This window comes from Rhododendron vialii, chromosome 11a, assembly GCF_030253575.1.
Source record: "Rhododendron vialii isolate Sample 1 chromosome 11a, ASM3025357v1".
Classification (NCBI taxonomy): domain Eukaryota; kingdom Viridiplantae; phylum Streptophyta; class Magnoliopsida; order Ericales; family Ericaceae; genus Rhododendron; species Rhododendron vialii.
In genome coordinates, this window is record NC_080567.1 from 23,833,225 (window position 1) to 23,967,726 (window position 134,502).

Sequence of the window (134,502 nt, forward strand, 5' to 3'; positions counted from 1 at the left end):
TATCGTTATATCCTCAACAGGTATAAAAGCTCCTAACACTTGAATAAAATTTTATAGTAATATTTGCCCAAAGATTTATAATTAACAGTTTCTTAAAAAAATCGTATCATTAGGAAACAGACACAAAAGCTACAAATATCTGAATTCAATGTTTGATGTTATGACTTTGTATACAAAAATGAAACCAATTAAGAATAACATGATGAATTTTTACACCAAAGTATCATAAATTCAGGGTTATTTAAACGAGAGTATATTGTACACACTCAAATAAACATGTTTATTGTTTCTGGAAAAAATTACACTCATGGTCCCTGTTGTTTTACCCACATACTATATAATTTTTTGAAGAGAACATACTATATAATTTATGCATGCATGCAGATGGCAAGTCAAATACAAACGCTGAAAGATTTTGTGCAATGTAATATTAAAATTGATTTCTTAACTGACTGATATTTGATAACCCACGAAATCAAACACCTAGCTAGCTAGTCTTTTCTTTTTTATATAACTCAGGTATCCAGTCTAGTTTACGTGCACCTAAATTAGTCCTGTGAGCCGAATTCCACCGCCTACTTGCTGGGAGCCCAATTAAATTCGGAGCCGAATCTCATCCGAATGGAATGAACCCAAAGGAGTTGATAACACCTCGGAAGTTTCGAACCTGCCAATTCAAAATTTTGTACTGTATATGTTTACGGTTTTGGAAATTGGAATATTTTTGTATGTAGCTTATCCATTAACATCAAACATTAATGAAGCAAACAAGACATCACCAACGGTGGGTGTGATTTCGGTATCTGGTCTTAAATTTTAACCCCGCGGGTATTGCCTGTCTATCAGCAAAACCAGCCATCCAATCAATATGGGAATTATGTCCTTACACTTAACCGAAATTGGATGTACTTCTTGTTAAATGGTTAACCAATAACCACCAACTTGTTCAAACTCTCAAGATATAGTGTGTGTGTGTGGAGAGAGAGAGAGAGAGAGAGAGAGAGAGAGAGTACTTTTTGGAAGTTTATGAATTTTGGAAAATCTTGCAATGGAATTATGATGTCTGGCATTAAGGATATATTGTTGGTTAATGTTGTTTTTGGACTTGAATTGTTTCTCTAGTGGCTGTGGCCAATTGGACAGCGCATGTTGTTGGAATTCGATAGGGCAGCCGCGAGGCCTAGCTAGCTACTCCGATGGCCCGTAAAACATACTTTCCCATTTGAGTGTGTGTGGTATGATCAATTATGAACGAAAATTCATAAGACTAATCTTCAAGGCATGACTTTTTGTAAAAATTCATTATATTTGTATTTTTTTTATCAGCAACAAAAATTTAGTACAAGTTTTTGTATCGATGTTTGAACTTTCAATCAAACGTTTTCGATAATTTAGGTGTTCGAACCAACTTATACACATGTCGATTAATATATCTTGCAAGACTAAGCTTCAATTAAAGTAAAGAAAAAAAAAAAAAAAAAAGCTATGTATGCACTAGCACCAAACAAGTTTGGTTTAATTGTTTTATAAAATGTTAGACTGCTATAAATGGCACCAAATGAGTTTGGCTCTACCTTTTTTTACTTTTTCATGTCCCAAATTATTTATCCATTTTAGCAAATCAAAGCAAAAATTATATGAGTTTCCTCTGCTACCCTTATTTCAAGAGTTGAAATGAAAAGTCTAATTTCGGGTCAAAATAAAAAATGACCAATCTAATGAAGGGAATAGCATTTTTTAGAAAGTTTAAAATTTTAAAATGTAAATTGTGTTCCCTTATTTTATTTTATTTTATTTTTTGATCAGCAAAAATTTATTAAAACTTGACAAATAGTACAATATTAACCATCAAATCAAAGATTGGACGGAAACATCTCACAGGCAAAAGCCCGAACAACATCTTAGGTCATGATGCTCAAACATTTAAAGGCCTCAAACGCCAAGATAAAATAGTACTGCACAAACAAACATAGGCCTAAAAACCAAATCCGAAGCATCTCAAGCATAGCCACCACCAAGCATCTCAATCAACCCCACTACCACCACAACTGGTACCTGCCACCACCCGAGCCCCCACCACCACCACGCAGCACAAGTCACCATGCCACAAAACACTTGGATTCTCCAAAATGGAAAACAAATTGGGACAAAGAAAGTAAGATTTTAACTTGAAGAGAATCGTGGTTCAAAACCTTGATCGAATTGTAGTTCAATAGTATAGAATGGTTCAATTCTAGGAGTTTCATGGCCATCAAATTGGTTTTCGAAATCTTCAATCTGCACAAATTCATTTGGTTTTTCGTTTTGCATAAGACCAAATTAATCCAGTCTATGCTCACCCCAATCAAAATATACCAGCGTCCTTGTTGAAAATAATTGTAACATAATCATGTCATCATGGGTAACCATTTCGAACGATTGCTCAGGTGTACAGACACACCAACCATGTTCGTCCAGCCATAGACTAGGCGATTTCGCCCAGTGTTGGGACACTTTAGACATAGTAATCCTGACCTACTTATTAACTCAATTACATATATTAAACATTTAAATGACTAAAGCAACTCTGTATGTTAAACGACCATACCATATTACACATGTACATTAAAATGACCAAATTACTGCTGTACAGCACATGCAAGCTTAAGAAGCTATCTCCAATGTATAGTGTATCCTTTTGACTCATTCGTAAAGGGATGGTTCAAATTTAGACTGCTAAAACAGTTAATTTAGAAACTTCTAAATTGAGTCTGTTATTCACATTTCGAGAATTAACTTTATCCTTCGTACCAATACTTTTTTTTTTTGCTGAGATTTGATCCATTCTCATATCTTATTCAATTATGCCCAAAATAACAAAAACTTGTGAGGAGCAACTTCATAAAAATATCTCTGAAGGACCAAGTAGTTAGGTCAGGTTCTATATACCTTGAAAATGAATGAAATTGACTCAATTTTATAATGCTGACGGTTAAGGAGTAGCAAAACAAGATTTAAAATTTAATTAATAAAGATCATACATACTCATGTATCTCTCTCTCTCTTTGTTTGAGTCGAAGGCCTATGAAATATTACAAGTGCTCCAGGGACATGGTCACGTGGCACTCAAGCCTCTTAAACCACCACAAAAGGTTGTGGGTCACAAGACTAAATATATGAACCATGCGTACAACAGTGGTGTGATAATTAAGGGTCGTCGTCACGCGTCATATGACCATGCCACAGGATTACTGAAGGAAAGATAGATTGTGCGTGAATAGGAATGAAGGTTCAAAATACCTTTCAAACACAGTAATTGAAAAACCAATTTAGTTAGCTTGAACAACCAAAGCATCCCTTACTCAATGTATTTGTATATACGAAAACAATTGTAATCAGCTTTCATCTCACTTTCCCAAGAAACCCAATTAAGCTACACAAACAGTCACCAACCAACCCTGGAAAACCTCAACAAACCAACTTTGACTACTCCCATCCAACCCTCTGGCTTCTCCAATATTATTCACAACCCCATTATACAAGACATTTGCTAAGAGAGTGCTAACTAAAATGCTCCAAAAACTATATAGTACTAAAACAATTTTTGTACCAAATGTACACGTGCCCTAACTACCTCAACCAAATGAGGAATATACATGGTCAGGAATTAGCTATAGGATCGTTTATTGAGGTGATGATAGATATACAAGAGTGTTATACAGAAAAATATACACCCATTATTTAGGTATATACGGTATATATATATAGATCACTCTTGTAAAAGGCTTTAGCTAAAAAATCTATTCGGTGTTCGGGGATGGTGGAGGAGGGGCCTGAGTCACTATGTGCCCCGGGACAATGAATGATTGATCTCTTTTCAGAAAAGCACGTATTAATGGAGCAAAGGGGATGAGAAGATTGGAGAGGAAAATTAAAAAGAAAAAGCATCTCGCAAAGATTGAGGCTAAATTCGATAAATTAAAGTGAATCATAGAAATAAGAAAGGCTCTTATTCCTCAATGTTCTTTAAGGAAACTCGCAAGATGTTAGACATTGGTAAAACTTTGGGTATTGAAAAGGAGGGAGGAATTATAATCTTATGAGATTTGTTGAAATGCAAGAGGAAGAACTAAAAGAAATGATACATGTTTTAGATGATTTTGAGGAAGAGGATATTTCGGAGGACGATGTTAATTTCGTAAAGGATGCATCCCTCTCTATAGCTTTTTGATCTCGAGTTTGAGTGGGTTTGAGGTGTCTTGCTTCTTTTTGTGATTTTGCTTGGCGGCTATTTGGTTTTGGTTTTGGCTTTTTCTCTGTGTTTTTATTGTTGTTGGTGGGGATTTAGGTTTTGGGTGTGAGACTCATTGGGTTCTTTGGTTGCTTTTTGTTTGAGTTTCGATGGTTTTTTTTGGGTTTCAGTTGGCGCATTGCCTTCTTTTAGGCCCCGTTTGATAAACGGATTGGAGGTTGGGATTGGATTGGTAAGGTGATGGTATTAGTAATACTTTGTTTGGTTTTCAAAATTGGACCGGATTGGTAGTCCCATGGGATGAACAATCCAGCCCATAGGGGGTATTTGCAATACTCCTTAGGATTTGGTATTCATAGTCCATTCTCATTACTAATCCCTTCTCATTCTCAATTTCTTCTATCAATCCAATCCTAGCTATCATTTAATCATATCTCAAACAAACATGATATTAATAATCACATCATTTAATCTCATCCTAAACAAACATACTCATTATCAATCTCTTCGCATTAACAATCCATTCTCATTATCAATCTCAATCCTAATCTCATCTCCTTACAAATCTTATTCATCTATCATTATTATCAAACGGGACCTTAGGTCTCAGGTGGCTTTTGCCGGTATGCCCTTGATCCTTTTAATCTTTGTAATCCTTTATAAAAATTAATAAATTCTTTTGCTTAGCAAAAAAAATCTACGTAGAAAGTAGTGAATGAAATGAACATATATCTCCAAAAGCTTTATATCGAACCCAAACTTAATATAATAGGTGGAGAAATCTCAGTATTACAATATCAAGTGATTACCATTTCGTACCTTATCATACGATATACATCAGTAGAGTTAGTAGTTAGTTGTTAGTAATTGCCACAAAGGGTGAGTCGAACCCACAACTTCTCACTCCCAAAGGGGAGCTACGTACCGCTTGAGTTAGGCCCAAGAGTCACCATTCCATACCTTATCAATGTGAAACTATGCTATATTTTTTTGAACAACAAAAAAATTTATTAATCTTTGAAGGAACATACAAAGATTAAAAGAATCGAAGGCACTATGACATCACGACAAGGAGAATAGATCTGAACAAAATTGACACATATACACCCCCAACAATCATATGCCACGCAGACCAAGATAAATGATGGTAAGAGGCCAACCCCAAAAAAAAGACAAGAGAAAGCCGACAGCATAACCCTCAAACGTACCCTGAAACTATGCTATATCTAACATCCCCCAAGTGTTACCTTTGACACCTACCCATTTGCATAAAAATGTCAAAAAAAGTCAACCAATGAATAATAAAATTGACTTTTTCACTGTTCATCAATTTTATTTTGTCACGTTTCGGAGAATTAGAGTCATCGGGTTCCTATTTGATCGACACCAACTCTTCTAGCCATTTCACTCAACATCTTGCTCAAAAACATCAAGAGAAGGACAAGTCTCACATGCTTGTCAGCACTTCTAGATCGTAGTTATATTCAGTCAGCAAAGCATTCATAATGCAGTACCACAATGGTAACTATTCATTTCAGTGATTTCACTATGATTCTCCTACCGATTGACAATAGATAAGATCGATACACAAAAGGAAAAAGATTAAAAAAACATGTCATTAATTAATTTCAAGCAGCCTCAGTTAGCAATTACTCAGGTCTTTAGGCAACCAAAAAAAAATATTTTGTTTGGCTTTTGGAACGAGGTGACGTGTTATCCAACACAATGTACGTACGCGAAGTGAAGTATCCCTCAAGAATGTATGCGTTTTGTGCTTTCGATTTCTTGTTCAGTTCATTCTTAACCCCAAAACTAATCCCATTAAATCCCCATTAGATTATCATAATGCGTTGATGGTCAAGTACAAGTTAGTTGCCTTTCTCTGGATTAATTAATCGAGCTTTCGTTTTCGGCAAACGAGATCGAGTGAAGAAATCCATTGAGCCATCAGTCCGAAAAAACTAAGTGGCACAAGAAAATGACAGTTTAGCTAACCCCTCTCTGCCTGTGTCATGAGTTTTCTCCAGAAAAAGGGGTTATCATCATCGGGTGACTATCTCCTAATAAGCACGATGACAAAAATGTCTAGATATTATTGAGTGATACATAAATTTTTCGCCAGCATTGTATACATCATAAGGGGTCCGAGTTACAAATTTTTGCAACTTTTTAGCCGTTACGCAGCGTTATCGGACAACTTCAATTTGGTTGCCGTTAGTCAGTAACTTTTTAGCCGTTACCCAGGGTTACCATGCAACTTGGTTGCCGCCACCCAGAAACTTGGTTTCCCTTACCCAAGAACTTTTTAGCCGTTACCCAACTTCATTCCCTATATTGTCCTTCCGTATTTCTCTAATTAAACCACCATTTGTGGGCTCTATCACGAGCTCATAATGGTAGCTAGTCATTTATCTCACAGCTCATGCCGAATGTTGTCTTTGTATAAAATCAACCAGATCAAATATCGACGGGTGTAATAGCAAATTGCATAATATTGTTTTGTATGCATTTTTAGTTCGGATCATTGTCGTGAGCCTAAGGCGGGACCTAAAAATTGTGTTTTCTCTCTCTCTTGCAATCAACAAATTAGGATCGACAACATTTACGTTTAAAATTGAGGTAGGCATTAGTTGTACTGTACAACTATTGATTACGGCCGCCTTTCGGTTAAGCAACTTATAAATTAGAGGCTCTCACATCCTAATCATCGATGATGGCTAGGCTTTGGTTGCTTGCTAAATATAGCTTTGTGACATTCACGTGTTACTGTTAAAATCTCTCAACATTATACTCCGTTGCCAAGTTGGAACGGTGGTTGGATAATTCTATTAACAAACACTTCACCTGGACATGAATCCAATCGGCCATAGATCTGTTCCTTTTTGTTTTTTATAACTCGGGTCCCCGGGCCAGGTTACACGCACATTGACTAATTTGGAAATCGAACAAATCCCAACCCCACTTGCAGGAGTCCCAACTAAAGTCAAAGTAAAGCTTTGTATGAAGTGGCCTCAAGGGATTTGATAGCACCTACGAGATTTCGAGCTTGCATGAGATCTTAAGAGGTAGTTAAGTCTTAGGCTCAGTGGCGGAGGGACATAGAGACAAAGGTGGGTAGCCAATCTCACTGGCTGCCAATTTTTTACAGGAATAGGTATAATTTTTACCTCATTTTTACTAATTTGACCCCATTTTAAAATTTATTTTTGTGCCGGCCCATATAAGGGTTTTGTACTTAGAGAAAAAAGGAGTCAAAATAGAATCTCCATCCACAAAATTTCCTAACGTAGCGCTAGTTTGATCGTTCCTCAAAACAAATCAAAGTTTTGTTCGTGAATTACACATAGTTTAAATATTCGACCCCACTTATCGAAAATTCTGGCTCCATCACGGCTCACTCATTATTCTAAAAAGGAAAATTCTAAAAAACCTCCCCCAAAACTCAAACCGAACAGGACTTTAGGCTCTAGACCACTAGACAAACTCCTGGGTTGCCACATATATGCGTTTTTTTTGTATATGGCGGCTTTCAAAAATACGCACGTGTGGTGACGAATTTAGAAATTTCAAGTGTAAGAATATTTTCCCTGTGTGATCAGGTACAAGGTTGTTTTCGGTATACGTGTCAGAGGTTTTGGAGATGGATTTGATTTGCCAAATATTAGCATTCAATCAACAACGTAATTGATGGATTTAAATTAAGCACTCAAAAGCTTAATCATACATAAACCAAATTAAAGCGTAATTTTTTGAGAGACGAAATGATAATTATAAAGGACGATTAAGAGACTGTTATCGTTACTTTCGAGGCTTATAAGAGGAGTGCAATTTTATGCACCTGCCCGAAAATAGTGGGTGAACAGTAAGCACTAAGTACGGAACCCACACAGAGCTGCACTTTTAGGATCGAAATCATTCAGTTCATACGACTTAGTTTTTAACCAAGTTTGTTAAATATAACTCAGTTTTCACATCTGAAAGGATTTGATCGCAGCAAAACACGTGTGGTGTACCAAAACCTAGTCCAGAATTTTAGACATTAATATGCAACCAAATAAGATTAAATTTGTACATATGAAATTGGAGACAAGTCAAAGCCACATAATCGCACTATGTATCAACAAACTAATTAATAAGCAATATATTCATCCATAAAAAATAAAAAGAAAGACCAAATTAATAAGCACGTTGCTAAGCACCACAAGAGTTAGACAAAATATATAAGTAATTAAAGAACAAATCAAAAAAGAAGCTTTTTCCATTAAGAAGGTGAAAGTGATACAATTACAAGAACAAACCCACAAAACTCTTCAATGTATTTAAGAGGCTAAGAGCAACTCGACCATACACTTCAAATTTGGAGGTAGCTAGGTACCCAAAAAGTACTCCGGAAATAGATATTAAAGGTCTAGATTCACTCAAAATATGATCTGGCCGGACCCTTGATTTTCTTTTTCAGGGTACTTTTAGGTAAATTTTTTTGCTACCTAACATTAATGAGGTATTTTTAATTTGGTTTTGGAGACTCTTCAAACACCAATCCATCCTCCGAATTTTGTTTCTATTTTTCAAATTTGACATATTGGTTACGTAGCACTCTTCAAGTACCAAATCATACTATATAACGCATTTCGGTATTCAAAGAATCTGTTTGTGCACATAATTGATAGCACAACACTTTAAAAATAGTAAAAGTAAAATAACAAGGAATTTTGAATAAATCGTACCTTCCGAATAACAAAGTAGATCTTTTGTCGCTACGTACGGAGTCACCTCATATATGCAGTTTAATTATTAGCTTCAGGTTGCATGCAAATAAATTTTCATTAGAACTAAGGCAATGGTGATTATATCGTTTGCTAGTAGTGCATCTATCAATTTTTCATCGCTACGAATTCGATGTAGGGCTAACTGGTCGTGTGCTTAGTCCGCCATTTTTGTTTGCAATATTATAGATTTGTGTTCATGTTATTAGAATAGCTGCATTTGGATGTGGTGGCTTTTTAGTTTATATTCATGTAAAGTGTACACATATTTACGTGCATAAATATATATTTAGTATACATGTTGCCAAGCCTTGTTTATTTCCATTACTCAACATAGCTTCCGCGGATCAAAAAAAAAAACATAGCTTCCAATTTTTCTGCCCGATGTGGGTATTTTTTTACTGTACGTACTTGATGAGAGCCGATCCAATTCACATGGATATATTACCCGAAAGTTGAGGTCATCTTAATTACCCAACGGAGGACTCCGGAATTTAGGCGTTTGTAGCCTTCGGGTAGTTTCCTGCTCTATATGAGCATGCAATTGTCTGATTTCAAAAAAAAAAAAAAGACATAGCTTCCAAATTCCAATTATGTGCATTTTTAATTGTTAGAACTGGCCAAGCCCAAACTCGTGTCAATGGGCTTGGACAGCAAAGCCTTGTGAAATTTCCAAGTGGGCTTATGCGACAAAGAAATCTGGCTATGGGCCATATCTGTGAGACTATTAATTATCTACAACTCTTTTGAAAAATTATATGAAGTGATCAAAAGAAAAATTACAGGAAGATTTTATTTTGGAAACTTATTTCCTGACAAAGGCAAATTAGATTATACCTTTCAAGTATCAAACAAAAATGTTTTTCACTGCACCTAACAAATATTATGAAAAATAAATAAAAATAAAAATAATATGACATATATCACTCTAGCTCTCACTTGAATAACGAACTCCATCGCACATCATTTTCCTTCATGGGAAGTAAGTCTGAAATTAAGGGAGCGTTGGGTCTTTTTATCCATTAGATTGCCGTTGACTGAATAGAATGTTCGACCTAACGCGGTGGTAAATTCGCTTTGTTGTGGCCTGAAGATCGTGAGTTTAATTCTAAAACATAACATCTTTACTTGTAGGAGTAAGACGATGTAGATCAACCTTTCCCTAGTCTTCACATATGCGGGAGCTTCGTACACTGGGTAGTACTCCAACACATTTTACAGTCGTTTATTAACCAAAGCTCAAAAATATTTCTTTTGAAGTTTATCAATTTTCTGAATTGCTCCATCTTGAAGCTTAATATAAGATGGTGATCATGAACACAAAAACATATATATTATTATCAAACATAACATCTCTGCTTTCAAGAAATCATAATCCTTTTCCAAATTTGAATTTGTTCATTTGCAAGTTGTGCAACCAACTAGGAGGGGAGATTGATCATTCCCAGCTTTCTCATCAAAGAAGGGCCCCTCTTGTGACCAAAATGAAAAGATTCAATGCGAGAGGAAAGCGCTGACGGTTTGCTCGCAAGAGGTGAACAGCTACCAATATTTTTCCTCTTGCAGATTCGGATAAAAAGGGGGGCGGGTGGGGGGGGCCGGGGGGGATTTCCATAAATAAATATCCGAATCGCCCATGAATCTCAATCACCAAGAATCGGCAATTGACGTAGGAAGGAAGAAGAGAGAAAGTTGGGCAATTGACGCGGAGTGCACTACAGGACTGTATGGTTTAATCTCAACCGTCGAACAGTATTTTCAATGGACCGAATAAAAGAATAACTCTTTCAGGGAAGAAAATACTCTTCTTCCATGGAAGAGTTTTATTTAAATCTGAAACGTTGATCGATGAGATGAACGGCACAGGCATAGCTCTGTAGTGCACCTACACTAGAGGACCCCGGATAGGAGGAGAATATGATTGCATTCAACTAGTGGCTAACGCTTTTACCGCACTTATTTTCTGCATTCCCATTCTTGGGAACAAAAAAGCACACACCACATATAAAAGAAGGGTTGAATATTTGAGTTACATAGTGGTGTTGATGTGGACTTCCTGATAGGAATGGGAAATATATATATATACACACAAATATATATATGTGTGTGTGTGTGAATAAATTAATTACTTCCTTCTAGAAAATTTTACTTCTGAAAAATAGCAGCTAGCCCCAATACCTTCAAAAGTTGATAAACTCAAAAGACGTTATGCCATACGTAGAACCATGCTCCTTAATAGAAGCCGAACGGCATACCCGTTTAATTTTTGTGCTCATTGTGTACCTTGCTTCTGTAATTCAAAATCCAAAGTATCAGTAACGCACATGTACCTTCGATAAACCATACAATGAGAAATGTTGAATTGTCTCTTTTCTCCTTCTTTGTTTTAGTAAATTAAAATCAGAGTCGTGAAAATATTACAGTAACACTAATCAACACCAAGTTTTCACCCTCAGCCTCCTTCAAGGATCCCAGCAGCAGTATCCAGTCTTCTTCAGCAGCTAATTAGGAGATGCCTTTGGCTTTGTCTGGCGTGGAAAAAGGAAACAGAGCTCAATTCCATGCCGTTATATTGGGGCCTTCTTGCAAGGGCGGTTTTACAAGTGTTTGAGAGGGTTCAAGCAAACTCTCTGGATTTAAAAATGCACTAAAATTTTGTAAATTTCAATAAAATTTGAGTTTTCTTTGTTATTGCATGTGTGCACTAGTTCATTCGTGAAAAGCCAATGTAAGTGAATATCTATTTAATTTGTGATTAAGCAGATAATATATGACAACAAAACAAGATAAATTAGGCTCAGCTATTATTAATCAAATAAGAAACTTTATTCAAGATGGAGTTTTGCATCACACACAAATTTTGTACGATTTTGTCACCACTAAATTGAACCTCCCATGCCCTCTTGCTTTGTATTTCTGTTTCAGACAATAAAGTACGTGACCAAAGGCATTGACGACTCTAGGAACCATTAACACTAGGGTCATTCATTTGTTCAAATTCTGATTATTCCACATAGAAATTACTTCATGGTTCATAACAAATTTATTTATCCCCAACGGAAAATAAAGTTTCAAATAGGTCCATTTAGATATATTTGTACATTAAAAATTTATATCAATTTCCAAAATTCATAACTTTACACCCAAGCTTTTAATGAAAAAGAATCCTAAATATGTTTGAAGAGAGAGCGGGGGGACACCAAACTAACCAAAGTGCGCAGAAGTTGCAGTGTTGGACATGGTGTCATACAGACTACTAATAGACAGAACTTATATACATCAGCTGTAGCTATATTTTTTTGTCCCATGGTGTTGGGCAACCTCACGGCTAATAGGCTGGCTGGCGTCGCCTGTGATCAAAAGTGTGAGAGTGAGGCTAAGTGTTGAGTGATGTAATTCTCCAAAATCATCTACTACTGTTCCCGTGGATGTACCCGTTCTTTTCTTCTTCTTTTTGGGAAAACCACGTAAATCTGTGTGGTGTAATTATGTGTATGTGTAGTTTGGTTTCAAATCCTTTGGGCATAAAAGTAACAAAGTGGAATTTTGTGATCACTTGTGATCATCTCTGTGGTCGCCCCTGTTTTGTGAGGAAAAAGGTTGCGAAAGCTTGCATCGAAGCTTCGACTGGCCTCAAATTCAATCATGTCCGTACAAGGAAAAAAATTAGACCAAGATTCTGACTAGACATAGATTTTATTCAGTTGATGATCTACATAACCCATCAATTAAATTTTGGTTAACCAAATTAGTATTGGCAAAATTCATTGCATTCGGCATGTATCATTATTATGCTCTTCTTATGACACGAACAATTGGTGCCACACGAGATCTCGACAAACAACTTAAAGTACGTAAAGTGACATGAAAAATTAGCGCCACACGAGATCTCGACAAAGAAGTTTCGTAAAGAGGCGGACAGATAGGAATACGGTTTGATCCATCAAGACCAGAAGTTACAGTAATTTATAGCAATTGTGAGCAAAAAAGCCTATATGTTAAATGAAAGTCTACATTTCTTCGTTACTAAAAAAAAAAAAAGTCTACATTTCTGGTCGTTTAACAATTTCTCAAAAAGTCTACGGTTTGCTTGGATTCTCCTTGCGTTTTCTTATCCTCTTCTCAGCCCAGGAGTAGGAGAGGGAAGAAATTCATAGCGAATTCGGATGTGCACAACATCATCCATTTGTTAGGGCTTGAACAAATTAGTCAGAATTGGGAGATGGTGTTGTGCAGTGGTGTGTGCAACACCGTGTTGTGCACTTTCGAGTCGTTGGATTGTGCATCCGACAGCTCGGATCTCATCTCGGTAATAATCGGCTCTTAATTGTTGGTTGCCGAGATGAGATCCGAGCAGTCGGATGCACAATCCGACGGTTGTTGCTGTGCACCTTACTGCACAGCACCAACCCAAAATCCTGAACGAATTAGTCAATTCCTTGAATAATTACTTGGCTTAATTATTCAATATGGGGATAACTGGATAAGGTGAACTATGGATATATATGAGTATGGATGACTAGGCAGAATAATTACAAAACCTTCTTAGGTATATATATAATTATATATCGGAGCGGTTCCAGTGACATCTAAAAAAACACCCTAAATCTCAATCTCATAGTTCCCGATCAAATTTTTATGATCTAAACCGTTTAATGTGTGCAAAATGTGATCTGAAAGGTGCCCGGAAGAAATTAGCAAAACATATGACCAGAAAGTGTTTATTTTGTGTAGTTTTTAATTGAACCGTTTATTAAATCTAAGCTAAAAATTGCTCAGATCAAGCCTTTTCCGGTCTTTTTTTTTCTAATTTCTTTTTGAGGTACCCTTAAAATCACGTTTTGATCACATTAAGCGGCTCGGATCATCAAAATTTGATAGTCAAACTATGAGATATTTTTTTTAAGTGTTTAATTAATTGTCCTTGGAACCGCTCCGATTATATATTGTAGTTATTATTGGGCGCATATGATTCTTTCCTGGAAAACCCCCAAATTCTACTCGTCCTTATTACGTGGTTTGATACCATAAAAGATTCATTTCACATTTGACGTTTAACATTTAACAAGGGCAGAATTGCCATTCTCCCTTTAGTGTGAAAGGAACTTTCGTCAGAGTGCATAATGGTTAATTCTTTTTAGTTAAAATCAAACATCCATAGTTGTTCTTAACCATCAAGTCAACTAAACTTTGTCAAATGACTTCATTGGCCCTTTGTTTATTTTAGTTTGTTTTTATTTATTTTTTTGGCAATGGGCTGTTCTTTATTATTCTCTGTTAAGTGCCTCAGACACATGAATAGAATATTCAAATAAAAGTGCTTTGATCTCTCAATCCTCAGGGAGAGAGACAGCTTTAAAAACGACAAAATAAAGTACGTAACAGGTGTATAAAAAGAAATTGATTCGTCAACTACGTATACCTTAATTTCAAATTTTCAATCAATAGATCCATTGAACTCTTTCGTAAACTAGAAAATTAATAACATAATTAAGTGTCATGTAACCTCATTTAGATTATCAATCATTGAAAATCACTATGAAAAATTGCAAATTATCAATTTTGTTGAACCGTAAATTATCTTCTTCTTCTTTTTTTGTTGATTTCTCGCAGGTATTCTTAAAATCACATTCTGAACACATTGAACGTCTTAGATCATTAATATTTAATCGGGAAAGAGGAGGTCCACATTTTGGTAAGTTAAGATGGTTCTTGTAAGAAATATTGTATTGAATCCAAATCTTCTTTGGTTTTGTCCCAAAAGTCTCGGGGCATTTCTGTCTTCCAATAATACCGAACGGCTGAACGTTCCTTTGACGTATTCTTCTAATGACTTACAGAAAGTCTACACACACATATAATCTGTGCACAGATTGTGCACAGATTTCATTGTGAAGTCCACCATGGATTCCACACAAATCATCCGAGCCGTTCATTAAATGTAAAATATTTTTTCAAGGGTCTCCATGAAAAATAATCTCAATCCGATACCTATAGGTGCTCGATCCAATCATATTACTTTTCATTATCCGAAAATCTGAATGAAAAGTTAGATGGTTGGATGAAGCACCTATATGTATTAGATTGAGCTTATTTTTTACGGGGACCCTTGAAAAAATGTTTTACATTTAATGAACAGCTTGGATGATTTGTGTGGGACCCGTGGTGAGCCCCACAACAAAATCTGTGCACAATCTGTGCACAGTTTGCTGTGTATGTAGCAGGACTGAATAACTTAAGTGGAAGACATGCTAACATTTGACTTTCTGACAAAAGGTGCTAGGATTTGATGCGGCAAAGATAACAGCGATATTTACTACTACTGTACTATCACAGTGTGTCATGATTTAATCCAACGTCACCAACCATGTCGGCAATACGAACCCATGGATCCTGTAGTTCAGGATCAGTGCGGCATCTGAGCCGTCCTTTAACGAGCTTATGGCTCGGATGCCACACTATAGGACCACTGTTTCCCAGCAATACAGACCACACTCATCTACCACTGTACATGGTTTCCTCCTGTACAACCGATGATGGGATCTTTCATATGAAGTGGCATACAAGGACAGAACCAGGATTTTGCCTTAACAATGGCGAAATGATTCCAGTCTGCACCTCCCTTTTTCTGATCGAATTTCAATGATTTGAGCCGCTCAATGTGATCAGAACGTGATTTTAGAGGTATCCGCGAGAAATCAGAAAAAAAATGATCGGTAAGAGATGTGGACTTGACCGGGACTGTATATATATATACACACACACATAATAAGGGAGGAGGATTTTTGAATCTTATCTCTCTATAAATCCTAACCATTGATTTGCTTCATAAATTTTACGGCTCTCCCCCTCTCTCTCAAACAATAATAATTGCACAATTGTCATTAATTAGATCTCACATTCAAAATTCATATCTCACTCTCTCCTTTCTCTCTCTCTCTCTCACATTCAAAATTCATATCTCTCTCTCTCTCTCTCTCTCTCTCTCTCTCTCTCTCTCTCTCTCTCTCTCTCTCTCTCTCTCTCTCTCCCCATTTTTTTTCTCCATTTAAATGGCTATTTTGATTGCAAAACTCTCACCATTGTCCAATCTGTAACAGAATTGTCTACCTTTGGGTCGAGGTTTGATTTTGCAATGATTCCCTCCCCCCAAAAAACCAGAATAAATAAATAAATAATAACCAAACGTTCCATATTCTCTCTCGGTGTGTGTGCTATTTTAAAATTTTGAACGACCCATCGGTGTTACATGAACAGGTTTGATACTTTGTTCACAGTTACAGTGTTGATTTGTTCGATCCGCGTCTTCGGGCACGAGTATGCATTAACAGAACTCTGTTTGAACCTAATTTAAAAAAAATATTCCCATATAAATTAGTTTTGTTGGCGGAGATGGTCAATATATAATTTCGTAATTTATTTTAATTGTGTTCAAAATGCGTTGCGCCGTGCCTTTAGACACAGACAAACGCTAGTATGTCTACAAAATGCTTCTCTTGAGTTACTACCAACCAATTATGTTTCCAAGAAGGTTTTATGTTTCGAAGAAGGAAAGTAATTAAAGGTGCAAATTAGTTCAAACAACTTTTGTGGTTAGATATCACCAGTATGTATCGATTATATTCCTACTCTTTAATTACTCTCTCTAGACTCTAGTCTTTGTATTTGTTAGAATCTCTTTATTTTAGTCTTAAGTTGTAAAAGAAAAATATACACTGTTAATGTGTTCTTTAATATTGAAGTGTGGTGAATAAAAATGAAGCTCCTTTGATTTTTGGGAATGGGTTGGAGGTGGTCCGGTGGAGAAACCCGACCCCTGTTACGACCGGGTTTGAGTGTCCAAAAAAAATTATCGGTGGGCCGGATGGGCTCGCTTTCAATGTGATTCAAACTATTCCTTTTGCACGCGGCTCGTTGAATAATTATTTAGACTGACGGAACATTAGTGCTTACATGATTGGACCATCGTCGTTTTATCTAACAAAGTACTTGTCATGAATTTTTGCAAAATAAAAATAATTTGGTCATTTGGCTTTTAATATTGGACTAATCTTGTTTTCATTGAAATAATCTATCTGAATGGTCTTACCCAAAAAGAGCCCACAAAGGTTGCACAATACCCATTGTGTGCTTAAAAAAAGAAAACATATTCTGGCTCCGAATCAAAAATAAGTATCTTGTCCGTAAAATGAGAACTGTGCAACCCACATAGCAATCTGTGCACAGATTGTGCATAGATTTTATTGTGGGGCCCACCACGGGTTCCACACAAATCATCCGAGCCGTTCATTAAATGTAAAACATTTTTTTAAGGGTTCCTGTAAAAAATAAGCTCAATTCAATACCTATAGGTGCTTTATCCAACCATCTAACTTTTCATTCAGATTTCCGGATAATAAAAAGTTATATGGTTGGATTGAGCACCTATAGGTATCAGATAGAGATTATTTTTTTACGGGAACCCTTGAAAAAATGTTTTACATTTAATGAACCGCTCGGATGATTTGTGTGGGACACGTGGTGAATTCCACAACGAAATTTGTGCACAATCTGTATGTGTGTGTAGACTTTCTGATAAAATGATGTCTTCGAAAAGTTGCGGTTTTATTACTGGATATCAATGGGTTCTTTTGTTCTGCGTAGATAAAAGTTTGAGAAAGGAGAATACTCAATTTAAATTTCTCATTTACTTATCTAATTTCGTTATCACTTGGTATTATAGTATTCAAGTTCATTCCATCCGGCATTTTTCCTTACTGGATCTTATCCTCTCCAAAAAGTCAAAGACTGCCGCTCAACAAATTACTATTTTTTTTTCTCAAAAAGATTCGTATATTGGGTTATATATATGCGAAAAAATTATTTGGATGAAGCCCTATCTGGTTTTTTTTTTTCTCATTTCTCGTGAATACCTTTAAAATCACGTTCTGAACACATTGAGCGACTCGGATCATCAAAATTCGATCGAGACACTATTTAACGGAGCCTTTAACGAAATTCGTTAGTCATTCAGACGGAAGGGGCGTTTTGATTAACAGAAGATAACGTTGAGAGTAAAATTGATTTTTTTTAAAAAGATGGGAGTCCAATTGAAATTTAGAGTAAAGGTTGGGGGTATTTTGAAAATTTTCCGTTATACTACTACTCTCCTGAATTTATTCTACGCTACATTTATCAACACCGACCCAAATCAGAGTCCATATGTAATCCACAGATTTGAACGGTCAGGATTGTTTTTGGTGAAGGTGGGGGACCCCCCTACCCAATATACCAACTATATGTCCTTTTGACACAACGGTGAACTTGTCAAACAACCCAGTCAGTCAGAGGGGTTGGTGTGGACAAGGAGGAAAAGTAAGACAATGAATGAAAAATGAGGCTCTCTCTGAAGTTTCTATGCAAATTAAATTTTACCCCATTTTCCCTATATTCCAGAAACCTAGATAGGATTTCATTTTTTTTGGTCTTCCTTTTGCAACTGGGTCTTGGAATTTTGATCTGTTCATATTCTTGGTTGGGTAGCAGTCATATACTAGTATATTTGTAAAGTTTGGTCTTCTGTGGACTTCTTTTTAGCTTCTTGTTTTATGTGCTTTGTTGCTTTTGAACCAACAACCTAACCTCATAAATCTGCAATTCCTTTGAAGAACAGATAGCACAAAGAGGTGATTTGAGTCAACACATATTAGGGTTTACCCCCTCCCTTCAAGATCAGAGCCGATTGTGAGGTTCATCTCAATCTGGGTATCAGCTGAATTGCTGGTTTTTATCTGATATCTTGCTCTTGGCTGAGGTATGGACATGTTTACTTTTGTTTGTCTCTTGTATTTTTAGTTTTCAGTTCTCTCTCTTATGTGTTAGCCAATCTTTACCTGAATTTGTTAAGGACTTTAGCCATGGTCAAATGTTTTAGATTCCTCTTAGTTGATGCTTCATGCTTGTAGGTAGTCAAACCTAAATATGTACTCTAAGTTCCCAATTTGCTATATTGTCATTCTCAATTTGCTCATGTAGTTCTTGGAGTGTTCTAGCGAAATTGGTTGTCGTCTTGTTGATATCAGGGCATGGTTGCTAAATATCTCTTGCTCAGATGACATATTGTGCTTGTGTCCTAATTTGATTGATCGTGCTTTGTAAAACATCATTTTTTGTTGGTTTGTTTCTACGATCAAGTTTTTGTTGGTCGATTTTCTTGTTGATCAGTGTTTGCAAGATTCTTGTTCTATAATCTCACTTCTAGTTCACCCCCTTTCTCCATGTTAAATCTTTTCATTGCTATTGAACCATTGATACATGATTATATGGAAATAAAAGCCATGGAATTTTTGTTCAATGAGTCATTTAATCCATCCCCAGTTCTTGGAATCACATAAACAGCACGCGGACATATAAGCTGACAATATCTGCAAATAGTTTCTCTCCTCCCGTATGGTATGTAAAATTCAATTTTCCATGATTAGCTAATTGAAGATAGTCATTATACATGACTTGTATGTAAGTATCAGAGAAAGGTGCCAATGGTTTTTTGGTGAAGAGCACAAAAATCACCTACCAAAGCAACGTGTTAACAGATTTCCAAAACGCTAATGGAAGATACAGTTTTCCATGATTGTCTAATTGAAGATCCACAACATACATGAAGCACTTATTCAGTACAAGAGAAAGGTGGTGGTGCTTTCTTGTTGAAGAGCTCAAAAATCGCAAATCAAAGTACAATGTTGATTGATCTCCAAAACACTAGAACTTCTGACATTTAGGATCCAGCTGATGGCTATATGTCAATTTCCTTACTGATCAACAGACGAGGATGAGCAACAATATATAATCTTCGAAATGAATTTTTGACGTAGACTGTGTTGGAAGAATGCTTATTCCTATATCAATCTTTTGGGAATCTGTAAATTGTAACATAATTCTCCTTTTTAGGTCAATCTACATTTTCTTTAAGGAAATTCCCATCATTCAAAATAGCCTTAGATGTACACGGCATGTTGCAACAAGAGTTGCGTCAAAAGAATTGAGGGAGCTTAAAATTTAATTCATTTCCGTCTCCAAGATAACATGCTTGGTTAAGCAGGGTTTCAATATACCATTCAAGCTAACACAGTGGCAAAAATGCTGCAGCTGTAGGAAAGTAGAGGCCTCATGTGAAAGGATGTACGCCGTAGTAGTTTCACTGAATGAAAACTGCTGAATAAAAACTTTATTTCTTTAATGTAAACGGATACGTTGAAATGGCCTTGGAAAATGAAGTTGGTGAAGTGGTGTAGTTTTACAAGTGCATAAGGGATGTGTTGACGGTAATTCGCTAGCCCATGATTCATTCTCAAACTTTAGCTGTTCTCTGTGTCTGGGTCGATCTTTCCCTCTGTGGTATCATGCAATTTTTGTAAGTTGTAAAATGTATGAATTTCTACTGTTTTTCTTTGTGTTCATAAGGAATGCATCAAGTTAGACTGTTGCGGACTTCTTAGTTGCTAGTATTTTGGCTTCATGTTTTCTATTCTGCAGGCATCATCCAAGTATTCCAGCTGCGAGTTGCTTAATCAAATACTTGGCTACTGTTTCTGCAACGTAAATCCAAAGGACGTTTAGTTTCCACAGTTGCCATTTTCTGTCACTGCCCTCGGATTGTTTGATACTTTCATCCTTCCTTGAACATTGATTGAATTAGAAGGAAAAATGGCTTTAATTAGACCCCAAGATAGATATCCCAGATCATATGGAAATCCCAAACTCTACGCACTAAATGGAAGCAATGAAAGCTCCGGCATTTCCACTCCAATATTCAACTCTGAATCGTGTAGCAGTGAGAGTTCTGATCCGAAGTACTTCCTTGACTCTCCCACCGAAGAATTTATACATTCTGCACTCTCTAGTGAGTCAGTAAACCGTTTGCACCCTGGAATCCGAAGTACTTCCAAGATTGAACAAAGCACATTCCCATTTAATCGTTTTGAGTCAGAATACTTGGAAAGTCAAAGTCCAGATGCGATAGACTACGATGAGGATAAGATGAGATTAAAGCTTCGAGAACTGGAGAGAGCACTTCTCGATGATAACGATGATGATGATGAAGATGACGATCAAAGCATGGAGATCGACCGTGAATGGCCCCGCCAACATTTCTGTGGTCCATTGCTTCACGACTCACCAAAGGAGTCTACGTCCTCGGATTCTATTCTCAGCACCATCAGCAGCACGAAAGAGGTATCACCAAGAAACTTTCCCGGGAGCCACAAGCAGCTGCTGTTCGATTGCGCAGTGATGATATCGGAGGGAAACATTGCAGAAGCATCTAGGGTGATAAATGATCTCCGACAGAGGGTCTCGATCCAAGGGGACCCTACTGATAGAATTGCTGCTTACATGGTGGAAGCCCTAACGGCTCGTTTGGCTGCCTCGGGAAAAGGCATTTACAAGGTTTTAAAATGCAAAGAACCCCCGTCCAACGACCGTTTATCAGCAATGCAAGTCCTTTTTGAGGTGTGCCCTTGTTTTCGGTTCGGATTTATGGCGGCAAACGGTGCAATTATTGAGGCATCTAAAGACGAAAAACGGATTCATATAATCGATTTTGATGTAAACCAAGGGAGTCAATACCTAACACTAATACAATCTCTCGCAAAACAACTACCGAAAAATCGGCGGCCATACTTGATGATTACCGGGATTGATGACCCGGAATCAGTCCAACGATCCATCGGGGGTTTAAACCTCATTTTCCAAAGGCTTGAGAAACTGGCTGAAGATCTTGATGTGCCATTTGAGTTCCAAGTTGTGGCTACAAAAGCTGCTGTTGTCGCTCCAGAAGTACTTAACTGCCACTCTGGGGAAGCACTTATTGTTAACTTTGCTTTTCAGCTTCATCACATGCCCGATGAGAGTGTTTCCACTGTAAACGAACGGGACCAGCTTCTTCGTATGGTCAAGAGCTTAAACCCAAAGCTCGTTACAGTTGTTGAACAAGATATGAACACAAACACCTCCCCCTTTTTGCCTAGGTTTGTCGAAGCTTATAATTACTACGCGGCTGTTTTTGATACTCTTGATGCGACTCTTCCAAGGGATAGTCAGGAGAGGTTGAATGTGGAGAAGGGGTGTTTGGCGCGTGATCTTGTGAATATCGTTGCATGTGAGGGAGTGGAAAGGATAGAGAGGTATGAAGTTCATGGGAAATGGAGAGCGCGGATGATGATGGCTGGTTTTACCTCGTGTCCGATTAGTTTGAATGTGAACGAATCGATTCGGATGCTTATAAAGCAGTATTCTGACCGGTTCAAGGTGAAAGATGAAATGGGAGCGCTTCATCTTGGATGGGAAGATAAAGTCTTGATTGTTGCTTCGGCTTGGCGGTAGTTAATGGCATTGTTGAAACCTGAAACTATTTAGTAACTTTTCTATCTTTGAACCAGTGTTATCTGTTTGTAGCTATACTAGAACTTGTTAATGTGACTTTATTTGAATTTGTAGACTATGTAAGTTGTTTGAGTAGAATTTAGGGATGTAAATGCCTAATAGCCGTTCTCCTTTTTTGTCTATTTATTGTACTTCTCTTTTCTTTTTAACTCTTGTTACGTCCTGTTATGTTGATGTGGAATAGAAGCTGATGTTGGCTCTCTAATTATCTTGGAAAAGCCCAGAAGTAAGGGGTTTGTACTTATTGACTTACAACTACTTTTATCATGGTCCATGGAATCAAAGTTCCTCTCCGGTCTCCATTGATCGAAATCTCTTGAAGACAGACAGAAACCTCTTGACAGAATAACTTGCAACCAGGCAACTGTATGAGGTTCAATGCAAGTCTACAGGCTACAAACAGGAAAGACTATACAATGCTCCTCGTGGCGCCACATGGTCCTTTATAGTTTTCTCCCATTACACATTGGTGTAAGATTCACGCACTGTGGCTAAGCTCATACAAATGCGTGGTGGGGAAGAACCCTAGAGCACCACCACGTGACGGTGCTGCTTCAGGAGCACTTAAAATAATTTTTCCTATGGTGGAAATCGAAAAACAGCAGCAGCTAATGAAGCAACATTACATTAGCATGTTGTGTACAATGGCATGAACACTGTTGTCGATCAATGCATCTGGAATGCAGTTCAAAAAAAAGATTAATGCATCTGGAATAGGATTCACATTTCCATCAAGGTTCACTAAACCGTCATCCGTATTATCATTTCTTTCTGGAAATTTTGTTTGGTGGGCTAACCATCATTGTTTTCTGGAAATTTGGTTTGGTGGATCCAATTACGCTCCTGCAATACGGAACGAGGTAACCAGCCAAATTGTCCCTAATCAGATGACCAAATGCCAGTACATTTTATCCATTATCAACCACTCCAACAAGAGTTATCAAAATAATCTACCAAAAAAGGAATAAAAAAAAACCGAAGCCTTGCGTCTGATGCCTCAATATACACCTCCTGAAGTCAGATATCCTGACTTCAATCCTTTCCTTCTCTTTTCCCCTCATATAAGGTAGAAATAGATATACCGGTCGACATATTTTTACATGTCTAAAACTAAATTCCATTTTTCTGGAAGGCAACAAACATAAGCAAAGAAAGGAGGCTGAGGGCGCAAAACTCAAACCCGAATCTAACTCAGTAAGTGACAACTTCCTTTGGTAAGAAAGAAAGCAGAAGTCCATTTAACTCTATTACAAGAAAAACAAAGTCCAAGGAAATAGCCTCGCAATCTCCTACTCAAAGCCTTGGAATGGAAAAACTCCTTTGGCCATCATTTCCCAAGAGCTAAACTTTGGGAAAATTGATAACTTCACACAAGTATCATCCATTTATTTATCCAATCCGTAGTCAAATTTTTTGGAGACATCAAAGGAACATATCCTTATCTATCTGTGAATAGAAAAGAAATCGGAAGAAGACGATGAAGGGCACAGAGACTAGTATACAAACACAAGCCAGAACTTCAAATGCAAAATTTGTGCATAGCAGCTTTGCGACTAATACATTGTTGTTAGGATTACATATGCAATAAATAGAAGTGCCGATCCCTTGTGCACTCACCAGGAGATGGGCAGAAAAAGAACAAGAGATACTCAATGCTTTACACCCACAAAACACAAACCTACTTCAGCTTGGGCTTGCAGATCTTCCAAGACCTTGACAAGTTTCTCGCGGCACAAAGTGGTATCCGTCTGCTCCGTAAGCATGTTCCTCAGTCTTCATCCATGCACAACAAAAAGAGAACCACAATAAAAACTTTACAACCAATTGAATATTCAAAACTCAAAAGACATGGAAGAAGAAGTAAGAGACTGCTCATAATAGAGACTTAGAGAGTAACAATAGAAGCCAAGTAGGCCAGAGGTGACTTGCTGTCACCCCATTCCATGTGTTTTTCCAGTAAAGAAAGAACAATGCACAATGGATAAAGAAACCTTAACAACCCAACATACGATTAGAGAAGAAATCTTTTTTGTTTGCTGTACAAACTTAAATGTTAGCACATTGGATGTCTGTAATCAGTTGTGAAGTTTGTTATAAGTTGTGCCGACAATCTAAGTTTGCAAAGAAACCAATTCCTAACCACCCAAGTGGCTCACTAAACTAAATGCAAAGATAAATATTATCAAGAGGCTTGTTAAGGCTTAAGCAGGGGACTCGACAACTACATACAGAAACCAAACACAATAGTATGGAGACCCTTATAAGTGGAAAATCAACTAAACAATCATCGACTCTCGAAGAGAAGCAATGAACTTTTTTTCATTGTACCAGTCCAGTGTGGTCTGCACCCCTTACTCTTCTTTAGACTGATATGGTCTTATTAATAAAGCTATATTTATCTTTTGTCAAAAATGAAAAACAGTTATTGTATGAAAGTGCAGTCAATCTTGAACAAATTAGAAACAAAAATCAATATACAGGTTTACATGGATAGGTGCGGTACTGTATGTAATCCTTGAGTGTTTTCGTGTTAGCATGTGTTTGTGTCTGCTCGAACTTCATAACCATTGTTAATTTGTTGCAGAAATGTTAAGGCAAGCTGGTATTCATTAGCACATAACAAGGAAGAAGTAAAACGGCAAGACGATATAAAGATTACACATGAAATTATGGCGTACTAAAAATAAACTTTAGATTTCTTCGAGCAAAACGACATAATAGGTGCATCATTAGTAGTTGGAGAAAGGAAATCAAAAGACAACCACCATATTAGTTGATAAAAATTAACATGTATTCGAATCATGGGAGCTAGCAATTGCAGTTATGCTCATATTGGTTACATTTAACTGTTCTGCAGCAGTACCAAATATGCTTCTATGTAATGGCATTACTGTAACGGAAAAGAAAGATGAGGGCGTATGGGGAAGAATGCATGATTGCTTCTCCTAAGTGAAATGCAACAAAATAACAAAAATATGGGACAAGAGACTGTACTCATCAATACTTGTACGTGACAAATATAAGGCGGCATCAACAGGTCATATTCCTCATAAAAATAAATTTTATAAACATTAGCAGTTGCTCGACCTGTTTCCATCTACACTTTCTTTTCCAATCAAACAGCTGAGTTGACAGTAAAATGACAACACAGTATGTCCGATTAATAAACACTTTGGAAAGAATGAGAACATACCTGTGAACAATTGCAGTGTTCCCATGTCCAGTGCAGATAACAAGCAAAGCATTCATTGGTAAGCTGGAGTGCAAGCGTCTGATTCTTGCATCTAAGCGAGTTAAAATGTCCTTTAGTTCAGAGGTTACACTGTATTTGATGCCTTTTTTTTTGGTAGAGCTCTTGTCGCACGTAAGCAACGATATCATCTCCGCAAGCTTTCCATTTAAACTTTCGACATCTTCCGCTTGTTTCTTGAAGTAGGAATTTAATTCTGAGAAGTGTGCCCAGACAAAGTGTACCTTGTCATTTGCAACCTACTTTACAGCAAGAAAGGAGAGAAAGTATAAGCACGTAGCCTGTCCATAACCACCCCCAACGCACCACCGCCACCACTCCCACTCAATTTATGTTATCTTTTGAGCCTATCCTTACGAATTTAATAAGAAAAACATAACTAGCAAAACTTTTACCTCTTTTCTGGCCTTCAGAAGAGCCTCCTCATCCGAACATACTGGAATGGCATGGGATGACTCAGAAGCATATCGCTTCACAATGGAGATATTATCAATCAAAGTTGAGGCTTTACCGCACTCACTTAAACATGAAAGAAGCTTCTTCCGCACAAATGATGGAGGTGAACCAAAATCAGGTCCTAATTCCAAATATTAGAACCAAAGACACCTCTTGAGAAATTTATTCTAGGAAACAGAAGTTAAAAGCACATGAAACAAAGGAGATTAGTTTCATAATAGAGACTAGGCTCCATTTCCTGGTTTTCACTGGGGGAGGGGGAAATTATATACCTATCGAGAAGGAAAAGAATTTGTTTAATATCTGGTATGTGTAAACAAGAAACTAATACCAAGTAAAACTCGTCTGTTTTAGCTGGAAGCAATAAAACAGATGCAAAGCATTCTATCAGTCTCATTACTGAGCAGCAATTTATTCCTTGCACATAAAACATTGGTACAACTTCTTTATATTGTATATAGCCCTAAAGATGGATGCCTAGCCCAAAGGATTACTGCCGCTCGAACGCAAGCAATACGACTTCTATAACAGATAAGAATGCCTTCAAAGGTACTGATTACATAAAACAGTAAGCCAAGGTGACGGCTTAAACAGCAACTCATTCATTATGACTCTAAATTCTACAAATACCAGAAAGAATATAGAACTTGCGGACTGTTTTTTTTTTTGTTCAGCATAGAACTTATAGACAGTTTTGGTGACTCACAGATATACAGAGATGAACTCATCATGAGACTAGGGAGTTGCTAAATAGTTCAAAGGACAAAAAAAGTGGCTGCACCATCAAATACAAAAGACTGCATCACAGAAGGTCGAAGACAAGAAACCTCAATGGTCATGAAATAAAAGAAAAAATGGAAAATCCCATCAATTTGAGAGCATCCTGCATACTTCCAATCCTCTGAAAGAAAATTTCACTTCAAGTAAAAGATAGGCCAATTCATGCTACGAAAAGGTATATTTATACAAGCAAGGTTATCAAAATGGGATACATGTTGTGTATTGATTTTTCTATCATATCAGGACAGGAATCTTGTACTATAAGATATGATAACAAGAGTGAATCTTGGCAGAAAAAAATGTTACAGCAAATAAAAAATCTATTCCATGTAATAAAAAAACTTTGATATCACAAATGTTGACATTTTCGGCTATCATAAATCGTGATAACATCATGGATCAAGCGGATGTCGCAAGAATACTCAGGTGATACGTATCGTTCGACCTCTAAATGTATGGAATCGTAAGATACGTACCATATCATATGCTAATCATAAGGTTTTTAAAAAAGTAAGACCTGTTTAGAGATATGTACTGAAATTGCCTGTAAACATATAAAATCATACGATACACATCATGAATCGAAGGATTTTGAAGCCACCATGGGAATACACATGCGTGAGGAGATCCATCCTCAATTTTGAGATTATTTCCCTTCAACTTCTTATTTTACTCTAATTTGTCTTTGTTACCATGTGTTACCATGTACAGTTCAACTACCACATACAGAAGTTACAGGTGTGCCTACAAGGGCAAGAAGGAGTAGCTGAAGGCATGATGCATAGTCAAAAGTTCACGAAATGAGGTAGCAGGAAACATTTATGCTGCTGATGCTCGAACTAAAGGTTCAAGAAAAGCGAGGTCCAAAGTATCAAATGGAGGAACCATTGTTAATCAGAATGTCTCGGACAATTTTAACAGTGGCATAAATGGGGAACAATTTATTTGTCAATGATCTCAAAAAGTCAGACAGTAACTAAGTGATGACTTATCAATGCTAAACACCATAATTTGGATGCATACACATGTGTTCCCTTAGAAAATATATATAGTAAAAACATCAACTCCCTAGTCATCCCCATTAGTGCTGCATCGATTGATGCCTCCAATATCTAAGTACAATCCAAAGACAAGTAATGAACCGATCTTGTGCATTGTTTTAAGCACTGACTAAATTCTTCATAAAGGTCACCAATTGCCTACTCAAAGTATAAGGTGACCATGAGACCCAATACTAAGCAAAGTTTAATGGTGTGAATAAACAAAAAAGGCAGATCACTTGCCATGCCTAATCTTTAGCAGTGCTAGTTCCAGAGCAGCCCTTGCATCTTCAACGCTATCATGTCCGCTTTCTGACTCCTGTATCTCCCTGGAAAGGAATCTTCTGGTTAGTACACGAAGTGCAGTTTTGTAGGATCCACCACGGGGGTGCTTGTACAACACTGCTGTATCAATCACCAAATTGTGAGAGATCTTGAGTGCCAACAGATCATTCTCCAGCGAATGCCCAACTAGAATAGTCTCTTTGTTGACCAACTTTAGAAAATCTTCCTGAAAATAAGATGCAACAGTGCATGAATTATGAAACAACATTCAACATAGTGAATTGATCACTAGAACACCAGTAGACAAAAAATATCAAATTCTACAAACCACCCAAAGGGCGTCTGTCAAGGCGGGTCCAATAAACAACAATAGCACAGCTTTCTCATGCATGTCAGTGCAATGTGAACTTTTCGAACCCAAATGACAAAATGAACACACACACCCCTCCCCCCCCCCCCCCCCCCCCCGCTCTCTCTCTCTCTCATGACCCATTCCTTTCCCTTTCTAGCTCTTCTTTTTTGGAACAAGATCGGAACCACCACATCATCCTCTCACTGCCCAGTCTTGGAACAGCTGCCACGCCTGATTCGACTCACCATTATTAGGCCTTCTTTGTCTTAGCATTACCGTAGTTCCTTAATCCTTATAGCCGTAGGAGAAGCTGAGCTAGCTAACCCAAGTCTGTAGCTAAAGTTCTCAAACAAGAGTTCCATTCCAATTACTGGTATTGCAGGCTAAACAAAATGCAGAGTATCGACTGTCGTGTGAGTCTTAACCAATGTGTAGCTGCCTTAAAAGGCTATAAGTAACAGCATTTTCAACAATTGCATTGCCGTCATTCTCCAATTTTTGTCACCACTAAACTCTTCTACCTTGAGCCCATTACCACCATTTTTATCGTCACCCTTCCACATCACCATCACCATCACCATCACTACTATCATTCTTTGAACTGGTTCTGTTTATCAATATGAACATGCCAAAAAAATTAATTTGATTAGGTTTATTATTTGGGGGTTTTGCTCTCGTGATTTGCATGATTTTTGGTCCCCATCGTTGTTGAACTTGTTGCACCAATTACTTCAAATCCACCTTTCTTGTGCTAACCACAAAGGAGAAGTTATTCAAGTTTTAATACCTCTTCATCATGAATGGCAGTTTTATTGTGTTGAGGTAGATGGGTTCTCTCTATTTCGCTTTTTTTTCGGGATTTCCCAATCTATGTACATCTGTGCCGTTTAGACAAATAAATCCGAACCAAAAATCTTTTACACCATAAATTGGAAGAATAAATCAGACCAACCATCAACAACGTGGATATATGGCTTGACACATTGTAGAGAATATTGAGAAAGAAGTAAAGGGGGGCTTCAGAAATGACTTCATCTTAGAGGTGTTAATGCATGGTGAATGGTGAGAGGGAGGAAACCAAAATGCTTTAGTTTAGTGTGCAGAATAAATGAAGGTTAAAGTTGTCATTTTACAGAAATAAGGGACGCTTAAAAGGTTTTGTGTAGAAGCAGGTTGGAAGAGAACAGAAGGCGGGCACGTGGCTGTCTTGGTAGGAGAAACTATTATTTAATTCCTTATCGGATGCCCGGTAAGGCTGCTAGTAGAAGAGCCCGACATCAAAAAAAGAACAGACACTGGAAAAAAGGAGTACCATCAGTATTTTCAGTCTGTTTGTAGTTGGATACTTCTGGATTCCTAGATGCATGTCTAAGACTTCCTAAAAGCTTCAGAAACTATAAATGATCTCCAACTTCTAAAATTTCATCAAAATTTCTTTCATATTCTTGGGGACATATCCAATATGCCACAGACATTGATATAATATAACCCCATTCTAGTGAAACATTCAAGTACAATATAGACTAAAAAGAATAAGGCATCTCTATACCAAAAATTTTCATTTCAAGTGGAATTTAAAATGGGAGTACCAGGTGTACAATAGAAATGGTATGTACACAGGGCCACAGGCAACAGAATGCTATTTTTCTTACGTGGAATGGGAAGTTACAATATACATGGAAAACTCTTTTATCCATGTTACTATTTTTGTTTGGAAAATTTTCATTTCAAGTGGAATTTAAAATTGGAGTACCATGTGTACAATAGAAATGGTATGTACACAGGGCCACAGGCAACAGAATGCTATTTTTCTTACGTGGAATGGGAAGTTACAATATACATGGAAAACTCTTTCATCCATGACAACATTATCATATCAAACAAAAATAGTAACATGGATAAAAGTACAAAAAAACCGAGGATTGAGGATTATATGCATATAGCACACGAACACATGTTTCTGCACCTTATTAGTGTCTATTTCTTCTAGTACTTGCTATGCAGGGAGACAAAACATGGTACCTAATGTAGCTTAAAAACAAGGAGAAAGGACCCGATAGCAAACCTGAATATCTTTAAGAGTCGTGGTCACCCCACTCAACATTTCACACGTAATTCCACTATATCTGCATAATACAACAATGTGCTAAATTGTAAAAAAAATACACCCCTTTGAGAGAGAGACAAATAGAGACAAAAAAGAAACACAACGCTAAAAAACCGACCAAAGTTTGATTCTATGGTTAAAATGTAACAATAGAAGGTTAAAGCCTGTCAATAAGGCTATGATCAATAAGCTGACATCAGAATGCTACAGCCTTCAACCACGAGAGACTACATGAATTAGTACATGATGTAATCAATACCTATTACCTAAGATAACATTATATCTGTGAACTTTTGGGGAAAAAGGAGAGCCACCAAAATTAGGTTTCTCTCTCTCACACTTTGTATATATATATGGACAAGGATACAAGTACAAGGATACCCCTATGTAAAGGATACATAACAAAAAAAACCCTAACAATTTAACACTCCCCCTCAAGTTGGTGCAAAGATATCTATCAAGCCCAACTTGAACACAATGGGATGAAAAATCTTACTACTAAGCCCTTTCGTAAATATATCAGCTAACTGGTCCTCAGACCTTACAAACGGCATACATATCAAACCATTGCTCAACTTTTCCTTGATGAAATGTCTATCAATCTCAATATGCTTTGTTCTATCATGCTGCACAGGATTATGAGCAATATTTATAGCCGATTTGTTGTCACAATAAAGTTTCATAGGACCACCGTCAAAGAGTCCCAAATCCTTCAACAGGGTTTGGAGCCACAAAAGTTCACACACGCCGTGAGCCATAGCCCTATATTCAGCTTTTGCACTAGATCTAGCTACCACTAGCTGCTTCTTACTGCGCCAAGTAACCAAATTCCCACCAAAAAAGGTGCAGTAGCAAGAAGTGGAGCGCCTATCATCCACTGAGCCAGCCCAATCTACATCAGTAAATGCTTCCAACCTCAAGTGACCATGATTGGCAAAACAAAATTCCTTTACCTGGAGCTGATTTGAGATATCTCAAAATACGATAGACTGCATCCAGATGAACTGTATGTGGCTCATGCATAACTTGGCTGACAACTCCAACAGCATATGTAATATCTGGTCTAATGTGAGATAAGTATATCAGGCAGCCCACAAGCCTCTGATATCTTTCCTTATCTGTATGCTCCCCAATAGCTCCACTGAGATGATGATTAGCCTCAATAGGTGAGTCTGCAGGCTTGCACCCTAACATCCCCGTTTCATCCAAGAGATCAAGGATATACTTCCTTTGAGAGACAAAAATACCTTTATCAGATCTTGCCACCTCCATCCCAAGAAAGTATCTCAATGACCACAAATCCTTAATTTCAAACTCTTGAGCAAGATGAGCCTTAAGATGAAGTATTTCTTCTGCATCACTGCTAGTCATAATTATGTCATCAACATAGACAATGAGGCAGTGTTTTAAATAGCGAAAGGCGCATCGAGGCGCAACAGTCCCCTGGGGCTTTAGCGCAAGGCGCAAGGTGCGGCGCGCGCTTTATTGAGGCGAAGCGCAAAAAAAAAAATTCCCTTCGCAACGAGACAAATTTTATTAGAACAAGTTTTCAAGACAGACAAACACTTGTCACTCATCCTCTACCCTGTAGTCTAATGTCACTCATTAGTCATTTTAAAAAAAAAAAAACTCAATGGTGCCGCATCAAAGAGAGAAAAAAATCCCACGTATCTTTTCTTAAGCTAATGAAAAGGCAGAGGAAAAATAAAAAAAGGAAAGAAAATGAACAAAATAGGAGAAGATGATTCATATCAGCATGAAAGTGAGAAATGGTTGGGTGCTCGAGAACAAAATCATAGAGGTCTACACGCCGGCACAGCCGGCACTCGGCAGCCCACTGCCCAGGAGTTCAAAGAAAAGAAAGAAGAGGAAAAAAAAGAGAGAGAGAGAAAAAAAAAATTGGCCAGAGTCTCGGTCCTCTCGGAGAAGAAAGAAGAAAGAAGAAAGAAGAAGAAGAAAGAAGGAGGAGGAGGAGGAGGTTACCGTTGCTGTTGTCGACTGAAGCTGCTGCTCGGGATCGACCGAAGCTGCTCTGGATCGACTGACTCTTGATCGACTGAAGCTGCAGGTGCTATCTCGATCGCCCGAAGCTGCTCTGCTGCTGGGTTAGGCTGGGAATGAATCGTATGGTTGATTTAGGGCTAAATCAGACTTAAAAGAAAAATTATTCAGTGCATCGCTGCCATCGGATGTGTATTATGCACCGTCGGATCAATTTTTGGATCAAAGACTAAAAGCGTGCGCCTCTGCGCCTCTGTGCCTTGCGCCTTGCGCCATATCGTGCGCCTTGATGCTTTGCGCTATAGTGCTATTCTTCGAAGCGCAACACCTGCGCTTCGCGCGCTTTTGAAATCACTGCAATGAGGATAGCAATCTTGCCATTTCCTCCCTTGATGAACATAGAATGATCTGCCTGACTCCGGCGGTAACCAAATCTCAACATTGCTTTAAGAAATCTGTCAAACCAAGCTCTCGGTGACTGCTTCAATCCATAGAGGGCCTTTTTCAATCTACACACCTTCCCTTCGGTTGCAAAGGAAGAGAAACCTAGTGGTATATCCATGTACACTTCTTCTAAATCACCATGAAGAAATGCATTTTTAACATCGAATTGTTGAAGAGGCCAATTCAAAATAGCAGCACAAGAGAGTAAGGTTCGAATAGAGTTCATCTTGGCTACCGGAGCAAAGTTTTCTTCATAGTCAATTCCGTATGTCTGAGTGTAGCCTTTGGCAACAAGTCTCGCCTTGTACCTCTCAACTGTCCCATCTGCCTCATGTTTCACTGTGAACACACATTTACAACCCACTGATTTCTTTACCTCCGGAGGAGACACTAGTTCCCAGGTGCCATTCTTTTTCAAAGCCGCCATCTCCTCTACCATAGCTTCTTTCCACTTAGGTATTATGAATGCTTCGTTCCAACTCTGTGGGATAGCTATGGAAGAGAAAGAGGAAACAAATGCACGATACGGAAGTGATAAACAATCATATGAAACAAACTATGAGATGGGATGTTGAGTACACTGTCTAACTCCTTTTCTATGAGCAATAGGAGCATCAAGATTATTAGAAACCAGAAGAGATGGTTCATTACCAGATGAGTCAGCCGAAGAGTCAGAAACTGGACTTGAAACCGGAGTAGGTGATAGTGATTGGCAAGGTGATATCGCACAGGCCGGTTGTCCCTTTTTCCGTCGAGAAAACTTTTGCAAATTAGGCAACCTATGCGGGTAAAGTCTACCATCGTCAACATCTTGGCCACTCATGTCATGTTCTGCTCTTGCTTCAGATATGGGTTCTTCCCTAGAGTTTTCCTTCTCCCCCTCACCATAACAAGGTATTGGGAAGTAAGACCATGACTCCTGAGTATGGGATGTCATCATCTCTTCCTCCATATGATTCTCCCCCTGAAGAGATGTAGTGGAGAGGGGGTAAAAAGAAGTTGTTTCCCAAAAAGTGACATCCATAGAAACAAAATGTTTACGGGAGTGAGGATCATAGCATTTATATCCCTTCTGGGTAGGGGAATAGCCAAGGAAAACGCATTTACGAGCCTTAGGATCTAACTTGCCACTAGGATGTTTAGGAGCATGGACAAAACACACACAACCAAAAACTCTAGGTGGAAGGGAAAAAATCGAAGAACTACGAGGAAGAAACTCGAGGAATTTTAAATTGAAGAACACTGGATGGCATGCGATTGATAAGATAAGCTACAATAAGAACAGCTTCGCCCTAATAAAATTTTGGGACATTCATGGTGAACAAGAGAGAACGGACTACCTTAGCAAGATGACGATTTTTACGTTCAGCAACCCCATTCTGCTGTGGAATGCTAACACAAGTTGTTTGAAAAAGAATGTCATACTCACTAAGATATGTCCGAAATTGCCCATCAAGATACTCAGTCCCATTATCACTACGAAGGATTTTAATGTTGGTGTCAAATTGAGTACGAACCATCTGATGAAAAGATTTAAAGCATGAAAACACTACATTTTTGGACCGAAGTAAATACACCCAAGTGACACGAGAATAATAGTCAATAAAAGTGACAAACCATCGATAACCAGAAATAGAAGTAACCGGGGAAGGACCCCAAACATCAGAATGAATAACTGTAAAAGAAGAATCACTTCTTTGATTAACAGGAGCATAAAAAGAGCGTTTGTGTTTAGCCAGCTCACACGTTTCACAAAAAAACTGACTCCTGCTACATTGCTTAGTTAAAGTAGGAAAAAAAAAATTCTAAAATCCCAAAAGATGGGTGACCTAATCTACGATGTCACTGATGCAATAAAGAAAGAGTTAAACTCGTATCTCTTGCAAGAGCTTGACCCAACGATAAGGGTGTAAAAGATGGACGAGATGCAGACTCCAAAAAAGCTTTACCACTGCCAATCATTCTCCCCGTATCCAGCTCCTGAAAGACACAATGTGTAGGAAAAAAAAGTCACGGAGCAATTCAGTGAATGGGTAAGACTACTAACAGAAAGGTTAGTCAAAAAATTTGAAACATGGAGAACTGAAGAAAGAGAAATGGTTGGAGAATAGCGGATGGAACCTTTCCCTGAAATAGCAGATAGGGAACCATCAACGACTCTGACTTTATCCTTACTAGAACATGTAGAGTAGGAGTCAAAAAAGGATGAACAACCTGTCATATATGATCGGTGGCACCTGAATCTATTATCCAAGGAAGAGAGTAAGAAGCAGTAGATGCACTAGCGGGGATACCTGTGTGAGCAAAGTAAGAGAATGTAGTGGAAGCAGAAGCCGTGGCAGATGGAGAATCAAGCTTAGTCATTAGGCGCCTGAGAGTCTGTAACTTCCCCTGAGAAAGAACACCACCACTTTGGGAAGGACCGGGCATTGGAGCTTGCAAATGAGTGCCAATAGGGTCAGGTAACATGTCACCAGTAGACTCCAAAACATGGGCATGAGAACGCACAGGACCACCACCTTTCCCACTACCTTTCCCATTGCCTTTCCCGCTAGAGGGACAGTCATGTAACTTCCGACAAAATTCTCTCGTATGCCTGGTTTTATTGCAATAGTCACAACGGAGCAATTCTCTATCAACAAAACCACTTTTATCACCAAACTGACCCTGGGAAGACTTACCATCCCGTGGAGGAGGAATAGCAATCAAGGCAGAGCGATCCGGAATAGAAGGACGGACCATCGCACTCCTTCTACTCTCCTCCTGTTGAACACATGCATAGGCCTCCCCCAAAGTAGGAAAAGGAACCCGGCCTAGCACCTGCACTCGAATGGGATCATATTCTATGTCAAGGCCAGCAAGAAAATCATAGATGCGCTCCTTCTCCACCATCTGGTGGAATGTAGTGGCATCAGCAGCGCAAACAGCTTGAAAGGCCCGATAGTAATCAAGCTCTTGCCACACTCCACGCAACTCAGCATAATACTCAACAAGGGACCGATTGTATTGATCCAATCCCCTAAGTTTCGTCCTCAACTCAAAGGCTTGAGCATCATTACCCTTTTGGGAATAGGTTTGTGCTACAGTAGTCCAAACCGTATATGGAGTGTCCAGGAGCAAGAAGATATGACGAATAGTAGGTAACATAGAGTTGAATAACCATGTCATAGCCAAAGCATTCTGTGACTTCCAAATCTCAAGCTCTGGTCCAGCATCTGTTGGTTGTGTAACAAGGCCTGCAATGAATTTCGACATGCCACGAGCCGTAACAGCCAAGGTAAAAGAGCGAGACCAAAGCAAATAGTTGGTACCATCCAACTTAATTTGACAAATATCAAGAAGAGAGTTATCCAGAGTCCCAACACGACACAAGTCATCATTTACACTAGCGGAAGCAGGTTTGGGATCCCCCGACATATCAACAGAAACAATGAAAGGCTACAACACCCACAAGTTGGTGATCAAAACGCAGCTACCAGATCAAATGCTGAATAGGAGATAAGGTAACTCTAACACCAATAGCTTCAAATAGTTCAAGGTACACTGACCCAGGGCCCAAACAGAGCCCAAATAGTTCAAAACCTCAAGTCAAGAGCCGAAATACCTGAAAGAAAGGCTGACCCAGTCCAAAACTTCTGCAAACAGAGTTGCCGGAGGTCTGGCAAAGTTGCCGGAGGTTGGGTCAACCTCATCAGAGGTCGGAAAGTGCTAGCGAGAGTAGGCGAGTGCTGGGTCAACCTCGTCGATGATGGACGAGGCTTGGACTGAACTGGGTTGACCTTGAATGGGCTGTCGGAGGTCCGACGAGGCTCTGATGAGACCAGACGACGTCGGAAAAGGCCGGCGAGGCTCCGGCGAGTATGGGTAACGTCGGAAGTGGGTCAGAACGCCAGATCTGAGGTCGGAGGAGGAGCTTCGAGCAGTACGGAGCTATTTGGGGCCAGAGAAGGTCGCCGGAGGTCAGTTGCCGTCCGGCAACAGTCCTGAGATTGATCAGCAATGAGAAAAAGGGCAGGAGTTCCCAGGTATATGCTTTGATACCATGTGAACTTTTGGGGAAAAAGGAGAGCCACCAAAATTAGGTTTCTCTCTCTCACACTTTGTATATATATATGGACAAAGGTACAAGTACAAGTATACCCCTATGTAAAGGATACATAACAAAAAAAAACCCTAACAATTTAACAATATCTATTTTCTTTGAGTTTGGATTACATACTTTCCCGACTTGTCGAATACCAACCATACTCCGGCTATATCGGGATTTGGGGTGGTTTTCTGCCTACTTTCCCCCAAAGGGTAACTGATAATAGTAAGGTAAAGAATCACCAAATGGTTTCGTTTGGGGATAATAATTGGTTCCCCACCCTGCCCTGCATTTATAAGAGATTAAATGAAAAGGGAATACCCAAGTGTACAGATAGACAATCAACATGTTTATGAACATGTGCCAACATCCTCACAGACTTCAGGAAGAATGTTTATGAAAGGGTAGTACCCACGGGAATAACTTGTCCCAATATCCTCGCAGACTAAAGCTTCCACAAAAATCCGTGCTCGTTGCTATGGAGCCTTTGAACTTGGCTGGTATCTTAATGGATGTGGATCAATGGTCAATGTTATTGTACATTACTCCCTCTGTCCCGATTTGTTTGTCCCTTTTCACTATTTGGGACCTCCTACAAAATTGTCTATATGTTTCGGTATATAATGTTTTGTATATACAATATGGATCTTGTTTGATAGATCTCGATTAGGTCTATAATACGATGTTTTCGAAATTATATAAAGCATTATAGATTGTGAGATATAGACAATTTTTTGAAGGGCAAGTATTTCGAAATTGGACAAATAAATTGGGACGAAGGGAGTACTATACAGAACGACAAACTCCAAGAAGACTTATCAATGGGATTACAAGGGAGCGGGAGCTTGGATTGAGTTCTTCGAGTGATGCCGATAGACTTTCATGTTTCTACTTTACTCCTTCGGACACCAGAGACTTAACCTTTCAAAGGCCTAGATTACAGATGCAAAATTTATAGGTTAAAATGCAAATCCATCTACATCAACAGGTATTGGAAAAGATTAATCATGAATACAAGTCAGATGCAGAAATTATCTCAAGCAATGAAAATTCGAAGAGAAGGGCTTTTTTCAAGATGATGAATGATGTAGCCAATGCTTAAGAATATTAGAACTTTCATTTTAAAGATGACAGAAATTTCCATGTTACCCAAATTTAACTGGCAGTATGAAATTGTAACAAGATGTTCAAATATCAAATTTATATAGCCCACGCAACAATTAAAGAACCTAACTAAACTATGTAAATTCTTGGAAAAGAAACTCCCGATGAATTATGGAGCACCAAAGTGCCTCGACCACTGACATTGGGTATGGGATGTGTACTTCAGTGCAACCATATTTCAATGTACAGTGTGGGCAGCAGCGCCCGCAAATTTTAGTAGTCAAAATAAACAGATATCCCAGGAAATGAAGGGGAACAAATCAACAGACAACCACTGTGCATCTAATGAAAAGTAAACTAAACATTTACCTGGTGTTGTAATCAACAATACTGTTTGCTGGTTTAACCAGTTCATCCAACAGTACCTGCATGAAATAACAAATTTGGGATTAGCCAAAAGGCCCAAAACACTAATTATGCAAAATACTAATTATGCAGCAATTAAAACCCTCATTAAAGATTCACTCCAACAATTGTAGTGCTGAGAATAACAACGCTGGTGTGGTGGGGGTGGTGGTAAGGATTTGGCGGAGTTTCAACAATAAGATATGACAAACAACTTTAAAAAGCTTACAAAACCTCTGTACAAGAAGGCATGAGTCAATGATATTAAAGCCACACATTAGATGAAAAGAAAATTTGTTGGACTGAAATGAACTTATATTTGCTAATTTAGCATACATATACACCATCTTCCACAGCACAGGTAACATCTAGTGTTATGAGATGAAACTGAAAACAACATGGAGGAAAGAATCTCACTCTCATTCCCCTCCACCAAATGCAAGAAAAAGAAATAGTGCAATGGAAAAAGATTAAGGTACAAAGGAAAATTAGTTTGGCATACCTGCCCTTTAATATCGATCAGTGTTACTTTTGTGAGCTCGAACCCCTCATTTGTCACGCACTAAAAGAACAGGAAATAGTGAGGAAATTAACAATAACAAAACCAACAACCATAACAAAAGAGAAAGTACAAAATATGATGATTAACTCAATCAAAACATGTGAGCTAGGTAAATCATTCTCTCAAGTACAATGATGGAAAATGTTCGTTAGCGAAGAAAATTTACTCTTTGCCCCATTGGTATCTTTTTTAACTTCTAACAAAGAGGAGTGAATTCAATGAGCAGCAGTTATTCTACATGAGGAAAATGACAAACATGGTTCAACTTCTGATTACTTCATTTTTTCTTAACTTAGTTGACGACAAAGGAATAAAAACAATTAAGAAAGCTGCATTTGATGAACAAACACATGATTTCACAACCTAACTTTTGAAATTGGTGAAGACCTCGATATGCTAGTCCACCCCACAATCACGTTTCCTTGTCAGTTAGTTATTACTTGATATACTAAACGCAACGCGAAAGAGGATATCACCATACAAAGTAGCTACATAACATAATCAAACCTAGTTACGTTATAAATTTAAAACATTCATGCATATGCAACACATGGGAGAAATCAAACGGAAATGAAGATGGGAAAACAAAGTAGAGGAAAAATTATTAGGAAGAGAAAAGTCCAAGGGACATCAACAACTATTTGAATTTTAAGTAACATTTGTATGATAAAAAAAGTATAACATTTCTATGATAAAAAATGGAACGACTTCTTGACATGAAACTTCTGTGCCTTGAAATTTATTCTTCTAGAAAAGTTGATTGTATCTGTTGGCTTACCATTTCACAGTCAAGTGCCAACAATTCATGAGGAGATTTTTCTGAAGGAGATGGAAGCGTTGAAAGAAAATCTGCAATTAGTAGATATCAACTAAAGGGTCAATCTCCTAACTACTCAAAAGTATATACAAACAAAAGATGCATCAAATTTACGAACGTAAAAAGACATCATGAAAGATTCCTGTCACCTGGTTGATCATGAATGTATCCATTATCTTCTAGTTGCTTTGTTGTAAGTGTATAGTATGTAATAGGGAATGGAATATCTTTCACAAGATCGGCAAATGATAGATTCTCTGGACTAGAACCAAAAGCTCCTGCATAATGTCAAGAGTAAGAAATTATTGATCACAAGGAACATAAAATTGAAACGTCTTGGAATGGCAAGCCACATGTCAAAATATAATTGATTCATACAACTTTGCGATCCCTTTTTGGCTTTTCCAATAATTTGCAATAGCAATCTGTTGCATGAAAACAGGCACTGGATGCAGCTTCGATTCCAGTCAAACCCCATCAGATTGCACTTCCTTTTTTAAAAAGGATACGAAAAGGATGGCTAATGTTATTTTCCCTCCCTCCCTCTATCCATCTATGCCCCCTTCTCTAGAATTTCTGGTTCGCTTTGTACCAATACCTTTTATTTCTTGATAAAATGACAGTTTAGAAATACATAATCTAGATTTGGGCCATAACAAGCTATCGTTCTAAATGCTAGCCACAATGCCACATACAACATTTTCACATGCAATAGGTCTGGCAAACCTACCAAATTAAAAACTAGAAAATACTCTCCAGATTTCCAAATTCAATAACACCACGGAAGTTACATTACACCTAATTGCTAGTAATACCTTGTGATGGTGATGAGGTGATCAAACACTTCACAATAAAATATTGGAAACAAAGAGAAGAAAGAAAGCTCACATGGAAACACAATGACCGAATGGGTCCCACCATTAGTGTGGCCTCACCCAAGACTTCTTTTGGATGGGTTTGGCAAACCCATGTGATTTTAACTCCCGTTGTGCTGGATATCATATAAGTAATACCAGTGGTAACTTTGTGACTGCAAATTAAGTGTATTTCTGTAATTTTGTATCCATTCCATGCATGGGTTCCTACGTTGTGTTCTTTCAGGAGTTTTTTGATGTCCTCCACTTGTTTGGAAGTAGCTAGATAGCCTAGATTGTAGTTTTAGGGTACCTTTGTTTAATAGGATTCAGGCATGGAATCGACTTAGATAAGTAGACTAGCTATTTTTAGCTGCAGATTTTTCTTTTTACCATTGATTGGTTCTACACAAGACTCCAAAAGACCTTTAAAAGATTTCAAGCATCGTTTTAAATTCTAGTAAATTTCAAGACTTCTCTACACTAAAAACCCTCTAAAAACCTTGGAAGCACTAGGGTTATTGCAGAGATAGATCCGAGAGGAACTGACGATCTTATTTGATCAAATACTTGGCTACGAACTCTTATGTTCCTTTCTTACATTATTTCTGACGAAGATCCTGGATAACAAGGCTAAAGGTTTTCTGATTGATGATATCGACATTGATGAGAGTGACAATAGCAATGATAATGATGCTTATGCGGCTGTGCCAATACTAATTCCCAAACCCTTGTCTTTTCTTCTAGAACACCGAAGTCTAATTTCCCTACCATTGTAGTTCTGAAAACCAAGAATATCTGCTGTTCAGAAGTTCCTGCAAGCGTTAACATCCAATTTCATAGAAGAATCCAGCCTATCTATTGATTAAATTGAACCCTAAACCCATCATATGCTTCAATCTGACTTCCTCAAATTATGAAAAACAAAAACCCTAAACATCCCAAGTCCGCTGTATTTGATTGCAGGGCAGCCTTTTTGGGGGCCTCATCCTACAAAACGGTAATGGAAAACTAGTAATCCCTATAAACCACATAATTCTTCGTGGCTGTAAAACATTCTAAGTTTCCTTCATCTCACAAAGTGGTCATTAATTTTCTCAGTCCCCAAAAAGGGTGATGATTAATGAAACTGCTGACACACCTTGTTCAGATGTCTGGGCAGCTTTCCTCAAAACTGAATCAGCTTCATTCCTTTTCCTTTTAAGCCTGAGGGTGAGGAGTGCATCTACGGTCTGCATTCCATCTGATACACAGCTAGGACAACAGAAACACCAAAAAATAATTGGAGCATAAGAAAATATATATATTTAGAAAACAGTATAAAGACAACGAATTATAGTAATCACCAACCTTAGAGCTAATACTGCCCTTGGAATACCACAGCATTGCTTTAAACCTTTTAGTGTTTTAGACTGTGACAAGTACAAAGCTGCATCAAGGCCAGGGACATAAAGCATAACCACTTTTGGAATCAGGGGCTTGTTCTGCATATCAAAATAGTTCTATTTCAGTATATGCAAAAGTTCGAAATTGTTTCTCTTGTAAATCACACCCTGAAACATTTTTTTGATACGTAAATCACACACCGAAACATAGCCACCGTGTCCATTGTATTTTGTAAGGAATGCAACAGAAAACATTCTTCGCTTCTATCAAATGCTTGTTTTATTCGACAATCAAAAGGAAACAACACTTGGTCTTCACTTCCATTCAAGTAAACATGGTACACAAATCTTTCCATCCCAGACTAAACAAGAGATGAATATCGGGACTTTAAAGTGCAAAACACTCAATAATATGTCCAAACAAGCGTTTGATTAGAATCAAATGGTGCAGGACAGCAATAAGAGTCCTTAGGTTGATCATGTGGTGGATAAAGGTAATGAAAGTTTAGTGCATTACAGGATTGATAATGTAGAAGGAACATTATAATCCTTTTAAATAGAAATGAATAAAATACATATGATTTAAAAGGTGATAAGTTTTCTTCGCCGTTCAAAAAAGAAAAGAAAAGGGGATAAGTTAAAATCTTGGACAGCGCATACCATAAGTATTTAGGTGCTTAAAATGAAGACCAGAGTTAGGCAAAGCAAAATTATATTTTCCTTACTTTGATAAACACCCATGATGGCATGAATCCTTCAGCTAACACCCACATGACAAGTCCCTGAATGTCCTGCTTCATCATGCAAAATCTAATCAAACTTATCTAATATCACTGGAGCTAAAAAAGAAAAACAGTTGTCGCTACCCACTTGCAGATTCAAAGTTGAGTCAGCCTCAGGTGTCTTAAAAATAACATCTGCTTTCGCCTGCGTGACAAGCATAACTAGAGTGTAATTTACATGCAACCAAACCACAATAACATAACTGTGAACAATTTATTTAACTTAATAAGCCAACTTTAAGCTTGCAGCCCATTGCCGTACAAAAACAGTTGCCACTTCATACAATGATGGTTACAACATTCTAGCTTTCCATAAACTCCAGGCTGAAACTTAGAAACTTCAACTAAGAGATTCAAGTGGACATACATACATCTATATATACTCACCCGTAAGTGCATACATCTTACTCAAAATCTAACAGCAGTTGAAGGACGGAAAAATGAAAGAAATCACTTTAGGCTTTTATTTTGCGTACGACCCCAAGTAGGCTTTGCATGCATCTAACACTCTGTTCGGAACTTGGAGAAAATAAGGGAAGAGAAGAGGAAATAACCAACAAGGAAAGTGTTGAGGAAAATTTGACTACACTCAATCTTTAATTTGCTATTTTCTCTCCTCTTTCTTCCCAATCCAAACAATCAAAAGAAAAGTTTCAACTTTCTCTTCTTTTCCCTAACTTACAAACAAACGCTAATGGCTAATGGATTTGAGGAGGAATCTATACGGCCCACAGGAAAGACAAAGGAAATACTACAAAAGATAAGAAGGCATGAAATGTGTAACCTAAACATTATTTCATCGAACCTAAACATTATTTCATACATTTTCCTTCCAATTTGTTGTCCGTCGGTAAATCCCTAACATACCCAACTGTAAAAAAGTTCATTACTTTTGCTCCATCTTCTGATTTTTCAGAGCATTACATCCTCCCACTGAACTGATACACTAATTCAAATCAACAACTAACAAATAAGCACAAAATGAAAACAGAGCCAATTTATTCTACAAAATCATCTCTTTCACACTTCACAACCTAATTCTACTTGCATAAAGGCGAAAAACAAATAATTACAGAGCATATACCAACACTACCATGAATTTTTATCTCATTTTTTTTTTCCAAATCCCACTCCTACCAATACTTGTAAACAACGAACATATGTGCCAAAACAAATCATCAAAATGCTAATATAAAACTACAACTCCCTGAATGAGAGAGAGAGAGAGAGAGAGAGAGAGAGAGAGAGTACTTGTGGACCGTAGACGTCAAAGAAAGTAGAGAGGCTGTTTTTACCAGTCGATTCCTCTTCTTCAGAACGCATAATCATATGGGTTAGAGGAGAGAGAGAGAGAGAGAGAGAGAGAGAGAGAGTTGCAGGGGGCCTAGTGTAGGTTTCGTCCCCACGTTGCTGCGCCTGTGTTTTTACACCTCCGTTTGGTTTGCTTGAGTTTCAGCCTGTCTTTTTTTCTCCTTTTAGTCGCTCTTTTCGGACTTTCTAAAATATTGAGTCATACTCCCTCCGTCCCTTTTTTAGAGTCCAGTATTTCATTTTGGACTGTCCCTTAATAAGTGTCCATTTTATAAAGTTAGTGGGTAAAAGTTGGTGTATTGTCTATTTTGTCCCTAAAAGTAGATTCCATTTTGAAAAGTTAGTGAGTAAAAATGTAATGATGATGGGTAAGTAGGGAAAGTGGAGGAAAAAGTTGATGTGAAAGGTATAATGATGATGTCTTTTTAATAAGTTGAAGTTACAAAACAGGACATTTAAAAAGGGACGGAGGGAGTAATTTTTTTAGAAAACTTTAATATTAGTCCTTTGCATAGAAATACTTAAAAATTAGTTGGTTTGGCATTCAAAATTTTAAAAAAAAAAAAAAAAACTTAAAAATACCCTTATTAAAATAAAACACTTTTTTCTATAAAACTTAATCCAATCACATGTCCCCTAAATTCAACACCCATACACAACCCCCTCTCTCTCGTCGCCGTCGCCCGACGCCGCTCGACGCAGCTGTCCCACTGTCACCGATTGACCTTACCGCTACCATCTACGAAGAGCAGGTTTTTTTTGGAACTTAAATGGAAGGTTTGATTCTTTAAAATTAAACTAAGCATGGTAATATATTTTATAAACTAAAATTTAATTTTGGATATACCTAGTAACCTATCTATGTCCGATCAAGTTAATTTTTGACATAGATATACTATTATGTGGATCCTATGAGATAAACGGTTCAGATTATTACAATGAATGCACGGCTAGGCCCACAATGGGTGGTGTAAACTAGGGTTCTCTTATAAGAACTCTCTATATACTAACATTTTTCTAGGATATTCCAATGTAGTGTACATCTTTCAAAAATTCCCTAGACAATGGCAATAAAAAGAAAATCCATCTTGTGAATTGGGATACTGTGTGCAAAGCTGCGGTCTTGGCATTAGTAATTTCGTAAGGCTGAGGAGGATACTAATGTGGCACTCCTCTGCAAACTTGAGTTCTTACCGAACGTGATCCCATGTGGATCAAAATGCTCCATAAAAGAAAGTATCTCAATTTCCATAGTTTCAAGGAGTGGCCCAATCAAAGAAAGGCCTCCAATGCGTGGCTCAGTACTAAAAAAATTCGAAAGATTGTGTTGAATAAAACTAAATGGATTGTTGGGGATGTTAGGATTACTTAGGAATATCTCTTTTGTTGTACTGTTGCGCTGTGTTGTTTGTTGTGTGGGGTTATTGGTACGCTTATGTGTGTATGGTCGGTATGCTTGTACTTTCTTACGGAGTATTTGATATTAATGCAGTTTCTCTTTGGTTCAAAATAAAATAAAAAAAGGAATAGCTCTTCTGGGCACGATTGGTGATATGAAAACCTCTTGGATGTTCCTTTGGGTCAATCCAAAGTGGCTGATTATCTCTATTATAAAACAGAAGAGTGTATGGACAAGTTGTTAGAACGGCTTAGATTCATTTGATCCAAAGGCTATAGTGCATCCTCCCACTTTCCGGTTAGTGTCTATGGTTTTCATCTAAATAACACAACTGTCATCCCCTTCTTCCAACCAGAATGCATAGTGCCGTAGGCACGGGTTAGCACTAGTATCTCCATATCGAAAGAATGGGGACATGAATCTGCTTAACCATGTTGCTGCCAATGTTATTGATGCTAACAGCTTTACTCGCATTTTGATTCTCAAATGGTATTAACAAATAACAATGTTGCTGCAAATGGAAGTGGATCTGGAATCTTAAAATTCCAGCCAAGGTAAAATGTTTTGTGTGGCTTTGCATATATGGTTAACTCCTTACCAATCATCTTCGTCGTGTAATCCGTAATTTGGTCGATAACAACTTGTGCCCGAGATGCAATTTGGAGAGAGAGGATAAAAAAAACACTTCGTTTTCAATTGCGCTAAGAGTGCTAATGTTTGGATTAAATTTCCTTAGGGTCCAGGGACCTCAAACAGGAAAACATGGAGGATTGGAGGGACTGACTCTTCAACAACATCAAACACTACAATACAAATTCAGGGGGTTATCCTTTAAATGGCTGAAACACAATACTACATTCACAACAGAACAAGCAGTGACCGAAAAACATGAAACTTCTGGGACTTCGAGGGCAACCATAACTTGTTAGTACTAACAAGTAAAGAAATACCAATTAACAAGTAAAGAAATGACAGCAGCAAACACCAATACTAAACCACTGAAAATCAACCTATGGAGCTCTTAAGTAATTACATTAAACTTTCACCCAAAACCAACCTTAGGATATACATACACTCGCCTGTTGAGAGAGAGAGAGAGAGAGAGAGAGAGAGAGAGGACACTCTAGTTTACAAATGGCGCGAAAAAAGCTACACGGTAAGTAGATTTCAAGAAAGCTCCACCGGACAACATTCACACACCCTGAATTTCTCATTCCAAGGCTGTTAGCAGGGGGGGGGGGGGGGGGAGGAAGACGGCTGTATTGAATAATAGATTTGGGTATAGAATATCGTTAGAAGGAAATGAAGCAAACTTAGGCTGATAAAACATGTCAAAGGACGAAAACGCAATGCTTTACGTTTTTCCTCTTCTGCCCTTAAACCAATTCATCATTATGCAATCTTCACCACGGCCAAAGGCAATTCTGCAGTTTCCTGCCCAAGCAGCTGTAATCTAATCATTTCACTCAAAACCCGAAAACTTCATGGAGATGATTTCCAATCAAACGGGAGATTATTGAACCCATTTACAGCTCCAAGACCACTAATCAGCTGGTCCCCCAAGGCCTGCTGTTGATGGTTCATATTTTGATCTCGACTCATAGATGTCATCCCTACCCTTCCATTCATTATCATAGAGTTATTTCCCATAGCTGCTCGGAGTCCATTTATCATGGCCGCCTGGCCAATTCCACCACCACCACCTATGCCGCCGCCAAATCCTCCAGCCATTCCTACATTGCCGTCAACAACTCCACCATTAAGACCCATGCTATTATTTCTCATCAATATCCCATTAACATTTTTCACATCATTCAGTTGTGAAGTCATCATCACTTCTTGGATGATTTTCTGAACAGAACTATGAGAATCATTTGGATCAGCGTCACCGGATAGAGCGGATTGTTGCACAGGGATATTTGGGGAATTCGCAGGATTGTTGGTAGGGTTTTGTTGTCTAGAGTTCATTGAGTTCTGGTGGAGAAGCCCAACAACAGAGCTAGTGGAGGAAGGGTTGGATGGTAAGTTAAGAGGGTTGTTTGCACTGGGCACACCATTAGTAGTAGCGACTTGCATCGATGTGTCTTGAACAGAGGTCTGATCATTGTTTAAGATCTGACCCACTGTTTGATGCTGTTGGCGTAGTTGCTCCTCCGTTTGTTGAGGTTGACCATGAAACCCAGATGTCGTATTTGTCCTCCGAGGGAAATTCGCCAAGCTTTCTGAGAAAATAAAAGGCAAAACAAATCAACCATGTGGCATTCAGTGACAACAGGACCAAGGAATAAAATTGTATTTCACTTCCTTCAAAACTGCCAAAAATATCTGTTTCCTTGGACACAAAAATGAAACATTAGACGAATCCCGAACTTCCAATGTCTCCACCGACACACACCAAACACAAAGAACCATGTCTAAATTCTACGAAACACACAGAAACATGGAGACCAGAAACATTTTACAAATAACGACGACATCTCCATACATTCCCAAATTCATTTGACATTTCCATAGACTTCAAATTCTTTTGACATTTCTGTAATGTTTCCAAAACATTTCCAGAATGATTCCAAAAAGTTTCCTTTACCAAGCTCACAGAACTATCGTGAAACAAAAATTTGATACTAGACCCAACCCTTTTTTTTCCATTGAAAAGTAGTGATAATTGGGAGCAATGAAAAGCATAAACAATAGCAAACTTACCCATAGGTCCAGTGCCAGTTTCTCTGCTGTAATCAATCAAATCTTTCATACTATTGACCACCTCAGATATCTGTAATGTATCCCAAAAAACACATGGAAAATTCATGTTATCGATAAACCTTGCATAAACCATGTATAATTAGAAATTGATCAGAGAAACCCCTAGTATAATAATCCTTCACTAGTAGGATCACAAAAACAATGCCCATTGGCCGCAGTACTGCGTATAAATCACTAAAGCAAACATCAAAGTCATGGAACTGTTTAAAAAATAAGTAAACATAAACCATAGGAGTACGCTGTTTATCTTTCATCTTATAGAAGTCTGCCGCATGAATGGATATAGGGGGTGGCAGTGGATCAAAGGTCTCTGCTGAACTACTCCACCCCCTGAGAAGTGGATTGTGTGCTTCCAATAATTACAGTTTCAACTTTCAGACGCGTATGTTTCATCAGGCCAGACTCAAGGTTGACTTTTCATTTTTTTTAAAGCACCCTGCCCATCTAAAACAATAATAACGCCCACAGTCAAAACTAATCAATTGGACCTGCAGTAATTGCCATTTACTTCAAAGAATGCACAAGAAAAGTATTTCAAGGGATGAATCAAGTATGGAATAGATTATGTATAAAAATTAGAACTTCTATGTGGATAATAATAATGGAAGCTGACAGGCAACAAAAAACAGCTAAATGAATGGGACATGATGCAGTGAGTCAATGTCTATAGGTTTCTAGTCAGACAGCCGGAATGGCAAAGAAAATAAATGCAAGACAAAACATATTTATACACATGGTTGGGAAAGTATAAAAGAATAAAGAATACATTTCAAATAAAAGGGGGAAAATTTTATTTTCCCAAATGTACTCTGCAACTGTCACAATGCAATTTTGCGAGATCAGACACTCTATGCAATCAATCAAAGAGAGTCGGGGACCAGACTAGAAACTGCAGAATGAACTGTATTACCTGAAGGCAGCGCACGTATCTCTTTGTATATCCTAAATCATTAACTAATGGCACTTCCAGCACTTTTGCCAACTGACGAGCTGAGGCAACAAACCTGAAACATCGATAAATGTTAATAGTGTAAATAGATCAGACAAGAAACGCAATGAGAAACAACAATGGCTAGATGATGACTTTATTTATTCACTCTACGCCATGCTTGGTTCTAGCAGAGCAGCAAATAGCAGAACATGAATGCTGTCGCATGTCAGAGAGATATAGAGAGAGTTGCAAATTTAAAGAGTACCCACGAAGAAGAAGAAGAATTTAGAAAAGTAAAGCAAAAAGGTGGTTCTTGGTTCATTGCAAGGTATTTGAGAGAATAATATAACAATGGTGTGTTTCAGCTATCAATAGCAATATGATGGCATGTTACACATCCAAACTGCTTCCCAATCCCAAAACTGAACGGAGGATTCTACCAATGCCCCAGTGGTCGATGAACTCTGACATGAAGAAATGTACTGCATAGAATCAAAAATATCCCAGCGGTGTGGGTTTTTTTGGTCTGATGGGCTTCAAACAACGGTGCTACATGTGACAAAAAAATGGGCTGCTATCGAAGGGTTTTAACTGATTTTGTATCAAGGGATTGGGCCACTAGGCCCAATGCTAAATAGGCCAAAGAGTTAAAGTCTTATTCACATGAATACAACATTATTTGGTACATAGTTTGACTCATGTTAATAGAAAATCGTGCTAAAAAGTGAGTGATTAATGAAGAAGTTTTGGAGATCTCTCAAGATACATAAACAGAACTACAGAAGTAAATGCTTTGTTTGGTTTGTGTTTTGAAAAATAATAGGGGTAATAAGCGGAGAGAGATAGAGAGAAATGTTGGAAGTTGGGGGAATCTAGGGGGTATTTTTTGAAAAAATCTTTTTGAAAATGGAAGAGAACAAGGCAAAAATACCTGGGAAAATCCTACAAGATCCATCCATCCTGTTTTCCAGTGACAGATGATCGGAACTCCATCTCGGTTCAAATCCTACCAAAAGGACCACCCCCTAGAGCTAGAAAATTTTGGAGTAAATCTTCAAAGACAATATTTTTCTCCTTCTAAAGCCGTCATTTGCCGATTTAGAGTAGGGACTTACGTCAGCATTTAGTTAGGTATCACGGGCCAGAGATGTTCAAATCCAAACTTTCTCCGAAAGAACACAATTCAAGCCTGAAGACCGCAGGCCTATGAGGTTTACTGTCAGAGGTACAGATGGTAGGTAAGTTGCACCGATAAAGATCTGAGGTTCAGAAGGTAGGTATGATAGACACCAATGAGTTATCCTCCGGTCAAAGGGTTTGCCTCTCTCTCTCTAAGACTGGTTTGAACGTGATAACCTTCAGACGATCCCTTGAGCTCAAGCCTCCAATCCACATTGCTCCTTCGACCCCGAGCAACTTGGGCCCTGCCTCAGCCCAAGCGTAAACCATCGACCTCAGGGTTGTCCCTCGGCCGAGGCGACCCTCGCCCCTTGAACTACATTGTCTCCTTCAGTTCTTGAAGCTCGGTACCATGTACCTAGAGACATCAATCAAGTGGATTATATAAAACTGTTACGTGGTCAGGGATGCTCCAATTATGACTTGTTTAAGTACGTCGAGAAAAAATGGAAGTCAATCGGGACTGATTCATTACAACCTTGAGACCTAAACTACCCGTCGTTCAAAGCGTGTCTCTCCGACCTAAAACCTACACAAGTCTTTAGGAGGAAGCTGAAAGATGTGGGTCTCCCAAAAAACGAAAGGCAAAAAAAATATACAGCCCATGTGAACTGTCCCGAGGGTGTTGAGATCGAAGTCACTCCCAGTGAATTGCGCTTTGTTGTTGAATGCCAAGAAAGAAGCTTTGAGATGCATGTGAGGTCCTGGCATCCAACAACAAAACGCAATTCCCTGGGAGTGAAAAGAGATGGAGGGATGCCCAAGCCTGGAGTGCCAAGTTTCAGCAGACGCACATGAGGAATGAAAAGATGTAGGTGACCTTGGAGAAGAAGAAAGAGCAACTTGAAAAGGGTATAAGCCATTGTTACTGCGCCCGCGGAAGCATACGATTTTTTTTTCCTTGTCCTGAATGACCAGTTCAATGGCATCGAAAGTTAGAACACATTTGTTGGGACAGTTCACACATGGGCTGTATATTTTTTTCCTTTTGTTTCTGGGAGACCCACATCTTTCAACTTCCTCCTAAAGACCTGTGTAGGTTTTAGGTCGAAGAGATGCTTTGAACGATGGGTAGTTTAGGTCGCAAGGTTGTAATGAATTAGTCCCCATTGACTTCCATTTTTTCCCGACGTACTTGAACAAGCCATAATCCAAGCATCCCTAAGCACATAACAGTTTTACATAATCCACTTCATTGATGTCTGTACGTACATGGTACCGAGCTCCAAGGATTGAAGGAGACAGAGAAATTCTAGGGCAAAGGTCACCTCGGCCGAGGGACAACCCTGAGTTCGAGGTACAACACGACCCACCCCTGAGGTCGATGGTTTACGCTTGGCTGAGGTGGCCCAAGTTGCTCGGGATCGAACGAAGACCGTGGATTGGAGGCTTGAGCTCAAGGAATCGTCTAAAGGTTCAGACCAGTTTTAGAGACAGGGCCAGACCTCTTGACAGAAGGGCGAAGGACATTTCGTCAATCTGTGTATAATACCTACCTTCTACACCTCTGAATACCTCAGATCTTGGGAGATGTAACTTACGTACCATCTAAACCTCTGACAGTCAACCTCATAGGTGTGACCCTAGGCCTTTAGGTCTATGACCTCTAGGGACCTTCCACCTATCCTTAGACAGCTGAACTTCAAACCCTTCTCCTCACATATATAAGGGACACTTCCCCAGCATTCTAGAGGCTCTCTCACTCTTGGCCAAACCCACTCATTGATACAACACATAGGGCATTACTTAACCTCTCTACTGTCACTCCCTCTCTCTTTAGGATCTGCCTTGGGCACTCTCTTCCTCTGCCTTCGGCACCCCGAGCCTTAGGATCTTGTTGGTATCCCGGACTACCTTCAATTACTCAATCTACCTTGGACACACAACTCACGCCCTCGTTCTAATGCCCTCGTTCCAACCTCAACACAGAATGCCCATGGTGGTTCAATCTTTCCCTTTGATGCTCGAGTCCACTGTAAGAGTTTTGCATCTTCATCTTAAGGCATCTCATTGCCACGAACCAAAGCCTCATAGAAAGAAACCATCCCTAATGCACCCTAATAATTGCGGTATCCATCTCGTTTGCTGTGTTTGGAACTTCCTTTGAGTGAATATCGGCAACCCAGTTCTCATCTTTTCTACCCAATGTCTACAATGGTTGCTCACACTTTTAACCCATCACTTGTACTACTAGTGTGATCTGATGCTTGACAGCTGCTCCACCTCCCACAACAATTCCCAATATCCTAAACAGTTAACCAAGCATCTGCTCATAAATACCTGGTCTTCCTGTAGATTGAATCCCAATGCATCAGATTGCCCTTGATCACCTCGTGATCATCCTCACCAATTTGACCAGAATTCTTCCAACATCACCGATGAATTGGCAGCGCCAGCAAATCTTGGGAACACCCTCGCCTTCATTCAATCTAATTCACATAATGCAGAAAATGTTGGACAGCCGATTTCAATGCCAACACATTGGATCACTGGATTGACAAACAAAGCAACCAACTTTTCGTTTCTTCCATGTGACCCTCAAATCAAGGAAGACGTGCAACAGGAACAAAACCGGTCCAAATTGGTTACCGCCGTTCAATAAATGCTACCTCGGTTTGTGTTATCCAGTCACCAAATAATGCAATTCTTCCTCACTACCCAACAGATACTCCCATGGCAAAGCCTAGCAACACATTGTTTATCGTTCCGGTTTTCCCTTTTTCCTCTGTGCCTTTGACTGTGCCTCTTAAAACTGCCCTAAGATACCTTGAGATTAATAACATTTGTTGAGATATTTACTGCCATCTCACCATGCCATAGGAAGCACCCATAATAAAAGAGAAACACACAAATACAAAAAAGAGAAAACCAAGTTCATGTGGTTCAGCCCAACTTGCCTCATCCACGGAGGGGAGAGATTAATCCACTGGCAAACTGTAAGATGGCAAGTGAGAGAAAAATACTCACAACCCACACCATTACCCGAGCCATTTACTAACCCCCATGTCTCTGAGTCCCAAGCCCTAGTTTCCACTCACAGTAATTTTGTTCTCCCTTATGTTTTACATTTTCCCTCATTGTTCACTCTCTCATTTTCTTGGTTACCCATAAGTCCTCTTTAGAGGTAAGCTCAAAGAATCACAACCCTATACAATGATTAACACCCCTCAGAAATTGGGCTCCAAGTAGTATCCGGACTCTACTATACCAAATCAAATCCATGCACATCAATAATTATATGGACCCCAGTTTCCACATATTACGAATGGGTGAACAAATGCTAATTCTTCCGTACCTTTTTACAACTACACTGATTAATGATATATGAAGAGGAATAATCCAAAAATAGAAGGTGATAGGTGTAACAAACTCCAAGGACCAAGCAATTTTAAGTTAAGAGGTAACAGTCCACAGAGGTATAGTGAACTTACATGTTACAGTTACTTTGTAACTCAGGCACCGACAAATTGGATGATGCATTTTGAGTAGAAGCCTGGTACTTTTGAGCTGCAATCCCAAGCTGAGTAACCTACAAAGTACAATATTCAAGAGTTATAAATTAATTATATATTTATGCCCGACAATTGGCAAAACTGGAATCCTGTTTATAACAAATGCGACACAACATCCATCAGAAAATTAGGGTCCATCCAATAGGTCACAAAACAATAAAGGAGTCCTAATTGCTTTAATACTCACATACACAGCGTGCGCATGCACACTCACACACACACACAGAACGACAACAAACAAAAACAAAAAGACACGCTGAAGTGACCCTTTTTTGGCCTCATCTAGCTAACGTATAAGGAGCAGAAGCTGTAGCCACTCCATAGATAATAGTACGAAAAACTGGTCGTGCCATTGCTCTTGAGACCCTAATCTTAATGGCCAAAAATTCCATTAAATGTTCTGTTTTAAATGGATTGAGTACCCCAATTGGTACTCTACATAGATTAAGGGCATGGAACATCTGTCGGACATTTTTAGCAAGGCAGTCACCCAAGAAATATATTTATAATTGGAGGTTAATGCAGAACTATGCTTAAAACTCTCGTATTATATTGTCCATGAAAACACCATTTACAATAGAATGTACAAGACCTATATTAAGGAACATGAACATATTTTGTCACGTCCTGGATAACTGAATTAGATGAATCCGACACTGATACATACACTAGAACAACAACAAACAGACACAAGGGGAAAAGGTTCATATTCGATTCTATTCTTGCTTGTACCAGGAGTAGAGCTTGTGGCTAATAAAATGCACAGCATGGACACTAACAATAGAAAATAAAGTGCAATTCATTGACTCACCTATCCCGAGAAATTCTAAACCACAAAACTACTAGTTCATGAGGGCTCATAACTAGTTTAAAAGTACATATCTAGTTTTCTTTTCTTCTTAAAGTAGAAGAGGGGCGGCTAAGAACTTGTACAACAAGAGTATACAGATTATCGTGCTAACAGTGGTAGGTATCAGTATTTCACTGTCATTATATCAGTGCACATCTGTGAACACCCAAAAACCAACTGCAGATTGGAAAATATGATTGGTGTCGAACTTTAGTAATATCTGAGCCAAAACTTAGCAACATGGCCGGTACACACAACTGAGAAAGACATGTGAAACAAAAAGAAGACACTGGGGAGAGCTAAAAAACCTATACAGCAAAAAAGATGCTCCCTCCGTCCCATTTTTGTTTGCTTCATACGAAAAGCTGTGCCATTTTGACCACTTAAAAGTACTCGTTGAGATCTTTTGAATGGCGCAAAAAAAAATATTAAGAATCTGACAGTATTTCATTTTTGAAGGTCAAAATGACACAATCTCCCGCAGGAAGCAAACAAAATGGGACAGAGGAGTAGTAGACATTAAATCCCTATGATATTGGCTCAACTGAATTTAACCCAAGACACAAGGGCAGAGGAGTAATAAGGGTAAAATTGAAACAGGCAACAATCTAGTTCACATGATTATGTAAGCTAAATCTTTGTTTTTTAATAAGATAATATGTAAGCTAAATCTTTGTACCCAATGCAGAATCAAGATGAGTATCTATCTCAAGAGAATGGAAACATATACATACACCAGACTTGTTAACACATAGAATCAATAGGATATAAGCCCGACAATAAAACGATTGCATATTGATGCTATATATCTAAATTCTAAAGTTATGAAGCATAAACAAGGACTATGAATAATAAAATCCGTTAACAGAACAGCTGTATATACAACTACAAATGAGGACAGAGAGGTGCCATAAAGTATCATGCATGTTTCTACACTTAGTCTAATCTTTCATTTGTACTTTTCACCCAATTAAGCTATAACATGAGTCCAACATGGACTTTGTCTTAAACATGTATATCATGTTGGTTTAGGAATAATTTCACACACATTGTGGTGTCGTGAATTGCATTGCCATAATGGCAGACACAGCAGGTAGTGTGGAGGCTAATCCAAGTCTCCAAGAAGAGTTGTTCATTATTCAGGCTTTAAAAATTAGGAAATTTTCCCTCCAAATATCCTTACAACTTCAACAAATGTCGTGAAACTTGACGTTTTCATGAAGAAGTGTTCTTGGCACTATTAAAGTGTCACACGCAAAGAGTGACATCTCTACAATTGGATGGGGAAAACAGAAGCAAAACGTAAAGAGAAGGGAAATAGTGAAGGGCCAAGTGGATAAAAAAAAATCCAGAGAGAGACAACTTCACAAACAATTTGTCAAACTATGAGTTTGAAATAAAAGGAGGAAAACTATATGTCCTATGCTTCCTAGCAGCTCATATATACCTCACTAATAAAAACAAATAAATATGTTAAAATGAAATGCGCTCAATAACCTGAGGAATTAGCAATCTTCGAGGAATGAGCTCTTCATGACGCCGAGCACAAAACTCCCAAGAGCATATCTAGCACAGAATAGTAGGACAAAGAAACAAGTAAGTATGTGATGCCTCCTTAAGTTAGAACATTTGAAACCAACACCATCAAAATGTAACCTTCAGGTCTAGTGAAAAAACAATCCGAAGTTGACCATCCCGCACAACACGAAGTTGGTCGAAGACGCTTTCCTGTATGGCTTTTGCATAGTCCAGCACGATTTGACCAGAGGAGTTCTGATATTCCCGAGGCATATCAACATAAAGTAGTTCTTCCAAAGTTCCACTCTCATACTTAATTTTGAAAAGCCTTGGAAGAACCTCAACCGTTGCCTCTGAAAGAACACAGATTTTAGGTACTAGCACAAAAATACACTCCACAATTTTACAACTGCCCAATATGGAGCAAGGGAGCAAAAGAAATTCTGAGCAATGCTCCAAGTTGCCAATGGTTCAAAAAAAAAAATGGCAAACAATAATTTGGAGACCAATTTAAATCATCTAAAATTGGACTACAAGGTCTCCATACAACAATATTAGCCAATGGATCTCAAAAGGCAACTGGAAAATATAATCTCGACCATTTTGAAGCAACTTAGGACTTAAGACTAGGGGAAAAAATACAAGTTTCACCATTTAACAACTTTCTAAAGCGCAGCAGAAAAAACATACCAAATCCACGGCCGGGTTTGCGGTTACATATTTCACAGTGCCATACATCCTGCATAAGTGAAACCAACAATTACTTTGTTTATGCCAATTTTAGACATTGAAATGTAAAAAATAAAATAAAATTAAAAAAAAAGAAGGAAAAACTTACATGAAACACTAGGAACTACAAAAACAGCATTGAGTAGATAATCGAGGAAATAAAATACATCCACTATTCAAAGAACCATCCACTATCCAAATATCAGCATTAAGCTGACATTTCAATTTGGACAACTAAATAGCCATGACCCTAATCGTAGAATAGCATTGCCAGGCGGTTTTCAAAAGCACACCTGAGGGAAAACTCCGGTTGTTTGGCGCCCACTTCCATACAATGAAACACACCACTTCTTCTTTGCATTAGGGGCGAAATACTCAGCCACAAATTTCCTCCAAAACTCAATATTGTTGTCCTGAAATAAAAAAGTTGCCATAATAATTACCTGTAAGATTATTGAAACATCTAACTAATGAAAGATTATTTCTACAAAGGAAATCCCACCTCAGGTCGGTGTTGTTGCTCATACATATATCGTGTCAGCCGTCTGGCACACATCCCAGGTTCATACACTGGTTTTGCAGGGGACCTCAAAGGTAAATTCTGTGTTTGAAACAGCTGCTGTGATGAGGATCGTTGTAAGGGAAGGGATTTCAAGGCAAGCTGTTGTTGGTGCTGTTGCTGAAGGTGCAAAATTCTCTGTTGATTCAAAAGATTGAGCGGAGCAGCAGCAGCCTGAGACTGTCGTGACATGTGAAGAAACTGCTGCTGCTGTTGCTGTTGCTGCTGCTGCTGCTGCTGCTGCTGCTGTTGTTGGTGGTGGTGTTGTTGCTGTTGATGCAGAAACAATGACTGGTCTGAATGTTGGGGCTCCATCTTGACGGGTGCCAGGCTCCTCATGGTCTGGATTTGTTGGTCTGAATGTTGGGGCTCCATCTTGACGGGTCCCAGGCTTCTCATGGTCTGAATTTGTTGGGGTTCCAGTTTTACAGGGCCCAAATTTCTCAAAGAATGTAGCTGCTGTAACTGTTGAGACTGTTGTTGATCTGGCAGCATCTGGCTACCCGAAGGAAACTGCTGTCCCTGCACCTCAACCGATGAACTAGGGTTTGCCATATTTGACGGTGCAAAGGATGGAGGAGACGAAGTAAAACCCATTCCATTTCCAAGTGTGGGGTTTTGGTCAGATTCGGCTCCAGAAAATCCAGAATTCGGGCCTATTGTTCCAAAAGACTGAGGGAGGAGGGATGAACCATTGGACACATTGCCAAGCATGTTCATGTTAGTAAACTGTGTACGAGGTGATGCAAGAGAATTTGAACCCCCTTGACCGCCACCCATTAAACCAGAATTTGATCGCAGTAGCGAAGGTGGAACGGGCTGGGAGTGGGGACCACCCATTTGAGTGGAAGAAGGCCCTGTTGGTACCATTTTTTTTTTCTAAAAGTGCAATCTGCAAACAATTACCAAGCACAACACTACCTAAACAAACAGCAATTTGGCACTCAGTGGTACAAGATTCAAATGCACAACTATTACACAGCAAAGTGTACAGAACCCAATTTATTAATCAACCCAAAAAGCATCCTACATTCAGAGCCAAGGGTAGACATTGCCAACTCTTTATTGTGCACCGATAGAAAAGGAAAGCCCTTGTGCTTGAGCATACCGTTTTGAACTTTACCAAGCACGAATCTGTGGCCAAGGTAAACCAGAAGCAAATAACAAGCTATGGTTCTGAACATCCTTGAAGTCCCTTAGCTCTGCTAAAGGCCAAAGGGACAATCTTTGGCTGGACATGGCATGAACCTGTGCATAATTTGACAACTATAAGAAAGGCTTTATCACTAGAGCATTGTGGAAGAAGCCAACAAAATAAACAAATTACGACTTTGATAACTAAAAGAGAGCACTCGTGTACCTAGTGCCCGCATACAGAGACCCAAAACCCTCCTAAAAAGAATCAAAAGAACTTAGGTTGTGTTTGGATTAAGAATTTTCATAGAGATTTGTGGAGGAAAAAGAAAACAAGATGGATTTTGCTTCACAGGTTTCCAGTTTGTTTCTCCCACCTCTAAATTTCCCTCAGTAACGCCCTTCACAAATCCTTCATCCAATACAGCCTCAAAAGTCTTGAACAAATACTCAACAACCTGACAAAAATCTAAAACGTAAAGGGGGGAAAAAAACTAGTGTCATGCACGAATACGATGATTTCAATTCACACAAACAGTAAAGAAGGACGAGACAATCACACCACGCGAAAGGACATGGAGTTCGTGGCTCAGCATTGCGTCTTCATCCAAAGGGAGAGAAAGAACAACACATAATGCGCAGCACGGATTACAAAGTTCAATTCTCAAACAAAACCTTGGACTGGTGCTATCTCCGCCCCCCGGACCTCGGCCCACAGTCGTCGACCTCTTTCCTTGTTTCCAGGCCCTCTAAACTAACTCTGAGATTCCAATAAATCCAAGACAACTCACAAACTATGATACACTTTCAAGCTAAAAATTCACTTTTTCATTCTTTTGTTTTTAACTCAGGTATCCAGGCCAGCTTTCCCACACCTCAACTAATCCTGCGGACGAACCTACCACCCACTTGCGGGTCCCAATTAAAGGCAGAGCAAAGCTCTATATGGACTGGCCCCGAACAGAAAAAATGCACTCTCTAGACCTCAAAAACAGAAAGATTTTCGAAAATAATATTAAACCAGGCACTAGAAAATGAAGTCTTTAACAAACACCATCCCAAATGGACCAAATCTCTAAATTTCACATACCCAGCATTTCAAAAGAAAAACTAAAGACTAGATATTAAAACCTCAAACAAACAAATTACCAAAAATAAAGATATTTCCCAAATAAAATGCCACAAAATACTAAAAGTGAAACAACAAACAAACAATCCAAGCTCTCAAGAGAGCTCAGAGTTCGATCCAGAGCTTAAATGAGTGAAAAGCCGTAGGGTTCGAAGCAAAGACGGAATCTTTGAACAAAAAACACGAGATTAATAACTTACCACGGTAAGAAACGACCTAAGTGGCGAAAACTGGAGACAATCCACTGTAACTCTTCTGCTCCTTGAACTTGCTCTGTTCTGCTCGCATTTAAGTGTACAGAGGTGGGGATATGCCGGTGAGATGTTGTTCGCTAGGGTTTTGTGTTTTTGGACTAAATCTTTGTTCGAAGTCTTCTTTAAGTATTGAAAGTATCAGACGAGGCGAGGACTAGAGAAAGGCAGAGGAGTGTTTCCAGTTCTTCGTGGGGAGAGAGAGAGAGAAAGAGGGGGGAAGAGAGAGAATGTGTTCTATCGCGGACGTCAAATCTGGATTCGATCCGATTGAATTCTGGGGCTGGGGTTCTCTGCTTTTCGTTTGACATCTGAACGTTGCATCTTTTTTTCAGGGCCGCTACTGGTCCCACTTTGAATGGTTGGATCCGTTCTCTCCAAGATTTGCCAAAAGAGTCTCAACTTGTTCATCCAATTTCGACGTACGTGTCTTATCCATGAAATTATCTACCGTATATTTTACAATTCACAAGTATATTGTAATGTATTATAATTGGAAAATTATATTGGCACTTTAAAAATTAATGCAGACACTCCAAAAAATAAAAGAAAATAGTTTTGGAGTTACATTGATTTTTAAGTGCTTACATTAATTTTTGGAGTGCCAATATCATTTCCTTTATAATTTTGGACAAAACTTTCTAAGGGAAAGTCTTCAATACACAACCCTTTAAGGTGTATAACATATACACCTATTGTGTGGTTCATATTGAGTCATCTCATAAAAAATTACTTGTAGGACCGGTCATTCATAACATTTTAGTTTGTATCGTAACTTTTATACTAAAAATTCGTAACTTTTTATCAATATGATTCGTAACTTTTTAGCAATAGATTCATAACATTTTGGGAATCATAACATTTTGATACGTTTCAATAAGGGTACATATGATACACACCAAAATAAAAAATGTGTTGCATCACTTTCCCAATTTCTAATAGAACTTTTATATATATATATATATATATATATATATATATATATATATATACACACACACATACACACACACATTTCGTTAAGAAAATGGTAAATTTATCATATAGACAGGTTTTTAAAAGGTTCCTAATGGTAAAAGTAAGGAAACAATTTGGGACTGGAAGAGTAGTAGTAAGATAGAATCAAATTCATCGATAGCTATAATTGCACGAGTGAAATAAACTTTTAAATTTTGGAATTAAAGATGGTGAATTTTACCTTCGTCTAAAAAAAATTGTCCGGTTCGCAAAACGAGAATTTAAAAATAATGAGTTTTTTTGCAAAAAAAATATATAAACTTTTCCCATTAGTTACTAAATACAAGTGAGTACCCTGATAGTAAGTGGAGGGCCGTGACTGGTGTGCTCGCGCTAGTTCCTCCGAGGTTTGGGTTGCACAGTCGGATCCAATTGTGTCTCGGCCGTAGGGCTGTTCCTCGGTTATAAAAAAAAATACAATTGAGTTTTTTTAGTGTATTCAATAATTTGAATTTGTTTCGATAAAAATACCTGTACATTTTTAAAATTATCGTTTACGGATCGGACAATTTTTGGGGGACGAATTTTTTTTTTTTTAAAGCAAGATGAGATGTGGTTTGATCATGTGATCATCCATATGGGGCTACAAACAGAAAGCTACATCCTACAGTTTAATGAACCCTGCTGCAGAGAATTCCAATCCTTTGAATTTTCGTCATTCCTCTTTCTTTACTTTTTCAATGGCTAAATGAAACTCAAATGAAGTAATCTTCTTCCTCGAGAAAGCTACGGTACACGCAGATTAAAATGGGGTGTACGTGGAATGGGAGTCGCTGTCAAGCACCCCAACGGTGTCGAGTGATTATTTCGACACGGATTGTTTGGATTTAATCCAAATACATAAAAATCTGGATCGTCTGTTATTCGGATTAAGATCTGCGCCGATAAACGACCGGATAAACTGTTGGGCACCACAGCATTAAATCTTTAAACTTTCAATCGTGACCATTGAAAACTCTCCAAGAGTACAAAGGACAAAGAATAAAACCATGTAACCCACTTTTGAAACAAATTATTAAATTTTTCATGAACACCGCTACGTGGTGTTTATGAGCCCTTCACCGGGGCTCATATTGATCATCGAGAATCACATGACGATGCTCGAGCAACATTGAATAATCACTATACTAAGAGAAAGCAAGTCCTCTGTAAGTTAATTTTTTAAAAAGTACGTAAAATATTTATAATGATGTTTAATAAAAAAAATATTTACAATAATATAAAGGGCAAATTTCACTCAGACCCCCTGAGGTATCTGACAATGGCAAAAAGTACCCCTTAATTTTCAAAAATGACAGAAACCTCCCCTATTTCACAGTTTGGGTTTTATTCCGTTAGTAAAGTGGACGGAAAATGTACAGAAAATGAAATCTTCAATTTTATTTAGTTCTACAGCTATCTTAGGGCTCTCATTGAAAGTCCTAGAGCCAAAAATTAATTATGACCATTTAGGATAAAATAATTAAAAAAATAAAATCTTCGTACAGATTCAAACGAATTAAAATTTGGAGCATTTAAAATTTTTCTCTTTATTTGATTTTAGGGCTTTCAATGAAGAGCAAATACTTAAAGTGCTCCAATTTTCAATCCATTTGAATCGGTGGGAAAATCTTATTTTTCTGATTATTTTATCCTAAAGTGCAATAATTAATTTTTAGTTCTAAGATTTTCAACGAGAGCCTTAAGATAGCCGTAGAACTAAACGAAGAGGAGATACTTAAGTGCTCCAATTTTTAATTCGTTTGAATCGCTGCAAAGATTTTTATTTTTTTATCATTTTATCCTAAATAGTTATAGTTAATTTTTGGCCCCAAGGCTTTCAATGAGAGCCCTAAGAGAGCCATAGAACCAAATGAAGAGAAGATACTTAAGTGCTCCAGTTTTTAATCCGTTTGAATCGGTGCGAAGATCTTATTTTTCTGATCATTTTATCCAAAAGGGTCATAATTAATTTTTTGCTCTAGGACGTTCAATAAGAGCCCTAAGATAGCTGTAGAACTAAATAAAATTGAAAATTTCATTTTCCGTACGTTTTCCGTCCATTCACTAACGAAACTAACGGAATGAAACCCAAACTGTGAAATAGGAGAGGTTTCTGTTATTTTTGAAAATTGAAGGATACTTTCTGTCATTGTCAGATACCTCAGGGGGTCTGAGTGAAATTTGCCCTAATATAAACGGATCACCAGACTCGCCACATACCCTAAAACAGGAACAATGCATTGGGGAAGAGGGTGTAATATAAAATAATTGATATATTATTTCCTAAAATCTAGAGTAGTGGGCAAGAGGGAGTAATATATTTATTATTTCTTTGATTGTTTTTCGATCTTACAGGTGGGAGTTTCTTTTGTTAAAAATGAGTGTATACAAGATTTAACCAAGGATTTGGTTGAATGGTGAATGGGCATGACTGTATCTAAAAGATTTATCTCTAGGGCCTCGTTTGATAATTGTGTTAGATATGGTGAAATTCATAAGTAGATAGAGATTATGGTGGGATTCGTAAAAAGATGAAATTATGGGGTGAAATTTGTAAGGAGATGAGATTAGAAATATCACGTTTGTTTTGCACACATAAAATAGGATTGGAATAATGAAGTTCCAACATTACCCTTGTGGATATCAATGAAGAATTGATCGGTGAAGAAAGTATGGGCAAGGAGGTCATTTTGCAGCCAAAGCTTGGGAAAGAATTAGTAATACGTGGTAGGAGGTGGTATTGTTAATCCCATGAATTGGGAGGATTGATAATCCCATGTCCATCCTAATACCATCCCCTTTTTGTGCAACCAAATAATGAGTTAGAGGTCCCACGGGATTAGCAATTCTATCCAAACATCTAACTCACTTATCAAACATGAGACATCACAAGGTCGAATCTTATGGGGGGCCGAACATTTAAATCTTAGAGCCACTTTAGTGCTTGAATTGGGATCAGTAGAGCCGTAGAGGTGCACATGAATTAGGTGCTCATAAATTAGTCCAAACATCAAATTATCAAAGAAAATAAATGATAAGAGTTGTTTCGCTTTGGCAAAATGGTAGGAGCTCACTTGACATGATGATGAATTCTTGGTGAGACCATTTTCTAGCCTCACAAAATTGCAGCTTTTGCCCGTAATTATTGAGATAACAAAACTTCAGTAAATCTTCACTCGTTAGTCTACTAGCCAATATTTGATACTGTTAACATTTTGAAACGTTTTTATAGATATGTAGATTTTTTCTATTTGGTTCTAAATAATTGTGTCACATCAAATAGTTATCATAAAAAGAAATATTGAGTGCTCTTGATGTATGGTCGCGTAATTATTCAAAAAATTTAATAAGGTGGGTAGCATAGAATTATCATTTGTTTTACTTTTACTTTGAAGTGCTAAAATGTTTCTTGTTTTCACATTTTTTGATGTTCAAGATTTTCGTGATTTTAAACAAATGAAATTAAAGCTCATAATTCTCTCGATTCCATAAAATATTAATTATGCAAGTTGACTCAATGGTTGTGTAGCTGTAAATAGATGCAGTATTGTGTATTAAATTCTTACCTGCACATACAACAAAAATAAAATTAAGAGAAAAAAACACCCGCCAATCTTTGGCTTCCTCGCAGGCCTTTTAATTCCCTCCTTTCTCCTCATTGCGGTGCGTTTAAATTTTCTAATACAATTTAATTAGGGTAAGATACCCCTTCATGAAAAGAGAAATAGCGATAAACCCTATGTGATTTTAATGTCCATTGCCATGGCATGGCACCCAACCAATAATTGTTCGGCAAAACACATGATGAAATAGTCAAAAGGGTATTGAAAATTCACCCTTTTATAATAAAATCTACGAAAATGTAAATATTCTTAAAATTTTTGGACTCAAAAATAATAAATTCGCCTTTTTGACCAAAATGATTCTTTCAGCGGGAAAAAAACAGGGTTATTAATAAAATTTACCAATTTTAATCAAATAGTTGTTCCAATGAGTAAAAAAAAGGCTTTTTTTTTTTGGGATAATGCAGGGTGTCTCGGGTTAGCTTACGCGCACCTCAGATTAATCTCTATTCCATACAGCCTCTCTCACTGTCGTTTCATACGCTTACACGTGGAGGTGAGGTGATCCTAAAAGAAGTTGGCAAGGAAATTTGAGCATGAGACCTTAGAATAGTGCAAACACCTAAGTTTCACGCCAAGTCCACTTGGCCAATCCCTTTTGGTTAAAAAAAAAAAAGTTGATTCAAAATAAATTGATAAATTTTATTAAGTTTTGTAATAAAAAATAATGAATTTTTAGACATAACTTACTTTTAGCTCATCTAACAATTGTCAAGTTAAACACCATACCTAGTGTGTGGTTGGTTCATTACTCTCCCTTACGAGAGAGACATCCTAAGTTCAAACCGTCATGGAAGAAGTGCTCGACTCCAATGGTAACAACTAAAAATTAATCTCTAGCATCGGACAAAAAAGAGGAGAAAGAATTGTCGAGTTTCTTCTATGCAAGTGTGGCTGACTGGCTGTCAATTACGGTTACTACATAAGCGTGCTGTCGTTTTACGCAACAGTGCGGCCTTAGTCTAAAATAGAAACGTGTTTGGGGCCACAGACAAAAAGATTACGGCCGTAGAAAAAACTAGAAGCGTGATTCCGTTTCACGCCTTCCTTGTTTTTTCTTCTCTTCTCACAAAAAACACGGGGCTCCAACGGAACGTACTACGGAGAAGCTGAGCATCGAACTCGATTCTCTCGATCGATCAACTGATCAAACAAGAGAAGACCATCAGTTCTCTATCATCACTCACCAGTCTATTTTGCGAGAACACAGCCATTTACTTGAACTTTGCAGCAAACCAAGGACGATGATGACAAACCGATCAATGGGTCATTCTCCACGGGCTAGACCAAGGCCTTTTCATCACCTCCAAATGTGTGCGGATTGTGGGGATTCAAAACCAGCCCGCCTTCTGTTCGACAAATTGTGGCAACCAAATGTGTTTGCTTGGACTGCAATCCTTTCGGTTTCTTCGTCGGATGAGTGCATTGGGTTTTATTGTGGGAGCCGATGACATTGAAAGGAGTAGTTCCGAAACAAATGATCCTAACCCAAATTGGAATGGTCAGAGTCATCATCAGAAGTTCATACATTCCTCATCAAATTTTCTCAAATCGTACTCTATATGGTTTCTCTTATTTGGTGTCTTATTCAAGATATTTTCCTCCAAAAGATGCTGTTTTATATACAGTAAGGAATTTCCAGAGTTCAAGTTCAGTTACCTGACAAACTGGGAAGGGGAAAATATTTTGAGCACCTACAAAATGCCAAGTTCTGCCTGGCCCCACGTGTTGAGTCATCATGGACTCTTCACTTTTATGGTTCTCTCTCTCTCTCTCTCTCTCTCTCTCTCTCTCTCTCTCTCATCATGGACTCTTTCACTTTTATGGTTCTTTCTCTCTCTCTCTCTCTCTCTCTCTCTCTCTCTCTCTAGGGTCTGATAGAGGACGAGCTAACTGAAATTATGCAACTACTTTCACTGGACAAGAGCCTGTCCCTTTGATCATATCAGCTTATCTGGAGTTGCCATTTCAGAATGTTATTGACTATGCAGGTCCTGAACTTTTGGAGTATCTAGAATCAATACCAGGTGATCAAATGGAGCGCCGATATCTTACTTTTGCCTTTGGAAAAAGATAGGAACGCCCAAAAGTGCAGAAAACTACAGAGAAAGATTAATGGGTTATGGGTGGTCCAGATTCAACCCGGTGTAGCAGAGACGGCCTCCAAGATGAATATTCATACATTGATCTCTCTGTACAATCTTCTAATCATTTTTTGGGGTATACATTGCTTTCTCTTTGCTTTTTCTAGCCTGTAGTGCAATGGCTAATGACTTTGGGTTTCTTCCCTGATAGGGATACAGAGAGGATGATTGCCCTTGGCCAGCAAGTGAGATGCTTATGCATTTATGCTCCTGAATCAGAACCATGCTGAGCATGTTTACTAGAGTAGGTATTTACATCGTTTTAGGTAAAATAGAGAACAAAAATGAAGAAGTGAACTACACTAGAATAGGTAAACAAGAAGTCTAAATAATGTTGTCAAAAAGCTTCGGTATTTCTAACGAAGCTCTGTAGCATAGGTATGTATTAAACAACTATTATTTCTCCTCTCTCCTCTCTCTATTCTATCTTCTTTTTCCACTTTTTCTCCTCTATCAATTGGGAATGTGTAATGTTTTATATTATTTTATAAGGATAGAGATGATAATAGAGAGTATTGGTATAGGATTGAGAGAGATTTTGATAGATAAAATGAAAAAAATGTACTGTTGAGCAGGTGAAATACATTTTCATTGGTGTACATGCTTTAAGGGTTCAACGGAATCTTGTGCGGAAGTTCAAAGGAAAGTGAGGCAATAACAATACTGGCAACACAATGGTTCTAATCAGTCTACAGAGAATAAAAACTTGGTGGAGTTCAGTCACTGGAAGCCTCCAATGCTTTTGCCTTGAGTTTTGCTGAGGATATTCTCACTTTTGACTCAAATCAACGTTCAACTGTACCCTCTTAGTGTCATTTTTTGTTTATCTTCTTTGGGGAGTTTAATAGAGAAGAATTTTCCATTGTTGCACAGCTCATTTTATTTTTCTTGAACTTGTCGATGGCAAAAGTATAGACCGGGCACGTTCACCGTGCATTTACAGAGACAAACAACGACAGTGCTGATTGTATGTAGTTTTGTTAACACTGGTGGATATTTCTTGATTCACAGACGGCATCTACTTAGGTCCTTTATGACTGTAGTTTTGTAAACTATTCTTGATTCTGAATATCCTCGATCGGGAGAAGCTGCGTAAAGGTGTTTAACCGCATGTGTTTTTGGGCAATGAGGAATCCTCCCAGCTAGGGCCACTTCCAAACCCCTCCTGTAAGCCTATAAGATAAATACCGGATACTTGTAATCATCGTAAGCCACATGATCAAGTACGTTAAGACATTGTGAGCATGAGTTGAATCCTAACCCGATTTAGTTTTCTATCAATTACAGAGATGCTACGAAAAAAGCCATTGCACATTTCGGAAAACAAACTATTACACATTAGTTATGGACTTTTCATCTACTTGATGGAGTAGACTGCCGTTTTCTCTGTGTGCAGGATCTAACCAACTTTCTCATCCTCCAAACGGATATTGGGATTAATTAGATTCAATGACATGGGGTCACCAAAGGTGCTAGAAAAGCCTTTGCATATGGCCAATTTGGTCATTTGGTGTATTCCATTTTATGGGTTCAATCCATTAATATCATCCCCATTAAATTGTGCACCCTAAAAAGGACCAGGCTTTTAGGGACTGCACCGTGCAATTGGCCAATTGTGGGCCCATGCCGGGTTCACGTTCATGATAGGAGCCGTTCATGCTGTAGATCTTGCTGCAAACTTTAACCGTGCCAAAAATCATGTTAATCAGATACTGATTAATATCTTATTGGAGTGTATTTGTTCTATATTAGAGCATCTCCAACCCATCTCTCACTCTTTCTCCATTTTGGAGACTCAAAAAAGTATATTCTATTCAAATAATAATTTTTGAGAATCAACAACTCCAACCTAATTCTCCATTTTTCACCTCCAAAACTCTCCCCAATTCTTCCTCTATTTATTGTGCGATATTATTATTTTCCCTGCTTTCAATAGATGCATGTTTTTTTTTTCTCATTTCAACTCATTATTCAAACCAATACAATGATAGGATAGTGTAAATGAGAAAAAATAATATTATGAGTTCAAATGGTTTGAATTTACATTTGATGTTATTTCAAAATGTATTTACTTACATATTAGACTCATTTTAGAAGGTAGTATTATCTTTCCAATAATACTAATTTTATAGAAAAAGGATGCGTAATGTAAAAGTTATATGTAATTGAGGAAATTTTAGCAACTAAGTAAATGGAATATTAGTGAAGAAGAGAAATAGTGATGGGTCTCCATTTAGGAGGAGAACCTCCAAATATGGAGAATAAGAATTGGGTCTCCATTTTGGAGACCTCAAATGGAGATAGGTTGAAGGACATGCATTCTCCAAAATAGAGTTTTTAGTGCTCTAATAGAGATGAATTGGAGTTGCTCTTACAATGGTTTTGATGAGTTTGATCCAGTGGCCAAATCCATTTTCTGAAACATGAATGCACTCTGATAAGGTATTAATCAATACTATCTGCTTAACATAATTTTTGGCATGGTTGAATTTCGTGACGAGCTCTACAACACGAACAATTCCAATCACCCGAAATGGGCCCACAATCAGCCAACTGCATGGTGCGGTTCCTATACCAGGAATGTCCCCCTAAAAAACCATATACAATTATAAGCTGGTACAGGGTCGCCAAGGTGTGCAAAGATCTGCACACATGCCCACTTTGGTCATTTCAGAATATTCCCACAGAAAGTGTTCACTCCAATAATTTTCTTCCACGTGTTTTTTTCCCCTCCCCTTATCAGAAAACTAAAAAGCAGCAGTACAAGGCATGATATATCATCCACATGAATTTGAGTACCATAAAAACCTCACAATCCTGCAAGAGTTATCCATAATAGATAAATATCACACAAACACAAGAATATTTGGAATTCTGAAGAAGAAGAAAAATCCCCCCATTCAAATCAACACGGGCCACATTCCCTCTCCACACAAGCACATAGAGAGAGTTTTAGGGGAGAGAGAGAGAGAGAGAGAGGCAAAATGGCAGTGGAGATTTCTCTTAAAGTGAGCACAGTGTTAGCAGGCAGAGCTGGTGTTGCACACTCTAGAAACCCATTTTGTTCCAAGGAAAAGCTTCATTTGCCAAATGCTAAAGGAACCAACAAACTTTCCAGTTTATCAGTTTCTCCTTCGTTGAATCGCGGTTCCCGCATCATCTGCAAGGCCCGTGAAGCCTTGGATGGAGGTAAGCTTCCCTCCCTAGCTAGGCCACTTCGCCCAAGGTAAGCTTCCCTCCCTAGCTAGGCCATGCACTTCGCCCATCCCATAAGGCCTAATGATTTATAACAAAATCCTTCTTCTTAAAGTCAATATACGAATGCTAGCTCGAACAAAATATGCCTCATTTTGTCGCTATGGTCGAGCACTCAGAAAAATCTGATGACTTACTAGTGTGTGATTTTTCCATGAAGAATGACTGCAGTAGTAAAGGGCTAAATGCATAAATGAAGAAGCCATCATTGCTAAAGTTACTAATTACTCGAATCAAACACGCCCAAACGCTATATTTCGATCTCGAATTTACTCGAGGAAAAGGCAGGAAAAGAAACTGAAGAGGGAGAAGCAGAGATATTTCTACTCGGTTACGGTTAGTCTAAGGTGAGGAAAATAAATTGCACGCGAGAAACCGATTGTTCAATGATTGTGCAAAACGTGTGTTAGAGATTTTCAAAATAAAAGACTTGTCGTTTTGGTTTGGTAAAATTTACTTATTTTCTTAGAATGTTTGTTTTTCCTCTTTGTGAGCTTTGTCCCACATTGGTTAGTTGAAATATATTGGAGTGGTATATATGCTTTGCACCATACCGGCAGTTCACACGCGCGCACGAGGCGTGGGCTGTGGCGCTTTAGCGGCGCACTTAGCACGCTATTTCTTATTGCTAGTTGGCAGTAAGCAGGTGAGTCACACGGAGCGGTTCCGATCGGGTGCAACTCGAGCCTACGGGTGCGTTGGTTCGTAGAGTTGCAATCTCAGCCGTCAACCGCGAATGGGCTTGATCCAACAGATTGGATCAAATCCGATTGGGTGTGAGTGAAACAGCACATCAGTTCGATGTGATTGGGTGTGACTGATCGATCTAGACCGTAGGATCTGATCCAACGGTCAGACTAGATCGGGTGCATACCCATTCTCAATGGGTGCGTAGTGACCTATAAATAGACCACTACTTGACAGAATCAAGTACTCATACACATTTTCCGAATTTCTCCCACAGAATTCAGTGATTCTCGGTTTTTATATCCGTTCAGTAGCAGGTATTCTATCCGTTTCGTTAGTGCAAACACAAACGGAAAGAACTTTGAGTTCGGGTTTCGATTTATCTTGAAGGCAGATTTGCTGTAACCCTTTGCATACCATTTGGTGGAGACAAATACTGTTTTTAGGAAAGCGACATAGTTGTGATTCGAAGCGTGTTTCAGGTTTGGTGGAGATTTCGTTAACAATTCAGAATTTGCAGCACCCTTTTTCCAACAACGTGAAATATGCGCTGGCTAGTGGCTCCATTTCCCTTTCATTTTCACCTCCCATGAAAAATTCAAGAACCTAACGTGTTCTACTAAGAGAAAGCGATGCCGTAAAATGTTCATTTCTCGCCATGATGATTAACATCCGAAAAAGGAAACATCATGAAACGTTTCGTTCTGTGTATTCTGTTCGTATAGCATGACCCTGACATGTTAAGTTATGTGCAGTTCAAGTGGTGACAGATACAAACTGGAACAATCTAGTGATTGCAAGCGAAAACCCGGTGCTGGTGGAGTTTTGGGCGCCCTGGTGCGGGCCATGCCGGATGATAGCACCGGTGGTGGACGAACTGGCCAAGGAGTACACCGGGAAGATCGCCTGCTTCAAGCTCAACACCGATGACTGCCCGAGCATAGCGACACAGTACGGGATCAGGAGCATCCCTACTGTGCTGTTCTTCAAGAACGGGGAGAGAAAAGAGAGCATTATTGGTGCTGTGCCCAAGTCCACACTCACTGCTACCATAGAGAAGTACTTGGAGGTTTAGGCTGTGTTTGGAACCTTGAATTTTATTATGGAAAACAGAAAATGGGTAAGAGAAAAAAGACATAATTTGTGAAGGAAAATCTCTTATCTTTTCCCATTCTCTGCACGAAGTCAAGGAGCCAAACATAGCACTAAAGTTCATGTCTATGTCTACCCTCATCAATCAAAAGTTGTACTCAGGGATTCTAAATTGAGTAAAATTGTAGTATACTGTATGAAAAGCATGGAGTATCCTGAGATTTTTTCCCTTAATGCTCTGGTAAGAGAGAAGCTGAATATCACATAATTATTCTGTTTCTAAATGCTGCATAAATATATATTCCCTCTGTCCCAATTGTTAGTTTTTTTTTTTTGAGAGTTCGTTTAATTTCTCAATTGCTTATATCTTATAATTTAAAACGTTTTATGAGATCTTGAAAAAAATTATTTATTAGAACCATTTGAGATATAATGGTATATCCATATTACATTTGCATACCAATTGCAAACTATAACCAATTTTTTTTGGGGAAATGTTAGGGACACATCAATGTGTCACACCTCAACCACACATCTCTCACATGCATGTGTGAGAATTTCACAATAAATGCTAGGGACCCACACGTATGTGAGAGGAGCGTGACTGAGGTGTGACAAATTGATGTGTCTCTAGCATCTCTTTTTTTTTCCGGTTGGGATAGAAGAAGGGACCAACAAATAGAGACAGAGGGAGTAATGACTGTCAATACGCATCTTTATAGGTTAACTCAGCATAATAAATTAAATTAATAATGCGACAGTAAAGTTTAACAAACTATTGCTATAGAAAAGTTTTTTTGTTTTGAATCACATTCTACAAACATGTTAGGAGTTGCTCTGTCACTTTGGAAATTGAAATGATTAAGATGATTAAGAATTTAGGTCTTTGAGTTTAATTAACTTGAAGAACCCGTGCATTACACGAGTCAATAAAAGGGATGAGAGCTAGGTCGATGAAGTATTTGTTTGGAAGAAAATAATGGATTCGACTGTTTCATTTAGTGTTTTGGGTGAAGACATTTGGGACACGTTTGATTTGTCGAATGATTTTTAAGAAGGAGATGTGATAATATGATATTAAGAATGGGGATATAGGGGACAGGTAGGATTGTAAGCGTGTGGAGCAGTTTGCGAGTTTGGCTTTTTAACATTCGGCTTGGCTCGTTTAGTAAGCTAGTCGAGCTTGAACTCAAGTTTTCGGCTCATTAAACTGAGTGGAGCTTGGTTCGTTCAACAAAAGCTTAGCTTGGCTCATTTGAAAAAAGCTTTGCTCGGATCAATTAAAGAGGCTCGTTTAATAAATGATTACCATCGGCTCGTTAGAGACTTGAGCCTTAAAGAGTCGAGCCTCAAGTTTTTGGCTTGTTTAGTAAACAAGTCGAGCTCGAGAAAGCTCGGCTCATTTACGACTCTAGGGACAATTGGGGTCTATAGAATAATAGATGGAGTCATACGAATATTGGAACAAAGATGAGATAACGACGATGGAGATTATTTTTGACCGACTTATGCAGGAGGAGCAGGGCTGACCCTGGCATTTGGGTTGCCCAAACCCAAACTTAAGCTTGGTTGTCCACTCACTATTAAGCCATACAAAATAAAAAACAAAAAAAAGTAAAAAAAAACAAGATTACATTGTACTTTTAATTTGAATTATATAAAAAAAACAAAAAAACTTTACCCCTAGTTTTTTTTTTATCCGATCTCCTGGTTATAGTACTTTATGATTTAGCATGATCTGATTCAAAAAAAGATTATAATGCGTTTACATTTATTTTTAGCTTTCATTTAATTTTTTTGTTTGTTATTCTGATCGAATCAGTGCTGCTAAAAGCGCAGTCCTTTCTTTCTTTCAAAAGCTGCTGTCGTCAGTAGGTATTAGGTTTATAAGTTTATTTTATAGGAATTGCATGCAATAATTACATGGTAGTCCCTTAAGCTTTGTCTAATATTGAATTAACCATCCAAAGTTTCAAAGCACTCTACACTTCGATCCAAAACTTTTGCTAACTTTCGTCTTTACCAAAAATCTTGAAAACAGGGCTTGAGTAACCTGTAAATGTAAAAACACATAATAAATACCAATTAACAAATATAAGACTAGTAAATATCGATTGGAGGGCCAATACATATACGGGACGGTTCAAGGGACACCCAAAAAAACACCTAAAAAAACACCACAAATCTCAAACTCATAGTTCCCGATCAAATTTTTATGATCCAAACCGTTCAATGTGTGCAGAATGTGATTTTAAAGGTGCCCGCAAGAAATCAACAAAAAAAAATGATCGGAAAAGGCTTGATTTGAGCAGTTTTTATTTGAACCGTTTAATAAAAAACTATTCGAAACTGTTCGGATCAAGCCCTTTTCGGTCATTGTTTTTGCTGATTTTCCAAGGGTACCCTTCAAATCACGTTCTGATCACATTGAGCGGCTCAGATCATCAAAATTTGATTGAAAATTATGAGGTGTTTTTTTAGGTGTTTTTTTGGATGTCCTCGGAACCGCCCCGATATATATCGGGACGGTTCAAGAGACACTCAAAAAAACACCTAAAAAAACATCCCAAATCTCAAACTCATAGTTTTCAATCAAATTTTTATGATCCGAACCGTTCAATGTGTGCAGAATGTGATTTTAAAGGTGCACGCGAGAAATCAACAAAAAAAATGATCAGGAAAAACTTGATATGAGCAGTTTTTATTTGAAAAGAAAAAGATTACGAACCAAGTTGGAAAATGAAAAGAAAAAGATTACGAACCAAGTTGGAAAAATAAAAATCTGACTTCAAAATAGGTTAATTTTTTCATTGAAGTTTTTTAAAGTGATGCCTGTGCAATGCATATACATATATGCAAAATTGCAAGTAACTATTGTGAGTCCTTTGTAAAAATAATATACATATGCATGTACATTTTTTATATTTTGCATACATAGACAAATACCATTCCACTTCATGGAGAGAGAGAGATTTAAAAGAATAGAAATGAATTAATTTTCGGAAGCATTAATTGCAAGTTGTTTTCTGATTGGGCCACATCATCAATTTTCAACCAGAGGCTAAAAGGAGAGAAAAAGAGAGATTGAAAAGGAACATAAAAGAATTAAATTTCGAAAGCATTAATTGCAAGTTATTTTCTGATTGGGCCACATCATGTTGTTTTCTAATTGGGCCACATCATCAATTTTCAACCAGAGGTAAAAAAGAGAGAAAGAGAGGGAGAGAGAGATTGAAAAGGAACAGAAATGAATTAATTTTCGGAAGCATTAATTGCAAGTTGTTTTTTGATTGGGCCACATCATCAAGTAAAAAAGAATTCCCAATGCAGGGAACAAGAATCGAACCCCGGCGCCAAAAAGTTATACGCACACTGCTTGCCAACAAACCAATATCAACCTTTGAGTTATTACTTCGTCAGAATACATAGATATATATATATATATATTTTTATTTTGTTGCCCTTGTCCGGAGATTGCCCAAATCCAGAGGCTCGCGGGGCTCACCGGGGGCCGGCCTTAGGAAGAGATGATTCGGAAAAAGGGACTAGAACGTATGAGCGCACCCTTTAATCCGGACGCTGGGGGGCTGGTGTCTTCGAATTTGGGTTCACTCCGGTCTCATTCCGATGATCGGAAGCGTTCACTTCGTAGAACTCATCGAGTATAACAACTGTGCAAAAAATTAGCTTAATTGGATATCATTAAGTGTCCGATCAGAACCCATATAACTTTTGGTCCATGCGTTACAGTGGATTTGATCCAGTGTTTCGGATCTATTCTTTTCAAGATAAAAAAGTTTCGATCAGGCACTTAATGATATCCAATTAAGCTGATTTTTTGCTTAGTTGTTCTACTCGACGAGCTCTACGTAGTGAACGCTTCCGATCATCGGAGCAAGACCGAAGTGGACCCCGAATTCGGAGCTGCTGTCGACAACAGCCCCAACGTCCCAACGCAAAACGTTTATCGCAAGGACTGACGCATGATTTCATTGTCGAGTGGGCGGACATTAAAATTTCAACGTTGTCAAACTTGTGCTTATAATGCGAATAATTATTTCAACGTCGTCAAACGTTTATCTTGATTAGTCTTTTATTTTTATTTTTTATTAAATGTGATTAGGTTCCGTTTCAAAAATCTTTTTAAAAAATAAACAACTTATTTTACATTTTCAAACTCAAAAATAAAATAAATAAAAAATATTTTTTTAATTTTTTTTGCATCATATAAAAGATCTCATCGAGATATTCCAAACAAGATTCATAATATATATTTTTAAATTTTAATAAATTTATAATTTTTAAATTTGAAATTATTTTTTAAAAAAATAAAAATTTATTTTTGGTTCCGGAACGGAACGGAGTCTATTCATTGTGATGCTATTACCACAAGAGGCTTTTACAAATATTAAGGTCTCTCGCATATCGGCCTCTCGACCCATACGAAAAGACCTCGTCTTGCCTCATCGTCTTCCTCATAAGCTCATGCTCTGTACAAGGTACTCCGATCACTAACTGGAAATGGGAAGCCCAAGCGACAAACCCAGTAGGCTGATGGGACTCCACCACAACGCTCCCTGCACACGAAAGCACCAGATCGGAGCCCTAGCCCTCGTCGCCGCCACCTTCTTGCTCACCAGACTCTTCGACTACCCCTCCTCTTCCTGCAACCCCTACTCTCTCTCCACCGTCGTCGACGGCGGCCCCACCTCGTGGCCCGAAAGGGGATACGGCTCCCACCTCTCCCTCAAGATCTACGTCTACGATGAGCTCGAGATTGACGGCCTCAGGCCCTTAATGTACGGCCGCCACGTCAAGGTCTCCCCCGACGCATGCGTTAAAGGCCAGTGGGGCACTCAGGTAGAATTCTCCCGATTTCTAGGTTCAATGTTCTGTTCAAGTTTTCAGTAGGATTTTCAAGTTTTCGCTGTTCAATTTTGTGGTGATCGAGATGAACAATGCTATCAGACACTACATACTATGTTAATAGACACGTGGGATTTGGTTTTCTGTCGTGATGTTAATAGTATTTTGTTAGGTGGTACTGTGTATTGGTTTCGTCATTAATTAAGTCATTGTGCGTTTAGACATCGGACGTTATTAATTTGAACTTCTTGTGCCAATAGCTAAGAAGCGGGGACACTTAAAATAAGGTTGTGTGTTGTGTTGAACACCGACACTCTTTGGACACTCTTGAGATTTCCATGTTGGGCACTTGTTTTGGAATTGAACACTCTTAAGGACACTTGATTTTAAAACCGCACGCACGTCCAAAGGTGTCTCACTGTGATTTTTTATTTTGTTAGAACTGAACACTCTTCCCTCACTTGATTTTACAACCAGACACTCTACAGGCACTTGGAAATTTGCATCACTTAGGAGCACATGAAATGCACTCTTCCAGATTCTGAAGACATTCATTTTCATCCATCACTTGGTCTTTTAGGTTATGGAATATATGGTCTTAATTTTACCCCGTGCGATAAATTTTCATGATCTATGAATGGTATATTCATCAATTCGACGTATAAGAATCTGTAGAATACTTATTATTCAATGTGTCGCGTCCCATGCTCGTGTCCATGCTACTTAGGCCAATAGGATGAGTTGTTCTACATATCCTTTCTCATTAGCTGATAATTGAAACTATAAGCTGTCTAGTTATCATGAAGTTCAGAAATTGAACTTAGAAGCTTCATCCATTGTTAATCCATTTAGGGCCCATTTGGTTGCCATTGGCCCATTGATTATTTGATTTTTTTGGCTCTGAATCAAGATACAAATTAAGTAAAGACTCGAAGGCAAAACAAAATAAGCGAATAAGCAATCGCTACCAATCAGAGCCTTATTAGTGCCTGGATTGCAAATACACATTTCTGCCTTCATTGCTTATATATCATTTCAGTAGGTAAGCTAGGTTTTATGTGGATGTTTCTATTATGAACTGTAGGTTAAAATACACAGGATGCTTTTGAAGTCAAGATTTCGGACAACAAAGAAAGGGGAAGCGGATCTTTTCTTTGTGCCAAGTTACGTGAAGTGCGTCCGAACGATGGGTGGTCTGAGCGATAAAGAGATTAATCAGACATATGTGAAGGTGATACTGCATTTCAAAGCTTGAAAACCATCAGTTTAGAGTGATTGGAAGTCTACTTGATCAATAGTAATATTTCTCTTACTTGTCAGAAAAAATAGTCTCTTGTCAGGTTGTGTATAATAATTAGCTGATTATCGGTTTTTATCAGTGTCATAGTGTAATTTTGAATTTATTTTGATTTCGTGTTAAAAAGGCTAGAAAATCAAGCATGCACGAGCTTTTGTCTTTGTGGCCATTTTTACATATTGGTTTGCTTTTAGTTGAAATTGGTAGCCACTATCCAGTTTACCCAAAGAAAAAGTGCGATAGTTGTGTAACATTATTATGTTTTGCTTTTAGGTGCTAAGTCAAATGCCACATTTTAGGCTATCTGGTGGCCGCAATCACATATTTGTCTTTCCAAGGTATGGAGTTGTATCATTATTTCCTTCACAATCACTCCTTTCCAAGATGAACATTAACGGATTGTCAAACATAGTTAGGGACACTTGATTGGATAATGGATATACATTTTGGAAAAGCTAATTATGGACTTTCCGACAATTTTTGTTAACATATTATTTTATTAGAGGCTGAACAGATGTTGTATAATGTATGTCAAGTTTTACTTTTGTGTGTAACAGCTCTAAGCAGCAGCTAACTTCTTTTAATACTCACAATCCATGTGCCTTCACTAATTTGTTTGTATGCTTCTTTTCTCACAATTGCAGCGGCGCTGGTGCAACTTTGTTTAGATCTTGGGCTACATACTTGAATCGTTCTATTATACTTACTCCTGAGGTAGCACACTTAATTTTCCCTTGTATATTGTGCGGAACCGGTTTATTTTTGAAAACACGTGTCTTTTTGTTTCCATGACTATTAGCTTACTTTCCATAATATCTCTAAACTAGGGATCATTGTGTTCTTTTTTATGGTGAGGCATAGTGTGATTGTAAAGGCATTGATATATTCGATGATTGATACATTCGATGATTAGTCATAAGGAAAGCAAATGCATGCTAGAAAGTAGAGATTGACCCTTTTACTCCAACCAAGGATATCTTGAAATACAAGAAGTTTTGAAGACAGTGTTATTGCTGCCTGTCAGTCTTCAGTTTTTATTTATTTTTTTATTTTTTGGGCTTTCCGTGACATTTAAAGTGTATTACTCTCAATTTGATGGTAGAAATAATCTATTGCTTTATAAAGTGATATTTATCTTCTTCTTCCATTTATTTTTATCTCTTGAATACTACTTTGTCTTTTCCACTGGAAGATCTTTGTTCTATTGACGAAATATGATTCAGGCACCAAGAACATGCAACTCGTATATGATAGAGAAATGTTGAGAAGATCAAAGATGGAACTAAGGCTGGACCATATGGTGCCATAGCCCTCCTGCCTTTTTTGGTTGGAGTGACTTGACACTTAAGATTTTAGGAATTGTTCACATTCTTATGGGGTCAGCAAGTTCTAGATTGCTGGATGTAGCCATTTTTCCTCAGAATTGTGTTTTTGAATTCCCCAAGACATTGTGCTCTATATGGTCTGGTGATATTTATCTGGCATGATATTAGGCAACGGAAACTGTTATTTGATGCTTCTTGAGTATTTCTTTAAAATGATGATACCTTGCATACCTCCTCTTGACTTCAAGAACTTTGGAACTCTCTGTCATGGCAGGGTGATCGCACAGACAAGCGAGAAACTACTTCCTTTAATACATGGAAAGATATCATCATCCCTGGAAATGTTGATGATGGGATGACCACACATGGGGATAGACTGGTCCAGCCTTTGCCTTTAACTAAGAGGAAGTATTTGGCGAACTTCTTAGGTCGAGCACAAGGAAAAATAGGTCGTCTTCAATTGGTAGAGCTTGCAAAGAAGTACCCAGATAAGGTATGCCTTCTCTTTAGATTCATGGTTGTCTCAGTGGAAGTTAGCTTCTTTGCACTTCTTCCTGTTTTTGATATTAAGTTTTCGCTGTAGTGCTGTCTGATGTTTTTTCTCCCTTTCTGTCAAGTACCTTAGTGCTCTCTGGATGTAATGTTAATAGTTTGTCTTTCGTATATGCAGTCAAGTGTGGTGCTCTGCTAATTGCTTAAGAAGTATCATCTTTGGTTGAGTATTCCATAGACATTTGTAAGACAAGAGGGCATATTTTTTCTTGAAAATCGTTTAATCCACATTCGTTATTGGCGCCATACTCTCCTCTCTCAATGGTGCCCCTCATCCATGTGAGAGTGAGGTCTGTGGAACCAAAGGATCTGTGGATTCAGATACCCCTAGTTACATATAAGCGTAATTGCTGCGAATTGGCAAGTTGCAAGTAGATGTCTGGAAGAGGCCCTGTTGTTCATTACTAATATATTTCTTTGTCCATGGTGATGTGGACAAAGTTTGTTACTCTTACACAATAAAACCTTTATGCTAAGATCACCACCTGGATTAGTTTCATTTTTACTCTTTTCTGCTCCACAATTAACCATTTTTGTTGTAATACTACGATTATGAGTGAAATTTTCTGGAAAAACCTATATATGGAGTTTTTTTGCGTGCCACTCTTGAATGGTTGCCTTGCCCATGCATGAATACGTTGTCATCTTGATCAAATTCTCTTTATCTCTCATATTTGCTGTCTATTGTTTCTCTGGGTTTCTGTCTTATTTAAAGAGATATTTCCTTCAAAAGATGCGAGTATTGACTTTCTGAACAGTTGGAATCTCCAGAGTTGAAGTTCAGTGGACCCGAAAAACTGGGAAGGACAGAATACTTTGAGCACCTCCGAAATGCCAAATTCTGCCTGGCCCCACGTGGCGAATCTTCATGGACTCTTCGGTTTTACGAGTCGTTCTTTGTGGTCTCTCTCTCTCTCTCTCTCTCTCTCTCTCTACTACTACTACTACTACTACTACTACTACTACTACTACACACACACACACATATAAAGACATGCCCACACTAATAGCCCGATAGGATGAGCTAACTACAATACTGCAACTGCTTTGACTGAACAGGAGTGTGTCCCAGTGATCATATCAGATTATGCAGAGTTGCCATTTCAGAATGTTATTGACTACACACAGCTGTCAATCAAATGGCCATGGAACCGTATAGGTCCTGAACTGTTGGAGTACCTAGAATCAGTACCAGGTGAATTCCAGCACTACGCTCATCGAATGTGCTTTTTCTAACCTGTAGCGTCATGACTCATGGCCAATGACTTTTGTTCTGCTTCTCAGAGAAAGATATAGAGAGGATGATTGCCCGTGGCAGGCAGGTGAGATGCTTATGGGTTTATGCTCCTGAATCAGAACCCTGCTCGGCGTTTAACGGAATTATGTGGGAACTTCAGAGAAAAGTGAGGCAATTCCACCAGTCAGCCGAAACATTCTGGCTGCACAATGGGTCTATAGTGAATAGAAACCTAGTAGAATTCAGTCACTGGAAGCCTCCCATGCCTCTGCCTTGAGCTTGCTGATGTTGCTGTTGATCTAAATTAACATTCCATTTTTTCATCTTATTTTCATTTTGGAGGCAGCAGGGAAGAGGGGTGTTTGAAAATGTGGAGCAATTCTGTTGTTAGACTTTTTTTTTTTTGTTTGTCATTTGAATTGAATGTCATGTATAGAGATCAAGAATACACATTGTACACTTAGACAGAGCAACTTGAATGGTACAAGTACTTGTAATTTTTTCGTAGCTATTTCTTGATCACGCCACCACGATTTGCATCTACTTGGTTTCTGCATGACTTTGGGCGTCTCTCTCTCTCTCTCCAACATTTTCAGCTTGAGAAGCAGAATTTCTGCAGGGAATACACAGCCAAAAAAAGAACCAAAACCATGCAAATATCGAACTGGCTTCATTCCAAACTACTAATTTACAAATGAATACAAGGCCATCTGGTTTAGTTCATGAACAATTTTTTCAAGTTCAGCTCCTTTCCAATTTTCTTTTGAGATTGTTGAGCACTGCCTGAAATCAAGGCTCAGATGGCTGTAAACCTTAACAGCCTACTAAGCAAGAGGGGACCACTCAACCAATTTTCTATAGAATGCCATGTAACCCAAGTCAGGTCCAACCCCAGATAAGTTGCAAACTTCAACAACTTTCGATACACCATGCGATCTGGAGGATGACTGGCTCCTTTCTTCTCTCCCACTTCACAGCTTGGAACTCATCATTCTTTTGTAGTGAAACAAGCAAAAAGCAAATACGAATCCATTTGCTAGACTTTTCTGTTCAGGAGCTTGCATTTTAACTGCCGGCTGATCATGTAATGGTGGCGCAAAAACTCATCTCGAGATTGTTATGCATGTATGAACTATGCCCAGGTGCCTTTTGAAACCTGTTTTCTAACACGACTGTCCTCATCATTTCAGCTTTCTCCCACTCATCAGAAGCTGCATAAATATTTGACAATAGCAGATGATGTGAATCATTGCTAGAACCAGAGTCGGAATATCTACCAACCTCTTCCAGTACCCTATCTGCCATATCCATGTCCAAGTGAACTTGACATGCACCGAGTAGAGCTCCCCAAACTGTGTTGTTTGGTGTCACCGGCATCCTCTTTACCAAATCATACGCCTTTTTCAATCTTCCTGCCCTTCCCAAAAGGTCAATTATGCAACCATAATGCCTAATGCTGGCTGTTAATCCACATTTCTCCATCTTCGCAAAAGTATCCATACCTTCCTCCACAAATCCCCCATGTGCACAAGCCGAGAGAATAGAAAGAAACGTTAAGTCGTTGGGCCTCTCACTCGAGGCCTCCATTCTGCCAAACAACTCTAGAGCTTCCTTACATTGGCCGTGAATAGCATAACCTGAAATCATAGTATTCCAACAGCATTCGGTTCTATCGGATATCTTCTCAAACATCAATCTAGCACTGCTTAAATCGCCACATTTCGCATACATGTCAACCAACCCATTTAGAATGAAATGGTTGAGTCTAATCCCCTTGTGAACAATCGTTTCATGGATTTCTTTCCCAACATCCAATAACCTTAAGTTTGCACAGGCGGATAAAGCACTTGCCAGTGTAACTTCATCTGGCTCAAAACCCTCACTTTGCATCTTTGCAAATGCATCCAAAGTTTCTTCACAAAACCCATTTTGAGCAAGTCCAGAAATCAATGAATTCCAATTCACCAAATTCTGCTCCGGAATCTTATCAAAAACGCTTTGGCTGCCTCAACATCACCTCTTTTGCAATACCCAGAAACCATACAAGACCAAGCAAAGAAATTCCTTATCAGCATCGCATCAAAAACTTCCTTCGCAGCCTCCATCTCCCCATTACGAGCATACCCGTCAACCATAACAGTCCAAGTAGCCACATTCTTCATCCCCACCGGAACTCTCTCGAACAATTCCCTTGCAATCACAATCTCCCCACTCTTAGCAAACCCATCAATCATTTCAATCCACGTTACCGCAGAACGCTCCCCCATCTGTTCGAACAAAACCGATGCTTCTTTTATATTCCCGTTCACTGTATACCCTCCTATCATTGCATTCCAAGTTATAACATTTCTCTCGGGCATTTCATCGAACACCTTGCGCGAACACAAAACATCACCACATTTGGCGTACGCACTAACCAATGAAGTTCCCACCACTGCATTATACTCTACCCCCATCTTTAGTGATTCACAGTGCAAAGCCCTCCCATGGCGAATCAGTGAAAGCGAAGCACATGCTTTGAGAATTAATGGAACTATACAGAAATGATAAATACCAGTACGGCGGAATTGGGTATAGGCCAGGAGGGCCTCTTTGTGATTCCCCTGAGAGATATAATGTCTTATGTAACTAGACAAATTTGATGGGATTGGCATAAGTTTAATGGGGGAAAAAATTAGAACTTTGTTTGGTAGGTGTTGGATTGGATAGGATTAGGTTTTGTGAATTTTGGTACAACCTACTTGGTCTCATCTCAGATCATTTGGTAGGTCCAACCAAATTGTTTTTGCAGTTATGTGTCACCTGGTTTTGGGGTTGATGTTCTCCATCCCGAAAATCATTGTGCCTATGTGCCCGAGAGATTTTTCCACCGTTAAATTGTGTGATTTTTTTTTATTTTTTTATGTTTTAAATCCAACGGTTGAAAAACCTTTCAGCTCAGAGACAATGAATTTTCGGCATAGAGCATCGTATCTTGGGTCTGTCCAAACGATCTTTTTGTCACCTAGCATTATTGGCGGGCAAAAATATAACGATGAATTTTGAGATATATGCGGCAGTCAATCATAGTCACGCGATTTTTTTCTTTTTGTTTCATGGTCGGGGTCAGGCCAGGCACACCTGGATCACCTCGATTAATCCATTCCACACGATTTTTCTTTTTGTTTGACGGTCGGGGCAAGGCCATGCACACCTCGATTAATTCATTCCCTGGTCCAATCAAAGGTAAACCATCTACTCTGGGAACCTGTTAAATTGTGTAGGGAGCAAATCAACCAACCAATTGGACTAATCCCCTGACTTGATTTTCATTATATTTGGATTGGACAGTAACTTGTTGGTGTTAATTTAAAATCGGTCTTGCTATTGTCAGCCCACTGAGCTGACGATAAACACACTAAAGAACAAGGAAAACACGGATTTTTGTGCACTTTTTACACCATTTAATACACATTCATACACTTACTATTGTCAGCCCATTAGGCTGATTTTAGAATTTTCCATTTAAAATTTTACTTTTATGTTAAACATTTTTTTTTTTTGATCCGCACTTTTATGTTAACATTGATCGTGGCTCTAGGGGGTATCATAGGGATGTACAGTGAGAGTTAAATTGGGGGAGTTTAGTTGTAAACCACTTTGACTAGGTCTCCTATTTTTCCTCCTAATTTTGAGGCCACTATCTGTTTTGGCATAACAATACGTTTTATTAATGCCTATAAAACCTCTGCCCTATTATTCAGCTGAAAAATATAACAGTGCTCAACTCTATCAAAAACTCTCTCTCTTGCTTTACAAACTTACACACTGATACTCGTTGATTTCTGTTCCGAACTAAATACTTTCAGCCATCCTCTTTCATATATATAGATTTTTGGTACATCAATATATTTGGTTTTTGAGTGTCGGGAAACTATTGGTTCGTGAGTTTGATTCGCTGCACCGAAAAGAACTTGAAGGTCGTTGTATCTTGGGAAAAGAGCACCATCCAATCCCGTGCAGAAGGTGGTGTATCATTCTTTAGGAGGGCGCCATCACGTGCCTCGACCACCCCACAGGCTATTCTTATCTTTTCTCTAATAATATCCAGTTGCCTTACTTGGTTGATTATTTGTTCTTGTTTAGGCATTTAATTTCTAGCAGATATATCCTAATCATATCATTTTCCCAACATAACCATGAGTGGACCACAAATTGCGATCAAGTGCGACATCAGCTCGTAAAAAGCTGAGCTCGTGAACACAAATAGGTTAATAAAATAAAATATACTAAATACATACTATATAGTATCAATTTGTTTGGCCATTTTTAACGAAGGTCTAGGCTAGATTTTCTTTTGAAGCTCGAGTTCGGCTAGTTTATAAATACTAGTTGTGCTCAATCTTGAGTTTCTCTGCACGCTAACCAGTTCGAGCTCGATTACCTAAACTTGACTCGAGCTCGAGTTCTACTAATTTAGAATGAATCAACTCCGAAGCTCAGATAGTTCGCAAACGTTCCCATTTTGTCCATATTTTTAACACAACTATATCACCACCGGAAAGGACATGGACACAAAAAGAGAATATCTCCCGTTTGAGAAGTTGAAGAGAAAGTAGGGCCCTCAACCTTGAAAGATCTAAGGCCTTTACTTCTTCTTGTCTCTTCTTCTCTACCAAAATCCTTCTTTCCTTCTCGTATGGAGCCACAGTATAGTATTAGTTGAAAACCATCACAAAATCTCATATATTCAAATCCATTAATTTCATTGTTGTTGGGAAACAATGTTACAGAAGAGACCTCATCAGGGGAAGTTTCTTTCTTTCTTTCTTTTTTTTTTTGTTTTTTTTTAATTCTTTTTTTTATATTAACGTCGACGACACAACACGACACGAGGGACAGTTTTATCAAAGCTTACAAATTGCGAAAACTAAAGGGAAGAACACAAGGGCTGAAGCTAAGAGGGGTAGAATTTTTTCGAATGCGGTGGTCCATAAACTGCTTCTAGACGTGTCCGTTTTGCAATCTCTGCGTGTCTGATTGCTTCTCTGGGTCGGGATTTCCCAGCCCCATCACCGATGATCCATCGACGTCAGCTTTCTTGGTTTCACTTTTCTTGTCGCGGTAAATGGCATACAAGATCAGCTGAACGGCTCCTAACCCACATCCAAGCCCGTTAGGCACCTGCACAATCGTTTCACGTACTCATCAAACTATGAGACAAGCTCTACTACAGAAAATGGTGGTGTTCGGTTGCGTTGCATGTCCATTTTCTGTTTTCACTTATGAAGAAAACATGCTTCAGAAACAAGAAAAATGCAACTGATCATGTCACAAATGGGAGAGGGGATGGCTGGAGGTCTTGGGGACAATGGGTAGGGTCCGTAGGGAGGAGAGAATGAAGACATGTTTCAAAAACAAGAAGGAAAAAAACACCCTCCCCTGTTTCTTAAACTCTTGAAAACTTTCGAAAACCTGTTACTACTTTTTCCCTTTTGTTGTTAGAGTGGTTATGGAGTTTATGCCAACCTAGTTGGGATTAGGGCCGCAAACTAACCGAGCTGCTTGTGAGCAATTCGAGGCTCGGCTCCTTCAGGGCTCAGCTTTTTTAGTGGTCGAGCTGAGCTCGAGTTCGAATTTTAGGTTCGTGAAGGAAACGACTCTAGCTCAACACTCTAAAGCTTGGCTCGTTTGCATAGGCTCAGCCTATTTATACAGGCTTGTTTAGTTAATGACCGGGCTCGGCTTTCTACAAACGAGCTGAGCTCGAACGCTACAAAGCTAGGCTCAGCTCATTTGCATCCCTAGTTAATTGGAATGAGTCTTTTGCCGATGATGTTTTTTGGGCTTCCGATCTTTTAACTCGTTTTACCACGTGCTTATCGAGTTAATAAATTCTTCTTTTCCGGATAAAAGAATGCTACTTCTGAAGCTGAAATTACTGTGAAATGTATTTTGTCACAAAAATCAAAAAATAAACAAAAAAAGCCGAAGGTTGAAGTATTAGTGCTAAAATGAAGAAGCTAGAAGTTCAAGAAAAAGCCAAAAATCCAAGATCCACAGTAGCTTGAACCGAAAAAACTGGAATTTATGGGCACAAAATAGTTGGTGTAATTTCAATTGAGAAATGCTAAGTGCAAAGAAAATAGGCAAAAAAAAGATCTTTAAAGTGTACATAAATGACTCAGAAACACTGCACAGTAAATTTGAGCCGTTCATGTACACTTTAAGGGTCTTTTCTTTGTCAATTTTCTTTGTTCCTAGCACTCCTCATTTCAATTTCATGACCAGCTGCAATGGTAACAGTTACCCAAGTTAGAGCTACTTAATACTTACAGCGAGAAAATGGTCATTTCCCCGAAGTCCATAGATGAACCAGGACGTGCCACCAGAGAACACGAACAGCGACAGGGAAAACGGCATGTACTCCACGCTCTTCGTTTTGATCACCGTCCTCTGCACAATTAAAGTGTTCATCACCAGCACAAAACATATATATAAGCTCAATTAACCGACATTTTTAACTCAAAAACCAAACGGAACTTTTTATTAAAAGAGCTTTCAGTTAATTAATTCTTAACTAGAAGCCCTTTTATTGCCTCAAACAAATGGGTGACCCAGAAGTATAAAGATGCAGAGGCCAGAGGGGATGTTCTATCTGCCTATATCATAATATAGAGACATAAAATGTTTAACACATTCTGAAGCTTGTTAAGTTTTGAATTTGGGATAAGGGTTATAGGGACTCTCTGATTGTACGGAAAAACCAAGTTACTCACGCTGGCAAAGCTTGTTTCGGCTCGAAAAACAATGAAACCATACTTATAAAACACATGATTAAATGAATGAGGAGAAAAAAAAAACAGTGTTTTAAGAGCTTACCATGACCGAGAGAGGCGAAGCGTACATGATGATGCAAAAGATGCAGGCTGCAAAACCGGAGACGAGCTTTCTGTCTTCTCCATGAAGGGCGAAAACGGAAACGAAGGCGACCGAGGCAACTACAGAGAGCCCAAGCGCGAGGAGCCCCAGGATCTTGCCCTTGTCTTTCTGTGGCGCATATATGAGGAAAATCAGCACGTAGATGGACTCAACTGCTGCACCGGTGACATTGATTGTTAACACTAGCGTGTTGCCTTCGGAAACAAAAGGCATGCCGTACCTGATCATTCATCAAGGGTAAATTTGTAATTTAACCTTCTATTATTTTCCCACGAGACAGCATAAAAAGGTGAAAATATGGCACAATCCAACAATATTACAAGAAAAACTTCTTTACGGAGCTTTCTGAGAAGAAAATTTATGAAACTCAATCTCGGCTGTCTAAGAGTATATTAGATGGTTCTGATTAAGAATAATATATTATTGGTAGTAATAGATTATTTTTAATCCAGACTATCCAAAACACTTTTGGACGGCCGAAATTGAACGCCTCCGTAAAGAATTGTCTTACAGCAGCTCTATGAATAAGTATCTCTCTTATATTATTTCCTTTCATTCTTACGTTTGTCCAACAGATACTACATACGGTACAAGTTTTACATTTACCTTCTTGTATTTTTGGACTATCTTTCTTAGGCCTCGTTCCGGAAACGGAAATAAGTACTTATTTTTTAAGAAGGTAATTTCAAGCTCAAAAATCATGTGTTTACGTAAATAATTTTTCTATCAATATGGATCTTTGTTTGATAGATCTCATTGAGATCTTTTATACGGTGAAAAAAAAATTGAAAAATAATTTTTCATTTATATTATTTTTGAGTTTGAAAATGTGAAATAAGTACTTATTTTTTAAGAAGGTGTTCTGAAACGGAGCCTTATTCACATAAGTTTATATTTTATGTATATCAATTAAGGAAGCTTTAAACACCAATATTTTATTGGTCGACGACGTAAAGTTTTGAATACCAACTTTTTGCATTCAGTAATCATAAAGTTTAGGTAAAGTTTAAACTTTCATAGTAATGCGATATCTCTGAGAATTAACAAATGCTACCATAGAGCCCAATTTCTTTTTATTTTGAGCACCATAAATTATGTAAATGAGATTGTGTGGTAATGACATTGCATGTATTTGAACGATATGATAGCAACAATACTTGAGATTAATTCTTCAATTTATCAAAATCGTTCAATAAAAACTTGATTAATGATTGGATTTAGTTTTGAAAATTCACCGAACAAAAATTCATTTCATAGTTGGCCCCCTCCGATTTCATTTCCTTGCTCCGCTGGTTGAAATGGTGCAGGGACCACACAATCATTACACTTTTTGGTGCAAGGACAATAAAATTTATGTGGGTCTCACATGATTTTAACCAATGAGATGAAGGGCAATGTTCACCACCTTTTAGGGAGGGTGAACAAAATCATTCTCAAACTTAAGGGGTGTAGTACGATAAATATTTTGACACAAAAATAATTAGAGTCCACGCTAATAATCGGGTCCCGTTCAATTTATTTAAAATATGTTTTTGGGAGTTTTCATGAAAAATACTCATTTGGATATTGATAAGGATTTGATCGATTCATTCATTTTTTATACCGTCAAATTTATGAAAAAAATACTGATTAAGCATTTACCGATATCCAATTGAGTTAATTTTTTATAACAACTCTTAAAAACATGTTTTAAACAAAATGAAAGGCTCCGATCATTTGCGTAAGACTCTAAAATGGGTCTCACTCAAGGTGGTTTCCATTTTTTTTATAATGAAAATATGTGTCCCGGGAACCGCCACACTAAAGGTGGTTTCCCTTTTTTTAATCAAAATATGTGTCACCGGAAGAGCCCCGATATATATAGACATATAATAGATATTGGATAGATAAATCATCCGGTAGAAAGCAATTTGAAGAACTTACCAAACAAAAAGCAGGCAGCTGAGCAAGGTCATGACGTAGGGAATGCCTGAGAATTGCTCTGTGGATTTGTTCTTTATTATCCTCATAAACGTAATCCTACCCATCAATTTAAACAAAATATTACATGACATACGTTTCCATTCATGAACTATAGACTGTTAATTAAGCATGCATTTTGATCACTTCCTTGAAGAAACACTGTCTACACGCATGTTGGGAAAGTACTAAAGTCATCCAAGAATTTAAGTTCTTGAATTGTACTAGGAGATTTCTTTGAGAGAGAGAGAGAGAGAGAGAGAGAGAGATATGCAAGTTTTGTTTGGGTTGCTTACGTCGGTGATAAAAGAATTAAAAACCCACTGATATTTCCTGAAACGAAAAAGCAAGGGTCAATTAGCAATGAATTGAAACAAAAATGATCAGGAGAAAAATATACAAGAAGGAAATTGGAGTAATCAATTCTGTTCGATGACCCACCAAAGACTCCAAACACGAAATGCACAATGTCACGACCCATTTCTCTCGAAATAGGGAGGTGGGTGTGTGTGAGAGAGAGAGAGAGAGAGAGAGAGAGAGAGAGAGAGAGAGAGGTGGCAGAGTATTGAGGGGAGAGAGAGGTTTATATAGAAATTGAGAGAGAGAGAGAGGTGGCAGAGTACTAGAAAAAATGTGTTTGTTTACTGGGTTAACGTTCAGGGCTGCCCACGGATCGGTTTAGGGCGGATTGATTCGGTTCAATCTAACTCGCTCGTGGCGAATTGTCGTTTTCTCCATCCGTCAACCGTCCGTGAGAACTGATGTTTGGTCGGTTCGGTCTGAATGTGGTTTGGTAGATCGGTTTGGGCGGTTTAAACGAATTTGAGCATGCAATTTATTTTTTTTATATATATCAAAAAATTAACAAATAAAATTCTAAAACTTCAAGTCCAATAAAATCTAAACAAGTTCAAATTAGTCTAAACATTCATCCACCCTAAAGTCCATTAGCTTTCGTGATGTCAACATATTCATTGAATTTCAGATGCACGTAAAGTCCTTTAGTTTTTGTTTTTTGGATGATTTGGTGTCTGGATTCTTTAGTTGTTTGTTTGTGGTGTCTTTTTTTGTTTTCGGTGGTTCGGTTGGTATTTTGCCTTCCTTCGGTCGTGGGTGGCTTTTTGCTGGTGTGCCATTGATCCGTTTAATCTTTATATAAAGATTAATAAATTTCTTTTGCTGTTGAAAAAAAAAAAATGTTGCGATGTTATGATGTATATAATACAAGTTAGAAATAATACTATTTTTTGTAAAAAAAAAAACTACTCCCTCCATCCCATAATATTTGTCCGGTCCGCAAAATGGAGACGTAAAAATAATACTATTTTTGTAAGAAAAGTTGAAAAAAAATTCAACAATTTACTAGATCTTGACGAGTTCTTTTAACTTATGAAAAAAAATTTAAATTTTTTCTCGAAAGAAATGCATTATTTTGTAGTCCTCGTTTCGCGGACCGGACAAATATTATGGGACGGAGGGAGTATTAGCTAACTATTCTAGCGAATAGTTTTTTTAAAATCTAGACCGTCTAAAACTTTTTTGCACGCACGAGATTGAGGGCTGTAAACTTTGTTTACGAGTTTCTCCGCAAAGATGGTTTTCCCTTTTACCCTCCGGAAAGAAAGTTATAATTGTTTTCCTAAATGATTTTTTTTATCGGCAAAAGAAAATTTATTAATCTCCGCAAGATTACAAAGATTAAAAGGACAAGGACAAAAGGAACTTAAAATTACTTAAATTCTAATACTACCCGAGACCTAAGCAATGGTCCGAGACCAACAAACCCCAAACACCCAATAGACAAAAAAACCCCAAGCCCAAACCCTCACCCCACCGGGGAAAACAACCGAACCACCGACAGAATCCAGGAAACCCAAGACAATGCTGCCTCCCAAAACCAAGCAGCCCAGATCCAAGCACCCAACAAATATTTTTCCCTAAATGTTAGACTCAAATATTTTTGGGTGTTTCAAAATTTTGGGTGCTAAGCATCTTCCAGTAGCATATCACTCACTTGGATTTCCTTTCTTAATTTCAAAAGCATGGCATTTTAAGGAACCGTTCTACTCACACAGATGGTTTTTACACAGACATTGCACAGATTTTTTTGGGGCCCACTAAGGGGTCTCACAAAATGATCCGAGTCGTTTATTAATTTTAAAATATTTTTTAAAGAAACACTGTTAAAAATCAGCTCAATAAGATACACGTAAGCGCTTGATTGAATCTTATAACTTTTCATTCAGAATTCTGGACTAAAATTCTTAATGAAAGTTGTAAGATTGGATCAAACACTTATATATATATATATATATATATATATATATATATATATATATATATATATATATATATATATATCCTATTGAGCTAATTTTTGACAAAGTCCATTAAAAAATATTTTAAAATTAATGAACAGTTCGGATAATTTTTGTGAGACCCCATAGTAGGCCCCACAAAAAATCTGTGCAATGTATGTGTAAAAACATCTGTGTTGGAAGTGCTTACGCATTTTAAGTTTGCTATTTGCAAGGAAAATTTGTAGGGAACCATGCAAGGAAAAACTCGTTTGGGTCCATTTCGGAAACCACAAAAATCTAGAATACTTTCGCCCTTATGAATTCAAAAGTAATACTTACTAACGTCCATTAGAGCTAATTTTTTATAGGGCCCTATAAAATAATATTCAAAAATTTATGTATATTTTTCTAGATTTTTGTAGTGTCCGAAATGGATCCAAACGAATTTTTTTTTGTGTGATTCTCTGCAAATCTTCCTTGTGATTAGGATTTCCGTTTTAAGTATGCTAGCTACTGTTCATTATATATTTTCACAAGCCTGATTGAGAATGGAGTGGAGGGAGAGAGGGGGGGAGCGAAAACTTGTGGCTATGGGTGAGTCTGGAATTTTAAATCAGAGTTTTCAGTCTACTTTTGCCTTTGTCATTTTAATGCGTTTTTAAATTTTTTTTTGTTTGTTTTTGTTTTGGGCGGATGGTACGATTTGAACCACCAACCGAACCGATTCGCATCTGCAAGAAATTGTTATATTAGGATCCGTATCCGTCCATAGACTACCTCGGTTTGGTTCATTGGCGGTTCGGTTTGAGCGGATCGGTTCATCCGTTGGGTAGGCCTTAACAATGTCTAATTAACTTTATTTTTTATACGCTATTGTGAGTCTCAAAGTCTACAAAATGAACAACTTAAATCATACGGAGTATTTTAGAACTTAGGATGAAGTCCGTATAGATAGAAGGAACAACGGGCCCCCGTATTCGTAAATTTACCGACTCTCACCCTTGTCGGTGTTTGCTTCGGGCTAATGGTAGTGGCGCATACAATGAATTGGTCCGATTCCGTAATTTGGTGACCAACCGTTACTCATGGCTTCAAGAAATTGAAGACCATGTTCAGGCCAAAAGTCCTAAGAACTGAACCAAGCCAATCTGCGAACCACGTTCAGTTCCGGTTTGGCACACAATGCTTGCACAAAATAACTTATACTCTAACCAATTGCTCTCATGCAGTCATTACTAGGACCTTTTCTGCGCATAAAAAAAAGAGTACTCCGTATCATATTTTGATAGATATTGCTAGGGTATTCTCTCTTGTGTGGGGATGTGTGATTTGCTCAAGCTATTAGAAATGTCTCATCAAACGAAAAAAAAAAATTTCACATGCCGAATTTTGTTCGGAGGATTACACAAAATGATGAATTTGAATTATCAAGGCCAGTAAGATCGCGGTAGATTCGAGTCCGGATCCTCTCGTGTGAACTCTTTTGGAGCTTCCCCTCTTGTGTGGGGATGTGTGATTTGCTCAAGCTACCAGAAATATCTCGTCAAATGAAAAAAAAAATAAATAATTCACATGCCGAATTTTGTTCGGAGGATTACACAAAATGATGAATTTGAATTATCAAGGCCATGTGAACTCTTTTGGAGCTTCCCCTCTTGTGTGGGGATATGTGATTTGCTCAAGCTACTACTAGAAATGTCTCGTCAAATGAAAAAAAAAATTTACATGCCGAATTTTGTTAGGAGGATTACACAAAATGATGAATTTGAATTATCAAGGCTGGTAAGATCACGGTAGATTCGAGTTTGGATCGTCTCATGTGAACTCTTTTGGAGCTTTGTTATTTTTAGGAGTAATAACAACACTTGCGCTCATGGATGGTTGGTGGGGCATTCGTATACTCCCTGAACTAAATTCTGTCAATCCTAATGGGATGGGCCCCAGCGATCAGATTCCAATCAGAAATCGCGTCACCAGCTAACGCATTTGATATGCAAACCAAAGCAATTAACCATTAGGAGTAAATTAATGGTAATTTGCTGCTAATTTAGAAGTCAAGTGGTAGCTACGCACCGTTTTTTATTACGGAGGATTTAAACCTCACTAATTACAACTGGCGACGGTGACGAGAGAGGGGTCTTGGCGGCAGCAACTCCAGATTCCAAAGTTAAAAGTCACATAATGTGCTCGTGCGTGTGTGAGCAAAAACGCTAATTATGAACACAAAAGCCTCTTTTCGAAACGGTTAAAATTTGAAAGAGAGGACTAATTAAGAGCAGGCATGTGAAGCGAAAATTGAGAGCATGAGTGGAGCGTAGTGTTGGAGAATTATGTGACATTGACACATTGTTCTTACGGAATATTTTTTTGATAGTTTCTTCCAAAATGAATGTGTGAATTTCATTTCAAAATAAATAAATAAAATTCTGAATGACCTTTAGATCAAGATCAAGATCAAGAGTTCTCCTAAACTTATACGAAAATAAGTTCCATATGCATCGAGCAGAGCTCCCCAAACTGAGCCGTTTGGTTTCACCAGCATCCTCTTTACCAAACTTTTAAGCCTCATTCAATCTTCCTGCCCTTCCCAAAAGGTCTATTATGCATCCACAATGTGGCCTAATGCTGGCCATATTTCTCCATCTTCGCAAACGTTTCCATACCTTCCTCCAAAAATCCCCCATGTGCACAAGCCAGCCGATAGAACAGAATGAAATGTTGAGTCGTTGGGCCTTTCACTCGATGCCTCCCTTCTGCCAAATAACTCCAGAGCTTCATTGCATTGTCCGCGAATAGCATAACTTGATGTCATAGTATTCCAATTTCCAACAGCAATCCTTCCTCTTGGAGGATATCTTCTCAAAAATCAATCTTGCATTGCTTAAATCGCCACATTTCGCATACATTTCAATCAACACATTTAGAACGAAGTGGTTGGGTTTAATCTCCTTGTCAAAAATCATTTGGTGGATTCCTTTCCCAACATCCAATAACCCTAAGTACCCAGATGTTGATATATAAAGCACTTGCCAGTGTTACTCACATCCAGAGCTTCTTCCGGTCAAACAAAAATGATGCCCATTTCGTTTTCCCATTCGCCATATACCACCTATCATTGCATTCCATGTGACCACATTTCTCTCGGGTATTTTCATCGAACACCTTACGCGAACACGAAACATCACCACATTTGGCATCCATACCACCCAATGAAGTTCCCACCACTATATTACTAGACCCTACCCCCATCTCTATTGAAAGAGAAGCGCATGCTTTGAGAATTACGCGAACTACACTGAGATGATAAATATCTTCTTCTTTTTTTGAACGGCAAAGAAGATGATAAATACCAGTACAACGGATTTGGGATAGGCCAGAAGGGCCTCTTTGTGATTCCCCTTTGATGGGATTGGCGTGATTTTTATGGGGCAAAAATCAAAGCCTTGTTTGGCAGATTTTGTACCGGAAAGGATTAGGTTTTGTGAATTCTGGTACGCCCTACTTGGTCTCATCTCAGGATCATGTGGTACTAACAAATTTTTGCTGTTATGTCAGCAGTTAATTTGGGTGTGTCCGAACGGTTTTTTCTGCTCTGTCAGCTGGCGTTAACGGCGGGCATAAATATAACGACAAAAATTTGAGATATAGTACACTCAATCCTAGCCACATGCTAGAAACAGAAATTGCGAGCACACGTGAGATCGGTTTATAAAAAGCTCATTTGATCGACCTTGCTCGCTCAAGGCAAACTTTTATGGTTCTTAGGTAATCGAGCTCGAGTTCAACCAGTTTATAATGAGTCAAAAATCAAAGCTCAGCTCATTTGCAAACACACCTATACTTTCAAGACAACTAGGGTTTTGAAAGGAAATCCGGAAGAATTTTCGTTAGGCTATTGAATTGCATGTTTCGGAATCAAATTTACAGGAAGTGTTTTTTATTTGAAGTATCAATACAGACCAGTTCTACTAAAACCCAATCCAAAAGGGCACAAGGCGGAGCTAAATTCAGGAGAACTAAAAGGAAGAACACGAGGGCTGAAGCTGAGAGATGATGAGGAAAAAAGGTAGAACTGTTCAAATGCGGTCCGTACATAAACTTGTCTTCTAGAAGTGTCCGTTTTGTGATGGCTGCATGTCCGACTGCTTCTCCGGCTCGGGCTTTCCCAGCCCCATCTCCAACGATCCGTTGGCATTTTCTTCCTCGGTTTCGCCTTTCTTGTCTCGGTAAATGGCATATAAGATCAGCTGAACGGCTCCAAGCCCGCTTCCAAACCCGTTAGGCACCTGCACATTCATATGATGTACTCATCAAACTAACAGCACAAGAGACATTCTCTTGCAACAGAAAAGGCTGGTGTTTGGTACTGTTGTCCGTTTTCTTATTTTGGTTATGCAGCAAACACGTAAAGAAAAGGCAAAAAAATGAAGCTGGAAGTCTAAGGAAAAAGCAAAAAGACATTCTCTTGCAACAGTTTGAACCGCAAAAGCTGGAGAAAAAGATAACTTAAAACCAAATCAATGTAATCACAATTTCATGAACAATTTCGATTGGAACAGTAAACAGTTACTCAAGTTTGAGGTACTAGTACTTACCGCGATAAAAGGATCATTTCCCAGAAGTCCATATATGAACCAGGATGTGCCACACAAGAACACAAACAGTGACAGGAGAAACGGCATGTACTCCACGCTTTTCGTTTTGATCACTGTCCTCTGCACAATTAAGGGGCAATCAACAAAACCACATAAACGATCAATGCGTTAATTAAGCTTCGTAACTTGAAGCCCTTATTGCCTCAAACAAATAGGGGCAGAAGTACGAAGATGCAGAGGGGATGTTCTGTATCATGTTAACTAGAGATTCTGATATGAAACTAGGTTAAAACACCATTTGCCACAATAATAATATTCCAAATAAAACAGAAGTCTATCTGAGTTTAGAGTTTTATGGGGCAAAACCTATGAAACAAGTTTCATAAACCTTTTTCTTTCTCTTTTTGATCGGAAACGCATTTGGCCCAATTCATCAACTCACCGACAAGATATCTGACATTGAAGTACATCGGGGTACAATAAGAATTCCATTGGAGCACAATAAGAATCCGGTCTTGAAAATTTTTACTCGAGCACTAATACACTAAAAAGAACATTATGATACATCTAGAGTGAAACAACATAAGCAAGTCACTCAAGCTCGGCTTGCATTCAGCGCATTAGAAGACGTTAAGAAGCTTAACGCATTCTGAAGCCCATTAGTTTCTGAAATTCGGCATGGTAAGCGTATGCAAACTCACTGATTGTACAAAAAACTGACTTACTAACTAACTCATGCTGGAGTCGAACCAAGCTCGTTTCGGCTAAGAAAACAATGAGACCAAACTTGAACGAGGAGAGAACAGAGTTTTAAGAGCTTACCATGATCGAGAGAGGCGAAGCGTACATGATGATGGAAAAGATAGAGGCTGCAAAGCCAGAGAAGAGCGTTCTGCTGTTGCCGTGAAGGGCGAAACCGGAAATGAAGGCGACCGAGGCAAATACAGAGAGCACAAAGGTGAAAAGCCCCAGGATCTTGCCTTTGTCTTTCTTTGGCGCATACATGAGGAAAATCAGCACATAGATGGACTCAATTGCTGCACCAGTGGCGTTGATGGTTGTCACTAGCATGTTGTGTTCCGAGACAAAAGGCATGCCGTACCTGTTTCATTCACCAAGGGTAAATTCGTAATTCGCCTCGTAACCCGAGCGCAGAACTGTACCAAGAATTAAGCAGAAGTTCTGAAAATGGTATTCGTTCCAATTTTAAACACACCCCCTTAAAGTTGCATGAAAGAAAAATAAATAAATAAATATTGAGAAATTTTCAGGAAAATAAAGGAGAAAATACACTAGAAATTAAGCAATTTCAAGAACATACCAAGCAGAAAGGAGGCAGTTGAGCAAGGTCATGACGTAGGGAATGCCTGAGAATTCCTCTGTGGATTTCTTCTTTATTATCCTCATAAACGTAATCCTAACCATCAATTCAAACAAAATACTATTACGCATACATGTAACTGATTAGTTCCATTGATGAACTAAAGTGTATTTATTAAGCATTTTGATCACTTTCTTGAAGAAATTAACACTACACGAAGTCGGAAAGTACTCTAACTATCGAAGAAGTTATGTTCTTGAATTGTGCAGAGAGAGAGAGAGAGAGAGAGAGAGAGAGAGAGAGAGAGAGAGAGAGAGAGAGAGAGAGAGAGAGAGAGAGAGAGAGAGAGAGAGAGGGGTTTCGTTTTTGGGGGTGCTTACGTCGGTGCCAAAAACAGCAACAACCCATTGATATTTCCTGAAACAAAGAAACAAAGAGTCGGTTGGCAATGAAATGAAACAAAAAGAAAGAAGAGAGGAGAAGAAAAAAAGGCGCAAGAAGGAAAATCAATTGTATTCGATGACCCACCAAAGACTCCGAATGCGAAATGCACAACATCATGACCCATTTCTGTCGAAATTCTTCTAATCTTCTCCTTCCTCGCCGTACAAAAAACAACAGAATCCGAAAAGTAAAACCAAAACCCAGATCAAGAAACGCTCTGGAGTTCGAAGAAAGGCCGGAAGTAATCAAGAAAGGGAAGCAGGTGTTGAGTTCTTGACAAATGGGTGTTAGAGAGGGGTGTTAGAGAGAGAGAGAGAGAGAGAGAGAGAGAGAGAGAGAGAGAGCAGGGTATTGAGGGGAGAGAGAGGTTTATATAGAAACAGAGGGGAGAGAGATAACCAATTGTGATGCCTTGGAGCGGTAAATTTACCGACTTTCGTCGTTATCCGTCTGTGCTTGGGGTTTTACGGGTACTGAGTAGAAGTACCGCAGTATCTGCTTAATGCAGCCAGTCACTCTGACACTTCCGGAACACCGCCACGTGATACTTCAAGACAGGTACTCCGACGCCACATAGCTCAATTAAAATCTATGACTAATGTAATACACTGTATAAATGTAAATGTGGTGCTGAAATGATTTGGAGCACGCCATTTGCGTGCCTGTGCTTCGGGACTAGTGAATAATTACTCCTACTCGTTACATGCTTAGCACCGGTCACCATGTACACTTAAAATTCAAGGATAATTACTCATACTCATTACATGCTTAACGGGGGCTATGAACACGGTAGAAAGTGAAGACTTTAATAACACGGGCTAATACAAGCGCCGTGTATTACATACTACAGCATTTTTTGCACGATGTGAAATGCGTTTTTTTTTTTGTTGTAGTGTCAAGACAATTATTGCATGTTCCAATTTGTTAAAAATTACCACATGCATGTTTTTTCCAAAGATGTCAATCCTCTCGTTTAGTGCCAGTGGCAGCATGGAGTATTTGTCATACTCTTATTGGGAAAAAATTTCAATGCCGAGCGGGTACCATGTGGTGCCTGCTCGCGCATCCAAGCCGCCCATTTCATTTTTGAACGGTTCAGATTTGGAGGGAGAAAAAGATAGAGAAAATGTTGGGATGAGAGGAGAGAGAGAGTTTTAATCCGAGTCGTCCAAAAGTGTATCGGATGGCTCGGATGCGCCGAATGGATACCATGTGGGATATACCCACTCGGCACTGAAAAATCTCTCCACTTTTTGACTCATAAACTTGAAAAAATATTTTAAGTTGTTTAATTTTCTCAGTGACTAATGTCTCCCGCTTCTAATACTTGTACATAAGTATATGTTATTTCCTTCATGGTCCATATGTATTTTAACATTGGGTCTGTTATCAAAATTCTTGTTTTCTTTCCAATCGACGGAGAATCGACGGGATACTGTATTGTAAGCTTGCTGAAATGTGGATGTGAAAAGTGGAGTTTGGTTCCTTGCCGTATTTCAGGACTTCTTTGGAAACAAACAATGAAGTGGATGAAGTATGGAAGAAGATTAACAAAATGGACTTTATTAACCCTCAAAGTAGAAGAACAAACAATCGAGATGATTGAGTGAACAATTACAAGTTAATTCTACTCCTAGAAAAGAAAAGATAAAGGCCTGATTGGCGTTGTTTGTGTGTCCCTGAAACTGCTACTAACTCGTCTTTAAATAGGCCTCTCTACCTCTGAATTTGGTGAATTGGTTGGCAATTCAGTATCAGCCCTATGAATAGATGAAGGAAAAACCATTGGAATGGTGGGGTTAATGATCATTTCTGGGGCATGGATTTCCCTTTCAACCTGCTGTAGCTCTAAGAATTCAGTAGCCTCAACTAATGGTTCTATAGGCTCTGATGCCATTTCGCCTTGAGCAGGAGAATGAATCTCTGGTTGCATAGCCTCAACCAATGGTTCCACAGGCTCTGATGCCATGTCTCCTAGGGCAGGAGAATGAATCTCTGGTTGCTCAAACCCAGTAGTCTCTGGTTCTACAAGGGGATCAACTCCCAGGGTTATAGGAGAAGTAGGCACTGAACTTAAGATGAGTTCAGTAATTGGATCAAATGTTTGAGCCTTTGAGAAGGTTGATTCGTGACCCATGTCAGAAATTTTGACACCTTCGTCTGAAATTGGTACTGGACATAATGAAGGAAAGGGGGCATTAAAAATAAAAAAAAAATATGTTTTTGATTGTCAGAAAAGGAAATGACAGAGGTTAATAGATTTAAACTCAAACCTTCATCCTTATTGCCTTCATCATCTGAGTGAGGTGCCAGTTGCAGTCTCCTCCTTGTTTTCTAGATATGGAAGAAAAGAAATGAATCAATAGTGGATTGGTGCATGATATTGAAGGTCCACATTAGCAGAAATATGAGACTCTTACTCTTTTAAATGTCACCAATGTTTCTGAATCTTCAGCTATTTCTGGTAAACTGGTCTGTCGATCAGGTAAGTGGAGACCTTTCATGGCATCCGCCATGAGTGGAGGATCTCGCATGGTACCTTGGGCTTGAAGAGTCCTATTTCTTTTCTTGGAGGGAAGTGAAACCTCGGGTTGCTTCCCTTTATCTTGAGCTCTTGGGCCTCTTGGTTTTGGGACAGGAGCCCTTGTAGGTACTGAAATCATAAGAGATAGTTAATAGTTAATAAGTGAAATCCCATGACTATAAAATAAAGAAAGATAATTTCATAAAGAAAATATACCTGGTGAGGATTCTTCAGGATCAAGTCTCAAGAGACAGTTGCTCAGTTCTTTGTTGAAAATGGTGGGCTTAATGCAGTCCCAAAACAGTCTGAATTCTGAGGTGAGCGAGGGTTCGGCCACAAAACTCGCTAGTTGAAAACTGGCCTTAATACCTTGAAATTGTCCAATTAGTTCCGTAATTAGGGAAGTTTGGGTCACAACTGGTCTTGTTTTGGCCAAATCCTTGATCCTCGGATGAGTGTGAGGGACAGGGATCCCTTGTGACAAACCAAATTGTCTAGCACACTGATTTGGCATGTAGACTTCGAAACTGCAATTGGAAAAGCGTGTGGTCGATGGGGAGAATCCTATCGACAGGAATCTTGATATCAAAATGCTAGCCCAAAATTCATTGACCACTTGAGCTGGAACTAGAAATTTGAGGATAGGTTCTATCATTTGTGATGCTGAGTAGTGGCAGTCCTTAAATGGGAGCCAATTTGGGAAATCTTCAAGAACAGGGCTATAAAAAGCTGTGGTTAACGTGTACGTTAACTAGGACTTCCACCGTTGGTTGATTTTGTACCACTGCTGCCTTAAACATAGCCATCAAAGTTTTGGCTACTTCACTTTCTGGATCATTTAAAACTCTTGCAAATTTTTGGACCAAGTCACGTGACTCACTTTCTAGACCAATTGGTTGGCCTACTTCTGGACTTCTCTGGTCTGGGTTCCCAGTATTGACTCCATTTGCATCACTTCCACCATTAGTGTTGGCAGAATTATTGTCATTGTTGCCATCTGTTGGCAATTGATTCCTAGTCTTTGGTGCCATTACTCACTTCCAAATTAGTAATGAGCCCTCCTTCTAGCGCCAAAATTCTTGTTTTCTTTCCAATCGACGGAGAATCGACGGGATACTGTATTGTAAGCTTGCTGGAATGTGGATGTGAAAAAGTGGAGTTTGGTTCCTTGCCGTATTTCAGGACTTCTTTGGAAACAAACAATGAAGTGGATGAAGTATGGAAGAAGATTAACAAAATGGACTTTATTAACCCTCAAAGTAGAAGAACAAACAATCGAGATGATTGAGTGAACAATTACAAGTTAATTCTACTCCTAGAAAAGAAAAGATAAAGGCCTGATTGGCGTTGTTTGTGTGTCCCTGAAACTGCTACTAACTCGTCTTTAAATAGGTCTCTCTACCTCTGAATTCAAATCTTCCCTCCAAAGTGGCAGTTGAAAGACTCCCTTGATTTCTGCTTAAGAACTTCCTTCAACTGCCGATCATGCCCACGCTGGGAAAATTGTCTCGTTAATTGCGGTTATCATCCTCTTCAATCGTGAAATCATGGGATCCAGTTCTACTTGACACCTGTCACCTTATCGACGGACAAAAAGGTCATAAGAATACGCCACGTGTAGGCCAATCGACGGACAAGACTTTTCATAGTTTCACCATCGATTCTACATTATTTGGGTAAGCCCATTCTATCCTCTTACTTGCCCATATTTGCCCTTGCCACGTGCCGTCAAATCGACGGGTAAAATGGAAATCTTAATTGTGGTACAAACAGGGTCCCACAACCAGGTATTCAGATTTCAGTATTTTCAATTCCGCGGATTAAAAAAAGAAAGAAAGTATTTTCAATTTTCTTCGTTAACATTTCTGTCATTTTCATGCAATTTTTTTTGGGGGCCAACATATTTAAATTTCGTGAGTCCGATTATACAGAATTTGATATTGAATCTTAACTTTAATGTTGCGGATTCCACAAAACTTGACTTATTATCTGCTAAAAAACTTCTATGCGCCCGCAATGCTATGGTGACCATATCTCAGTGCCACATTTTTGGTATCATGTGAGGTGTTACCATTATATTGATAGAATGTGCTCCATTACATGACAAATAGGACACATTTTATCAATATAATGGTGACATATCACACAGTACCTAAAATGTGGTACTCAAACATGGTCTCCAAAGCATTATTGATAGTATTGTACTGCAACACATTATATATATTTATTGAACGCAGGTCTCACACAGCTCACCTCACTCAAGGAAGGAAATTGGATAATGATTTTTTTCATTTCATGCGAAATCATCGACTCCCTCACTCAAGGAAGGAAATTGCAAATTTTTTACATGCCAAATTTGTTGGCCGGGAGGGTTACACAAAATGACGAATTTCTCATCATATTAACACCGTGGTAGGTTCACCGTTCCAAATTGCGCTCTCTCGAAAAAAAAATCGTGTCCCTAAATTAAAGTCAATACCAAATAGGTAGATAAGTTTATACTCAATTATCTCTATATCTATGCAAGGATTCAGCAAATTGCAAACGGCCGATTATTTGACCGGTGGAAATAAGTTGGAAGCTATCAAGCTACTTACTATATATGGTTGAAATGGACCTGAGTTGCCAATTGAACCCCCAATTGGCTTTTAGGAAGCTACCTTCTTCTCTTTAATTATGTAATCGAGATTTACACAATTGGAAATTTCTTCATTAATGATCCGGATTGGAGTGCCAACTTGGTGACCGACCAAGGAATTCGCTTATGGAAAATTTTAAAATCAGCCTAATGGGCTGACAATAGTAGGTATGTGAATGTATATTAAAGGGTGTAAAAAATAAATAAAAATACATATTTTTCTTGCTATTTAACGTGCTTATCGTTAGTCAAATGGGCTGATAATAGCAAGACCGTTCACTTATTATTGAAGTGTCCAGAAATAAATATCTCTCTCTGTGGCTGAATTTTAGACAATACGGAGTATCCCACAGGGGAATGATAAGATTCTCTCTCTCTCTCTCTCTTGTGGCTGAATTTTAGACAATATCCCAAAGGGGAATGATAAGATTAGTGCGTGAGATTACACAGGTAACTTGCTTAAGCTTTTGCTACGCCTCTCCACACAGGTAACTCCAGTACAGAGTAAATCGTTTCATGAGTGAATATTGTAAAATTTGTACCAGCTGTGTGATGCAAATAGAAGTTATTCTTTCATAAGATATTGTAATTGTTTTGAATAGACCACCATGCTTGGATTATGCGCTTGATTGAAATGATCAAGATTTTCGGACTAGCTTGATTACGTACGCACAGCTCGATTGATATTCGGGTTATCACTAATTTCACCATTCACTAGCGAAGGCCCTAATTTAAATCCACACAAACTTGTTACTGGATATCAATAATAATAATACTAAGTATTATTATTGATTAATTACTTCCCTTCCATAAGTGTAATCCACCACATAAAGTCGTGTTAGTATTTTTTGACTAAAAATTTTGGGTAAAAAGTAGTAGTTGTTTTGTTGTGCATATTTTTTTAATTTCGTCCCCATAAAGAAGCTAGTAAGATATCTTAAAAGTTTTGGGAAAAAGTAATGTTTTGTTGTGCATATTTTTTAAATTTTGGTCACTATAAAGAAGAAATTGATATCTTAAATTTGTGAAAAAAAATTGAAAAAGTATAAATTAAAAACTAGAAGACGGAGTGAATATTAGAAAATTGACAATATATTCTCAAAATTATACTATTTGTTTTTAAATTTGATCCGCCATTCGAATATTGATATCTGATTTTTTTTTAATGGATAAATTTTCTTACGAAGCTTTAACCTTTGTCGGTGGCCCCTTCCCACCCGAACCGGAACTGAGAATCTTGCAGGGTGCTTCCTGTAATGCATCCTGTAGGATAAATTCAGACCGTCCATCTCAACAATCAATAGTTCAAATATCTTTGTTAATTTTGACCAGTAGGGGAAGAGTTTAACCGATAAGAATGCTTTGACGAATCTCAACCATTGATTGGCTAAATGGACAGTCTGAAACTGCCTTATAGGGTGCGCTACAGGGAGCGCCCTATAATATCTCCGGACCCACCTGAACCCGTTGCTGCCCTCAATACAGCACTAGTATCCAGTTACATGTGATGGGCCCCAGCGATGAGATTCAATCAGAAACCGTATCACCGGGTCAACCCAATTGCATAGGCAAACCAAAACAAAACCGTACCCAAAAGAGCTCTTAATCGCGTTCAGGCCAAAAGAGAGCATCTTCAATGGGAGATGTCAAACATGACGTGGACGGTGCAATGGTTACTTTTGGCATCAACTCACCTTCCGACCCATCTATCTTCATTCATGTCAAAGCTGATGTGGCATTGGCATGAACCTCCTGCATGCCAATTTTGGCAGCTACCCTCTCCCATACCAAATTCAAAAAGTAACCGTTGAAGGTAAAAAACTATTGTTAGAAAGTTTAAAACCTTTCCGTACTACTTGTTTGAGCTTCTTTTATTATTATAAATAAATAGAATTTGGCATAAGAGTTGGAAAGGAGATTTTAATGTCAAATTTGAGATGCTAAAATACCACGTAAGCTTTCAAAAAAAATTTGACATCTCCAATTTGAAGTCAAGTGTTGGAGATGCTCGTAATCGCGTTTAGGCCAAGAACCGACCTTAGGTTGTTTGTTTTCTATAAAAAGTGGAGTATAATAAAATGGGTCGTCAAAATTGGTCCCATTGGGCAATTGAAGATTGCCTTTTCGATAGACATGGCGGTTTGAAGATAGAACGATGCGATCTTTATTTAGAATTGATGAAAAGGAAAGAGAATTTAGTTTGGTCATCTAGTATACTTATGGAAAACGATTAATAGACTCCTCGCCCAACCCTCCACCACCTCTTTGGAAAGCAACGTTAAGTGAGGAATTAAGAAACTCCCAGAGCCTTCTTGGTCAGTGTTTGTGGGATTTCATTTCATTTCATTAATTTAATTTAATTTAAGAATTCAATCACTTGTTCTTTTTAGTGCTTTTCATTTTCCGTACGTAGGATCTTTGAGAAAGCTAGAGAAGAATATTAAGGTTGAATTGCCTTTTTTTTTTTTTTTCTTTTTTGTAATTAATGGTGTGTCTAGAAGGAAGCATGATAATGTGCACAAAAATTAAATTGGGTGTTTAGGTCTGTCCTCTCTGATGCCATTCGGCTTTGATTTGGGGGCATGATGCCGCAACAAAACACGTATAGGAGGCCACTGTTTCAGTGGTATTTTGAGAACAGCCACTTTGTACATATTGCTAAAGGTTAGATCTATTTTCAATCCTCCCCCGCCCATACCCCCAATGATTAAGGACTACATGGGTTCTGTTGCTGTTGTTGGTGGTGTGTCTAGTCCAGCTTGCACGTATCTCGATTAATTCCAGAACCCAGAGGTTAACGGCATGACAAACCTATGATTATGGACTACATGGGTTTTGTTGTTGTTGGTGGTGGTGTGTCTAGTCCAGCTTGCACGTACCTCAATTAATTCCAGAACCCAGAAGCTAACGGCATGATAGACCTCCAGTAACCCGGGAATTGAAACATTTGGCCTTTTGAGATTCGACCTTACGAAGCTTAAATTAACGAATGCGAGAATTTTTATTTCTTTTTCTTTACTTCACTTTCTCTCATTTTCACTTTTCATTATAATTTTCTCGCTAATCAAACGATCCTTTAGTGAACCAACCATCGGAGTAGACATTTCCATAGGAATAATATCCCACTTCCCATTCCATCGATCAAACCAAACATAGCCTAAAAGAAAATGCTTGGCTCAAGGGTTAAGGCACAATTTGGCTCCACGAAGAGGATTTCAAATTCCCAACCGTTGAGAAAAAATGGAAATAAACTAGGCTAGGCTAATCTATGACTTGAAACGGATCGAGTGAAATGAAAGACGAAATAAAGAGGAAATGTGCTTGGATAAACGAAGTGCTAGAATCTTGGTGTTGAAACGCTATTGATCATGTGGCTTTGAATGCCCTATTTTTTTTTCTACATAATTCGAGTGTTCGAGCCAGCTTACTTTAATCTCGGCTAATCTTGGAGGACAATCTTATTATCCATTAGCGGCAGTGGCGGAACCATGATTTTATCTTAACAGTGGTGAAACGTATGCTAAAAAAAATATAAAAAAATGCATTACAATATCAATAGTTATCGATTCTAGAAAAAATTAAAATAACATAACAAAAACTATATATAGTAAATGGTGTTTGTTATTTGCACATGGAGTACGAAAAAAAAATATAGTACATGATATTATACTTTTTCAATATAGTGTAAATACCATCTATTGCTAAGACAAGCTCAACAAGAGATTCAAAACATTCAATAATTTCTCTAACATCAATTGAATATGGAAAAATTGAAGAAGACTAATTTCTTTTCCCAATAAAGTTTGAGAAATTCACACAAAACGTCAAACAATAAATGGTTTTTTAAAGTTTCGGAAGTCCACCATTGCTCTGAACGAGAAATCCAAACAGTGCTGCCATCGGAAATTTGGAACTGAGAATCAAAAATAAAAAATAAATCCGCTACAACACTACCGCCAAGTATACATTTAGGTTAACTTGTTTAATTTTTTAGGTTGAGTTATTTTAGGGTAAAAGCGTGGAGTTTTTTTTTCCCTTAATTATATCTCATCTTTTATATTATTTCACTTTAGCCTATTGAATTTAGTTTTGAAATACTTTTCTGGATTTTCTTTCTAAAAAAAAAATTAGAGAATTTAGGACTAGTATTTAACAACAAATAAGGAAAAAAACCTAACGGTGGCGAGACTATATAAATTAGAGATAATACTTTTTCTATATAATAATCGTATTTTCTAAAATTCTTTTCGTGGCAGCCGCCGCCGCTAAACTCCTCCTAGTTCCATCCTAGACTAGTGGAGGCCCAATTAAAACTACAACAAATGCGCCGGTTGCACTGGCCTCAACCCCAACGGAGTGTATGGCACTTGAAAAACTTCGAACCCGAGACCGCTGATGGGATTAAAACCCCCACGTCTGAGACCTTGAATCTCCATCTTCAACCTCATCCCTCTGCTAGCTTCATTGAATTTGGCAAATTCTTTCCTATTGCTCCATGTGTTGCAATGTATACCATGGCTTCAGATTCAACATAGATCATCATTCAGCTATGTTTATTTCTTTGTTTGCTGTTTATTCCTGTTTCCATCGGTTTGGTTTAGTTTGTCGATCTTTGATTGGGTGCGTGCCTTAGGCCGGGGCGGCCGGGGGATACGTTGAGGGCCCCTTGTGACCCGATCCTTTGAGGCGGTGAGACGTGCTAAGGCCTGTCCTCTAGTTTACGTCGGTTTTGCCGGTGTCCCTCTGTCACCTATTTCATAGCTTTTCTTCTGTGATGGCTTGTTGCCCATTTGCCCTTTCTCTGTATTCGGATGGATTCGCTGTATTTTGCCATTTTTTGGCTTTTATGAAATGTGATTTGGATACGGTTGAACGGTTCGGATCATAAAAATTTGATCTGGAACTATGAGATTAAGATTTTGGGTGTTTTTTTTGGGTGTCCCCTGAACCGTCTTGTGTGTGTATATATATCATTCAGCTCGTATTTAGGTTCCTATTGTTGCCTTTCACTACATGAATTTGTTTCGCAAAATAAGCCACTTAATTATTTCAAGTATTTACGGAAATTTATACGTTTCTAGACTAGAATAATGCCATACTGCATGGTTTTTGGTTGCTTGCAGTGAGAGTGTATGGCCCATACACTCTCACTGCATGCGACCAAAAACCATGCATTTAGTGTGGCAAAAGAAATATTGGGTGGTGCCATAATTTGTCGCTTCTCAATTTTATAATCAGATTCTACAATGTCAAGACATGTCAAAATTGTTATTTTAGGCTTGAGACTTAAGGGTTTGCTCTCTCCTAGGATTTAGGTTCGAAATCAACCCCTTCGCAGCCAATTCATATAGAGCTTTCTTCTGGATTTGATTGGAACCCCCGCAAGTGGGCTGTTATATTGCCCCCCTGAATTAGTCGAGATGCGCATAAGCTGACACTTGATTCCTGAGGTATCATAAAAAAAAAAAAAAATCACTAGAATGTAATGAGATTGCGATATTAGGATTGTGAATGCATGTGTTCTGTAGAATTTGGAAGGTGACACATATACGAAAGCTACACCCACATTACCAAATTGAAGTGTTCAAATCAAATCAAACTCGTAAACACAAATTTCTTTCTTTCATAGCACTGATGCAGCTAGTGATGCTTTCTCTTTTTCTTTGAAGTATGATGCTCTGATGAATAAATCAAATTTAGAGTAGAAAGGTAAATTCATGTGCATAAATGTTGTACGAATGGTTTAAGTGATCCGACAAGACTGCGTAACTCACGGCTCGTAGCCACGCATCATGATCCTTTGATAAGTTTTTTTTTTTCCAGATATTTGGACCATGCCCAGCTTGCGTGCCCTAACTAATTCTAGGGGCCTTGAAGGTGACGACCGAGCAAATCCTGAAGTTAACAACCAGACAAACACTTCAGTGGCCCCAAGGTTGTTTGGAATGTTCAGCCTCTGTGGAACTCGAAGATTTGACCTCTTGGATGACAAACACTTGTTGCTTCCTCATGTCTCCTCTGTCAAACTCCTTAGGGTTATGTTCCTTGGTAAATTAAAGTTGAGCCAATTGCTAATATGGTAAGTGATGACCAAAAACATGCCATTAAAGCCTCATTCAGTGTTTTGGGACTTGGTATTGTTGAGTTTCTCATAAGAGTTTCAAAAAGTCAAAAGTAAGGGAGGTTAAAGTGTTTTCTGAAACTAAAAAGGAGGTCAGTGTATTTGTTAGGAAGGAGAGATCTTTGTAATTTACCGACTTTAGGACAGTAGAAATAAGGGGGCGACTATTTACAGCCCCGTATTTTCTCCCTTAGCTTACTACATTTCGATAAATAGTTGTTGAAAATCATACATAACATTTCGGTAAATAGTTGTTGAAAATAAGATTATATTTCGGTAAACTACATGTCGAAAATATGTTAAACTTTCGGTGAACAACTGCCGAACATACATTTTCGGTAAATAGCTATTGAAAAAATATTATATTTCGGTAATTGTATACTGAAAATGTGTCTCAATTTCGGTAACTAACTGTCGAGTATAATTGAAAATTTTTAATGGATTAAGGGAGAAAATACAGGGCTGCGAATAGTCGCCTCTAGAAATAAGGGAGGGAATCTTTTCTAATTGTCCAATCATTTTCTTTCTTTTCCTAAAATCCAAGTGCCCATGGATCGTCGGAGATGGGGCCAGTAAAGCCCAACCTTGTGCAACAATTGGACACTCAAAGTCTGTTCGATTTGGATTTTGATTGAAATTTTTAAAAGTATTAAGTGAAAAGAGATAATTAGAGAAAATTTATTGAGACTGTGCGCAGTAGTTTTGAGTCCCTCAAACGAACAAGCTTGCAACAATTACAAAACAGACATGTTTAGTGGGCCATGCATGTAGGACTAAGATTTGGACAATTCCTCTTAGTTTTCAGAATTATCTTTTCCCTCAAATGTGGTCTCATTTCTAGAATTGTATCTCTGCAATGGAACTACCAACGTATTGGATATATGTGTTTTTGTCATGGTTTTGCGTAAATTCAGTGGTTTTCGCTCAAGTACATGGGAGTCCCATTGATATCTATCTATCTTCTATCAACATACTATACAAATGTAATTGAAGTCAAAAGCCTCTCAACCCTCAATCCTAAATTTCTAGAATTTTGAGTTTTTTTTTTTTTTTTAAGAGAGAGAGAGGGGGGGGGGGGGGGGGGGGGGGGGGGGGGGGGGGGGGTGGGTGGGTGGGGTGTGTGTGTAAAGAGGGAGAGACTTTGGAAAAATTATTCTATGCCCTTGTAGGGTACCATCACGTGGTACTGCAAATTCATTTTTCATCACACATGTCTTTCAGTGCCTAGAATGAGACAAATGCTAGCGTGAATCGAACACGGGACTGAAAAAATATTAAACTATATTTTTTATCACTAGCGTTGTGCCCGTTTGATACACGGGATCGAAAAAACCAATGTTATTTTTTATCCCTTGCATTGAGCGGGTACAAACGCTAAACATATTCTATAAAAATGTATTTTTCCTTCAAAAGCCTCTAAACCCTCATTCCTAATTTTTTAGATTTTTGAATTTTTTTTGAAATATTTAAATATTCATCCTCTTTATTCACGTCATGTAAGAATTCATCTCGCCCTTTTTTCATACTTATGTTTTCATCCTTTTAGTGTGTGAATTACCTTTCTTACCCTTTTCACTATGATATACATATATTATGTTATATTGCTTTCCTAATTTAGTAGGATTGGATTTGATTGTTTTCCCAATTTAGTGGGATTGGATTGGATTATTTTTCTAATTCAATGTTATATTGCTTTCCTAATTTAGTGGGATTGGATTTGATTATTTTCCCAATTTAGTGGGATTGGATTGGATTATTTTCCTAATTCAATGGGATTTGGTAAATTTCAATATGATTGATTACTTATTTTTAGGAATATAACATGATAATTTGACCACATCTTTACATTTTTTCTTCATTTTTCGAGTTGGCCAAGCAGATAACAGAAAGTCATATTTTTCATTGATCTTATTACATGGAACATGGCTAAATTACCGTAAAAAAATATATAACATGACATATTCAAACCGTTACATGGTTAAATTACCATGACGATTACTACGTGGACACGATTAATATCCCATGATTAGAACAAATATTTCATGGTAAATGGTTCAAATAAACAAAAAACCATTCAATCTGTGTATCGTCATGGAAACCTTCATTAATAATCATGGTAAGAATACCCAAACAAGCCATAAATAAAAAAAATCAACGAACAAGACAAGAAAAAAAAAAACATGAATATTCAATCGCCGATTCATGGTTAATAAACCATGAATACCCAAACCATATAAACAAAAAAAAAAACTTCAAATCACTACACCTTGAAGATTTACTCCGGCGACAACGATAACGCTCACTTCTCCGTTAAACTTCATCGATGATAGAAGATGATTGATTGGCGAAAGGGAGGAGGGAATCGGTCGACAGCAACGGTACCGAAGGGAGATTTCTGTTGGCTTCATTGATGACGACGGAGGATGATTGATCGGCGAGAGGGAGGAGGGAAATGGCGGTGATAGAGCGGAAGACGTCGGACGACGAGTGGATCGCCGCCCACCGGAGGACGTGTGAATGGCGGCGGCTTTTTATGGAGGACGAATGGAGGACTTTGGAGAGAGAGAGAGAGAGAGAGAGAGAGAGAGAGAAAAAGAGAGAGAAGAGAGAGAGAGAGAGAGAGACAGAGAGAGAGAGAGAGAGAGGCTTACTTATATATAATCCCACTAGAATTTTTGGGATCCATAATTTTAGGGATTGAACGGAAATCGTGGGACGGGATGGGAAAGATTATGTTTTGGTCTCATTTTCTGGTGTGTGTATATATATATATATATATTAGGGGCACTTTTGGTATAAAAAAAACAGTGATGAAATCATAACTGTTCAAAAAATGGAGGATGAATATTTAAGGAGTACTGCTATTGGTACCGACGGTACCGTAGGGAAAATGCACCGACGGCCACCGGACGTCCGATCCGAGCCGTCCAAAAATTTTAAAAAATAAAACCGAGTGGGCTCGCGCAAGAATCAATGGCATCCGAGGTGTGTAGGGTACTTGATCCGAGCACCCCTTTTTCGTAAAATTTTTGGACGGCTCGGATCGGCCGTCCGGTGGCCGTCGGTGCATTTTCCCTACGGTACCGTCGGTACCAATAGGATTTCTGATATTTAAGTTGGATGAGATTTGAGGATAGATAATTAAGCCTCCCTTTTTCTTTTCTTTTTTGTAATTCTTTGAAATTGCTAGAGGAAAGGGCAACATGGGAGTGGGAACCAATTGCTCTCCCCAGTCCCCCACTTCCTCTTTCAAAGGGAAATTTGTTTAACTGCAACTTACTTAGGCGTTTATTTTCATTTTTGGTTCCATGGTGTTTGGTGTTCAGTTTGTAATGTGGTATTGTTATATATACCAGTGAAATCTTTAAGTTTCTCTAAATTTTTACGTCCCATTTTTCTTATTTAACTTTGTTGCTAATTTGTGTGTGCGTGAAAATCTGCATATGCATGTGTAGTACTCAATTTCAAATATTTCCGCCTTAATTTCTCGACATTGCTTTACATGCATTTAAAATTTTCCCTTACTAGCATTATGCCCGCTCGGTGCCCAATACAACATGAAAGAATATTGATGTAAACTTTCTTCTATTGACCCGTGCATTGAACGGGGTCTAACGCTAGTGCAGTAATAATAGAAATGTGGTCAAACTTGCTCAACCGCGATCGGTAACAAAGGCGTAAGAGACTAAGTTAGGATGTTTCTCTCAATTGCAGATAGTATTTTGGGCAAAGTCCACTTTCACCCCATGTGGTTATTGCTATGTGCGGATACTCTCCTCATGGTTCAAAACTGACCACATAACCTACCTGTGATTTTGAAATGTGCGGACAGACCCCCTCCCGTCATGTTTTCCATCCATATTAACGGAGGTGTATCTCACACGCCTCTAGAATGTAATATGAGTCGTTCATAATGTATTAAATAAAGAATAGAGTATCTTTGTAAAAAATTCTCTCGATCAGGCATCAATAACCCAGTGATCTAATTTTTATTAAATTCAAATTTGAAATTTTAATTTCATAACAAAATCGATTCGACCATTAGCTTTTCATTTTTGATTGACTTGAATTTTGACATAGATGTAGTACTCGTCAAAATTGATACTATCAACGGTTTGGATTCAATTTTTGGTATAAAGGACGGTGTGGTTAGATTTAAAAAAAAAGAAGAATCAATTTTTGGTTCCCTTTGACACAAAGTTTTGAATGGTAATTCGAAACGTGCACAACTTTAAACGTTTTGGGCACTCTCAATGGAGGTTGGGGGGAGGAGGATTCTTTTTTAACCCAATTTTCTCAATTCCGATGTTCCATTGCGCGCTCATTTGTCGGATCAAGTCTTGAGATTCTATGGTTGTCGCTTCATTAGAGCAGAGTTACAACGAAAATTGATTGCAAACGACCCCTGGTCGTAGCGACTAGTGAATTTTTCATGCTCTCTTATCTTCTCTGCGGAGTTTGGCGTTGTTGGATAGTTGAATGTTACGCAAATAGGAAAAGATGTATGCCAACCTTATCCCCAGTTAAAATTAATCCCCTTTTTGTGATTCGAAGTGTCACCAGGGATGCCGATGGAAAGCTTTTCTGTTGGGTCGTCCTTTTAAATTTGTGCATGTAGAGAATCCGAGGCCAGACCGTTAAACAGATATTTCATAGCATTCTCTTCTATTAACCAAATTTTGGACAAACAGTGGAAGTAAAGGAAGCATATGAACAACCAGAAGATAGATAAAAACCCAAACATAGACTTTGTTTTGGACAAACAGTGGAAGTAAAGGAAGCATATGAACAACCAGAAGATAGATAAAAACCCGAATATAGACTTACAAAGAGTAAATTTAAACCTACAACGCCTGTAAGAACCCGGACAATAGTCTTTTTATTACCATTTCACAGAGGATAAAAAACTCTATTGCATCAGATGCCATGGATTCCCTTCATTCTAATGCTCCATGCGGATAATGCATCGAATGCTTTCCCCTTTAAGCATGTAATCAAAGGCCTTGTTGATCTCCGAGAAAGGAACTTGATGAGTGATGAACTTCTCCAGTTCAAGTTCCTGCATATTAAAAAGAAGTTCAGGAAGTAGATCACGGATAATAGATATCCTTGAACTGAAGTGGGAATTTTGAAATTCACCTTGTTCATGTATTTTTCTACGACTGCAGGAATGTCTGACCGGGGTTTGTAGTTTCCGAAGAAGGTGCCCTTTAGAGTCCTTTCATTTAGGAAATTAATAGGGTGTGTTTTGAATACAGCATCTTTGGAGGGGACTCCCACTATAACAGCTACACCCCAGCCCTGTTACAGTAAGTTTGTAATTTATCAGCTCTACTCTAACATTGATAAGATGAAAATAGGTGTTCACATGTACACAAATATGCAAAGCTGTATTTGTTCAATGAGTGAGCCGTGAAATCCACAGGAAACCAAACTTCTAACAGTTCACAAACAAACTTGAAGCAGTTGTGAAGAGATGACGAACTGCAGTGGTTTATTTGGGGACAATTTCGGCATTGAAAGTAACGTTACAAGCCTCCTACAAGGGGAAGAACACCAAACCGGTCCTTTCCCTGTATACATTGGTGCAGATACGTAAGATTCAAGGTTGGGAAACTTACATCGTGGACGCATTCGAATGCTGAAATCATACAATCAGTGTGTCCAGTACATTCGATGCTTCTGTCAACTCCTCCCTGAGTCATCTCGACGATGACCTGAAGAGAAAGTCAAGAACAGTAAGAAACTTGACCAAAGTACTTAATAATGGAAGGGAATGGTTAAAAATGCAGGAAAATACCTCTTGAACTGGTTTGGTATAGTCTTTGGGGTTCACGAACTCTGTCACACCAAACTGCTTTGCTGTTCTACAAAGAACAGCCATATGAGAAACAAAGGTCTATAAATCACAATGATTGTGGGCTATACTCTCGTATGATGCATCTATCCAGTCCTGTTTCTCATCATCAATCAAGAAATACTCCTAGGATTGATGACAGCAAAGTGTTGCAAGTAAAGCAAATATAAGTCAAACTGTTACAAGGATCACCAACCTAGCTGAAATTTGTTTGGATGCAAATCCACGCCAATAATCCTCGAAGCACCAGAAACTCTGGCTCCTTCTGCCGCCTAATCAAACGAAATTACCGTAATTACATATTTGATAGATTGTGATAACAGACTCCAAGTAAGTATATGGCACTTAGAGAAACTCACTGCTAGGCCTACTGCTCCCAATCCGAAAACTGCCACCGTTGAGCCCTTCGTTGGTTTTGCAACATTCACAGTTGCACCAAAGCCTATCCAAACAAAACCCCAACAAATAAATTGATTATTCAGCAAAAGCACCAGGCCAAACTTTGTGCAGATTTTCAGTTATTTTGATTTTCCGCTTATTAGGAAAGACAGAAAACTTGTTTGGCAACAGGAATATGCTACTGTTTGTGCTTAAGTTTCTTGAAAACAGCCCACTTTTAGGCAACATCAGAATGGCTGGTTTTCATAATTTTGGAAAATTCTTCCTCACATTGTTGTGAACAACATAACAATGACTAGTAGTTTCAAAACTCCCACTCGAACAATGAAAAACGTAAACATCGCCAAACAGATTTCCTTCGCGAATTAGACTATCATTTTCTGGTACCTGTTGAGATTCCACAGCTTAGAACGCAGACTTTATCGAGAGGAGCAAGCGGGTTGATCTTGACAACACAACCAACATGGACCACTGTGTACTCACTGAAGGTGGATGTCCCAACGAAATGGTAAATGGGTTTGCCATTGATAGAGAATCTTGATTCCCCATCATGGATCATTACTCCCCTATCTGTGTTAATCCTCAGAGGATCACACATGTTGCTCACTTCGGATTTACAGTGAGCACATTCCTTGCATTCTCCAGTGAATACTGGAAGCACATGGTCTCCTGGTGCCAGCTCCGTCACTCCTTCTCCAACACTCTCCACAATCCTATAGGGAAAAAAATCATGATCAGTGAAATCGTTCCTTTAAGGCATGACAGGCACTTCGAATCCGCTGTCATGTGCAAGTTTGAAGGAAAAGGGAAACAGGGAGCTCCAGCCCTTTCACCAAGTTGCACCAAATCGAGTATAATCCAATTCCTACTGTCCTACGTTTACTCAAATAGATAATCTTGTTGGGGTACACCCTTAGTGGGTGGGTGTGACCACAGGGGATCACTCCCCCTTGTTGTATGAAAAGTGCAGTGTGTGCAGTGTGTGTGTGTGTGCTGGAGACAGTGAGAGGCAGAGAGAGAGTTGAGCGGAGAGGCTCCCCTTCGGGGGAGCGGGGCTCCTCGGAGATGCCCGGAGAGACTGTCGGAGAGCCACCGGAGTGAGGGAGAGAGAGAGAGGAGTGGGGAAGCCGAATTGTGGCTATCCCGGTGAGGTTTTTCATACTTGTATATGTGATTTATACATAGTGGAGTTTTCCTCGGATATCTCTCGTTTGTACTTGGTTTATTTTCGTGCTTGTGCTTGGAGGTGTGAATCGGGGTCGGGGTCTCGACCCAACAGCTATCTAAATGGTAGTATTGTTTTATGAGAAACTATTTAAAAAGGTTCTTGTAATATGTTAGAAACCTTTTAAAGAGAATTTGTGGTACAAAAATAATGTTCAAAATTGGATTGCTCTAAACTAAGCTTGATGGAGTATAAGAAAAGGATTGGAGATCGCTCAAGATATGTTAATGGATTGGAACTTTCTTGTAAAAAAAAATCCACTCACCCTCCTGCTTCATGTCCGAAGATTCGAGGAAACAAAGGGTTCTGACCCTGTAACATATAAAAGAAACAGATTTGGGTGTCACAAGGGAGCATGAATCATTGAAATATATATAGGGAGATTGAAGGAAACATCATGGAAAAAGTCAAGAGATTATGACTCCGGGAAATTAATATGAAGTGAAAATTTCGTTACCTTGGCTTCCCAAAACCAAACATCAGTGTGGCAGAGAGAGGTGAAGAGGATCTTCATACGAACCTCCATCTTCTGTGGTGGCGCCACCTCCACTTCTTCGATCACCAGTGGCTTCCCTGCTTCCCAAGCCACAGCAGCTGGAACCCAAAATGAAGAAGGCATTATGAGCCAATCCATTTCCACAAAATCCACATGGAAAAGAAGCACAAATGGGAGTAGTACATTGCCGAAGGGGGAAAAAAAAAGAGCACAAGTAGAAATCAGAAAAGACAAAGTCTTCAAAGAACATATTAATAGTCTTCAAATCTCAATGATCCCCATTGAATCTAAACTAAATCATATCCCAATGTTCTCAATTCAGACATGAATGCTACATCATTTAATAGCCCAGATTGACAAAAACCCCGAACATGATTTATAAGAGTTAAGCGAATGAAATCAAAGGGATGAAAGAAAAAACCAATAATATGTGAAGGATCAAATTAAGGGATGATACACATAAGGCATGATTGTTAGCCAATTGATTTTCGATAAAACCTACATGCAAGAGAACCAGAAAACGCCAATAGGCCTTTGGCCCAATGGCATCAAGGGAGCACTTAGGCACTAGGAGGCGCTAGGTTCTCAAAAGTTCAACTCATATTCCAAGGTGCTAATCTAACTTCTCCTGATTTGGTGTTGATAGATGATAACCTAGGTTTGAAAATCCACCTAGTTTTGATAGCCATGACTGTCCTCTCTTTTTTTTCTTCCTGTCAATGTACTCTAATCGAGTTTTCTATAAAATTGTTCATTGCCGGTAAATCACCATCATTTAACACCTGATTAACAAACCCATCTGTGATTAACCAGTAAAAGAAGCACAAAAATAATATTCGAAAAGATGGAAGATCAATGGATTGGGGACTAGGGAATTGGGGAAGGTGCTGCGGAGCATGCTATGCACGGCAAAACGCCGCCACCCCGGTCTCTCTCCGACGATCGGAAACGTTCACTTCGTAGAGCTTGTCGAGTAGAACTAGTGTATCAAAAATTAGCTCGATCACATATCATTAAGTGCCTCATCCAAACATTATTATCTTTAAACAAATGGATCTGAAACACTAGATAAAGTCCATTATTTTTTGGGAACACTTAATAATTTCAAGATAATAATGTTTGCATAAGGCACTTAATGATATGCGATCAAGCTGATTTTTGGGTACAATTGTTCTACTCGACGAGTTCTACGAAGTGAACGTTTTTGATCGTCGGAGCGAAACCGGGGTGGTGACATTTTTCTGTGCACAGCACGCTGGGCAGCACGAGGCTGCACAACACCTTCTCCCAGTCCGGAGAGTAGAAGAGTTCTGTTATTGTTATTGTTGTACGAAAGATGAATGGGATAATGAACATCACAGATACGTATTTTTTGCAAACCTTTGCAACGTATGACTTGGCCAACAGTGCTAGACATCTCTTCCCGTCCTTCTTTCCACTAGAAAACTGAAAACCCAAAAAGAAGAAATGATGGCGGTGAAAGTTCTCTTGAGGGGATATTTATTCTGCGAATGGAAGGAAGAAATGATGAATGTAGCTTCCATATGGTTGCTGACTTGCTGTTGAGACATTATTGTAGTTGCTGATAAAAAAAAAAAAAAGAGAAGATATTATTTCAGTGGATTAGCCGTCATTATTGTAAAGTAAAGACAAGTAATAATTGTGGTACATAGAACATCTTCAATCTTGATCCATTTTAAGACCCAAATTTAAAATTTGGGCAAAATTCTCAAAAACCCATCTCCAATCATGACTAAAACTCATTTTCATTTTTGGATTTTACTCTGAGACAAAAAAAGACTAACCCATTTTTCTAATGGCTAGTTAGATAGAGAGACCTAGTGTACTCACCGGACTGGGTGTCGACGACCTTGCAGGCGGTCTTTCTGGTGCTGGACTGGACCTAAGCGATGGCAGAGGGCTACTGGATGGTGGAGGGCTTCTCGTAGCCGTAGTGGTACTGGGTCGGTGGTGGTGGTTCGGAGGGAGAGAGAGGGGTGCGGTGGGTGTGGGTCAGAGGAGGAAGAGAGACAGAGACGAGAGAGACGGTCTGAGGGAGGGAGGGGAAGAGAATTTGGTTTTGATTGCTCTACTTTATTTACCATTATGCCATTAAGAAATATATATATGGGTAAAATTTGGATTTGTTGGAGATATGCCTATCCAAAATGAGTTTTTACCCAAAGTTGGATAAAAATTTGAGTCAAGGTTAGATCCTGTGAAATAACCAAAAGTCAATAATTAAAAGTTTGATTATCCATTTAAGGGGTTGCTAAGATTAGCAATGAAGTCCACAATGTCCCCCCCCCCCCCAGCCAATGAGAACTTCAACATAATGAAATTTTGTCAATCAATGAAATTTATTACTCCCCCCGGGCCAATGAGAACTTAAACATAATGAAATTTTGTCAATCAATGAAAATTTATTACACCCCCTCCCACCCCCCACCCACCCCACCCCACCCAATGAGAACTTAAACAAAACGAAATTTCAATATGAGAACTTAAACATAATATGAAATTTCAATGAAAATTTATTACTCTCCCCCCCTCCCCCCACCCCCAAATTGCTAGATATAGATAGTTCTGCCAGTTACTATAAAACGAATTGGGGGAGCTTGCACAACATGTTTTGCACGATTCAACGGCTCGGATCGTGCACAACACGCATGTTGTGCACAAGTGCATTCATAAAAAAGTTTCAACTTTCTTCAGTAAAAGTACATTATTTTTAAACTATTGTTTAGGAGTCCAAACAATATTTTTGGGACCTCAGAGTACTTATTTAGACCTTCTTTTATTCAGAAAGTATACACCCGCCGCTCAATTTTTACAGATCCCCCCACTGCTCTCAATCTTACTGTTCAAAAATAGTGTTTTGGACGGTCCGAATTTTAAATACTTTCCTGGAAAAGTTTTTTTAAAATCCAAACCATTGATTGCTGAGATAGACCGTGAGATGTTGAGCAGTAAAACAGAGCGGTGGGTGTAGCACCTCTGTCTTTTATTATTGTCCAATAGAAGAGACCGTGGGTGGTAATGGGGCACCACGTGATGTGATTCAAGACTACTCTAGGATGGTGAGATGTTGAGCAGTGAAACAGAGTAATGGACGTGAAACAGAGTAATGGACGTAGCACCTCTGTCTTCTATTATTGTCCAATAGAAGAGACCGTAGGTGATAATGGGGCACCACATGATGTGATTAAGGACCACTCTAGGACGGTGAGATGTCCAAGAGAAGAGACTGTGGGTGGTAATGGGGCACCACGTGATGTGATTCAGGACCACTCTAGGATGGTAAGATATTGAGCAGTGAAATAGAATAATGGATGTAGCACCTCTGTTTTTTATTATGGTCCGAGAGAAGAGACCATGGGTGGTGATGGGGCACCATGTGATGCGATTCAAGACCACTCTATAAATTTTCGTCGGCAAGGGTAGATTAGGCCCCAGGTATTCACTTCAACAGTTGAAGCCCGGCGCCAACATACTTGTTGTGCTAGTTTTTTTTTTTTTTTTTTCAAAATTTTAAAATAGTTTTCAAAGTAATAAACTGTGTTTTTGAAAATTTTGATTTAAAAAAAAATAATTTTCCGGAAAAAGTTAAAAAAAAAACAGTTTTTGAAAAAAAGAACAGTTTTTGAAAAAAAAATAAAAAATGTTTTTAAAAGTATTTTTCTTAGAAAAATGTTGAAAAAGGAAGAAAGAAGATTTTTGTGTAATGATGGTTACTTGATTAAGAAAATGTGGGGACAACTAAATTTAGTTATTGGTAAAATGTTGCTAGTTTTGATTATCTAAGGCCATCCACAGTGGTATAATCAAAAAATAATAACCAAAAGTTGACACATCAGCTTTTGATTATTCACTTAAGAGGTTGTTAAGTTTAACAATGTTATGCATCACTATCGTCACTTTTAGTTCATAATCAAAATATGGGGTCCACTACAATTTCACTCTCTCTCCCCCTCTGTTTCTTGTCATTCACTTCCCTTCATTTACGTTTTTTATGGGTTAAAATATATCGATTCCTTCTCTTAATTTTGGAAAAAAAATCAGTGACTTTCTTCCCTCATATTATGATTTTTCCTTTTTTTTTTCCTTTTTTTTGGAGGGGGGTTAGAAACAGGAAAGAAGAGTGAAACACCTTAATCCGGCGACGATGTGTTGAATTGTAGAAGATCGAGAGATATGAGTTTCACTTTTGAAGGAAAAAAAAGAGAAATAATTTGTTGGCGAAGTGAAAAAGATATAAAGTAGGCAAAAAAGCTTGGCTACATAAAATTTTTATTCTTCAATTTTATTTTTTTAATTAAAAAAAAGAGTAGGCGAAGAAGAGAAGAATAAAATATTAATTGAAACACGTGTATACAAATTTTGGAACTAGTTAACATATGTGGTGTAGGATCCACAAATTTTGATTATTGAAAAAGGTTGCTAGTTTTGATTATCCAAAACCCAAAATTTGATTATTTCTAAGGATGTTGCTAAGTTTGATTATACCATTGTGAGCAATCTTTTGCACCAACATTGTTAACTTTAAAAACAATTGGCATTTGATTATACTACTGTGGATGGCCTAAGAGCATCCATAGTGGAATAACCAAAAATCAATAATCAAAAGTTATCACATCATCTTTTGGTTATGCATTTAAGGGGTTGCTAAAGTTAGCAATGTAGAGGTCTACAATAGTACAATCAAATTTGAATAACTAAAACTTGTCACATCACATTTTCAATTTATAAAAATTTAAAAATTGTGAACATAGAAAACAATTTTTTAAAAATAGGTTTCAAACTAATAAAAATAGATTATTAGAAAAAGAGAATGTTTTTTTGAAAACTTTGATTTTAAAAAAAAAACAGTTTTGAGGAAAAAGTTAAAAAAAAAAGTTCTTGAATAAAAAATAGTTTTTGAAAAAAAGTTTTTTTTTAATTAAAAAGAACAGTTTTTGGAAAAAAATAAAAAAAACTGTTTTTGCAAAAAATAAAAAAAAAAGTTTTCGCAAAAAAATAGTTTTGAAAAAAAAACAGTTTTTGCAAAAAAAAGTAAAAACTTTTTTAAAAGTATTTTTCTTAGAAATATGTTGAAAATGGAAAAGAGAGAATGTTTTTGTGTAATAATGGTATACTTGATTGAGGAAATATATAGACAACTAAATTTGATTATTGGCAGAAAGTTGCTAGTTTTGATTATCCAATGGCTAAAATTTGATGAATTGCTAAAAGGTTGATAAATCTGATTATTCCACTGTGAGCTCTTTTTTGAGCAAATGTTGCTAATCTTAGCAACATTTTAGTTTTGATTATACCACTGTGGATGCTCTAATAGCCAAAATTTAATGAGTTGCCAAGATATTAAATTTGGTTATTCCAATGTGAGCTCTTTTTTAAGCAAATGTTGTTAATCTTAGCAATATTTTGGTTTTGATTATACCACTGTGGATTCTGTTAAAAAACAATGATGGATACTTAATAATTGGGTCATGGTATTTTGGGACTCAGGTTTTCCCTATTCATAGCCTGACAGTGATGGGTACGCAAGTATCCATATGTATATATTAGGCATATTATTCTACAAGTAGGAAGTCAAGATAGTGTTACATGGGCAATCTTAGAAGCATGCCTAGTGGGTTTTTTTTAATGGTATGTAGAGACCCGTAAATTCATTTTATAATTTTATTGTTTTATAAATGGAAAAGTGATGGATTAATGAGAATATTGTAGTTGGGGGTCAAAGTGTAAGGAGTTGAAAGTTATGGGTGCTAGTGTAATTTGTGCATGTGTGTGCCGTGTATATGCCTGGGAAATTTTTTTTCCCTTTTCACTTTTTTTTTCATCTCTCTCCCAGCTCTCTCTCGGTTCTCTCCCTCTCTCTTGCCCTCTCACCAAATTTCACTCCAATAACCCAAAACCCACTCAACACAACCTTCAAACATTCATCCTCTACGCGTATTGTGGTTCGTATTTCGCCGGTTGGAGCTCGGTGGAGTCGTATAGCTCTCGGTTTCGATTTTCGGAAGCTAGGGCTTGAAATTCTTGTGGGTTTCGTTCTTCGGCCTCGAGGTAGGGATTCTACCTCTCAATATATGTAATAGAAGTGCTCTCCTTGCTTGAAATCGTGTCTATTGTTGTTGTTGTTGTTGTTGTTGTTGTTGTGGTTGGATTTCTTGAAATCTGCAGAAAATCTGCTCGAACACCCATTTGTATCGATACTGCTCTTCTCAGTATCGATACAGGAATCTCTGGAACGACTTAGGTTACTGTCGTATCGATACTGATTTAATCAGTATCGATACAATCGGTCTCTGGAAGTTTTTAAGGCCTGTTGTATAGATACTGAAATTCATAGTATCTATACTTCAATGCCTTAAGGCTAAGTTTTGTTTCTTGTTCCGACTCTATTGTCTTGACCTCCGATCGCTTCTAACTTGTTCCAAACGTCACCATATCACTCCATAACACTATCGATCATATTCGTTGAGTTCGTTGAGTATCTTTGCAACCCTCACCCCTTGTTTGGTATAATTGGACGTTGATTTCCATATGGACTTTGATTAAATTGAAATGACACGTTATGTGAGTAAGAGATTCTTGGACACTTATCGACACAACGAGAACATTTGGGGCCCATCGACGGGTGGGTGCCTGGCAGGGGATATCAGGGTCCCATAATTAGCCTGGCAGGAGCTTATGCTCATAATGATCACTCAAGGCCTAACCTTCTCGGTGGGCGCTTGGCAGGGGATATCGGGGTCCCATAATTAGCCCGGCAGGAGCTTCGGCTCATGACACTTAACGTGAAGCGATATTGGATACATGGAGAGTGAAACGGTTAAAGATTGAGATGTATACCAAATTTCATACTGAGTTTGTCGGATTGTTAAGCCTTGGTTATTGCCTATTGTGTGGTCTGTATCTCGTTCTTCCTTGTGATCATCCTTGCATTTCTCTTGCATATAATGTTAGCGTAGAATTTCCTACTGGGCTAGTGTAGCTCAAGCCTATTATCATTTTCAGGTACTAACACAGGACAATAGCGTGTATGCTTGGAATGCTTGGATGTGACCATTATTTTGAAAGCTATCAATTGAGAAGTTACTTAGGCATCTTTGTAAATCTCTTTGAAGATGTATTTGTAACTTTATAGTAAATCTTTTGACTATGGAATATTGTAACCTTTAACTCTTGAATATTCAGTACTTGCGTTAATTTAGGCCTCGGAGCCAAAGATGTAATATTTTGGGAACGCTACTTCATTTTGGTTATCGTACAAATTATGGCGAGATTTTATTTATGGAAATCATTTATATTTATGTTAAAAATCGAGGGTGTGACAACTTGGTATCAGAGCGTTAGGTTTAGAACACCTAGCGACCGTGGGGAGACGTTTCGTCTCATGGGTTCAAAATTCTGTATTTTTTTTTACATGACTTGTGCATGCTTGTGTGACTAACATTCGTATGATTACGTGGCATTGCATTTTCGATATCGTAGAGTGGTGTAGAGTTGTTATTAACCTGTGTTGGGAATTTGGGGACTTAGACCTCATAGTTGTGATGTTGTGATTAATAGTTTTCCTTTCTTATATCTTGTAGTAAGATGCCTCCGAAATCGCGTGTTAGGCGGGGTGTGGCAGGAAACCGGGGAGGTCGTGGCCGTGGTCGTGGCCGTGGGGTGCCACCGGAGGATGAGGTTAGTCAGCATGGGGAGAACCCAGGTAGGAATCCGGGGGCCGGGGCCGGTAGGGGTGCAGGAATACCACCCAATCAAACTCAATTTGCTAGGGATCTTGTCGCAGCACTTACAGCTGCAAATCTGTTCAACCAAGCTCCTAGAGAAAATGCAGACAACCGAGCCTTATCAGCAATGCGAGAATTTAGCCGTAGGAATCCACCGACGTTTGATGGGACAAGTAGTGATCCTCTTGTGGCCGATCATTGGTTAGCACAAATCCGTAAACTTTTCAATGCTCTTAAGATTACCGAAGACGATTTACGAGTGAATATCGTGGCTGTTCAACTTACCGGGGAAGCCAATGAGTGGTGGGAGTCTGTCCTAGAATCTAGGAAGGATGCGAGGAGAGTGGCAAGGACCGTAGCTCAAGTAAATGAACCGGATGTTGAAAATTTGACGTGGGCCAAGTTTGAGACATTATTTGAGGAACAATACTTTCCAGAGACTAGTCGTGAGCAGTTAAGAGATCAGTTTGAGAAGTTGGAGCAGGGGGGTATGACCGTGTCGGAATACGCTCAAAAGTTTCAGTCTTTATCTCGATTTGCGCCAGAGTTGGTGGCGACGGAGGAAAGGAAATGTAGACGTTTTGAGAAAGGGCTTCATAATACCGTGAGGAGAATGGTAATGGTGCAACGTAAGACAAAATACGCCGAGGTTGTTGAGTGTGCGAGAAGTATTGAAATACCAAAGGAAGCACAGAGGAATAGGGGAGTTTGGGAACCGAGGCAACAAGTTGTGAGTGTGAGTTCATCGTCAGGAAGCTTTGGGAGTCAAGGACGGAAGAGACAGAGGGAACCATCTCAGCAACCATCTAACCAATCCAACTTTAGGGTACCTTCTTCTTCAGGGACTCGGGGTGCTTTGTCTAGACCTCCGTCTGTGTGCTACAAGTGCAATCAACCTGGACACGTTCGTGCTCAGTGTCCACATCTCCAGAAGGCTTGTTATGTTTGTGGGAAGATGGATCATCTCGCTAGGAATTGTCCTCAGGGGTCGATAGTGCAAAGTGAGTCGGGTTCCGTGCAGCAGCCGGGAACGGGGTATAATGTTGGCCAACAGTTTAGGGGCACTCAGAGGCAGCAACAACCTCACTTCCGCCAGACTACGTCGGTTCAGAGTTCTGGGGGTGACAAGGGAGCGAGTTCTTCCGTGCCTACTCAGGGTTCTGGTCAGAGGGGAGGTTTTGCACAAGGTCAGAGTACCCAGGGGCGTGTTTTCAACATCAACTCGAATGCTTCACCTTCTATTTCTCAGGCTCCAGAAGCATCCGTTGTGAGGGGTACATTTCTTTTGTTCAACTCCTTTGCTAAAGTACTCTTTGATTCTGGAGCATCGCATTCATTCATTGCTGCATCATTTGTGTGTGCCTTGGAATTGGAAACGGAGAGTCTTAGTCCTCCTTTGTTTGTTGAGACACCATTAGGGGGTAGAACGCCTCTTGATCGTATTTGTCGAGATTGCGAGTTAGTCATTTGTGACCATCGTTTTGTATTCGACTGCATCGTTTTGGGAATGTCGGGGTTTGATCTTATCTTGGGAATGGATTGGCTATCTACCTTTCATGCTACCATCGATTGTTTCAAGTGTCGAGTTCGTATTTGTCCTCTTGAGGGTCCTTGTTTCCAATTCTTTGGGGAGCGTCGGGAGCCGTTGGAACCGTATCTATGTGGGTCTCGAGAGCGCGAGTCAATTTATTCCTTGTTGGCGAGTTTGACGTTAGATGAAGATTTGTCGACATGTGGGGAGTTACCCTTAGTAGTTCGCGAATTTCCCGATGTTTTTCCTGAAGAGTTACCTGGTTTACCTCCTGAAAGAGAGATTGAATTCGTTATCGATTTACTACCCGGTACCGCTCCTATCTCTATACCTCCGTATCGTTTCGCGCCAGCCGAATTGAGAGAGTTGAAGACTCAGTTGCAGGAATTGGAGAACTTAGGATTCATTCGCCCGAGTACGTCACCGTGGGGAGCACCGGCTCTTTTTGCGCAAAAGAAGGATGGTTCACTCCGCTTGTGTATCGATTATCGTAAGCTAAACCGAGTCACCATTAAGAATAAGTATCCCATGCCTAGAATCGATGATTTGTTTGATCAACTTCGGGGTGCGACCTGTTTTTCCAAAATTGATTTGAGGTCCGGTTACCACCAGTTGAGGGTTCGGAGAGAGGATATTCCTAAGACCGCATTCCGCACTCGTTATGGCCATTACGAATTCGTTGTTATGCCTTTCGGATTGACGAACGCTCCAGCTACATTCATGGACTTAATGAATCGTATCTTTCGTGCATACCTTGATCGTTTTGTGGTTGTATTCGTCGATGATATCCTTATCTATTCGCCAACGGAGGAGGAACACCAATCGCATCTCACCATTGTTCTTGAAATCTTAAGGGAGCACCAATTGTACGCCAAGCTTAGTAAGTGTGAGTTTTGGCTATCCGAAGTCAAATTTTTGGGTCACGTGGTTTCGAAGGGTGGCGTGTCCGTCGATCCAGGAAAAATAGAGTCTGTTATGAATTGGCAACGACCGAAGAACGTGTTCGAAATTCGTAGTTTTTTGGGTTTGGCCGGGTACTACCGCCGTTTTGTTCTTGATTTCTCTCGTTTAGCAGCGCCAATGACTAAATTAACACGTAAGGGGACTCGTTTTGTTTGGAGTGACGCATGTGAGATGGCCTTTAAAGAATTGAAGAAGCGATTGACGACTGCACCGGTTCTGATTGTGCCCGAACGTGGAGTTGGCTACTCTGTATATTGTGATGCGTCTAAGGAAGGGTTAGGGTGCGTGTTGATGCAAGCAGGGCGAGTAGTGGCGTATGGATCGCGACAGTTGAAAACTCACGAGCGAAACTACCCTACCCATGATCTAGAACTTGCGGCCGTCGTTTTTGCTTTGAAAAGTTGGCGTCATTATTTGTACGGTGAAAAATTTGAAGTATTTTCCGACCACAAAAGTTTGAAATATTTGTTTTCTCAAAAGGAACTTAACCTTCGACAACGCCGTTGGATGGAGCATTTAGAGGACTACGATTTCGAATTGCAATATCACCCGGGGAAAGCGAATGTCGTGGCGGATGCGTTGAGTAGAAAACCGATACACTTAGCGAGTCTAGCTATCCACGAGTGGAAAATGATGAACGATTTGGGCTTTTATGCTTCGCATTTCGAGGAAGTTCGGGAAGGGGTTACGTTATGCAACTTGACCGTGCAATCAACTTTATCGACTCGAGTAATTGAGGCACAACAACACGATGAAGAAGCGGAGGAACTTCGTGCTAAATTCCTTAGTGGAAAAGCTCAAGAGGGGTGGATGATACACGCCGATCAAAGCTTGCACTATCAAGGAAAGTTGTTCGTACCCGTTTCGTGTCGGGAAGAAATCTTGCGAGAGTTTCACCATTCACCGTTAGCCGTCCATCCGGGGGGAACGAAAATGTATCATGACTTGCGTAGGCAATTCTGGTGGTCCGGAATGAAGAGGGACGTTGTGATTTTCGTATCCAGGTGTCTTACGTGTCAACAAGTGAAAGCCGAACATCAACGACCCGCAGGAGAGTTACAACCATTGCCTGTGGCCGAGTGGAAGTGGGAGAACGTGACGATGGATTTCGTTACGGGTTTACCGAGGTCGCCAAGGGGGCATGACGCTATTTGGGTAATCGTGGACCGTTTGACGAAAACAGCACACTTCTTACCTATTCAGGTTACCAATTCCGTGGATGCACTTAGCCGTTTGTATATTCGGGAGATTATCCGACTTCATGGGATTCCCGTATCTATCGTGTCCGATCGAGATCCGAGATTTACCGCGCGTTTTTGGCAAAGCTTGCAAGCCGCTTTGGGCACCAACCTTTTGTTTAGTACTGCGTATCATCCTCAAACCGATGGGCAATCCGAGAGAACGATTCAGATTTTGGAAGACATGCTTCGGGCTTGTGTCTTGGATTTTCGGGGTAGTTGGGAGGATCACTTACCGTTAGTCGAATTCGCGTACAATAATAGCTATCAATCTAGTATCGAGATGGCACCTTATGAGGCTTTGTATGGGAGACCATGTCGATCGCCTGTGTGTTGGACCGAATTAGGTGAGGCTACGTTAGTGGGGCCGGATATGATTAAGGAGACCTCCGAGAGTATGAAAGCTATTCGCCAACGCCTTAAGAAAGCACAAGAAAGAACAATCGAACAAGTCAAGGTGATCCGCCAAAGATTGTTGACCGCTCAAAGTAGACAAAAGAACTATGCTGATCGTCGTCGTCGCCCATTGTCATTTGAAGAAGGGGACCACGTATTCCTTAAAGTATCGCCTCGTAGGGGTTTGTCACGTTTTGGAAAGAAAGGGAAGCTTTCGCCACGTTATATTGGGCCGTTTGATATCATTGAGAAGATTGGGGAGGTCGCGTATCGTTTGGCGTTGCCACCGAAGCTATCGGGTGTACATGACGTGTTTCACGTGTCTATGTTGAGGAAATATGAACCGGATCCGTCGCACGTGTTAGAATGGTCCGAACTTGAGTTGGAGGCCGACGTGTCTTATGGAGAGGAACCGATGCGTATCCTAGATTCGCGTGACCAAGTACTAAGGGGTAAGACGATACCGTTAGTGCGAGTCTTGTGGAGCAATCAAGGTAGAGAAGAGTCGACATGGGAAAGGGAGGACGAAGTTAGAGAAAAGTATCCGCACCTATTTTCGGAATGAACCAATGTGAGTGTTTAAGATTTACGTGTCTTGATAATTGACTTGTTGCATAAGATTAATGGCTATGATTGTTGTATGCATATATGATGTATATGTTAGCTAACCTTGGCTTGGAAAAATTTCGAGGACGAAATTTCTTTAAGGAGAGTAGAATGTAGAGACCCGTAAATTCATTTTATAATTTTATTGTTTTATAAATGGAAAAGTGATGGATTAATGAGAATATTGTAGTTGGGGGTCAAAGTGTAAGGAGTTGAAAGTTATGGGTGCTAGTGTAATTTGTGCATGTGTGTGCCGTGTATATGCCTGGGAAATTTTTTTTCCCTTTTCACTTTTTTTTTCATCTCTCTCCCAGCTCTCTCTCGGTTCTCTCCCTCTCTCTTGCCCTCTCACCAAATTTCACTCCAATAACCCAAAACCCACTCAACACAACCTTCAAACATTCATCCTCTACGCGTATTGTGGTTCGTATTTCGCCGGTTGGAGCTCGGTGGAGTCGTATAGCTCTCGGTTTCGATTTTCGGAAGCTAGGGCTTGAAATTCTTGTGGGTTTCGTTCTTCGGCCTCGAGGTAGGGATTCTACCTCTCAATATATGTAATAGAAGTGCTCTCCTTGCTTGAAATCGTGTCTATTGTTGTTGTTGTTGTTGTTGTTGTTGTTGTGGTTGGATTTCTTGAAATCTGCAGAAAATCTGCTCGAACACCCATTTGTATCGATACTGCTCTTCTCAGTATCGATACAGGAATCTCTGGAACGACTTAGGTTACTGTCGTATCGATACTGATTAAATCAGTATCGATACAATCGGTCTCTGGAAGTTTTTAAGGCCTGTTGTATAGATACTGAAATTCATAGTATCTATACTTCAATGCCTTAAGGCTAAGTTTTGTTTCTTGTTCCGACTCCATTGTCTTGACCCCCGATCGCTTCTAACTTGTTCCAAACGTCACCATATCACTCCATAACACTATCGATCATATTCGTTGAGTTCGTTGAGTATCTTTGCAACCCTCACCCCTTGTTTGGTATAATTGGACGTTGATTTCCATATGGACTTTGATTAAATTGAAATGACACGTTATGTGAGTAAGAGATTCTTGGACACTTATCGACACAACGAGAACATTTGGGGCCCATCGACGGGTGGGTGCCTGGCAGGGGATATCAGGGTCCCATAATTAGCCTGGCAGGAGCTTATGCTCATAATGATCACTCAAGGCCTAACCTTCTCGGTGGGCGCTTGGCAGGGGATATCGGGGTCCCATAATTAGCCCGGCAGGAGCTTCGGCTCATGACACTTAACGTGAAGCGATATTGGATACATGGAGAGTGAAACGGTTAAAGATTGAGATGTATACCAAATTTCATACTGAGTTTGTCGGATTGTTAAGCCTTGGTTATTGCCTATTGTGTGGTCTGTATCTCGTTCTTCCTTGTGATCATCCTTGCATTTCTCTTGCATATAATGTTAGCGTAGAATTTCCTACTGGGCTAGTGTAGCTCAAGCCTATTATCATTTTCAGGTACTAACACAGGACAATAGCGTGCATGCTTGGAATGCTTGGATGTGACCATTATTTTGAAAGCTATCAATTGAGAAGTTACTTAGGCATCTTTGTAAATCTCTTTGAAGATGTATTTGTAACTTTATAGTAAATCTTTTGACTATGGAATATTGTAACCTTTAACTCTTGAATATTCAGTACTTGCGTTAATTTAGGCCTCGGAGCCAAAGATGTAATATTTTGGGAACGCTACTTCATTTTGGTTATCGTACAAATTATGGCGAGATTTTATTTATGGAAATCATTTATATTTATGTTAAAAATCGAGGGTGTGACATGGTATATATGGTCACCTCTATAAAGAAATTATACTCTTATCTCTCAACAGTATTTGTATGAGATTCCACGGTACTTATGTTAAGACAGAATGTAATGTCCCACCACGTATTAATTGTATTAAGTGTATATTTAGCCCCAATAAAAAACCGTTGAGACTTGAACCTCAGCTCTGTTGATCCTAACAAAACTTCTCCATTTGGGATGATTGGTTAGAAAGATGAGTGATGTTTGATAGTATTCCTTGGAACATTATCAAAGGATAAAAAATATATATGTTGGGCTTGAAAGTGTAGTGCAAGTGGTGACTTATTGACTAAAAATGGAAGTAAAAAGAAAAAACTGTGGGTAATGATATGGTATATATTATGCCAATAGTATTTGATTTGAGCAGCCAAGTAGTATTTGGTTTGAGCAGCCAAGTCGAGGACAAATTCAAGATAACATTACATATAGAAGCACATGAGGTTTTTCACTTCCTCAAAAATAAGAAGGGCCCAAAGGCCTCCATGGCAATAAAGCTAGACCTAAACAAAGCTTACGTTCGGGTTTGCTGGGACTTTCTTTTCAAAGTTATGGAAAAAATGGGATTCAACAGAAGATGGATTGGTTGGGTTTCTCAATGTGTTTGCTCTGTTAAGTACTCAATACAAGCCAATGGAGGACAGGTTTGCGTGGTGTTCCCGGGGAGAGGTCTTCGGAAGGTGATCCGTTATCCCCATACCTTTTCCTATTAGTTGCTTATGTGTTTTCCATCATTATGCAAAAGGCCGTTAGAAATAAAGCTCTTGGATGGGTTCGCATGAAAAAGAGATGCCATGTGGTTTCTCATCTTCTATTGGTGGATGATTCTCTTGTGTTTCTTGTGGCAGTCCCCAGGTTTTGTTCCAATTTCATGGAACTCATGGAGTATTTTAGTGATGCTTCAGGGTTGTCTCTGAATGTGGACAAATCAAGTGTATTCATTTCCCCTAATATCAAGGACACTATCAAAGAGGAGATTAAAAATATTCTGGGCATGAAGGAGATGAATGGGGCAGCTAAATACCTGGGATTGCCTACCTTTTGGGGAAGATCAAAAAAGGAATCATTGGGTTACTTGAGGGAAATAAAGACTTGAATCATGCTGGCGAAGAGGTACTTATTAAATCTATTCTCCAACCGGTTCCTTTGTACACATTTATGTGCTTCGAAGTGTCTATTTCTATCTGCGAATTTTTGAATTCGGGTATAGCAATTTTTGGTGGGGTGCTAGAGGAAAGGGTATGCACTGGGGAGCTCGGCATAAGACTATGCAAAAGAGTATGGGGGTATGGGATTCAAAGATTTTGAAACTTTCAATCTTGCCCTTTTAGCTAAGCAGTTATGGGGTTTGACCACAAGCACAAATTCTCTCTGGGCTAGAGTGTTAAAAGGGTAGTATTTTCCTTATAATCAGTGTATTGAGGCAGTAAGGGGATCAACCCCTTCATGGATCTGGTGCAGTCTTCTGGAACTGGAAGGGAGGAAACTAATCGAAGAGGGGGTCCAGTGGAAATGTGGGAAATGGTGAATCTATTCGCTTTTGGGATGATGGTCAGGTCCCTGAGCTCCTGGGTGATAAAGTTACTCCATCTCCTAACAGAAAGGAGGAGTTTCAGAGAGTCGTGGAGTTCAATGATCAGCCCTCCAACACCTGGGATTTAGAGAAACTTAGGCAGTGCATTCCAAAGGGAGAAGTGCAGGCGGTGTGCAAAATTTCAGTAAGTTTTTCCAAGTCTCTGGATGAACTTATATGGTGTTTTACTACCTCTGGAAGTTGTACAGTTAAATCAGGTTATTCTCAGTGGGTGGGAAAGGCGTCCAATTCTAATCGAATTTTACCCTCCTGTTCCTTTGTTCTCTCATAAAAAATGCGGGCTATATTCCTGATGTTCATGTGGAAGGTGGTGAAAAACTGGGTTGCAAGCAAGG

At 38.6% G+C, this 134,502-nt stretch overlaps 8 protein-coding genes, 1 long non-coding RNA gene, 1 other non-coding gene and 1 pseudogene across 14 annotated transcripts; 4 read left to right on the top strand and 7 right to left on the bottom strand.

The window, feature by feature from the left end:
* The first annotated feature begins 18,206 nt into the window (after nucleotides 1–18,206).
* On the top strand, nucleotides 18,207–22,621 carry LOC131306590 (scarecrow-like protein 1). The gene is made up of 3 exons (XM_058332925.1): nucleotides 18,207–18,351; nucleotides 18,650–18,790; nucleotides 20,509–22,621. Exon 3 carries the CDS (start codon nucleotides 20,680–20,682, stop codon nucleotides 22,354–22,356), a length of 1,677 nt encoding a protein of 558 aa, XP_058188908.1. The 5' UTR covers nucleotides 18,207–18,351; nucleotides 18,650–18,790; nucleotides 20,509–20,679; the 3' UTR covers nucleotides 22,357–22,621.
* Nucleotides 22,622–23,781: 1,160 nt separating this feature from the next.
* LOC131306591 (small RNA degrading nuclease 5) lies at nucleotides 23,782–44,581 on the bottom strand. Its single transcript, XM_058332927.1, has 14 exons — nucleotides 44,379–44,581; nucleotides 43,216–43,272; nucleotides 43,071–43,136; nucleotides 42,311–42,444; nucleotides 42,102–42,214; nucleotides 40,256–40,384; nucleotides 40,068–40,138; nucleotides 39,230–39,289; nucleotides 38,692–38,747; nucleotides 30,645–30,705; nucleotides 28,186–28,453; nucleotides 26,062–26,243; nucleotides 25,610–25,905; nucleotides 23,782–24,189 (listed from the first exon to the last, which is right to left on the bottom strand). The coding sequence occupies exons 1-14, from the start codon at nucleotides 44,454–44,456 to the stop codon at nucleotides 24,066–24,068; spliced, it is 1,695 nt and encodes a 564-aa protein (XP_058188910.1). The 5' UTR covers nucleotides 44,457–44,581; the 3' UTR covers nucleotides 23,782–24,065.
* LOC131306592 (uncharacterized) lies at nucleotides 33,972–36,660 on the bottom strand. Its single transcript, XM_058332928.1, has 2 exons — nucleotides 35,426–36,660; nucleotides 33,972–35,111 (listed from the first exon to the last, which is right to left on the bottom strand). The coding sequence occupies exons 1-2, from the start codon at nucleotides 36,546–36,548 to the stop codon at nucleotides 35,077–35,079; spliced, it is 1,158 nt and encodes a 385-aa protein (XP_058188911.1). The 5' UTR covers nucleotides 36,549–36,660; the 3' UTR covers nucleotides 33,972–35,076.
* Nucleotides 44,582–46,828: 2,247 nt separating the features above from the next.
* LOC131306593 (transcriptional corepressor SEUSS) lies at nucleotides 46,829–60,642 on the bottom strand. Of its 3 annotated transcripts, none has more exons than XM_058332929.1 (10): nucleotides 60,342–60,642; nucleotides 57,822–58,770; nucleotides 57,613–57,732; nucleotides 57,281–57,329; nucleotides 56,729–56,943; nucleotides 56,570–56,638; nucleotides 54,142–54,239; nucleotides 49,511–49,604; nucleotides 48,541–48,610; nucleotides 46,829–48,059 (listed from the first exon to the last, which is right to left on the bottom strand). In XM_058332929.1, exons 2-10 carry the CDS (start codon nucleotides 58,746–58,748, stop codon nucleotides 47,320–47,322), a joined length of 2,382 nt encoding a protein of 793 aa, XP_058188912.1. In that variant the 5' UTR covers nucleotides 58,749–58,770; nucleotides 60,342–60,642; the 3' UTR covers nucleotides 46,829–47,319. The 3 variants fall into 3 exon arrangements, with proteins under 3 accessions (XP_058188912.1, XP_058188914.1, XP_058188913.1); XM_058332931.1 differs by having other exon boundaries at nucleotides 57,822–59,144; XM_058332930.1 differs by having other exon boundaries at nucleotides 57,822–59,470.
* A 9,300-nt stretch (nucleotides 60,643–69,942) lies between these two features.
* Nucleotides 69,943–72,476, top strand: LOC131306594 (thioredoxin M-type, chloroplastic-like). Its single transcript, XM_058332932.1, has 2 exons — nucleotides 69,943–70,347; nucleotides 71,856–72,476. Exons 1-2 carry the CDS (start codon nucleotides 70,143–70,145, stop codon nucleotides 72,173–72,175), a joined length of 525 nt encoding a protein of 174 aa, XP_058188915.1. The 5' UTR covers nucleotides 69,943–70,142; the 3' UTR covers nucleotides 72,176–72,476.
* Nucleotides 72,477–76,598: 4,122 nt separating this feature from the next.
* LOC131306596 (probable beta-1,4-xylosyltransferase IRX10L) lies at nucleotides 76,599–81,976 on the top strand. The gene is made up of 8 exons (XM_058332933.1): nucleotides 76,599–77,052; nucleotides 78,143–78,289; nucleotides 78,629–78,693; nucleotides 79,000–79,069; nucleotides 79,955–80,173; nucleotides 80,991–81,134; nucleotides 81,292–81,427; nucleotides 81,517–81,976. The coding sequence occupies exons 1-8, from the start codon at nucleotides 76,714–76,716 to the stop codon at nucleotides 81,744–81,746; spliced, it is 1,350 nt and encodes a 449-aa protein (XP_058188916.1). The 5' UTR covers nucleotides 76,599–76,713; the 3' UTR covers nucleotides 81,747–81,976.
* Nucleotides 80,946–81,304, bottom strand: LOC131306597 (uncharacterized). The gene is made up of 2 exons (XR_009193937.1): nucleotides 81,187–81,304; nucleotides 80,946–81,156 (listed from the first exon to the last, which is right to left on the bottom strand). It is a non-coding gene; the product is annotated as an uncharacterized LOC131306597 (long non-coding RNA).
* Nucleotides 81,977–82,126: 150 nt separating the features above from the next.
* LOC131306595 (pentatricopeptide repeat-containing protein At3g21470-like) lies at nucleotides 82,127–84,237 on the bottom strand (annotated as a pseudogene).
* Nucleotides 84,238–86,437: 2,200 nt separating this feature from the next.
* Nucleotides 86,438–99,376, bottom strand: LOC131306598 (bidirectional sugar transporter SWEET1). Of its 2 annotated transcripts, none has more exons than XM_058332936.1 (6): nucleotides 99,094–99,376; nucleotides 98,946–98,982; nucleotides 90,314–90,409; nucleotides 88,331–88,610; nucleotides 87,785–87,904; nucleotides 86,438–86,632 (listed from the first exon to the last, which is right to left on the bottom strand). In XM_058332936.1, exons 1-6 carry the CDS (start codon nucleotides 99,131–99,133, stop codon nucleotides 86,453–86,455), a joined length of 753 nt encoding a protein of 250 aa, XP_058188919.1. In that variant the 5' UTR covers nucleotides 99,134–99,376; the 3' UTR covers nucleotides 86,438–86,452. The 2 variants fall into 2 exon arrangements, with proteins under 2 accessions (XP_058188919.1, XP_058188918.1); XM_058332935.1 differs by lacking the exons at nucleotides 86,438–86,632; nucleotides 87,785–87,904; nucleotides 88,331–88,610; nucleotides 90,314–90,409 and adding exons at nucleotides 96,508–96,935; nucleotides 97,245–97,364; nucleotides 98,067–98,346; nucleotides 98,566–98,661 and having other exon boundaries at nucleotides 99,094–99,344.
* A 7,288-nt stretch (nucleotides 99,377–106,664) lies between these two features.
* Nucleotides 106,665–106,772, top strand: LOC131309072 (small nucleolar RNA snoR100). The gene has a single exon (XR_009194746.1). It is a non-coding gene; the product is annotated as a small nucleolar RNA snoR100 (small nucleolar RNA).
* An 8,230-nt stretch (nucleotides 106,773–115,002) lies between these two features.
* LOC131306602 (alcohol dehydrogenase 3-like) lies at nucleotides 115,003–119,846 on the bottom strand. 2 transcript variants are annotated; one of them, XM_058332943.1, is made up of 10 exons: nucleotides 119,650–119,846; nucleotides 118,231–118,367; nucleotides 118,039–118,085; nucleotides 116,936–117,261; nucleotides 116,509–116,591; nucleotides 116,346–116,421; nucleotides 116,093–116,154; nucleotides 115,914–116,009; nucleotides 115,432–115,593; nucleotides 115,003–115,351 (listed from the first exon to the last, which is right to left on the bottom strand). In XM_058332943.1, exons 1-10 carry the CDS (start codon nucleotides 119,684–119,686, stop codon nucleotides 115,235–115,237), a joined length of 1,143 nt encoding a protein of 380 aa, XP_058188926.1. In that variant the 5' UTR covers nucleotides 119,687–119,846; the 3' UTR covers nucleotides 115,003–115,234. The 2 variants fall into 2 exon arrangements, with proteins under 2 accessions (XP_058188926.1, XP_058188927.1); XM_058332944.1 differs by lacking the exon at nucleotides 119,650–119,846 and adding an exon at nucleotides 118,772–118,920.
* Nucleotides 119,847–134,502: the final 14,656 nt, after the last annotated feature.

Excerpts from the sequence above, each read along its gene's own strand:
- LOC131306590 (XM_058332925.1), top strand. The coding sequence starts at position 20,680 with ATGGCTTTAATTAGACCCCAAGATAGATATCCCAGATCATATGGAAAT.
- LOC131306592 (XM_058332928.1), bottom strand. The coding sequence starts at position 36,548 with ATGTCGGGGGATCCCAAACCTGCTTCCGCTAGTGTAAATGATGACTTG. Across the intron at positions 35,112-35,425 it reads CTCTTACTTTGCTCACACAG|GAGCTGGATACGGGGAGAAT; the intron begins GTATCCCCGCTA and ends TGTGTCTTTCAG.
- LOC131306591 (XM_058332927.1), bottom strand. The coding sequence starts at position 44,456 with ATGATTATGCGTTCTGAAGAAGAGGAATCGACTGGTAAAAACAGCCTC. Across the intron at positions 43,273-44,378 it reads TTGACGTCTACGGTCCACAA|GCGAAAGCAGATGTTATTTT; the intron begins GTACTCTCTCTC and ends CTTGTCACGCAG. Across the intron at positions 43,137-43,215 it reads ACTCAACTTTGAATCTGCAA|GACATTCAGGGACTTGTCAT; the intron begins GTGGGTAGCGAC and ends ATGATGAAGCAG.
- LOC131306593 (XM_058332929.1), bottom strand. The coding sequence starts at position 58,748 with ATGGTACCAACAGGGCCTTCTTCCACTCAAATGGGTGGTCCCCACTCC. Across the intron at positions 54,240-56,569 it reads GAAGATTGCTAATTCCTCAG|GTTACTCAGCTTGGGATTGC; the intron begins GTTATTGAGCGC and ends TGTACTTTGTAG. Across the intron at positions 49,605-54,141 it reads TTACAAAGTAACTGTAACAT|GTTTGTTGCCTCAGCTCGTC; the intron begins GTAAGTTCACTA and ends TCGATGTTTCAG.
- LOC131306594 (XM_058332932.1), top strand. The coding sequence starts at position 70,143 with ATGGCAGTGGAGATTTCTCTTAAAGTGAGCACAGTGTTAGCAGGCAGA. Across the intron at positions 70,348-71,855 it reads CCGTGAAGCCTTGGATGGAG|TTCAAGTGGTGACAGATACA; the intron begins GTAAGCTTCCCT and ends AGTTATGTGCAG.
- LOC131306596 (XM_058332933.1), top strand. The coding sequence starts at position 76,714 with ATGGGAAGCCCAAGCGACAAACCCAGTAGGCTGATGGGACTCCACCAC. Across the intron at positions 79,070-79,954 it reads CTATTATACTTACTCCTGAG|GGTGATCGCACAGACAAGCG; the intron begins GTAGCACACTTA and ends CTGTCATGGCAG. Across the intron at positions 80,174-80,990 it reads CAAAGAAGTACCCAGATAAG|TTGGAATCTCCAGAGTTGAA; the intron begins GTATGCCTTCTC and ends CTTTCTGAACAG.
- LOC131306598 (XM_058332936.1), bottom strand. The coding sequence starts at position 99,133 with ATGGGTCATGATGTTGTGCATTTCGCATTCGGAGTCTTTG. Across the intron at positions 87,905-88,330 it reads CTTCGCCTCTCTCGGTCATG|AGGACGGTGATCAAAACGAA; the intron begins GTAAGCTCTTAA and ends TTAATTGTGCAG. Across the intron at positions 86,633-87,784 it reads GAAATGACCATTTTCTCGCT|GTGCCTAACGGGCTTGGATG; the intron begins GTAAGTATTAAG and ends ACGATTGTGCAG.
- LOC131306602 (XM_058332943.1), bottom strand. The coding sequence starts at position 119,686 with ATGTCTAGCACTGTTGGCCAAGTCATACGTTGCAAAG. Across the intron at positions 116,010-116,092 it reads ATACCAAACCAGTTCAAGAG|GTCATCGTCGAGATGACTCA; the intron begins GTATTTTCCTGC and ends CTTTCTCTTCAG. Across the intron at positions 115,594-115,913 it reads CATTCGAATGCGTCCACGAT|GGCTGGGGTGTAGCTGTTAT; the intron begins GTAAGTTTCCCA and ends TTACTGTAACAG.